The sequence below is a fragment of the Hordeum vulgare genome, chromosome 7H (assembly GCF_904849725.1).
Source record: "Hordeum vulgare subsp. vulgare chromosome 7H, MorexV3_pseudomolecules_assembly, whole genome shotgun sequence".
Lineage (NCBI taxonomy): Eukaryota > Viridiplantae > Streptophyta > Magnoliopsida > Poales > Poaceae > Hordeum > Hordeum vulgare.
The window spans coordinates 305,424,317-305,568,495 of record NC_058524.1 but is presented as its reverse complement, the minus strand read 5'-3'; positions in this window follow the sequence as shown (position 1 = coordinate 305,568,495).

Genomic DNA, 144,179 nt, shown 5'->3' with positions numbered 1-144,179 from the left:
ACTTGTTACGAAATATCGTGTGCATTGGGATTCCAGTCGGAGTTTGGGTTTTCTCAGAGTTGAGGTTTTCCACTAAGGAATCCAAGGAGATCACGAGTTTCGTGATCGAGGCTTTCTATGCGGCTTGTAGTAATTTGTGATGGACAAGTTGGAGCACCCCTACAGGGTTAAATCTTTCGGAAAGCCATGCTCGGAGTTATATGGAAACGTGGAAACTTTATTTAACATCCGGTTCGAGATAACCTGAAGTAAGCTTAACTAAAATATGCCAACTGTGTCCGTAACCGTGACTGTCTCTCTCGCGAGTTCCTTTCACCGACTGAGGACACGGTGGGGTTATGTCTGACATAAGTAGGTGTTCATGATCATTCATTTGATCACCATTAATTCACGTCCGTTATGCGTAGGTCATCCCCCTCTTGTTCTTGTACTCGTAAGTTAGCCACCTCAAATAAATGCTTAGTCGCTTGCTGCAGCCTCACCACTTAACCATACCTCACCCATTAAGCCTTGCTAGTCTTGATACCTTTGGAAATGGGATTGTTGAGTCCCCAATGGATCTCAGATTACAACAACACCAGTTGCAGGTACAGGTAAAGTGACATTATGACGTGACTGTGATGATTGTGCTTCTGGAGTTTCTTATTCTTCTTTTCCTTCATCATAGATCTAGGATGGGTTCCAGTCCTGCAACATGGGATAGAAAGGATGGACGTCGTTCTTTTATCATTTGTTTTTGTCCGTAGTGGGACCCTGCTCTCCTTCATGATGTCTGGATATTGTTGTAGTGATGTGAACTTGATGTAGCTTGTGGCGAGTGTAAGCCAACTTCTTATACTCATCTTTCCAGTAAATGTACTTGTAACGATATCCGTTCTTGCGAAACGATGAGATGCGCTTCTATCCCTGTCGATGCCCTCGTGCCAAAGTAAGGATAGGATCGCATCTTGGGCGTTACAGTTCGGTACTAGATCAGGACGAAGTTCGTGGGACGCTTGTGATTCGGATCGCGAAGACGTTCGACTACATCAACCGCTTTTCTTGACGCTTCCCGCTTAGCGATCTACAAGGGTATGTGGATCCTATCTCCCTCTCGTAGATGATCATCACCATGATAGGTCTTCCATTTGAGTAGGAATTTTTTTGTTTCCCATGCAACGTTCCCCAACAGTAGAGGCATTGATAATATTACTATTCCTTATCGTCATCCTATTCCTAGGCTACACGATATGCTTGATGAATTAAGTGCCTCTACCATTTTCTCCAAAGTGGATTTTTTTATTGAATACCATCAAATTCGTATGAAATTGGAGATGAATGGAAAACAATATTTTATACTAAGATTGGATTATATGAGTTGTTAGCCATGCCTTTTGGGTTAACTAATGGACCTTGTACTTTCATGTAATTAGTGAACGGACTCTTATGTACTTTGATTGGACGATTTGTGGTAGTCTATTTTGATGATATATCAGTTTATAGAAGACCTTTGGAGGTTCACTTGGAACATTTATCTACTGTTTTTATTGCTCCACGTCATTCACGCTTGTTTGGTAACCTTGGGAAGTGCACCTTTTGCACCACAGCTGTGGCTTTCGGCCTTATCACAGCCGCAGCAATAGCGTGAAGGCTTCTTCCTATGCGGTACCCTAAACAAAAGACAAATCCTTCTTTGTAAGCTCGTTAAGAGGGGCAGCAATGGTGCTGAAATGTCTCACAAAACACCTATAGAAACCAGCGAGGCCACGAAAACTCCTCACTTGTGTGACCATTTTGTGTTGCAGACAACTCTCAATAGTTTCTATCTTGTCTTCATCACAATCAATTTCGTGTGCAGAAACAACATAGCCAAGAAAAGATACCCAATCGATGCAAAAGGTGCACGTCCCAAGGTTACCAAACAAGCGTGAATGACGTGGAGCAATAAAAACAGTAGATAAACGTTCCAAGTGAACCTCCAAAGGTCTTCTATAAACTGAAATATCATCAAAATAGACTACCACAAATCGTCCAATCAAAGTACATAACAGTTCGTTCACTAATTACATGAAAGTACAAGGTCCATTAGTTAACCCAAAAGGCATGGCTAACAACTCATATAATCTAATCTTAGTATTAAATATTGTTTTCCATTCATCTCCAATTTCATACGAATTTGATGGTATCCAATAAAAAAATCCACTTTGGAGAAAATGCTAGAGGCACTTAATTCATCAAGCATACCGTGTAGCCTAGGAATAGGATGACGATAAGGAATAGTAATATTATCAATGCCTCTACTGTTGGGGAACGTTGCATGGGAAACAAAAAATTTCCTACACACACGAAGACCTATCATGGTGATCTTCATCTACGGGAGGAGATTAGATCTACGTACCCTTGTAGATCGCTAAGCGACAAACGTTAAGAAACGCGGTATATGTAGTGGTACAGCTACGTGATTCAAATCACCATCGTCCCATGATCCGTTCCGATCTAGCGCCGAACGGACGGCACCTCTGCGTTCAGCACACGTACAACTCGATGACGATCTTGGCCTTCTTGATCCAGCAAGAGAGACGAATAAGTAGATGAGTTCTCCGGCAGCGTGATTGCGCTCCGGTGGTGGTGATGATCTACTCCTGCAGGGCTCCGCCCGAGCTCCGCACAAATCCGATCTAGAAGAAAAACTACATGGTATAGGTTTGAGTTGCACGTGGCAAAGTTGTGTCTCAAAAGCCCAACAACCACCAATATATATAGGACGAGGGGAGGGCTAGCCTTGGGGCTCAAGGGAGCCCCAAGGGCGTCGGCCGAACGAGGAGGTGGACTCCCACCCCAATTCGGTTTGGGGGAAAGAGTCCACTCCTTCCTTCCCACCTCCCTCTTTCCTTTTTTTCTTTCCTTTGGTATTTTTTCCTTGTAGCTCCATGGCCCTATTGGGCTAGCCTAACCAGACCACTAAGGGCTGGTGCTCCACCCTAGGGTCACTGGGCTCACTCCAGGGTGGGTGGGCCCCTCCCGGTGAATACTCGGAACCCATTCGTCACTCCGGGTACACTGCCGGTAATGCCCGAAACATTCCAGTAACCAAATGAAACCAACCTATATATCAATCTTCATTTCTGGACCATTTCGGAAACCCTCGTGACGTTTGTGGTCTCATTTGGGAATCTGAACAACATTTGGTAACCACATATATAACTCAACTATACTAAAACATCATCGAACCTTAAGTGTGCAGACCCTGCGGATTCGAGAACTTTGTAGACATGACCCGAGACACTCCTCGGTCAATATCCAATAATGGGACCTGGATGTCCATATTGGATCCTACATATTCTACGAAGATCTTATCGGTTAAACCTCTTTCCCAAGGATTCATATAATCTTGTATGTCATTCCCTTTGTCCTTCGGTATGTTACTTGCCCGAGATTCGATCGTCGGTATCCGTATACCTATTTCAATCTCGTTACCGACAAGTATCTTTACTCGTTCTGCAATACAAGATCCTGTGACTTACACTTAGTCACACTGCTTGCAAGGCTTGTTTGTGATGTTGTATTACCGAGTTGGCCCCGAGATATCTCTCCGTCGCACGGAGTGACAAATCCCAGTCTTGATCAATACTAACTCAATGGACACCTTCGGAGATACCTGTAGAGCACCTTTAAAGTCACCCAGTTACGTTGTGATGTTTGATACACACAAGGTTTTCCTCCGGTGCGTTGCTGAGTTATATGATCTCGTGGTCATAGGAATAAATACTTGACACATATGGCGTCTCTCTCCCACCTCCCCGGGTGGCGACCCAATGGCGATCTGGAACTCTAGCCGGCACCTCATCCATCTTCGCCGCCCCTCTGCTCAGGTGAACCTTCTCGACCCTTCTCTCGCGGTCGTACATGGCCTGCATGGGGGTTTCCACGTTGGATCTGGATTTCTCGCATGGATTGTCTTTCTCTCATCAGGTTTATCGCCACTCGGGTTTTACGGTGCACCCTATGAAGCATCGTCGCCCTTTCATTATGGTGATCTCTTTTGGTCGCCATGTGTTCCGGCTATCGCCTGACACAGTGGCTGCAGCTCTGGAATCGGTGATTGGTGGTTCGGCTATCGAGTTTCGTGTTTCACAAATCACAGATTCGGTTTTCTCATTCAAGGTCTCATGCATGCAAGTTGGTTTTCACATTCTGGAATTTCGCTCTTTCAAGTGCTTAAGTTTTAAGTGCTTCTTCCATCTTTGGGGACATGGAGGTCCTAATTGGCGTCGGGAATTTGCTCTCTGGAAGAAACAATGTGACGCCGAGTGGATTATTGTGAGCCCCTCCAAGAGGAGGGCCTCTCTAGGTCTGATGGCCATGCATTCCAGACCACTTAAGTCATCTCTCAAATCTGGATCTTCTGTTCGTAAGAAGCTATCTTTTGCATCCCTTCAACAATATGAGGTTTGCAAGGGCTATAGGTATCCTGTTTCCCATGCTGAGCTAGTCACTCTTGAGCAGGCTCGTTATTTGGTGCCTACCCCTGAACGTGTCATCATCTGTGCACCACCACCGGCGGAACTCCGGTGGACGGCAGCCACGCCGCATATTACATTTGGCACAGTTCCTTACCAAGTTTCATCCCCGGTTCTCCCGGCGAGAATTTTCAAACTGCCAAAATTTTCGGAACTTCCCACGTGCAGCAAGAGGATACAGCTAATCCAGCCGAGATTCATGGTTCTTTGAATAGTGGAAATCAATCTTCGGGGGCAAGTTTGGATTCTGGACGAAACTTATCTCTCATTATTGAGCCTGCTAAGGTTTTTTCATCCTCTGGGCCCGAACCTATCCCCATCATGGATATTCCTTCTTCTCAGGAGGCCCATATGGCCTTTGACGAACTTATTAATAGTATGGTTGAGGATATCTTTTCTTGCTCTATTTGCAACGCTCGGGGCCATCTAGCCGCAAACTGTACGGCTTCGCCCGGCTACTCTGACAACGCGGTGGGCCACGCACGATCTTGAGGAGCCTCTTTTATGCGTAATAGTTGTCTTACTTGGAACTGTAAGAGACCCACCACCTCCCGTGTCGCTGATATCTCGGGAACTGCTGATACTTTTGGCGATACAGCAACCCCTGCGAAACAGTTCCGTCCTGTCCCATCGCCGTCGCCTCCTCGAACTCCCTCAGTGACACCACCGGTCACTCCGCCACCGCCACCGGCAATGGCAAACTTCGAGCTTGACCCTGAGTTCTTCCTCCCGCCTGGTCACAACATCATTGATGGAGGGTCGACTGGCTGCCTCGGACCTAGACCACGCCGGCAGTACCCATGACCAGACGCCACGAGCGCTTCGTCATCGCTACAGTTCATCCAGCGCCGCCGGCCGACGAGGTGATTCAGGTACGACAAGAAGTCGCTGCCCTTCTCCTGCATCAAGGGTTCCATGTCCGGTCTGCTCAACCCTGGATTGAGGGAGTGGGTTTGTTTAAGCTCCGAGATGCCGCTGAGAGTTATGCTACAGTCCACATGGTTCCACAGCCTCTTGCAAACTCTGTGGTGCGCTTCATACGTCATGATCATGGTCTCGGATTCCGCGGCCAAGAGGGTTTTCGTTAGGGCTGCCTCATGCTTCTGGGGGTACCGTTGGACTTCCGCAACACTGAAGATCTCAGGGCGGCTGTTAACACCTTTGGGGAGTTTCATCATTGGGTCAGTGATGACCCATATTTGGTTCGTTCTATTGTATTTGCTGCCTTCCCAGAAGACCGACTGGTACCTCGCAGTATCAGTTTCTCAGAATATTCTGCTTGGGGTGGCGCAAAGGTGTCCTGGTCTGCTCCTGTGTACATTTTGGGTACAACAGCTGTAGAGATTCTTCCCAATGATGAGGACCCGATGCCTCTCAATGGCAACCCTCATCCGCTCCCTGGGCAGCTTGTTCATGACAATTTGCAATTTTCTTTGCCCCCATATCCTGCATTTGGCTGGAATGCGGTGCCGCTCGCCCCTGGAGACCCTGGGCTTGCTGCTGCGGATGCTGACGACGGTGGCTGGGGGGCACCGCCTGCTGATCTTGAGGCCGAAGGATGGGGTCACCCGCCTGCTGATGGAGGAGACTAGGAACCGGCTGCCGCCCCTGCTGCGCCTGCCGATGCACCTGCTGCTGATCCAGTTCAAGACCAGGAATCAATGGTGATTGATCAGCCGAGTCCCTCTTCTTCGGACTCGGTGCACGAATTGGTGGACCTGGATCCGCAGCAGGATGTTATGGCGCCGGAACCGGCCGCTCAAGAACCACCAATGCATCTTCCTGATGCTGCTAATGCTGAGATGGCTGATGCTGATATTGCTGCTCCTGCTGATGCCCCGGACAATGCTGCTGTGCCGGAGGCTGGTGCTGCTGGTCCCGATGCTGGCCCGGACAATGGGGCTGAGCTGGAGGAAGAAGTGAATACGCTGGAGGAGGTGCATGATACAAACCCTCTGGCAATGGTTCTTTACAACCCCCCCACCCGCTCAGTCCAACCTCATTGTTGGGACAACTAGGGTTTTATATGGGCCTCCATTGCCCCCAGTGATGTCCTGGGCACGCACTTTTGATACTCTGATGGGCCCTGCTGCTGCTATGCATGTACCTCGTCAGTTCCAGCTGCCAATCCTTGAGCCCATCCTGATCCCCAAGCGATCCTGGGACGTGGCTTTTGATGCTGATACTCCAGGACCTTCACTGTCGGACCCTGTCTCTGCCTCGATCTCATTATAGGAGGTAACCCCTATCAGCCCAACTTCTTCCTCAGAGGACTTATCCTTCCGCTCTCCTGCTCCATCCAAGAAGGGGTCCCGCAAGAAGGCCACACCGGTGGTGGACTCCTCGGTGCGGCGGTGTACTCGTGGCTCAATCAAGCGCGATGGCTTCAAGCCAGTTCTGCAAGAGCTACCTGCACACATCCCCAAGAAACGGAAGCCCAAAGCCAAGCCTATGTCCTCAACGACACACGAGACTGAAGATGTACCTCCCGCCACTCCTATCCCAGTGATCCAGGAGGTCGGGCAGTCATTGGGCATAGCCCCTGAGAAGCTCACGGTGGATCGACTTATGGAAGATCCTGCTGACTCTGCGCCCACATCTTCTAATGTTTAATCCGTCAATGTTAAGCTCTTACTGTACTGGTTCTATGTACTGTCAATCTTCTGTTTGCTCTGACTTTTGGTGTTTCGAACCTTGGTTGCAATGGCTATTACATAGCCTTGCTTTTGCTATATCTATAACCTGCAATGTATAGTCGTTCAACGAGGAGTTGGCGTGTGATGTGCTGGAATGTGCGTGGCCTCAATTCGGATCATAGGCAACGGGCAGTCCGTAACAAAATTGATGAGAGGCTTGCTGCGGTGGTCTGCTTGCAGGAAACAAAGATGTAGTCTAGCGAGTTTCGGGCAGTTAAAGGTTTCTGCCCCAAACGTTTTGATCAATTTGCTTACTCCCCTTCCAGGAGTGCATCAGGAGGGCTCATCACCCGTTGGAACTCATCCATTCTCACTGGTCATTTAGTAGAATAAACCCCATATGGCTTGATCACCTCCTTTACCTCAAATCACACGGGTGAATCATGGACTTTAGTTAATGTCTATGGGCCATGTCAAGGGGAGGCCCGTGATCTTTTTGTAAGCTGGGTTTACAATCTTCATATCCCCACTGGGGCTAATTGGCTGCTCCTTGGGGACTTTAATTTCATTAGATCTCCTGATAACACAAACCTCCCTGGGGTTGATGTCAATGACATGTTCATCTTCAACGAAATTATTGGACACCTGGGATTGTTGGAGCTTCCCATCAAAGGCAGATCCTACACTTGGTCCAATATGCAAGACACCCCTCTTCTGGAGCAGCTGGACTGGTTCTTTACATCCACCAGCTGGATCTCCTCTTATCCTCTTACCCAAGTGCTCCCTCTGGCAAAGACTGCATCTGATCATGTGCCTTGTGTGGTCACTGTTAACACATCCATCCCCAAATGCAACTTATTTCGTTTTGAAAACTATTGGGTTGAAATGGAGGGCTTCATCGAATGTGTGCAACAATCCTGGCTCGTTCCTTCAAGAAAGACACACATCTCTGATATTATCATGGATAAGATGAAGCATCTTAGGCAGGCTCTGAAGAAATGGCAGACGTCTCTGTCTCAGTTAAAACTTCTTATTTCCAGATGTAATCAAGTGGTGCTATGCTTGGATGAGCTTGAAGAGCTGAGATCCCTTTTCAGACCAGAAGCTAACTTCAGGAAAATTGTTAAGCTACATTTGGAACATCTCCTACACCTTCAGTGTCTATACTGGAAGAAGAGGGCCACTATCCGCTTTGTTAAAGTTGGTGAGGAAAATACTAAGTTTTTTCATTGTATGGCCACTGAACGGTATAGGAAGAATTCCATTGCCTCTCTCAAGTTAAATGACGGTTCTATCATCTCTGATCATGATCAAATTGCTGCATGCTTCTGGGCATCTTTCAAGGATCGAATGGGAACTTCTGTTGGCATTAATATGGCTTTTGACTTACACTCCCTACTGGATGAGGTTCAGGGCCTTGACATTCTCACAGAACCTTTTTCCATGTCTGAAATGGATAAAACTGTGCAAGATATGCCTATTGACAAAGCTCCAGGGCCTGATGGTTTCAATGGGCTTTTTTTCAAGAAATGCTGGCACATTATCTCCCCTGAGTTTTATCAGCTCGCTGCTGAATTTCATGCTGGACAAGCCCAACTGGTAAACATGAACTCCTCCTTTATTACACTCATTCCCAAAAAGAGATCACCTGAACATGTGGGCGACTATAGACCAATATCTCTTACTGGAATGGGTCTCAAATTTTTGTCAAAAATGCTTGCCAATAGGCTACAGTTGCAGATTGTTAAATGTCTTCACAAGAATCAATACGGTTTTATCAAATCTAGGACCATTCAAGATTGTGTGGGCCGGACTCTGGAGTATCTGCATCAATGTCATCAATCCAAGAAGCCTATAGTTATCCTTAATCTGGATTTTGAAAAGGCATTTGATTCTGTGGAGCATAAATTCATCTTCCAGATTCTTAAGTCCAAGGGCTTCAATGATAGATGGATCCTTTGGGTTAGGCAGCTTCTAGCCTCTGGATCGTCTTCAGTACTAATCAATGGTGTGCCTGGAAAGAAGTTCATGTGTAAAAAAGGTGCCAAGCAGGGAGATCCTTTGTCCCCACTGCTGTTTGCTATTGCTGCTGACTTTTTACAAACTCTGGTTAATCAACTGCTGGTGGATGAACTGCTACAGTTGCCTATACCTTGTCATGATAAGGATTACCCTATAGTGCAATATGCTGATGATACTCTTATCATCCTACCAGCTGACAAATCCCAATTGTTGCAGCTTAAGAAAATGCTTTTGCTTTTCTCCCAGTCCAGTGGATTACAGGTGAATTATCACAAATCTGCACTCCTACCTGTCAACACTTCTTCTCAGCATCTGCAGGACCTAGCAGACTCCATTGGTTGTAAGGTGGGATCTCTACCCTTCACATATATGGGACTGCCTGTTGGGACAACTAAACCTCGAATCATTGATCTCATGCCTCTGGTGGATAACATGGAAAGAAGGCTCAGTGCTAGTTCCTCTTTTCTTGCTCAAGGGGGAAGACTACAATATGTAAATTCAGCACTGTCTGCTGTTCCCATTTTCTTCTTATGCAGCCTGGATATACCACCAGGTATACTGAAGCAATTGGAGAGGATTTAGAGGCAATGTCTATGGAGAAGAAATGGGAATGACCATGCACCCTCTCTTGTTGCTTGGCCCCTGGTGTGCAGGCCTAAAAATAAAGGGGGGTTAGGGATTATGAATTTAGCAGTTCACAATGAAGCACTCCTGCTCAAACATGCTGATAAATTCCTCAATCATGCTGATATCCCTTGGGTTCATCTAATTTGGAACACTTACTATCATAACACTGTACCTCAGGGTACTGCACTTTGTGGCTCCTATTGGTGGAAAGACATCTGCAAACGTCTTGACAAATTCAGAGCTGTTACCTATGTTCTGCCTAATAAGGGTGACTCCTTGTTTTGGTCTGATTCCTGGTTACATGGAAATGCCACTATGCCATTGGCAGCCAGATTCCAAAGATTGTTCTCCTTTGTGGCTGACCCTTTCTGCACAGCTCAAGAAGTCTTTGCTGCTTTTTCTGATGACAATATGCTCTCCATGTTTCACCTTCCACTGTCTGCTCAAGCTTATCAGGAACTGACTGCGGTCCAATCTTTACTTCTGGACCTGGACCTTGATCATCAGGCCTCTGACCGATGGGTAGGGCGTAAGGATGCTAAGGTCTACACACCCAAGGCATACTATGCTCATGTTCATAGCAGTATTGTACCTAACCCTTTGCTTAACTGGATCTCGAAAAGTTGTTGTACCATGAAGGTTAAGATGTTTGCCTGGTTGCTCATCATGGACAGGCTGAACACTCAGGACATGCTGGAGAGGCGTCACTGGAAGGTCTCTGATTCTAATCTCTGTGTTTTATGCCATGCTCGAGTCAAGGATGACAGAGATCATTTATTCTTCACATGCCTATTCAGCACCAGGGTTTGGAACTACCTGCAGATCACTTGGCAGGGGTCATCTATATGGACTGCTACTACTGCAGCTAAAAAAGACTTCCCTTATCCTTTCTTTGCTGAGGTTGTTTTCACTGCCTGTTGGAATATCTGGACTACCAGAAATGCAAAGGTCTTCAACCAGGAGCAGCCAAAGTTCAGGAAATGGAGAGCTGGATTTCTTCATGACATTTCTTTGTTAGCTGATAAAATTAAGGCTAGTTTCAGGGATGATCTCCTTAAGTGGATTTCCTTTTTGCCTCCTTGAGGTTTGTATACCTCTGCTCCTCCCCCCTTTGTACATTCTACAACCCCTATTGTACATACAGTTTCCATATTTGAAATACAGAAAATGGCTGTGGGGGGTTTTCCCTACAGTAGCCGGTAAAAAAAAACTTGACACGCACAAAACAATAGCAATAAAATGACACGATCACATGCTACTTCATAGTTTGGGTCTAGTCCATCACATGATTCTCCTAATGATGTGGTCCAGTTATCAAGTGACAACACTTGCGTATGGTCAGGAAACCATAACCATCCTTATCAACTGGCTAGCCAACTAGAAGCTTGCTAGGTACATTGTTTTGTCTATGTATCCACACATGTATCTATGTTTTCATTCAATACAATTATAGCATGGATAATAAACGATTATCTTGAAATAGGAAATATAATAATAACTATTTTATCATTGCCTCTAGGGCATATTTCCAACAGTCTCCCACTTGCACTAGAGTCAATAATCTAGTCGTCACATCACTATGCGATTTACATTGTTATGAATCTAACACCCATACATTTCTGGTGTTGATCATGCTTCACTCGTGGAAGAGGTTTAGTCAGCCGATCTGCTACATTCAGATTCGTGTGCACTTTGCAAATACTTACGTCCTCTCCTTCGACGTAGTCGTGGATTAGGTTGAAACATCGTTTGATGTGTCTGGTTTTCTAGTGAAACCTTGGTTCCTTTGCTAAAGGAATGGCACCAGTGTTGTCACAGAATAGATTTATTGGATTTAGTGCGTTCGACACAACTCCAAGATCCGTCATGAACTGCTTCATCCAGACACCCTCCTTAGTTGCCTTCGAGCAACCATGTACTCCGCTTCACATGTGGAATCTGCTACGATGCTTTGCTTGGAACTGCACCAGCTTACAACACCACCATTAAGAATAAATATGTATCTAGTTTGAGACTTAGAGTCATCCGGATCAGTGTCAAAGCTTACGTCGACGTAACCCTTTACGACGAGCTCTTCGTCACCTCCATAAACGCGAAACATTTCCTTAGTCCTTTTCAGGTACTTTAGAGTATTCTTGACCGCCGTCCAGCGATCCACTCGTGGATTACTTTGAAACCTGCCTGCCATACTTATGGCTAGGCTGACGTCCGGTCTAGTGCACAACATTGCATACATGATAGAACCTATGGCTGAAGCATAGGGGATGGTACTCATATTTTTGCAGTTACTGGACACCGAGTCTTACTCAATTTGACACCTTGTAATACTGGCAAGAACCCCTTCTTGGACTGCTCCATTTTGAACTTCTTCAAAACTTTATCAAGTTTTGTGCTTTGTGAAAGTCCTATCGGGCGTCTCGATCTATCCCTATAGATCTTAATGCCTAGAATGTAAGAAGCTTATCCTAGGTCCTTCATAGAGAAACTTTTATTCAAGTAATCCTTTACGGTCTCGAGAAACTCCACGTTGTTTCCAATCAGCAATACGTCATCCACATATAATATTAGAAACGCCAGAGAGCTCCCACTCACTTTCTTGTAAGTACAAGATTCTCCAACCACTTGTATAAACCCAAATGCTTTGATCACCTCATCAAAGTGCTTCCAACTCCGAGATGCCTACACCAGTCCATAAATGAATCGCTAGAGCTTGCACACTTTGTTAGCATTCTCTGGATCGACAAAACCTTCGGGTTGCATCATATAAAACTCTTCCTTAAGAAAATCATTAAGGAACGCCGTTTTGACATCCATCTCCCAGATTTCATAATAAAAAATGCAGCTATTGCTAACATGATTCAGACGGACTTAAGCATCACTACTGGTGAGAATGTCTCATCGTAGTCAACTCCTTGAACATGTGAAAAACCCTTTGCCACAAGTCGAGCTTTATAATCAGTCACTTTACCGTTCGCGTTAGTCTTCTTCTTAAAGATCCATTTGTTCTGAATAGCCTTGCGGCCTTCAGGTAATACTTCCAAAGTCCACACTTTGTTTCCATACATAGATCCTATCTCGGACTTCATGGCCTCCAGCCATTTATTAGAATCCGGGCCCACCATTGCTTCTTCACAATTTGCAGGTTCATTGTTGTCTAACAACATGATTGATAAGACAGGATTACCGTAGCACTCGGGAGCAGTACGTGATCTTGTCGACCTGCGAGGTCCAATAGGAACTTGATCTGAAGTCTCATGATCATCATCATTAACTTCCTCCTCAACCGGCGTTGCTTCGACAAAGGTTTGCACCTGCCCTGCGCCACCATCTAGAGGGATTAGAGGTTCAACAACCTCATCAAGTTCTATCCTCCTCCCACTCAATTCTTTCGAGAGAAACTTCTTCTCAAGAAAAGCTCCATTCTTAGCAACAAACACTTTGCCCTCGGATTTGAGATAGAAGGTGTACCCAACTATCTCTTTTGGGTAACCTATGAATACGCACTTTTCCGCTTTGGGTTCCAGCTTTTCAGGCTGAAGCCTTTTGACATAAGCATCACATCCCCAAACGTTAAGAAACGACAACTTCGGTCTTTTGCCATACCACAGCTCGTATGGTGTCGTCTCAACGGATTTTGATGGTGCACTATTTAAAGTGAATGCATCTGTCTCTAATGCATAACCCCAAAACGATAACGGCAAATCGGTAAGAGACATCATAGATTGCACCATTTCTAACAAAGTACGATTACGACGTTCGGACACACTATCACGCTGTGGTGTTCCAGGCGGTGTCAACTATGAAACAATTCTACATTGTCTTAAGTGATCACCAAACTCGAAACTCAGATACTCACCCCCACGATCAGAACGTAGGAACTTGATCTTCTTGTTACGAAGATTTTCATCTTCACTCTGAAATTACTTGAACTTCTCAAACATTTCAGACTTGTGCTTCATCATGTAGATATATCCATACCTACTCAAATCGTTAGTGAAGGTGAGAAAATAACGATATCCACCGCGCGCCTCCACACTCATCGGACCGCACACATCGGTATGTATGATTTTCAACAAGTCACTTGTACGCTCCATTGTTCCGGAGAACGGAGTCTTAGTCATCTTTCCCATGAGGCATGGTTCACACGTGTCAAGTGATTCAAAATCAAGTGACTCCAAAAGCCCATCGGAATGGAGTTTCTTCATGCCCTTTACACCAATATGACCTAAGCGGCAGTGCCACAAAAACATGGTGCTATCATTGTTAACTCTACATCTTTTGGTCTCAATGTTATGTATATGTGTATCATCACTATCAAGATTCAATATGAACAATCCTCTCACATTGGGTGGATGAACATAAAAGATATTACTCATAGAAATAGAACAACTATTATTCTCTGACTTAAACGAGTAACCGTCTCGCAATAAACAAGATCGAGATATAATGTTCATGCTTAACGCAGTCACTAAATAACAATGATTTAAGTTCACAACTAATCCTGATGGTACCTGAAGTGAGACAGTGCCGATGGTGATTGCATCAACCTAGGAACCATTTCCCTCGTGCATCCTCACTTCATCCTTCGTTAGCCTTCGTTTATTCCACAGTTCCTGCTTCGAGTTGCAAATATGAGCAACATAACCGGTATCAAATACCCAGGCAGTACTACGAGAGTTTGTTAAGTACACATCATTAACATGTATATCAAATATACCTGATTTTTCCTTGGCCGCCTTCTTATCAGCCAAATACTTGGGGCAGTTGCGCTTCCTGTGACCCATTCCCTTGCAATAATAACACTCTGTTTCAGGCTTAGGTCCAGCCTTGGGTTTCTTCGTCGGAGTGGCAACAGGCTTGCCGCTCTTCTTGGAGTTCCCTTCTTGCTTTTGCCGTTTCTCTTGAAACCAGTTGTCTTATGGACCATCAAAACTTGATGGTCTTTGCGGAGTTCTGACTCTGCGACTTTCAGCATCGCGAATAACTCGCCGGGTGACTTGTTGCTACCTCTTGAGCTTGCGTTGGTTTTTTCCCTTGAAGAGGAAAGGGTGATGGAGCACAGTAGGAGTAAGTATTTCCCTCAGTTTGAGAACCAAGGTATCAATCCAGTAGGAGTATCAAGATGAGGCACCAATGTACCTGTGCAAAAATAGCAAACATGCACCCAACGCTACAAAGGGGTTGTCAATCCCTTCACGATTGATTGCAAGGTGAGATCTGAAGGCGGAAAGTGCAACAAAGTAAAAGTGTAGGGCTGAAAATACGATGTGAAGTAGACCCGGGGCCATAGTGTTCACTAGAGGCTTCTCTCAAGATAGCAAATATTATGGTGGGTGAACGAATTACTGTCGAGCAATTGATAGAACCGCGCAAAGTCATGACGATATCTAAGGCAATGATCATACATATAGGAATCACGTCCGAGACAAGTAGACAAATACTTTCTGCATCTACTACTATTACTCCACACATCGACCGCTATCGAGCATGCATCTAGTGTATTGAGTTCATGACAAGCAGAGTAACTCCTTAAGCAAGATGACATGATGTAGAGGGATAAATTCATGCAATAGATATAAACCCCATCTTTTTACCCTTGATGGCAACAACATGATGCGTGCCTTGCTACCCCTTCTGTCACTGGGTGAGGTCACCGCACGGTATGAACCCAAAACCAAGCACTTCTCCCATTGCAAGAATCATAGATCAAGTTGGCCAAACAAAACCCACAAATCGAAGAGAATTACAAGGATATTAAATCATGCATATAAGAGATCAGGAGAAACTCAAATAAGATTCATATATAATCTGATCATAAATCCACAATTCATTGGATCTCGACAAACACACCGCAAAAGAAGATTACATCGGATAGATCTCCATGAAGATCATGGAGAACTTTGTATTGAAGATCCAAGAGAGAGAAGAAGCCATCTAGCTACTGCCTATGAACCCGAAGGTCTATGGTGAACTACTCACGCATCATCGGAGAGGCAATGGTGTTGATGAAGAAGCCCTCCGTATCCGAATCCCCCTCCGGCAGGGCACTAGAACGGTCCCCAGATGGGATCTTGCGGACACAGAAGCTTGCGGTGGCGGAAAAGTATTTTTGTGGCTCTCTCCCGTGGTTTTCGATTTTCGGGGATTTATAGGCGGAAGAAGTAGGTCGGAGGAGCCACAGGGGGCCCACAAGCCTGCTAGGCGCCTCCCCAGGCCACGGCTAGGGGGCTTGTGGCTTCCCCTAGCGCCCTCTGCCTTGTTTTCAAGCTCCCTGCGTATCTTCTGTTCCGGAAAAAATCTTTTCGGAGGTTTTATTCAGTTTGGACTCTGTTTAATATTCTCCTCTGAAAAGGGTCAAGAACATGGAAAAAACAGGAACTGGCACTTGGCACTGAGTTAATAAGTTACTCCTGAAAAAGATATAAAAGGCATACAAAACATTCAAAGTTTGACAAGATAAGAGCATGGAACCATCAAAAATTATAGATACGTTGGAGACATATCAAGCATCCCCAAGCTTAACTCCTGCTCGTCCTCAAGTAGGGTTGTGATAAAGACTGAATTTTTGATGTGGAATGCTACCTAGCATATTTCTCCTTTGTAACTTCTTTCATGTGACATGAATGTTCAGATCCCTAAGATTCAAAACAATAGTTTGCTATTGACATGAAAACACTAATACTTGAAGCAAACTAGCAAGGTAATCATGAACTTTCAAAATAGCAAGGCCAAAGAAAATTATCCCTAGAAAATCATATAGTCTGGCTATGCTCCATCATCCCCACACAAGAATTTAAATCATGCACAACCCCGGTATTGGCCAAGTAATTGTTTTCGCACTCTTACTTTCTCAAACCTTTTTCAACTCTCACGCAATACATGAGCGTGAGCCATGGATATAGCACTATAGGTGGAATAGAGTGTGGTGGAGGTTGTGAGACAAAAAGGAGGAGATGGTCACATCGACTCGGCATATCAAAGGGCTATGGAGATTCCCATCAATAGATATCAATGTGAAAGAGTCGGAATTAGCATGCAATGGATGCACTTAGAGCTATAAGTATGTGAAAGCTCAAAAGGAGAACTAGTGGGTGTGCATCCAACTTGATTGCTCATGAAGACCTAGGGCAATTTCGAGGAAGCCCATCATTGGAATATACAAGCCAAGTTATATAATGAAGATTCCCACTAGTATATGGTGGTGACGAAACAAGAGACTCTCAATCATGAAGATCATGGTGATATTATAAAGCACAAGTGTGGAAAAAGATAGTAGCATTGTCCCTTCTCTCTTTTCTCTCTTTTTTTTATTTGGGCTCTTTGGCCTATTTCCATGTATTGTTATTGTGGGCAACTTTAGCCTCTTTATTTCCTCACATGGGACTATGCTCTAATAATGATGATCATCACACTTTTAATTGCTCACAGCTCAATGCTTAGAACAATGATGACTCTATAGGGAATGCCTCCGGCAGTGTACCGGATGTGCAACGATCTAGCTTAGCGTATGACTTGCTAGCTATCTTACGATCATGCAATGGCAATATGTAAGTGACGGCACAAGTCATGAGACGGAATGGTGGGAGTTGCATGGCAATATATCTCGGAATGGCTATGAAAAGGCCATGATAGGTATATATGGTGGCTGTTTTGAGGAAGGTCTATGGTGGTTTTGTGCACCGGCGAAAGTTGCGCGACACTAGAGAGGCTAGAATTGGTGGAAGGTGAAAGTGCATCTATACCATGGACTCACATTAGTCATGAAGAACTCATATACTTATTGCAAATGTTCTATTAGTAATCGAAACAAAGTGCTAAACTCATACTCCTAGGGGATGGGTTGGTAGGTGTTAACCATTGTGCGATCCCGACCGCAACACAAAGGATGACAATCAATAAATCAATTATGCTCCGACGTCCTAACATAGCGGTTCACCATACTTGCATGTTACGGGAATCACTAACTTCAACACAAGTATTTCTAGATTCACAACACCCTACTAACATAACTCTTTATATCACCAAATCCATGTCTCAAAACTAATTGAGAGGAATCAAACTTCTCTTTCTAATCAATGCACATGAAGATGGAAGTTTTATTGTATCCTCTTTGGGTGCCTATCACCTTTGGGACCACTTTCATAGCACAAGCGAACTACCAACTTACTCAGAGAGAGCACTCTCAAAAAGATATAAGTGAAGATTGAGAGTTCTTATTTCTCCAAAATATGACACCGCCGTGCTCTAAAAGATCTAAGTGAAGCACTCAGAGCAAAGTTATCTAGCTCAAAAGATATAAGTGAAGCACATGTGAGCTAAATTGCCTAACTCAAAAGATATAAGCGAAGCTCAATGAGTATTCTAGAAATTTCACGATGAGTGCATGTCTCTATCAAAAGGTGTGCAGAAAGGATGATTGTGACACAACAAAAATAAAATACTCCTATAATACACGACGCTTCAAGCAAAACACATATCATGTGGTGAATAAAAATATAGCTCCAAGTAATGTTATTGATGGATTGAAGACGAAAGAGGGGATGCCTTCCCGGGGCATGCCCAAGCTTAGGCTTTTTTGTGTCCTTGAATTTGGCTTGGGACGCCTTGGGCATCCCCAAGCTTGAGCTCTTTCCACTATTTATCCCTTTGTCCATGAGAACATTACCCAAAACTTGAAAACTTCACAACACAAAACTTTAAAAGAAATTTGTGATATCATTAGCACAAGAAAACAAACTACCACCTCTTGAGGTACTGTAGCAAACTTGATTTATATTTATATTGGTGTTACATTACTGTATTCTCATTTTTACATGGCTAGTACCCCCCGATACTATCCATAGTTTCATCAAAATAAGCAATCAACACAACAAAAACAGAATTTGTCAAAAACAGACCAGTCTGTAGCAACCTGTATACTTTGTATACTTCTCGTATCTCAAAACTTCTGAAGAATTACGATAGTTTGGGATATTGGCATATCAACCAGAAGCAAAAAGAATAAACTCAAAAGACCTTTCTGGATAAAAATGAAAAATAATTTTGTGAGCGAAAAGTTTATATCTTTTTCCAGCATGATCAAACAACCATCACCAAACTAGTCATAAAGGTTTTACTTAGCTCAAACACAAAAAGAAACACAAAAGACACAACCATAACAGAATTATGATGGTGTGGACGTAACACAATAGAAAGCAAAAAAAGCAAAGATAAATTCATTGGGTTGCCTCCCAACAAGCGCTATTGTTTAACGCCCTTAGCTAGGCATAAGGCGATAGAATCATGTATCGTCGTCTTTGGTACTCAAGCCATAAGTAGCCCTCATCATGGATTTGAAAGGTAATCTTATTTTCTTTCTAGGAAAATGTTCCATGCCCTTCTTTAATAGAAATTGAAATCTAATATTCCCTTCATTCATATCTATGACAACACCAATAGTCCTTAGGAAAGGTCTACCAAGAATGATAGGACATGTAGGATTGCAATCAATATCAAGCACAATGAAATCCACGGGTACATAGTTCCTAGTTGTTATAATGAGAACATCATTGATCCTTCCCATAGGTTTCTTAATAGTAGAATCCGCAAGATGTAAATTAAGAGAGCACTCGTCAATCTCATTTAAGCCAAGAACATCACATAAAGACTTTGGAATCGCGGAAACACTAGCACCCAAATCACACAAAGCATTGCATTCATAGTTTTTGATCTTGATTTTGATAGTAGGTTCCCACTCATCATGAAGTTTTCTAGGAATACAAACTTCCAATTCAAGTTTCTATTCAAGATATTTCATCATAGCATCGACGATATGATCGGTAAAGGCCTTGTTTTGGCTATAAGCATGTGGTGAGTTTAGCATGGATTGCATCAAGGAAATACATTCAATCAAAGAGCATCTATCATAATTGAATTCCTTGAAATCAAAAGTAGTAGTTTCATTACTACTCAAAGTTTTGATATGCTCTACTCCACTTTCAATGCTTTTAGCATCAAGATAGATAGACTCTGAATCATTGGGGCATTTTTCAACCAAGGTGGATTCATATCCAGCCCCTTCATCATTAGGTTTGACACTAGAAAACAAGGATTCAATGGTAGTCACAGCAAGCACTTTAATATCTTCGCGATTCTCATCACGAGAACACGCCTTTTTAAGCCATTCATGTCTAGCACGAATTTGGGCGATTCTTTCTTTACTCTCATTCATGGAAACACGCATAGCTTTCAAAGTTTGATCCATATTGATCTTGGGAGGAGCACACCTAATTTCAAAGCATCAATATCAAGAGACATTTTATCAACGCTCCTAGCCAAATCATCAATTTTGAGTAGTTTTTCCTCTATGGACGCATTAAAAATCTTTTGTGAGTTGATGAACTCTTTAATATTACTCTCTAGATCAAAGGGTAATTTATTGTAATTTCCATGAGCATTGTTATAGGAGTTGCCAAAGTTATTAGAGGGATTACTATGAAAAGGCTTAGTAATATAGTTTCCTCTAAAAGCATTTTTGTTGGCAAAATTATTCCTACCAACAAAATTAACATCCAAGCTTTCATTGCTGCTCTCAATCAAGGAAGACAAGGGCATATCATTTGTATCTAAAGGAGCACCTTTACTAGCAAACAATTTCATTAACTCATCCATCTTATCACTCAACGAGTTAATTTTTTCTATAGCATGCACTTTTTTACTAGTAGGTGGCTTCATTGTGCCACTGAGAATAGTTTGTCATGATATTGTCGAGGAGTTTTGTGGCTTCTCATAATGTGATTTCCATGAAGATTCCACCAAAGGCGGAGTCCAAGATATTTCTAGAAGCAAAATTCAAACCAGCATAGAAAATTTGTATAATCATCCAAACACTCAAGCCATGAGCGGGACAATTTCTACTCATCAATTTCATTCTCTCCCAAGATTGTGCAACATGTTCATGATCTAGTTGCTTAAAATTCATGATATCATTACGGAGAGAGATAATCTTAGTCGGTGGAAAATACTTGGATATATAAGCATCTTTGCACTTGTTCCAAGAATCAATACTTGGATATATAAGATGAAAACCAAGTTTTTTGCTTGATCTCGCAATGAGAACGGAAATAGCTTCAATTTAATCACATCATTATCCACATCTTTCTTCTTTTGCATATCGCATAAGTCAATGAAGGTATTAATATGGGATGCGGCATCTTCACTAGGAAGGCCGGAGAATTTCTGTTTCATAACAAGATTCAGCAAAGCAGCATTGATTTCATATGATTCCGCACTAGTGGCGGGAGCAATCAAAGTACTAATAAAATCATTATTATTAGTATTCGAGAAGTCACAAAGTTTGGTGTTTTCAGTCATGGTGACTTCAGCAAGCAGACAAGCACACAAGCGAACAGAAAGCAAGCGAAAGAAAAGGGCGAATGAAAAAGGCAAATATTTTTGTAATTGTTTGTTTTCAGAAGTGGGGGATAGGAAAACGAGAGGCAAAAAACTAAATGCAAGAGATGAGTTTGCGACACTACCTTGGATAAGCTTCACTTGATGCTCCCCAGCAATGGCACCAGAAATTCTTCTTGCTACCTCTTGAGCTTGCGTTGGTTTTTTCCCTTGAAGAGGAAAGGGTGATGCAGCACAGTAGCAGTAAGTATTTCCCTCAGTTTGAGAACCAAGGTATCAATTCAGTAGGATTATCAAGATGAGGCACCAATGTACCTACGCAAAAACAACAAACTTGCACCCAACGCTACAAAGGGGTTGCCAATCCCTTCACGATTGATTGCAAGGTGAGATCTGAAGCCGGAAAGTGCAACAAAGTAAAAGTGTAGGGCTGAAAATATGATGTGAAGTAGACCCGGGGGCCATAGTGTTCACTAGAGGGTTCTCTCAAGATAGCAAATATTACGGTGGGTGAATGAATTACCGTCGAGCAATTGATAGAACCGCACAAAGTCATGACTATATCTAAGGCAATGATCATGCATATAGGAATCACGTCCGAGACAAGTAGACCGATAATTTCTGCATCTACTACTATTACTCCACACATCGACCACTATCTAGCATGCATCTAGTGTATTGAGTTCATGACAAACAGAGTAACGCCTTAAGCAAGATGACATGATGTAGAGGGATAAATTCATGCAATAGATACAAACCCCATCTTTCTACCCTTGATGGAAACAACACGATGCGTGCCTCGCTACCCCTTCTGTCACATGGTGAGGTCACCGCACGGTATGAACCCAAAACCAAGCACTTCTCCCGTTGCAAGAATCATAGATCAAGTTGGCCAAACAAAATCCACAACTCGAAGAGAATTACAAGGATATGAAATCATGCATATAAGAGATCAGAAGAACTCAAATAAGATTCATAGATAATATGATCATAAATCCACAATTCATCGGACCCCCACAAACACACCGCAGAAGAAGATTACATCGGATAGATCTCCATGAAGATCATGGAGATCTTTGTATTGAAGATCCTAGAGAGAGAAGAAGCCATGTAGCTACTAGCTATGGACCCGAAGGTCTATGGTGAACTACTCACGCATCATCGGAGAGGCAATGGTGTTGATGTAGAAGCCCTCCATATCCGAATCCTCCTCCGGTAGGGAACTAAAACGGTCCCAGATGGGATCTTGTAGAGACAGAAGCTTGCGGCGGCGGAAAGGTATTTTTGTGGCTCTCTCCCATGGTTTTGGGTTTTTCGGGTATTTATAGGAGGAGGAAGTAGGGCAGAGGAGCCTCAGGTGGCCCACAATCCTGCTAGGCGCCCCCCAGGCTGCTGCTAGGGGGCTTGTGGCCTCCCCTGGCACCCTCTGCCTTGGTTCTCAAGCTCCCTGCGTATCTTCTGTTCCGGAAAAAATCTTTTCGGAGGTTTTATTCCGTTTGAACTTTTTTTAATATTCTCCTCTGAAAAGGGTAAATAACACGGAAAAACAGGAACTGGCACTTGGCACTGAGTTAATAAGTTAGTCCCAAAAAATATATAAAAGGCATACAAAACATCCATAGTTTGACAAGATAATAGCATGGAACCATCAAAAATTATAGATACGTTGGAGACGTATCACTTGTTCATCCTCTGCATGTTATAGTTCAACACAAAGCTCTTATAGCTAGGTGGCAGTGATTGAAGAATTCTGTCAGTGATAGGCTCTTGCGGGAGTTCAATCCCAGCTCAGCCAAACGGTTTGAGTACCCAGACATTATGAGCACATGTTCACTGACACGCAAATTCTCCTCCATCTTGCAAGCATAGAATTGATCGAAGGTCTCATACCTCTCGATCCGGGTGTTCTTCAGGAAGATAAACTTCAACTCCTGGAACATCTCATATGTTCCCTGACGCTCAAAGCAACGTTGAATTCCCGGTTCTAAGCCATACAAGACTGCACATTGAACTACTGAGTAGTCCTCCTTACGTGTTAACCAGGCGTTCAAAACATCTTGGCTAGAGGTAGCGGGTCGTTCATATCCTAGCGCAACATTAAGGACATAATCCTTCTTTCGAGCTTGCAGGAGCATCTTTAGATTACGAGCCCAGTCTACAAAGTTGCTTCCATCATCTTTCAACCTAGCTTTCTCTAGGAACGTATTGAAATTCAGGGTTGCTACTTGATGACCCACAAGTGTAGGGGATCTATCGTAGTTCTTTCGATAAGTAAGAGTGTCGAACCCAACGAGGAGCAGAAGGATCTGACAATTGGTTTCAGCAAGGTATTGTCTGCAAGCACTGAAATTATCGGTAACATATAGTTGTGTGATAAGATGATTCGTAGCAAGTAGCAAGTAACAACAGTAACAAAGGTGCAGAAAGATGGAGCAATCCCTTCTGTAGCAAGGGACAAGCCTGGACAAACTCTTATAGGAGGTAAAGCGCTCCCGAGGACACATGGGAATTTCTGTCAAGCTAGTTTTCATCATGTTCATATGATTCGCGTTCGCTACTTTGATAGTTTGATATGTGGGTGGACCGGTGCTTGGGTGCTGCCCTTACTTGGAAAAACATCCCACTTATGATTAACCCCTCTCGCAAGCACCCGCAACTATGAAAGAGGAATTAAGACAAAGTCTAACCATAGCATTAAACTAGTGGATCCAAATCAGCCCCTTACGAAGCAACGCATAAACCAGGGTTTAAGCTTCTGTCACTCTAGCAACCCATCATCTACTTACTACTTCCCAATGCCTTCCTCTAGGCCCCAATAATGGTTAAGTGTTATGTAGTCGACATTCACATAACACCACTAGAGGAAAAACAACATACAACGCATCAAAATATCGAACGAATACCAAATTCACATGACTACTTATAGCAAGACTTATCCCATGTCCTCAGGAACAAAAGTAAGCATAGTTATGTTCATGACCACAGAGGTATTGAATAGCATCAAGGATCTGAATATATGATCTTCCACCGAGTAATCCAACTAGCATCAACTACGAAGAGTAATTAACACTACTAGCAACCTTACAAGTACTAATCGGAGTCGCGAGACGGAGATTGGTTACACGAGATGAACTAGGGTTTGGAGATGATATGGTGCTAATGAGGATGTTGATGGTGATGAGTCCCCTCCAAAGAGAGGAGTGTTGGTGATGATGATAGCGACGATTTCCCCCTCCGGGAGGGAATTTCCCCGGCAGGACGGCCGTGCCGGAGCTCTAGATTGGTTCTGCTCAAGTTTCGCCTCGTGGCGGCGGCGAATCCTCCCGAAAGCCTCCTCCAGATTTTTTCTGGAACGAAACCCTCCTTATAGAAAAAGATGGGAGCCAAAGGTCCAACAGGGAGCCCACAAGCACCCTAGGCGCGGCCAGGGGGTAGGCCGCGCCTAGCAGGCTTGTGGCCTCCTGGTGGCTCCCCGTTGTTACTTCTTCCGCCCAGTATTTTTTATAAATTCCAAAATAATTCCTCGTTGATTTTCACGGATTTTGGAGTTACGCATAATAGGTATCTCAAACTTGCTCCTTTTTCAGGCCAGAATTCCAGCTGTCGGCATTCACCCTCTTCATGTAAACCTTGTAAAATAAGAGAGAAAAGGCATATGTATTGTACCATGAAATGTAATAACATCCCATAAAGCGATAAATATCAACACAAAAGCATGATGCAAAATGGACGTATCAACTCCCCCAAGCTTAGACCTACCTTGTCCTCAAGAGGAAGCCGAGTTCAATAGATGTGCCCACATGTTTAGAGATAGAGGTGTCGACAAAACAAGATACGGACATGCAGGCATCATGACCATAATCAGAACAACAATAACGTCATATAATCTCTTATGCTAAAGTGATAATTCCATCACAAAGTAAAGTATGGATCAAGAACCTTATTGAGGATTAACAACCAATAGCCTTTAGTCATTGAAGCAATTGCAATTTATCATATCATCGGAAAGAGTCAAGTAGGAGCTTGTAAAGCAAATCCACATACTTAATCATCCTTTTGTCTTCTACAATTGCTACAACTCACGTGGTACTCATGACATCAAAGTTTCAGTCGGACACAGAGAAAGATAGGGGCATATAGTTTCGCCTCCCAACTATTTACCTCAAGGGTAATGTCAACAATAATAATTCATGAATACTTACTTCCAAGTTGACATATGAATATAGATCTTTCCCTAGCACATGATGTTAGCCAAGATATAGGCGAAATAAGTAATTGGTGTCAATCACCAAGACACTTTTAAGGACAAAAAGTAAAGGACAAGATAGGCCCTTCAAACAGGGAAGCATAGGTTGTCATGCGCTTTTGAGGTTTGGATGTGTGACCTCTTAGTGTGGAGGAACGTCACTTTATATTGTCTCCTGTGATAAAGAACTTTATTATGCAGTCTGTCGCTTTTATGTCTTCCTCAACACAGGTTCGTACAAAGTTTATTTTCCATACACTAATAGATCATACATATTTAGGGAGTAATTTTTATTGCTTGCACCGATGACAACTTACTTGAAGGATCTTCTTCAATCCATAGGTAGGTATGGTGGACTCTCATGGCAAAACTGGGTTGAAGGTTTATGGATGCACAAGTAGTATCTCTACTGCGTGCGGAAGTTTTGGTTGACATGAGGTGGAAGCAATCGTCACATGCTAAGGGAACTCTAGTCATATAACATTTTTCGGAACCAAGCAAACATAATTCATTATGTTTTCTTCCTTGTACAACATCTACTTCTAAGCATGTAATAGTTCAATGAGTATTCACAATCATAGACGGTGTCAAAGATGATATATTTACATGTGAACCTCTCTTTCTTTATTACTTCCTATTAATTGCAGCAATGACCAAGGTCTACGTTTGTCCACCCACAACAAGTTTTAATCAACATTCTTTTTATATGTGAAGTCATCACTTCCCATAAGATCATTACATGGTCTTTCATGCTTTTGTTCTTTTATCATTCTTTTCTTTACATCATGGCATGAAGCATGGCCCTTAACTAAAACACTCTTTATTATATGTCTCACGAACTCGAATACATCGGGGGTGACACAAAGCAAAACTCAAACATAGAATTCTTAGAACTTTATTCTACTAGAGAAAGATAAAACCAAAAAGGATCGAACTAAGAAAAAGGTAAAGGCAAAAGATGTGATGCTGATATGATACCGGGGCAACTCCCCCAACCTTGGCACAAGCCAAGGGGATTGCCCATACCCATGCTTAATTGTCTTCCTTCGAAGGTGATGGTGGTGGAGTTGTTGCAACCTGGGTTTGATCCTCCGTCTTCCAAGGCATAGGTGCTCCATCATGGAAATATGATCGAGTTTCCGGAATCCTCAAATCTACAGCCAACCGTATTGATTCAAATCTATACTCATACTCACAGTTTTGGTTCTGCAGGTCATAGATCTGGGCTTGGAGGTGATCAATTCTATCATAGAGCCTAGAGAGGTGCTTCCCGATGTCATTGGCATCGATCTTGTGCTTGTTGGTGAACTCCCTGATCATCATGTGGTTGGCGTAGAGTCCGCGTTCCACCATCCCTTGGCACTTGAAGACTTGCTGCTCCATTGCCTCGAGCCCTTTCAGGAGTATATATAATGAATTTTTCCCGACCAGAAGGAGTACTCCGCAAGAAAATGGAGTCCGGGAGGCACACGAGGTGGTCACAAGCCCCCCCAGGCGCGGCCAGGGGAGTGGACCGCGCCTGGTAGGCTTGTCGCCTCCTCGTGCGCTTTCCGGACTACTTTAATTTTTTCTATTTTTCTAAAAATTCCAAAATGGAGAAAAATTCGTACTCGAATAGTTTTGGAGTAGGTTTACTTACCGAATCACATACCTCTTCGTTTTTTGGAGTATGAAACAGGCTGATAAATATCCCTTATGTACTCCTCCAGAGTTATGGTATTAATAATATTGCTTTCAACATTTATGGGAGTACCTGAGATATAATGCTTGATTCTTTGCCCATTTACCTCTCTCGGAAAATTACCTTCCATGTTGTTGATCTTGATGGCGTTGGAACGATATACTTCCTCAACAATGTAAGGACCTTCCCATTTAGAGAGAAGCTTGCCTGCAAAAAATCTTAAACGAGAATTGTATAGCAAGACATAATCACCTACATTGAACTCACGTTTTTGTATCCTTTAATCATGCCACCGCTTAACCTTTTCTTTAAACAACTTGGCATTTTCATATGCGTGAGCTCTCCATTCATAAAGTGAGCTAATATCAAATAACCTCATCTCACCAGCAAGTTTTAAATCAAAGTTGAGCTCTTTGATTGCCCAATAAGACTTATGCTCTAGATCAAGAGGTAAATGACATGCTTTACCATAAACCATTTCGTACGGAGACATGCCCATGGAATTCTTATAAGCAGTTCTATAAGCCCACAGTGCACCATCAAGCTTCTTAGGCCCATTCTTTCTAGACCAATTAACAGTCTTTTGCAAAATTAGTTTAATCTCTCTATTACTTAGCTCTACTTGACCACTGCACTGAGGATGATAGGGAGATGCAACTCTATGGTTGACATCATACTTAGCAAGCGTTTTACGAAAAGCACCATGAATGAAATGTGAACCAAATTCTAGGGAAAATAACTTCTTTAAGCATCCTGATAGAGGTGTTGTGATCATCACTACTAGTTGGGATAGCTTCTACCCACTTAGTAATGTAATCAACAGCAACTAGGATACGAGTATACCCGTTAGATTTTGGAAAAGGTCCCATATAATCAAAAACCCAAACATCAAATGGTGCAATGACAAGTGAATAATTCTTAGGCATGTCCTGACGTTTACTGATATTAACTATTCTTTGACATTCATCACAAGACAAGACAAACTTACGCGCATCCTTGAAGAGAGTAGGCCAATAGAAACCGGATTGCAATACCTTGTGTGCAGTTCTATCTCCCGCATGGTGTCCTCCGTAATACTCGGAGTGACACTTCTGTAGGGTTTGTCGTTGTTCATGCTGAGGTACACAACGTCTAATAACACCATCTACTCCATCTTTATAAAGGTGAGGATCAACCCAAAAGTAATATCTCAAATCAAAGAAGAATTTCTTCTTTTGCTGGTAAGTGAAGCTAGGTGGTACATATTTGGCAACGATATAATTTGCATAATCAGCATACCATGGTGTACTACGTGAAGCATTGATGACATTCAATTGCTCATCAGGAAAGCTATCATCAATAGGTTGTAAGATCTGAACTTTTCACATGCAAACACGACTGCTAAAAATTCCTTCTCAGTAGTAGCATAGTTTCTTTGGGCACTGTCTAGAGTTTTACTAGCATAATGAATAACATTCAACTTCTTATCAACTCTTTGTCCCACAACATCACCAATAGCATAATCACTAGCATCACACATGATTTCAAAAGGTAAGTTCCAATCAGGTGGTTGAACAATAGGCGTAGTTATCAAGGCCTTTTTAAGTATTTCGAAGGCTTCCTCACAATCATCGTCAAAAACAAAAGGAATATCCTTTTGCAAGAGATTGGTAAGAGGCCTAGAAATCTTAGAGAAGTCCTTAATGAACCTTCTATAGAAACCAGCATGACCGAGGAAACTTCTTATACCTTTGATATCTGTAGGGCATGGCATTTTCTCGATCGCATCAACCTTAGCCTTATCGACTTCAATGCCTCTTTCAAAAAATTTATGTCCTAAGACGATGCTTTCATTAACCACAAAGTTGCACTTCTCCCAATTCAAGACAAGATTGGTATCTTTACATCTCTTCAAAACTCGATCAAGGTTGCTGAGGCAATCATCAAAAGAAGACCTGTAAACGGAGAAGTCATCCATGAAAACCTCAACAATCTTTTCACAAAAGTCAGAAAATATAGCCATCATACATCTTTGAAAGGTAGCAGGTGCATTACATAAGCCAAAAGGCATACGTTTGTAAGCAAAGGTACCGAAAGGGAAGGTAAAAGTGGTTTTCTCCTGATCAGATTGTGCAACTGGTATTTGGGAGAAACCAGAATAACCATCTAGAAAGCAGAAGTGTGTGTGTTTAGACAGTCTTTCTAGCATTTGGTCGATAAAAGGAAAAGGGTAATGATATTTCCTAGTGGCTATATTTAGTTTCCTAAAATCAATCAACATCTCCCAGTCCTCTGTGGGATCAATTCATCTTCGTCATTAGGGACAACGGTAATACCTCCCTACTTAGGGACGCAATGCACCGGACTCACCCAATCACTATGAGCAAGAGGATAGATAATACCTGCTTCTAGGAGCTTTACTATTTCTTTTCTTACTACCTCTTTCATCTTAGGATTTAATCTCCTTTGATGATCAACAACTGGTTTGGAATCAGGATCGGTTTTAATTTTGTGCTGGCATAGAGTTGGACTAATGCCCTTAAGTTCATGAAGAGTATATCCAATAGCAGCACGGTGCTTTCTAAGAGTTTCCAATAATTTCTTTTCTTCATGCTCTGAAAGGCTAGAACTAATTATAATATGACATATCTCCTTTTCATTGAGATAAGCATACTTAAGAGTATGAGGCAACTGTTTGAGCTCGAACACAAGATCACCCTTTGGTGGGGGTGGATCTCCAAGCAGTTCAACAGGCAAATTATTCTTAAGGGTAGGATATTGTACAAAGATAACTCTATCTATCTCATTCCTTTCATCCATATGCATATCATTTTCATGCTCAAGCAAGTATTGCTCTAAAGGATTAGTAGGAGGCACAACAATAGAAGCTAGAGTAATAATTTCATCCTTACTAGACAACTCTTTTTCATGAGGTTGTCTGACAAACTTGGAGAAATTGAATTTATGTGACACACCTTCAAAGCCAATAGTGACAGTTTGCTTCTCACAGTCAATATGAGCATTGACAGTATTGAGGAAAGGTGTGCCAAATATGATGGGACAAAAGCTATCTTCTGTGGTAGCAAGAACGAGAAATTCAGCAGGATACTTAGTTTTACCACACAGAACTTCAACATCCCTAACAATTCCCAAAGAGCAGATAATATCTCTATTGGCAAGCTGAATAGTGACATCAATAGGTTCCATCTCGACAGGTGCAATATCGTCTTTAATTTCATCATATAGAGATTGATGTATTGCACTAACACTAGCACCCACGTCACATAAACCATGATAACAATGATCTCCTATCTTAACAGAAACAATAGGCGTGCCAACAACAGGCCTATGTTTGTCTCTAGCATGAGGTTTAGCAATTCTAGCAGCATCTTCACAGAAGTGAATATCATGGCCCTCAACATTGTCGGACAGGAGATCTTTGATAATAGCAATGCTAGGTTCAACTCTAATTTTCTCAAGGGGTGTAGGTGTTCTAATGTAGCCTCTACGTATCACAGTTGAAGATTTAGAATGATCCTTTAATCTAACAGGGAAAGGTGGTTTCTCAATGTAAGCACTAGGAACAATAGGATCATTATAAGCGATGACTTTCTCTTCAACTGGATTGGGTTTAACTACATTGAGTTCTAAGGGAGGATGATATTTAAATCACTTCTCTTTAGGTAGATCAATATGAGCAGCAAATGATTCACACAATGAAGCTACTATCTCAGAATCAAGTCCATATTTAGCGCTAAAATCACAAAAAGTATTTGTTTCTACAAAGTATTTAACGCAATCAAACTTGAGATTCATACCTGACTCCTTACCTTCATCAAACTCCCAATCTTCAGAGTTGCATTTAATTCTTTCCAATAAATTCCATTTGAAGTCAATATCTCTCTTCATAAAATAACCGGTATAAGAAGTGTCAAGGATGGTGCGATTATAATATGAAAGCGGAGCATAGAAGTTCTGAATAATAATATCTCTCAAGAGCTCATGGTTGGGGAATGAATATAACATTGACTTAAGCCTCCCCCAAGCTTGAGCGATACTTTCTCTATCACGGGGCCAAAAATTATAGATAGAATTCCGATCATGATGTACCAAATGCATAGGATAAAACTTTTGATGAAATTCCAATTTCAATAGGTTGTAGTTCCATGATCCAGTATCATCACATAGCCTATACCATGTCAATGCTTTATCCCTCAAAGATAAGGGAAAGACCTTCTTCTTGACCTCATCCTCGGGCAAACCTGCAAGCTTAAATAAACCACAAACTTCATCTACATAGATTAGATGCAAGTCGGGATGTGATGTTCCATCTCCTGTAAAAGGATTAGCCAACAGTTTCTCTAGCATACCCAAAGGAAATTCATAAAAAATATTCTCACTAGGTACAGCAGGTTGAGGAGCAACTCCTTGTGCTTCCGTTCGGGGTGAAGATATGTAACGACCAAGATGCGGTCCTTTCCGATCTGGGGGTCGAGGCCCCCAAATATGAAAGAAGCGCATCTAAGCGTTTCGCAAGCAAGTAACATAGCGCAAATAATAATAAAAGTAGACAATTCGGGATTCAACTGTCTTCTTATTATTAACTAAGAGTACATCACAGATACAATCAAGGTAGTTCCGCTACGGACTACAAAACATGGAAATGCTATGCTACCCTGCCTGCAGGCCCACGATCACGACCATGCCTCGGTCCTCTGGATAGTTCACGTAGAGGCGGTCTGTCTCCTCGTCATACTGCCACGCCAGCTGGATGCCGTCGGGATCATCTGTCTCTGGGGTACCTGTTCCTGCTGGGAGTTTCGGTGGAATCTGTGAGCCACGGGGACTGAGCAATCTAAGACCTTGGTGCCAGAACTAGTCATGTTATTAGGTAGGGTAAGGGTGAAGTGTATCAGGCTGCAGCATCCTATGCTTGATTAAGTGGCTAACTTACGCAAAGTAGAAGTGAAGGTGGTCTACACTAGCGGTCGGGATTACTTGATCACTAAGTGATCGTGAACACCTACCTACGGCATTCATAACCCCACCGTGTTCCCGATCGAAGAGAGATCTTCGAAGGGACAGTCACGGTTACGCACACAGTTGGCAATTTTATTAGCTTATGTTTAAGTTCTCTAACACCGGATGTTAACAAAATATTCCAAGTTGCCACATAACCGCGGGCACGGCTTTCCGAAAGATTAAACCCTGCAGGGGTGCTCCAACTAGTCCATCACAAACGAACACATGCTGCAAAGGCATCCTCCATCACGAATCTCGTGATCTCGTCGTTTTCCTTAGAGGAAAACCTCAACTCTGGGGGAAACCAAAGCTTCACTGGGTTTCCTATACGCAAGATATACCGCTAAGGTAAGGCAAGGCTAGCAGGACCTCCCGACGTGTCGACGAACCTGATAAGAGCCGCGTATCTCAGTCTCAGGACACGCCGGATAAGCGAAGCGTACGGTGGCCAGAGAAATCTCCCGAGTTGCCCCGGGATGGCCCCGCACGGTGCTCTAGTTTGGACCAACACTCATGAGGAGCACTGGCCCGGGTTGTTGATTAAAATCCTTGGGGTAGATATTCCCTATGCACTTTATTATTAAGTGATTAGCAAATGAACACCAAAGTTGGGTCCTGCCGGACAAGCCTTAGCACTACGCGATTAATCAAGGGGGTCCCCATAACAACCCCGAACGTGTTAGGAGCGATCATTATGGAATCAAACACCGGTAACCGGTAACTAAGGCGGCAATAACGGATCAAAGCACCCGGCAAAAGGCTAGGCCTCCCGTCATTTACCAAGTATATAGGTGCATTAATTAAATAACAGAATTTAAGATAATGATATCAAGCTCATGTTATCACATGAGTCAAAGCACCTGCATATAGCAACGGTAATATTAGTAGCTGAGCAAGCCTACTTAGCCATACAAGTTTTCTAGGAAGGAGAACGGTGTTTGGGCTCATGGCATATGAAGAGGCAATTTAATTTCAGTGGTAGGCAGTGAGCAATATGACATGGAAACGAAAACTAGCATAACAAGTCTAGAGATGGAATCAAAGTCATATCATCTTGCCTGTGATATCCTCAGCTTGGAATGGTTCTGGATCGTCCTGCACGTACTCTCCTGACTCCACGTATTCGTTCTCCGTTCCCGGTGCTACCCAACATGAGAATAACAACCAATGAACAGCAGCACCACAAGATGCAACAATCACATGATGCATGAGATGAAAATTGGGCATGCATCACTAATTCTATCACTAGCACAAGCAAATTAAACAGCTGCAAGTTTCTGGACAGAACTGTACACTAGGCTATTTTGACATCCATGAGGATGTCATGAACAGATGCGGCTCGTGAAAACGATGCAAAACCATATAAAGAACATTGCAAACGGAGCTACGAATCTATGGGAATCAACGAAACAAGATATGAAGCTCTACATGGAAGATTCAACACCACACCCACAATTGGCACAAATCTGGTATTCCCAGGTTGCCAAGACATATAACAACCCAACATGAATGGATTGGATCAAGGAAGAACACCACAACATCAACTAAACACACACATTGATCAAAATGACTATACTACATAATCTGCCACAATCTGCATCTTAGCTCTTTGGGAGCTACATGCAACATAGCTACATGCCTCCAAACATGACAAATAATATATGTGGTTGTTGCCAACCAAGAACTCTACAAGCACCAGCAAGAATCACAGCAAAAGGAATTAAACTCTAGAAGATATAAGGCCACAAACTTTCCCAAAACCATTAGATGTCACGGACTTAGTGAAAATTCCTGCACCTGAGTTTCTGTCTTTGTTCTGAAGCTTTTTGACAGTAATCAAAACACAACCTACTGGACTCCAAATGATTTTCCATTTGACAGGGAGCTTCACAAACATATCAGGTACAAAATCCTAGCATTGATCTAAGGCTAGTTCTCAATACAATGACCAGCACATCCACATCTATAAGAGAAGAAAATGTTTCCAGAATCCCAGACTTAGTGAAATTTCAGATTTCACTAAACTGGAATTTTTGGCCACATGCCCACTTTGTCTAGGCATAGTATGCACACACATAACACCAAGTGATAATTGACACCACTATGTTGTAGAGCAAAACACCTACTACTATCACACAAAAACTCATGCCCGTGGGCTCCACCTATTCCATGGAATCAAGGATCAAACTTGCAACAAATCTGAATATGTCAACTCCATATAGTATCCTAATGGCAAAACAAACTACACCACTGGATTACTTGGAAGATTCTACCCCAAAATCATATATAATATGTGGGCACTTACTTGGAACAAGTGACCACAAATTTAAGGAAGAGGAAACTACCCCAAATAATGCCTAGGGAATGGGCATCATTTCATGTAGTTCCTACCAAGACAACTACTACAAAAGTTGAGCTCATGTGCACAATGAAAAAGTGACATGGGGGTTTGAACCCCATGTTTGTGTCATGCACATCAACAACCCAAACACTACTACCACATAGATCTTACACACACCTCATGCCCTCTTTCATATGAACATGAGGAGGAGCACAAGTGTTGCAAAGTGGGGCTGTCTCACCACACACATATCACCACCACTACCTCAAGGCAAGCACTTACTCGCAAGAACCAAAATGAAGGGGATCTACTAAACAAGATAAAACATGGAACCATCATATCACCACACTATTTTCACATGCACATGAATCTACTAGAACACACAACACAAGGCTCATCTCAAGTGCTTGTGCAATTGCACAAGCATGTGTGTAGAGCCACACACACACTTGCACACACACTCACCCTCAAGCACTCACACACACACACATAAACACACACATCTACCATAACACACATGAAAACTACATACATGCTCTCTGCCACTCCTCCATCAAGCAACAGGAAAAAAATATATAAGGACACTTGTAACCCATTGATCTAGGCACAAGTATAGCAAACCAAGCAAGGAAAATAATATTAGAAAGAAGAAAAAGAAAATTGGGTCTCTCTATGATTCGAACCCAGGTGCCCCTGGTACTGCACTGTGGAACAAACCACCCTGCTATCATGCGCTAGCTCGACAGGGTAAGATAACTAAGCAGGTAAAACTGTCGTGCTGATGCAAATGCTACTGCAGCCGGAAAGGAACTAAAAACAAAAGGGGGGTTACTGGACCAGGGGGATTCGAACCCTGCACCTGTTGGAAACAAGCAGAGACCAACTCCACTTCGCTACGCTGCTGAACTTGACAGAGAAGGGGAGCTATCTCTGAAGAACCACGCCCCTGCTACGAGGCATCCCGCCGGCGACCGAACCAGAGGAAGCTGGCGGCGTCTACCACGACCACCTACGGCAGGAAGGAACGTCGGCGGGGGACGCGGGGAACCCAGGGGTTCCGTTTTCGTACAAAGCGCGGGAAAAGGTGCTCGCTTTGCACCATGCTACTGCACCGGAGCTGCTGCTGCTGCTACCGCCGTGGTCTACCATCGAACTCCGGCAGGGCATCGGCCGCTCCTATTCTACGCACGCTAAGCAGAGAGGGAGAGCGGAAAGAGGCGCTGCAACTCACCTAGACTCAACGACGGGATCGACCGAAGAGGAAGGAGGGTAGCGAGTCAAGGCAGAGGAGGTGGCCGGTCGGGGAAGAAGAGGACGTCGTGGACGTCGAGGTTGTCGAGGAAGAAGCCGTCGGGTTGCGGCGGGAACACGATGTCCTCGGTCACCGCGTACTCCTGGTGCTGCTGAAGGGGCGAGAAGCCGACGCCTGCTGCTGCTACGAGCTCATCGAGCTCCTCTCGTGGCGTGGCCTTCGGGGTCCTGCCTTCACGACGCGAGGGATGAGAGGAGGGGAAAACGACGTCCTAGGGTTGCGGGGAGGAGGGCCGGTCGCTTAAGTAACCCCGGGAGGCACACTTGGAGCCACGAGATCGAGGGGAAAGGAAGATCAGTGGTGGAGCGTTGATCGTACACAGCGACGTCGCCAGGAGGAAGACGAGGGACGGCGTGTGGGCTCCTGGCGCGAAGAGGCTTTGGGCCAGGGAGGAATTGGGCGACAACGCCAGAGAGAGAAGAGGGAAGCCTGGCCCTTGCTAATTTTTAAAACACCACCAAAGCAAATAAATCCCCAAGAAAAATCTAAGGCCTAAGAAAAATAGAAACAAATACTCCTGGGCACAAGGGAATTATGCCCCAAATTTCTAAAATACCAAAATGATATTTTGGTGCAAGTAATTATTTTGCAAAACAGATTTATAGGGTTCTGTTTTGCAATTGTTTGCACCCTTTTAAACACCCAACAAAAACAGTAATTCACACAACTCATACACCATAATTCTAAGCTAAAAACATGGGCATTTTAAATGGGGAAAGGAAGAGGTGAAATTTGACATAAGGGAAAAAGAGAGAGAGGGGGTGAAGAGGGTTTTTTTAAACCTAGCACTTACTATCACATGCTCCACTCCACACAAGCCACACAAAACATGAAATCACAAGTCACCAATATCACACCTAGCAAGATATGTGCACACAAGACATGACATGGAGCATCATGATTTGCATGCATGCAAGGGAAACTAAAAATAAGAGACACATGAAATCACAAGGACAAGGAGATGACATGATATGTTATGCTATGCATGCATGCAAGGAAGATATGCAAGGGACACAAGGTGACACAATAAATCATAGACACAAGTGACATCATCATATCTCTGGCAAGGTGGACCCACATGCAATAGGTTCCAAATATGGCAATTACACACTTGGGGCATTACAAACTCTCCCACACTACAAAGAAGATTTCGCCCTCGAGATCTAAGACTGAAAGAAATCGGGAAATTCGAAACGAAGGTTATCTTCGCGTTCCCACGTAGCCTCTTTATCGGAATGGTGAGACCACTTCACTTTGAGAAACTTGACAGTCTTGTTACGGGTCTTGCGCTCAGTCGCCTCGAGAACCGCAACTGGATGCTCGTGATAAGAAAGGTCAGGCTGAAGGTCGATATCTTGAAGATGCACAGTGCGCTCGGGGGTCTTGAAACACCTCCGAAGCTGAGAAACATGGAACACATCATGGACATTTGCAAAGGTTGACGGAAGCTCAAGCTGGTATGCAAGGTCGCCCCTCTTGCCAACCACTCTGAACGGGCCAACGAAACGAGGTGCAAGCTTGCCTTTGACGCCGAAACGCTCCATACCCTTCATAGGCGACACCTTGAGATAGACAAAGTCATCAAGCTCATACGACATGTCACGGTGCTTGCTCTCGTAATAGCTCTTCTGACGGGACTGCGCTGCTCTGAGGTTGTCGCGAATGATCCGACACATCTCCTCAGCTTCTTCTATCATATCATTGCCAAGGATCTGACGCTCGCCTGTCTGGGACCAGTTGAGCGGAGTACGGCACTTCCTGCCATAGAGAATTTCAAACGGAGCCTTGCCAGAACTAGCTTGATAACTATTGTTATATGAGAACTCCGCGAAAGGCAGACAATCCTCCCACTTCATGCAAAAAGAGATAACACAAGCTCTCAGCATGTCCTCGAGAACTTGATTCACTCTCTCCACTTGACCACTAGTCTGAGGATGGAACGTTGTGCTGAAGCGGATCTTCGTGCCCATAGCAGACTGAAAGGAGTCCCAGAACTTGGAAGTGAAGATACTTCCGCGATCTTACGAGATCATCATAGGTACGCCGTGCAAAGAGACAATCCTGGAGGTGTACAACTCTGCCAGCTGAGCTGCTGAAATGGACTCCTTGACTGGAAGGAAATGCGCTACTTTACTCAATTTGTCGATGAGGACGAAGATAGCATCATTGCCCTTCTTGGACTTCGGAAACCCGGTGACGAAGGCCATCTCAATGTGATCAAACTTCCACTCGGGAATTGGCAAAGGCTGCAAGAGGCCCGCTGGTCTTTGATATTCTGCTTTCACCCTTCGACATACATCACACTCGTTTACGAATTGTGCAATTTCACGTTTCATAGGAGTCCACCAGAATGTCTGCTTCAACTCATGGTACATTTTGGAACTTCCAGGATGAATAGAGAGCAGAGAGTTATGAGCTTCTTCCATGATCACCTTCCTGAGATCACCTTTCAGGATGACAAGGCGATCCTCGAAAAACAATGTGTCCCTAGCATCAACAGTGAAACACTTATACTTGGGGTGACTCTTTCCCACGCCAATTTTGACCTTCTTCACCATAGCGTCAAGTAGCTGAGCTGCTCTGACCTGATCTTCCAAGGTAGGAGAGATCTGAAGGTTCGCAAGAAAACCCTGAGGAACTAGCTGAAGATTAAGCTTCCTGAAAGACTGAGAAAGACCCGGCTGGAGAGGTTGCAGAATCAGACTGTTGCAATATGCCTTCCTGCTCAATGCATCTGCCACAACATTTGCCTTGCCTGGCGTGTACTCAACACTCGGATTAAAATCCTGGAGCATTTCCACCCAACGTGTTTGCCGAAGATTCAAGTTAGGCTAAGTGAAGATGTACTTGAGGCTCTTGTGATCGGTGAAAACTTCAACCTTACTATCCAACAAGAGATGTCTCCAAGTTATCAAGGCATGCACAACAGCTGCTAGCTCGAGATCGTGCACATGATAGTTCTTCTCCGCATGCTTCAGCTGCCTGAAGGTATAAGCAACCACCTTCCTATCCTGCATCAAGACTGCACCGAGACCCTGGAGAGAAGCATCGCAAAAGACCTGGTACGGCTTGGAATCATCCGGAGGGGCCAATACCGGAGTGGAGATAAGCTTCTCTTTGAGTGCATCGAAAGCCAGTTGACACTCTGAAGACCAGACATACTTGACACCCTTCTTAAGAAGACTAGAGAGCGGCTTGGCGATTTTGGAGAAGTTCTCAACGAATCTTCTACAATATCCGGCAAGACCGAGAAAGCTTCGAAGCTGCTTCACATTCTGCGGAGGTTCCCATTCAACAATGGCTTGAACCTTGGACGGGTCAACCTTAATGCCCTCGGCAGAGATAATATGCCCAAGATAAACCACTTCTTTCAGCCAGAACTTGCACTTGGAAAACTTGGCATACAGCTTGTATTCTCTCAGTTTATCAAGCACCAACCTGAGATGTCTCTCATGTTCTTCCTCATCCTCAGAAAAGACCAGAATGTCGTCGAGATAGAGCAAGACAAATTCATTCTTGTATGGTGAGAAAATATAGTTCATCAATTGACAAAAAGCCGGAGGAGCATTAGCCAGACCAAAAGACATGACCGTATACTCATACGAGCCAAAACTAGTCGTGAAGGCCGTCTTCGGAATGTCTTCGTGGCGAATGCGAATCTGATGATAGGCCATTCTGAGATCAAGCTTGGAGAATACTTTAGCACCTTTCAACTGTTCGAACAACTCAGTTATGTTCGGAAGTGGATATTTGTTCTTGATTGTCTTCTTGTTCAATGGGCGGTAATCGACACACAGCCGGTCCGAACCATCCTTCTTCTTGACAAATAGAACAGCACATCCCCTCGGAGACGAGCTTGGTCTGATCAAACCCAAACGCTCCTGCTCATCGAGTTGCCTCTTGAGTTCCTTCAACTCTTCTGGACCCAGCTTGTACGGCCGTTTGCACATTGGCTCTGTGCCTGGCTCAAGCTCAATGACGAACTCAACTTCACGGTGCGGAGGCATGCCTGGTAGCTCTTCAAGAAACACATCTTGATATTCACAGACTACTGGAACTTGCTCAATAGGATTGATCTCACCCTTTTCATTCAAGGAGAACAAACGGATTGTATCATCGCGCGCCGCGAATATAATCACATCCTCCGAAGAGTGGGTAAGCTTGACTTCTTTAGCTTCACAATCAATTGACGCCTTGTTCATGGCCAACCAGTCCATACGAAGAATCAAGTCGATGTCGGAATTGCCCAAGACATACGGAGACGTCAGAAAGGAATAATTGCCCATCTTGATAGAAGCATCGGGAACTCTACAATTTGACCTCATCTGAGCAGCCGGAGAAACAACACCCAAAGGTCCATGCAAACTTGTTGAGGGAAAATCATGCTTGATGATAAATGACTTTGACATAAAGCAATGCGAAGCACCAGAATCGAACAAGACTTTAGTAGGAAAATCATTGACTAGGAGATTACCCATGATCACATCAGAGGAGTTGTCTGCTTCAGCTGCATTCACCATGTTGACTCGAGCTGATCTGGGGTTGAATTTGACAAGAGCGTTGCTTGGAGGTTTGCCTGGAGGAGGAGGCGGCAGACAGAGCTGAGAAGTATATTTGTTGGCTTAGTGACCCTTCTGCCCACATTTGTGACAAATAACATCTGCTGGCTGCCGGAACAGAGTCTGAGGAGGCCCTTGCTTCTGATGCTGCTATCTCTGCTGGAAGCCAGGGTTGGGTGGGTGGGAAGAACCATGTCCACCTGAGTGCTTCAGCTGCTGTGAGTGCCGAGGAGGAGGAGGAGAAACCCGAAACCTCTGTTGCTTCTGCACCACCTGAGTCGAGGAACAACTAGAATCTCTAAAGGGCTTCTTGGAGTTTTCCACCCTGAGCAAGGCTACCTCTGCCCTAAGAGCTAGGTTGTAGAACTTGTCAAACTCCTCAGGATCGTGCAACACAAGAGCCAACTGCAAGTCTTCCTTCAAGCCACCCCTGAACTGGTAGATCTTGCTCTTCTGATCCAGGACATCCTGCAACGCGTAACGGGCCAGCTCGTTGAACTCGACATTGTACTTGTACACAGAATTGCTGCCCTGCTTGAAACGCCTGAACTTCTCACGCATCTCCTCAACAAAACTGGAAGGGATGTAGTGGGACCTGAAGTCACGACAAAACTCGTCCCAAGACATCACCCTGCCACCTCTGGAGTCCTTAAGCTGCTGCCACCAAATAGAAGCATACCCCTTCAACTGAAACGTTGCAAACTTGACATAGTCCTCCGGACGCACATTGCTACACTCGAAATGCTTGTTCATATCACGGATCCAATCTTCCGCATCAAACGGTTGGTCGCAAGAAGTGAACGTCTTAGGCTGGTTTGACAAGAACTGACTTAGACTGGCGAAGAGATTGCCACCCTGCTGGAAATTGCCCTGCTGATGATTGGCTCTCTCCTGGATCAACTGCAACAGCATCTGAGTGTTTGCATTAGTAGCTGCCATCATCGCCTGCCAGGCCTCTGCAGGAGGAGGCGGCGGCGGTGGAGGAGGAGGAGGTGGAGGCGACATATCCTCACGCACTGGGGTCTGACGAGTCGGTGGAGCCATCCTGAAGACGGACATCATATTAGTCCACAGAATAATTGAAGATATTGCTGAATCAAAAGACAGAATATCTGAATATTATTTAGCATTGCACTCGAACAACATAGCAAGAGTGCATCCTCAAAGTAACAGACGACAAAATTCCAATAAGGACCACTGCAAACAAGTGTGAGCTGGAACTTCTCGGAACAAACATATGATCGAGATTTCCCAAACCTCAATCAAGCGTTTGTAGGAAGATAGTCCTATAAGATACTACTAGATATCCCACCTATGAATTCTCGAAATAACTAGTCATGCAATCAGGTACACAGATACAAGGAGTATTTCACACAACTCCTAAACTAACCCGTCACCTGTATCACATCCTTCAACACACAACCAGCATCTCGGACCTTCAGCTACAACAGATCCTCGTGATCACAATGATACAAAGTGTGGTAATACCCCCGAACAATCCACACCAGTACTGGGGACATCGGGGTTATCTCACCACTACCCGTATTGAAGAAATAACGAACACCCTCCGTTCTTAGATACTCAGAAATCTAAATGATGGCGATGTGCGCGATAATCCCTGGAGCTCAACTCCCCTGATACTTAGAGTAGATAGGAGGCACGAGGACAGGATTCCGTCACATCGAAATCATATAGATTTCACAAATACCCACGTGAACCTAAAAAATTTTTTGAGCGAGAAAAGGAGTAGAGTTAATGATATCCTAAGACGGGAATCTCACCAGAGCATAGAAGAGGAGAAAAAAAGAATCCTACTCTCCGATATAACTAAGACTCAAAACATTTTCTAGACTCGACTCGGCCAAATACGATCACACAAAGCTCCTATGGTCGTAAGGCTGTGATTACCAACTTGTAACGACAAAGATGCGTTCCTTTCCGATCTGGGCGTCGAGGCCCCCGAATAGGAAAGAAGCGCATCTAAGTGTTTCGCAAGCAAGTACCATAGCGCAAATAATAATAAAAGTAGACATTTAGGGATTCAACTGTCTTCTTATTAATAACTCAGAGTACATCACAGATACAATCAAGGTAGTTCCGCTACGGACTACAAAACATGGAAATGCTATGCTACCCTGCCTGCAGGCCCACGATCACGACCACGCCTCGGTCCTCTGGATAGTTCACGTAGAGGTGGTCTGTCTCCTCGTCGTACTGCCACGCCAGCTCGATGCCCTCGGGATCATCTGTCTCTGGGGTACCTGTTCCTGCTGGGAGTTTCGGAGAAATCCGTGAGCCACGGGGACTCACCAATCTAAGACCTTGGTGCCAGAACTAGTCATGTTATTAGGTAGGGTAAGGATCAAGTGTATCAGGCTGCAGCATCCTATGCTTGATTAAGTGGCTAACTTACGCAAAGTAGAAGTGAAGGTGGTCTACACTAGCGGTCGGGATTACTTGATCACTAAGTGATCGTGAACACCTACCTACGGCATTCATAACCCCACCGTGTTCCTGATCGAATAGAGATCTTCGAAGCGACAGTCATGGTTACGCACACAGTTGGCAATTTTATTAGCTTATGTTTAAGTTCTCTAATACCGGATGTTAACAAAATATTCCAAGTTGCCACATAACCGCGGGCACGGCTTTCCGAAAGATTAAACCCTGCAGGGGTGCTCCAACTAGTCCATCACAAACGAACACAGGCCGCAAAGGCATCCCCCATCACGAATCTCGTGATCTCGTCGTATTCCTTAGAGGAAAACCTCAGCTCTGGGGGAAACCAAAGCTTCACTGGGTTTCCTATACGCAAGATATACCGCTAAGGTAAGGCAAGGCTAGCAGGACCTCCCGACTTGTCGACGACCCTGATAAGAGCCGCGTATCTCAGTCTTAGGACACGCCGGATAAGCGAAGCGTACGGTGGCCAGAGAAATCTCCCGAGTTGCCCCGGGATGGCCCCGCACGGTGCTCTAGTTTGGACCAACACTCATGAGGAGCACTGGCCCGGGTTGTTGATTAAAATCCTTGGGGTAACTATTCCCTATGCAGTTTATTATTAAGTGATTAGCAAATTAACACGAAAGTTGGGTCCTGCCGGACAAGCCTTAGCACTACGCGATTTATCGAGGGGGTCCCCATAACAACCCCGAACGTGTTAGGAGCGATCATTATGGAATCAAACACCGGTAACCGGTAACTAAGGCGGCAATAACGGAACAAAGCACCCGACAAAAGGCTAGGCCTCCCGTCATTTACCAAGTATATAGGTGCATTAATTAAATAACAGAATTTAAGATAATGATATCAAGCTCATGTCATCACATGAGTCAAAGCACCTGCATCTAGCAACGCTAATATTAGTAGCTGAGCAAGCCTACTTAGCCATACAAGTTTTCTAGGAAGGAGAACGGTGTTTGGGCTCATGGCATATGAAGAGGCAATTTAATTTCAGTGGTAGGTAGTGAGAAATATGACATGGAAATGAAAACTAGCATAACAAGTCTAGAGATGGAATCAAGGTCATATCATCTTGCCTGTGATATCCTCAGCTTGGAATGGTTCTGGATCGTCCTGCGCGTACTCTCCTGACTCCATGTATTCATTCTCCGATCCCGGTGCTACCCAACATGAGAATAACAACCAATGAAAAGGAGCACCACAATATGCAACAATCACATGATGCATGAGATGAAAATTGGGCATGCATCACTAATTCTATCACTAGCACAAGCAAATTAAACTGCTGCAAGTTTCTGGACAGAACTGTACACTAGGCTATTTTTACATGCATGTGGATGGCATGAACAGATGCGGCTTGTGAAAACGATGCAAAACCATATAAAGAACATTGCAAACGGAGCTACGGATCAACGGGAATCAACGAAACAAGATATGAAGTTCTACATGGAAGATTCAACACCACACCCACAATTGGCACAAATCTGGTATTCCCAGGTTGCCGAGACATATAACAACCCAACATGAATGGATTGGAGCAAGGAAGAACACCACAACATCAACTAAGCACACACATTGATCAAAATGACTATACTACATAATCTGCCACAATCTGCATCTTAGCTCTTTGGGAGCTACATGCAACATAGCTACAAGCCTCCAAACATGACAAATAATATATGTGGCTGTTTCCAACCAAGAACACTACAAGCACCAGCAAGAATCTCAGCAAAAGGAATTAAACTCTAGAAGATACAAGGCCACAAACTTTCCCAAAACCATTAGATCTTAGGGACTTAGTGAACATTCCTGCACCTGAGTTTCTGTCTTTGTTCTGAGGCTTTTTGACAGCAATCAAAACACAACCTAATGGACTCAAAAGGATTTGAAATTTGGCAGGGAGCTTCATAAACATATCAGGTCCACAATCCTAGCACGGATCTAAGGCTAGTTCTCAATACAATGACCAGCACATCCACATCTATAAGAGAAGAAAATGTTTCGAGAATCCCAGACTTAGTGAAATTTCAGATTTCACTAAACTGGAATTTTTCAGCCACATGCCCACTTTGTCTAGGCATAGTTTGCACACACATAACACCAAGTGATAATTTACACCACTATGGTGTAGAGCAAAACCCCTACTACTATCACACAAAAACTCATGCCCTTGGGCTCCAACTATTCCATGGAATCAAGGATCAAACTTGCAACAAATATGAATATGTCAACTCCATAAAGTATCCTAATGGAAAAACAAACTTCACCACCGGATTCCTTGGGAGATTCTACCCCAAAATGATATATAATATCTGGGCACTTACTTGGAACAAGTGACCACAAATTTAAGGAAGAGGAAACTACCCCAAATCATGCCTAGGGAATGGGCATCATTTCATGTAGTTCCTACCAAGACAACTACTACAAAGGTTGAGCTCATGTGCACAATGACAAAGTGACATGGGGGTTTGAACCCCATGTTTGTGTCATGCACATCAACAACCCAAACACTACTACCACATAGATCTTACACACACCTCATGCCCTCTTTCATATGAACATGAGGAGGAGCACAAGTGTTGCAAAGTGGGGCTGTCTCACCACACTCATATCACCACCACTACCTCAAGGCAAGCACTTACTCCCAAGAACCAAAATGAAGGGGATCTACTAAACAAGATAAAACATGGAACCATCATATCACCACACTATTTTCACATGCACATGAATCTACTAGAACACACAACACAAGGCTCATCTCAAGTGCTTGTGCAATTGCACAAGCATGTGTGTAGAGCCACACACACACTTGCACACACACTCACCCTCAAGCACTCACACACACACGCACACATAAACACACACATCTACCATAACACACATGAAAACTACATACATGCTCTCTGCCACTCCTCCATCAAGCAACAGGAAAAAAATATATAAGGACACTTGTAACCCATTGATCTAGGCACAAGTATAGCAAACAAAGCAAGGAAAAAAATATTAGAAAGAAGAAAAAAGAAAATGGGGTCTCTCTGGGATTCGAACCCAGGTGCCCCTGGTACTGCCCTGTGGAACAAACCACCCTGCTATCATGCACTAGCTCGACAGGGTAAGATAACTAAGCAGGTAAAACTGCCCTGCTGATGCAAATGCTACTGTAGCCGAAAAGGAACTAAAAACAAAAGGGGGGTTACTGTGCCAGGGGGATTCGAACCCTGCACCTGTTGGAAACAAGCAGAGACCAACTCCACTGCGCTACGCTGCTGAACTTGACAGAGAAGGGGAGCTATCTCTGAAGAACCACGCCCCTGCTACGAGGCATCCCGCCGGCGACCGAACCAGAGGAAGCTGGCGGCGTCTACCACGACCACCTACGGCAGGAAGGAACATCGGCGGGGGACGCGGGGAACCCAGGGGTTCCGTTTTCGTACAAAGCGCGGGAAAAGGTGCTCGCTTGGCACCATGCTACTGCACCAGAGCTGCTGCTGCTACTACCGCCGTGGTCTACCGTCGAACTCCGGCACGGCATCGGCCGCTCCTAGTCTACGCGTGCTAAGCAGATAGGGAGAGCGGAAAGAGGCGCTGCAGCTCACCTAGACTCAATGACGGGATCGACCGGAGAGGAAGGAGGGTAGCGAGTCGAAGCAGAGGAGGTGGCCGGCCGGGGAAGAAGAGGACATCGTGGACGTCGAGGATGTCGAGGAAGAAGCCGTCGGGTAGCTGCGGGGACACGATCTCCTCGGTCACCGCGTCCTCCTGGTGCTGCTGAAGGGGCGAGAAGCCGACGCCTGCTGCTGCTATGAGCTCATCGAGCTTCTCTCATGGCGTGGCCTTCGGGGTCCTGCCTTGACGGTGCGAGGGACGACAGGAGGGGAAAAAAGCATCTAGGGTTGCGGGGAGGAGGGCCGGTCGCTTAAGTAACCCCAGGAGGCACACTTGGAGCCACCAGATCGAGGGGAAAGGAAGATTAGTGGTGGAGCGTTGGTCGTACAGAGTGACGTCGCCAGGAGGAAGACGAGGGATGGCGTGTGGGCTCCTGGCGCAAAGAGGCTTTGGGCCAGGGAGGAATTGGGCACAACGCCAGAGAGAGAAGAGGGAAGCCTGACCCTTGCTAATTTTTAAAACACCACCACAGGAAAGAAATCCCCAAGAAAAATCTAAGGCCTAAGAAAAATAGAAACAAATACTCCTAGGCACAAGGGAATTATGCCCCAAATTTCTAAAATACCAAAATGATATTTTGGTGCAAGTAATTATTTTGCAAAACAGATTTATAGGGTTCTGTTTTGCAATTGTTTGCACCATTTTAAACACCCAACAAAAACAGTAATTCACACAACTCATCCACCATAATCCTAAGCTAAAAACATGGGCATTTTTTAAAAGGGGAAAGGAAGAGGTGAAATTTGACATAGGGGAAATAGAGAGAGAGGGGCTGAAGATGTTTTTTTTAAACCTATCACATGCTCCACTCCACACAAGCCACACAAAACATGAAATCACAAGTCACCCAAATCACCCCTAGCAAGATATGTGTACACAAGACATGACATGGAGCATCATGGTTTGCATGCATGCAAGGGAAACTAAAAATAAGAGACATATGAAATCACAAGGACAAGGAGATGACATGATATGTTATGCTATGCATGCATGCAAGGAAGATATGCAAGGGACACAAGGTGACACAGGAAATCATAGACACAAGTGACATCATCATATCTCTGGCAAGGTGGACCCACATGCAATAAGTTCCAAATATGGCAATTACACATTTGGGGCATTACAAGATACCCCGAATAATCTCCTCAAAGGATTAGTTTCCTATAGTGACAAGTGACAATAAATTTCAGCACACTATATAAATGTTTCCTTACCAAATTCCACTTGCCAAAGGTACTTCACTCCCCGGCAACGGCGCCAGAAAAGATTCTTGATGACCCACAAGTGTAGGGGATCTATCATAGTCCTTTCGATAAGTAAGAGTGTCGAACCCAACGAGGAGCAGAAGGATCTCACAAGTGGTTTTCAGCAAGGTATTCTCTGCAAGCACTGAAATTATCGGTAACCGATAGTTGTGTGATAAGATGATTCATAGCAACTAACAATAGTAACAAAGGTGCAGAAAGATGGCCCAATCCCTTTTGTAGCAAGGGACAAACTCTTATAGGAGGTAAAGCGCTCTCCAAGACACATGGGAATTTCTATCAAGCTAGTTTTATCATGTTCATATGATTCGCGTTTGCTACTTTGATAGTGTGATATGTGGGTGGACCCGTGCTTGGGTGCTGCCCTTACTTGGAAAAACATCCCACTTAAGATTAACCCCTCTCGCAAGCACCTGCAACTACGAAAGAAGAATTAAGACAAAGTCTAACCATAGCATTAAACTAGTGGATCCAAATCAGCCCCTTACGAAGCAACACATAAACTAGGGTTTAAGCTTCTGTCACTCTAGCAACCCATCATCTACTTACTACCTCCCAATGCCTTCCTCTAGGCCCAAATAATGGTGAAGTATTATGTAGTCGACGTTCACATAACACCACTAGAGGAAAAACAACATACAACGCATCAAAATATCGAACGAATACCAAATTCACATGACTACTTATAGCAAGACTTATCCGATGTCCTCAGGAACAAAAGTAACTACTCACAAAGCATAATTATGTTCATGACCATAGAGGTATTGAATAGCATCAAGGATCTGAACATCTGATCTTCCACCGAGTAATCCAACTAGCATCAACTACAAAGAGTAATTAACACTACTATCAACCTTACAGGTACCAATTGGAGTCGTGAGACGGAGATTGGTTACACGAGATGAACTAGGGTTTGCAGATGAGATGGTGCTGATGAAGATGTTGATGGTGATGAGCCCCCTCCGATGAGAGGAGTGTTGGGGATGACGATGGCGACGATTTCCCCCTCCGGGAGGGAAGTTTCCTCGGCAGGACGGCCCTGTCGGAGCTCTAGATTGGTTCTGCTCAAGTTATGCCTCGTGGCGGCGGCGAATCCTCCCAAAAGCCTCCTCCTGATTTTTTATGGAACAAAACCCTCCTTATAGCAAAAGATGGGAGCCAGAGGGCCAACAGGGAGCCCACAAGACCCCTAGGCGCGGCCAGGGGGGTAGGCCGCGCCTAGCAGGCTTGTGGCCTCCTGGTGGCTCCCCTTTGGTACTTCTTCCGCCCAGTATTTTTTATAAATTCTGAAATAATTCCTCGGTTATTTTCACGGCTTTTGGAGTTGCGCAGAATAGGTATCTCAAACTTGCTTCTTTTTCAGGCCAGAATTCCACCTGCCGGCATTCTCCTTCTTCATGTAAACCTTGTAAAATAAGAGAGAAAAGGCATAAGTATTGTACCGTGAAGTGTAATAACAGTCCATAAAGCGATAAATATCAACATAAAAGCATGATCCAAAATGGACGTATCACTACTGCGTGAGCCATATATCTACAACATAAAATATTGCAAAGTGGACTTAGACTATGTTTAAGATAATTACAGTTTAGCTAATCCAATTACTGATAATCCCACTCAAAAAGTACATCTCTCTAGCCATTTGAGTGGTACATGATCCAAATCCACTATATCAAGTCCGATCATCACGTGAGTTCAGAATAGTTTCAGTGGTAAGCATCTCTATGCTAATCATATCAACTATACGATTCATGCTCGACCTTTCGGTCTCTTGTGTTCCGAGGCCATGTCTGCACATGCTAGGCTCGTCAAGTTTAAACCGAGTGTTCCGCATGTGCAACTGTTTGGCACCCGTTGTATATGAACGTTGAGTCTATCACACCCGATCATCACGTGCTGTCTCGAAACGACGAACTGTCGTAATGGTGCGTAGTTGGGGAGAACACAATTTCATCATCAAATTTTAGTGAGAGATTACCTTATAATGCTACCGTTGTTCTAAGCAAAATAAGGTGCATAAAAGGATTAACATCACATGCAATTCATAAGTGACATGATATGACCATCATCTTGTGCTTCTTGATCTCCATCACCAAAGCACCGGCATGATCTTCTTGTCACCGAGGCCACACGATGATCTCCATCATCATGATCTCCATCATCGTGTCGCCATCGAGGTTGTCGTGCTATCTATGCTATTACTACTAAAGCTACTACCTAGCAATATAGTAAACGCATATGCAAACACAAATGTTAGTTTAAAGACAACCCTATGGCTCCTGCCGGTTGCCGTAGCAATGACATGCACGTCGATATTAACTTTTACAACATGATCATCTCATACATCCAATATATCACATCACGTCATTGGCCATATCATATCACAAGCATACCCTGCAAAAACAATATAGACGTCCTCTAATTTGTTGTTGCATGTATTACGTGGCTGCTATGGGTATCAAGTACGATCGCATCTTACTTACGCAAAAACCAAAACAGAGATGTGCAAATTGCTATTTAACCTCTCTCCAAGGACCGCCTCGGTGAAAACCAATTCAACTAAAGTTGAATAAATAGGCACCCGCCAGTCATCTTTATGCAACGACTTGCATGTTAGCGCCGAGTCTCTCGTAAGCGTACGAGTAATGTTGGTCCGGGCCGCTTCAATCCAACATTAGCACCGAATCGAGAAAAGACTAAGGAGGGCATCAAATCGAACATCAACGCCCACAAAACCTTTTGTGTTCTACTCGAGATAACATCTACGCATGAACCTAGCTCTGATACCACCGTCGGGAAATGTTGCATGGGAAACAAAACATTTCCTACGCACACGAAGACCTATCATGGTGATGTCCATCTACGAGAGGAGATTAGATCTACGTACCCTTGTAGATCGCTAAGCGGGAAGCATTAAGAAAAGCGGTTGATGTAGTGGTATAGTTTCGTCATTCAAATAACCGTTGTCTCATGATCCGTCCCACGATCCGTTCCGATCTAGCGCCGAACGGACGGCACCTCCGCGTTCAACACACATACAGCTCGATGTCGATCTCGGCCTTCTTGATCCAGCAAGAGAGACAGAGAAGTAGATGAGTTCGACGGCAGCGTGACGGTGCTCCGGTGGTGGTGATGATCTACTCCTGCAGGGCTCCGCCCAAGCTCCGCAGAAATCTGATATAGAGGAAAAACTACGTGGTATAGGTTTGAGTTGCACGTGGCAAAGTTGTGTCTCAAAAGCCCTAAAACCACCAATATATATAGGAGGAGGGGAGGGGCTAGACATGGGGCTCAAGGGATCCCCAAGGGTGCCGGCCGAAGGAGGAGGTGGACTCCCACCCCAATTCGCTTTGGGGGAAGGAGTCCAGTCCTTCCTTCCCACCTCCCTCTTTCCTTTTTTAATTTCCTTAGGTATTTTTCCCTTGTGGCGCCATGGACCTATTGGGCTGGCCTCACCAGCCCACTAAGGGATCGTGCGCCATCCTAGGGTCACTGGGCTCACTCCCGGGTGGGAGGTCCCCTCCCGGTGAATATCCAGAACCCATTCGTCACTCCCAATACACTGCCGGTAATGCCCGGAACTTTCCGGTAACCAAATGAAACCATCTTATATATGAATCTTCGTTTCCGGTCCATTCCGGAAACCCTCGTGACGTCCGTGATCTCATCCGGGACTCCTAACAACATTCGGTAACCACACATATAACTCAACTATACTAAAACATCATCAAACCTTAAGTGTGCAGACCCCGCGGGTTCGAGAACTATGTAGACATGACCCGAGAAACTCCTCGGTCAATATCCGATAGCGGGATCTAGATGTCCATATTGGATCCTACATATTCTATGAAGATCTTATCGGTTGAACCTTTGTCCCAAGGATTCATATAATCCCATATGTCATTCCATTTGTCCTTCGGTATGTTACTTGCCCGAGATTCGGTCTTCGGTATCCTTATACCTATTTCAATCTCGTTACAGGCATGTTTCTTTACTCGTTCCATAATACAAGATCCCGTGACTGACACTTAGTCGCATTGCTTGCAATGCTTGTTTGTGATGTTGTAATACCGAATGGGCGCCGAGATACCTCTCCGTCACACCGAGTGACAAATCCCAGTCTTGATCCATACTAACTCAATGGACACCTACGGAGATACCTGTAGTGCACCTTTATAGTCACCCAGTTATGTTGCGATGTTTGACACACACAAGGTATTCCTCTGGTGTCATTGAGTTATATGATCTCATGGTCATAAGAATAAATACTTGACACGCAGAAAACAATAGCAATAAAATGACACGATCACATGCTACGTTCACAGTTTGGTTCTAGTCCATCACATGATTCTCCTAATGATGTGATCCAGTTATCAAGTGACAACACTCGCGTATGGCCAGAAAACCTTAACCATCCTTCATCAACTGGTTTGCCAACTAGAGGCTTGCTACAGACATTGTTTAGTCTATGTATCCGCACATGTATCTATGTTTTCATTCAATAAAATTAAAGCATGGATAATAGACAATTATCTTGAAACAGGAAATATAATAATAACTATTTTATCATTGCCTCTAGGGGATATTTCCAACATCTACAATCAACATACACATGCGATGTACCAATTTTAGGACCTAGAGTAATAGGAACAACACAAGGACTAATGGTTTTGCGTGCATAACCTTTGTCTAGCAACTCCTGAACTTGACGCATAATCTCCTTCGTCTCGTCTGGATTGGTATGATATGGCAGACGATTGGGTAGCGATGCACTGGGAATTAGGTCAATCTAATACTCAATCACTTTAATAGGTGGTAATCCTGGTGGCACGTCTTGTGAAAGACGTCAGCGAACTCCTGTCATATGTTAGTGACAGCAAGAGGCAAGGAGGGAGGCACGTTCTTGAATGAAAATAGTACCTCTTTGACACAAAAGCACAGCAAATACATTTAATAAAATCCATATAAATAATATTAGATTTGGTTGCAAGTAAACATGCACTTTTCAATTTTATTTCAGATGCAACACTAGATGATGGGTTATTAGACTTATTGTGTTGCTCAAATGCTTTTGTAATAATCCGACTTTCACTCTTATTTTGCTATTGTTTTGTGTTACTAGCTATAGTGATGTCATCTTTCAAAATACGTTCACAAGATACCGGAAGCAAAGTAATATTTTAATACTTATGAGCAAGAGTATACTAATTCGTCCTACCATGGTGTACATAATTTTATCAAATTGTATGGTATACAAAGTAAACAGAGTATGCTTGCATGGGTACCACATCAAAATTAACATAATCACCATATGTAGCACTGCTAAATGCACATGAACACAAAGTGTTACCTTAACTTTGCCACTCTTGTTGAACCATTGTATGTAATAAGATGGGGATGTGGTCTGGTGGTGAGAGACAACTTCTCCACCATCTCCATGTTAGCCAAGTTTTTGGAACTCCCTCCATCGATGACGACGCGAAAAGAACGTTCCTTCACAACTCCCTTTCTATGGAACAAATTGTGCCTCTTATTTCTCTCAATATGTGTTACCTATACACTCAGAACACGTTGGTAAACCTAACTTTCATACCTTTCAGCATAGTCAACAACCATGTATCTTGTTCAGTATTAGCAACACGTGTTATTCAATTCCAATAAGATCCAGAGTCTCCACATCACAATCACTAACTGACTCATATCCACCATCCTAAGTAACAATCATCACACTCTCGGATGGGCAATCTCTCGGATAATGGCCTCCACCCTTGAAACGACGACATATAACCTCGTGTGTTTGCCCTGCTGATGCCATAGATGAAGGCAAGCTCTGTGCAAGCCTCAAAGTTGCTCCCTTCGCTGAGGGTGGTGGAGGTGCCTATTGTTTTGTATCTCTGTTGGAGTTGGTGGCTGAAGTACGCGGTGCTGCAACTATATGTGTGTAAGTAGACAATGTATGTGGTGTCCATGACGAAGATTAACCTCCAGAAAAACTAGTTCTCACTAATGCATGTCGATCCTACACTTCATGTTCACTTTTGCAAGCAAGATGGAATAAGTGAGTGATAGTGGTATACTCCTTATACTCTAAATGTCTGAATCTCTTAATTTAATCCGCCCATAAAATGTGCAAGGATAGCTTCATTCCCCTCAACAATACCACATCTAGTCATATTACCTTGCAATTCATGATAATATTCCTCTACCAAAAAAATCCTTATCTCAAACGCTACAAATTTTGAAGTAATTCATGATGATAATATGGTGGAACCCTAGAGTACACATAGCAGTGGCAAGCCACGCCAAATAGTTGGAATATTATCATGAAAAAGTGTACATTTTTCAAACCACCAAACACAACCAAAACTAGTGAATGCAAAAACAAAAGCAGCAACATGTATAATCTCGGTATATTGGAAGTATGTAAAACATTTTTCAGTTTCTAACTTGCAAGTAAGATATACATGAGCTCTGTATCTACCCTCAACTGGCGAAATAATAAATTTTAGTTTAGGAATATGGTCATGATCTCATATCTGAGGGGGTGGTGCATCCCTACTCCTACGATGAAATGCATGTGGGCGACTTGGTGCTTGAGCTGGTGGTTACCCGTAATTCTGATTTTGACCAACCTCTTCCTCATCATAGGCACCAAGGTTGTCATCTTTCTACTCAACGATAGTAGGAGTAGTAGAATTAGTAGCAACAAGATCAAAATTTTGGTCGTGCTCGATAAACACATCTTATGCTCGTCCCATGTAATGTGGGTGACGTTGTTGTTGTAGAGGTACGACAAGTGCAACCGGTGGTGATAGACATGCGAGGACTTCATAGAGACTCTATATTGGTGCCAAATATCTTCTAAAAATCATCTAGTATCTCTGTTGCCTCACCAAAGTTGGTCCTCAAGTCATGCACCTGTTCACCCATCATTTGCCCAAATTTATCATGGATATCATGGAGCCCCTTGTTCATCATGCTATACCATTCTATGTTGCCGTCTTGTGATCTTTTCATGGTTAGCGGAAGTTGAATCACACAAGAATAATAGCCTATAGACTACTAGAAAGTGGTGGTGGTGTTGTGTCACAAATCCGTAAAGCAAATCTCAAAATGTTACCAGTCCTTACTCAGCAGCAGGTGATGATTGGCAATCGTTGTAGTCAAAACTCTCAATCCTTGGATAAAGAGACTGGTAGAGTCGCACGTGCTGTCAAACACACGAAGTAGTAGTATGTGGAGCTGGGATGGCTTAATATATGGTAGCAAAAATGTCAGAAATAATCAATTCATAGATGCAAAGCTGAAGAAATGCTCAACAACGGTACCTTGCTGGTCCTAGGCTAGACTGTACTAGAGAGGCAAGCCAAGAACACAAACATAATCATGGCGCGACACATAATCAAGGGACGTGATTCTAACTTTTCTTGGCACCTTTTTTGCGCTGTTTTTTATTCTTCAGAAAATTAACATAGCAACGAGTGTCTCAAAACTCTTCCCAAGTTCTAAAAACACAATAGACACGGAATTTTTTAACTCTTCATTTTCGAAAATAAGGGCATTCATGACCAAAAAGTGCAATATAAAATTCACTATGATGGTGAGTGTGTTAAAATCCTCACGAAGACCTTAAACCATTACATGCAAAAAAAAAATCTCCCATAGAAATTTTGTGGGAAAAATGTCCCGGGAGTCTCTAGAATCCTTTTTTGGAAATCACCCTTTTCTATGGACTGAAAAAGCTTGACGAAATATGAAGCTGCTCGGACAAGGCAACTTTAATCCGGATACAGATGGATCTTGAGAGCAAACCGAAAATCTGATGAACGCGGGTTGATGCCGGATAGGCAGTGGTATATATGGACTCGGATTGGTGGTATATAGGTCGTGGTATATGGACTCGGACTGGTGTTGGATATGCGGTGATGTTATATGGAAGCAAGGATTATGATGGTACGATGGCGGCGTGACAACTTGTGAACAAAACTCGAAACTCTAATGGATTTCATGGTATGATCAGCAATTTTACATGACAATGCAACCGCAAGTTCAACAAAGCAAAACACCGAACAAAACATTGTAAAACACTCAGATTGCTTCAGATATGGTGATTTAACCTTTTTTTGTGCTTTTTAATGCACCATAGGTATGAAAAACAAATGTGAGCTAAACTAGGAAAAAGTGGTAAAATCTCACTAACCAATCTAGAACGTGATAACACTTGTTAGAAGAAAAGGTGTCCCCTCTTCCAATGAGATGGTAACTATTGTTTCTGGTGGAGTAGACATTGACGATCTGACTATGAACGTGCTAGGACGTCGCGCCTTGGCAATCGCCAAACTAACTCTGAGATGTTATTGACCATGCTAGAGCATGATCAACCTGGCCATGAGGGACTATTTCCTGCACACGAACAAAGAAGAAGCGAGAAACTGAATTTGCAGTCTGAATATTTCAAATATAAGAACATACCTTTATTGATGAAAGTTGGTTTCTGTGTCATCTTGGCCTGGTCGTAGAATAAAAATGAAGGATGCAAGTCCTAGCTATGGTGAGATTTAATCTCAACAAAAACCAATTCTAAATGGTGCCTTAAGGGTTGTATGTATAGTTGGAAAGGGAGGGGATATAGTGGGAAGGGAGGGGATTTCGTCCACTGTTGGCAAGGTGTGACTAAAACCCTCCTAAGTCGTTTCCCCTACAATATGGACTGTAAAACCAGCCTATGAAGTTTTATTTCAAAATTTTATGGGATTGGGCCGAAAATAAGGTGGCGAAACACCTATAATAAGCTATGGAGAAAGTTAATGAATAGGGATATTGTATATTCCATCAATGTCCTTGTATTTTATGATGGGGGCTTCTGAGTGCTAAAATCTCCACTAGAAATGTTGTTCTCGTTCCCTTTGCATGCGCCCTCTTTCCATGCTTTATCCTACTCCAGTGTTCATCCCCCTTGGCCTTGCTAGGCTCTTCATTAGTAAACCCAAAATGTATTTATTTGATGAAGCATCATATTTTAATGAAGATTAGAATCATTTTCAAGAAATGAAAGTACCTAATAATTTAATTCACGTGCACAAGCTCTAGTAATTGGCCAGTATATATTGTAGGAGGGGCTATGATTGTAATTATGGTATTGATGTCCTCATTAAGGCACCTCATCCCTTCCTTGTTGATAGAGGGTGGAACCCTAGATATTGATCTTACAATAATTTGAGGTGGAAACCTCAAAGAACACAAATAATATGGGGAACAACGAGGAGAGTTCACAAGAGCAAACACGCAAGAACAAGTCCAATCTCACATCCACTAGAATCACACCACACAAGATCCACAAAGATACATGAAAACCAATGGGAAAGTAGGATACACGGTAAAGTTCATCCTAAATCCCATTGGGAGATGAGATCTTGAATCCAAGATGGATCTTCCCTAAGAAGCTAACTTGACATCCACTAGGGGATCTTCTCACGAGGAGGTCATATCCATGGGGAAGGAGGTAGTGGAAGGAGGAATGCTCAACTATTAGCTAAATCATTGCTAACCCTAGAATGGAAGAACACATGATATACATAGTCTTGGACGGAATGAAGAGAGGGGAAGGGGTACATGGGCCTTTGGATGAGTGTTGCACGTATGTAAGAACCAGATTTTTAGTTTGGAAGACGGATGTCCGTCCCATGACAGGGGTGTCGAATGTCCGCCCAAGCGATGGTTTGATCCTGCGAGGTTCTGGACTCCTCAGGCCGGGTTTCCGGGAAGTGGGCCAGGTATCCGTCCAGTCGATGGTGTGCCAACTCTCCGGGCTGTGGCCGGATGTCTGGACACTTTAGTCTTTTGGCGTCACCACTCGAGGTGTTCGTTCGCTCGTCTCCTTTATGGCTTATCCTTTACTCCGTGTGTCTCCCTGGTCGTCTCGGATCTACCTGACTATACACAAGGTCCGTAACTCAGGTAGCCTCCATGTCTTGAGTGAATTGAATGAGGAAGCATTCAGGAGCTAGTTCACCTTATGTCCATTGGCACTTCGGCATTAGGAAGTAGCCGAAGTGTACATGGAAATGAACGTAGGATGCTCCACATCATCTATGCGCCCCCTTGGCAAAGATCCATCCTCATACTTTAATCCTTGCCACCATGTAAGTTGTACTCATGGACGTACTTGTTGTTGGATGGAGTGGAATTCATGTTGCGATCAAAGTACTCCAACATGTCTCCGGGATGGTGTACATGCAAAACGAGTAAACACAAAGTAGTCTTGGAAATACATTGGTTAGCGCAGACAATGTGTCCATCAATTAAGCACGAGTTCGCCCGACAAGAATGTTTGTGACAAGTATCATGAAGTTTAATAGAATGATAGATAATGGGATGGAAAGCATTCGTGGGAGCAAATTCATTTGTCGTGCACACAAGGGTTTTATATATGTGATTAATGCTCCATTGTGTACAATTATGTCACAGAGAGAATAATGTGGAACATCCCATGGTCATCTCCATGGACCCACGACCAATACCTCGAGCCCCAATTGGTCCTATGACAAGAGCCCGTGCACCTGCCATTAAAACTAAGAATACATCTCTCCTTACTTACTTTTCCTTCAATACTCTTGGTACATGGATGCTACCTCAAGCGGAGATCCTATTCCTTCTTAGGTATCATGAGAATGACCACGAAGGTTTTATGAGTGAAGTCCAAACCACCATGAAAATGAGGGCAAGACCTCCCAGGTGCCCGACATCCGGCCCCTGGGAATACCACCAGCACCAAGGCAGACCCGGAGAAGCTCGGCATTGGTCCAAAATCCAGCGTTCGCCCAGACATCTGGCCTAGAAATTCTAGAAATGAGGCTCCCTGACCTAGGCAACCCCAGACATCCGGCAACCAGGCCCAGAAATCCGGCACCCACCCGAAGCCCCATACATCTGCCCCTTAGGACCACACATCCTACTCCTGTACGGGCAAACGCGGGCCACATTCCATCTAAACCCCTCTCCAGCCCCTATTTCGACTAGTACAGTATATAGACCTCGTCCTCCTCTTTCTAGGGTTAGCAATGTGTTGGTTGATAGATTAGTTGAGCATTTCTCCTTCTATAACCTTCTCCCTTGGAGTTGAACACCTCCACGTGAGAAGAACCATATGGATGTCAAGGCCCCTCTTAAAGGAAGATCCCATGGGATATCAAGGCCTGTCTTTAGGGAAGACTATTTGTTACTTGTCCTTTCCTTGACGTTGATTCTTTGTATCTCATGTGTTTATATGGACCTAGTAGATGTGTTATCGGGATCATTCTTGAGAGTTTGTGTTTTCTCTTTGGTTTCTCCCTTTTCCCCCTCCAAGTGTGAAAATATCGACACCCCCGGGTTTGCGCCGTATCATATTGGTATCAAGTGCCACGTTGATTCACACCATGGAGCCTCATCCCCCAATTTATAGACAATTAGCCATACCAATATTTCTGGGATTCATTGGATCTGAGGATATTTTGTTGATTTCGATACGTGAATTCCTTTGTGGACATGTAGAGCTAGCTTTCTCCCATCATACCCATCAAGTTCCATCGCCAAATCGCCCCAATTTGCCGAAACAATTTCGCGTTCATCCAAAATTTTGTGGGATCTCCACATCAAATCTGGATTGGTAGGTGCGAACATCCCGTTCAACCCCGGGATATCCAGCCTACCAGACATCCGATCCTTTGGCCCGAACACCCAACCTGTACAAGACAGCACGACATCTTCGCCTTGTTTGGCAATTTTTTCATCGATTTTCCACCACCTTCTTCCGCAACCACTGCCAATTCTTCCACAACCTTATGCACTTGAGATTTTGAGTCACGAGCTTGCCACTTTCTAAGGTGTTTCCGCTAATATGAATGGTTCTACACCAACTTTGTCGCTTATCATCGCCCCGGATCGTGGCCAACTTCACCGTAAGCAAGGGTGGTAACCGCGAAGAAACTCTTGTAATATACCCTTGACATTGCAATGTTACCCCGGGAATATTTGTGTTACTTGCATATCGAGAGTAGCCATTGAGTATTCCCAGTCTACGCTACTTCTGCAATTTAGTGATACATACTCTGCATAGCTTCAATTGCGTGCATATATCATAGTATCATCTTTTGTGTTACAATAGTACCCACATACATAATTGATATCTTGGTATGCACGTCCAGCATTGTGAACACATCTATATCATTGAAAAATAAAGATAAGCAAAGCTTTTAAGGATGAGAAAAATAACAAAAACAATAGCATCACAAAATTTGCGTATCATACTTGATCATCTTGGATCACTTGACCGACTCACATCGTGCCTCATACATACATAGCAGGAATAGGAAGACGACACATTTTGTTTCTTATAGATTGTGCACAAGTTCGTATCACACCCATTTTAGCAATCATGCTAGCGTCTCCCTAGTGTTGTGCAACACGAGCATTTTTTGGGGATACCTCATTTTGTGCTCATTCTTTGGTTGCACGATCCCACTTTTCTATACGTGTGCCTATTTCCGTATGCTCATTGCTTTTGATCTAGCTTGTCTTACCTGTGAATTTGCAAATTTGTTTCAACATTATTGAATCTTATCTTCGGATTGTTTGAATTTTGTGCCACCATCCTAACCAAGCTAGTCCTTAAGCCTTATTTGTGTAGGGGTGAGAAGGACGATCTTCGATACTAATTCTACTATTTGCACATTTGCATATTGAGTGATCTTTGATTCATTTTCAACTTTTGGAACGGTAATTTGTATTATCTTCTCATTCTTCCACTCATACCTACTTGAGTGCTATGGATAGGCCAACCATGTGAAACTTGGCTTTTGAGGAACAAGATGACGACGATAAGAACTACGTCACGAAACTACAATTCTTCGGCACCCAAAAACATATGTGCCAAGCACAAGATGTCTTCAATGACCGCATTGAGCAACTCGCCACGGACTTGCATGAATCCAGGTGCGCACGAGGGACTACCTCGATGACAAGCTATCAAGGCAAATGAACGAGATTCGCACCTTGATGGTGAACCGTGCATCCTCAACCTCTAGCTCATCCAGAAGGCGCCACTCAAGTCGCCAATCCTCCGAGTACTCTTCCGGCAAGTCCACCTCAAGCTCTACATCACCAACAGGACGACCGTCACCAACATGAACAATCATACAATCATTTCTATGGAAATGGATTGCAAGATCGACTTCACAAACGTGATCGATGTCACCAACAAGAACAAGAATCTTTGGAGCAAGAACGCCTACAACAACGACAAGACGATGAATGTAAATGTGAGGAACAATCACTTGAAGCACAACATGTCCTCCACGAGGCACCATATGCTTTGTAGGAACGCATCCATCAAGAGGGTGAAGAACAAGAAGCAATCCAGCGTGAATGTCAAGAGGAAGCTGAATGCTAAGAGGAGCACCACGGAAAACGACACTGGGTGCGAGCACCTCGCCAACACCCTCAAGCACATCATGTCGAGAAGAATGATGATGAAGCCCCAAGGCAACAACAACAACTTCAACTCGACAACAACAATCATGCACCTCCTCCATGACAAGGGCATCACCAAAGCAATCACAATGAGCAACACGGCTTCGGGAAGCTCAAGTTGACCATGCCTAAGTTTTCTGGAAACAATGATCCCGAAGACTATGTTTCATGGGCACTCAAGGTTGACAAGATCTTACATCTACACAAGTTTGAAGAAGAATAGAATATTTTCATGGCTTCCCTTGAGTTCCAAGATTACGTTATCTTTTTGTGGGAACAAGGATTGAAAGAAGAAGATAAAAGAGTGAACCTGCCATCACCACTTGTGCCCAAATGAAGGACCTCATGCAAGCTCGCTTTGTGCCAACCTACTACAACCGTCATCCCTTCAAGAAGCTACAACTCCTCAAGGAAGGCACCAAGTCAGTAGAAGAATACTACCAAGAGATGGAAATGTCCATGATCCAAGCTATTGTCAAGTAAGATGATGAGCAAGAAATTGCGTACTTATTGAACAGTCTCAATTAACAAGTCAAGAAGATTGTGGATTTCCAACCCTACTCCAACCTAGTCAAGCTAGTACATCAAGCATCCAAGGAGGAACACCAAGTGCAAGATGACTACAAGTACTCGAAGTTCTCTTCCAAGACATACGGGTCAAGTGCACAAGCTTCTCCGACTACGACGCCTTCAACTATGAAAACGCGAACAACAAAAGCTGACAAGTCAAGTTATGAAGACAAGATGATTTCATCAAGCCGACCTCCTACTACAAGTAACTACCAGCCAAGAGCTTCATCCTCTACACCAACACCAGATGCCACCGCTAAATCAATCTCGATCAAGTATTTCACGTGCCAATGTTGCAGCCAGAAGATATTCGAGTGTCCCACAAGACGCACCATGATTATTCAAGATGATGACATCTATGACTCTATGAGCGAAAACGAGATGGAAACTTTGGAACACATGTTTTGTGCGTATTTGAGTTATATGGTTGGTTACCGAATGTTGTTCGGACTCCCGGATGACATCACAGACGTCACGAGGGTTTTCGGAATGGTCTGGAAATGAAGATTGATATATAGGATGACTTCATTTGGTTACCGGAAGGTTTTCGGGCAATACCGGTAATGTACCGGGAAAGACGAATGGGTTCCGGATCTTCACCGGGAGGGGGCACCACCCACCCGGGAGGGCCCAAGGACCTTGGGGGTGGCGCACCAAGTAGGTGGGGTCATCCCAAGGCTGTCTTGCGCAAGAGAGAAAGAAAAACCAAATGAAGAGAAAAAAAAAGGAAAGGTGGGAAAGAAGAGAAGGACTCCACCTTCCAATCCTAGTTGGACTAGGATTGGAGGAGGACTCCTCCTCCCCTTGATGGCGCAGCCCTTGGGGCTCCTTGAGCCTCAAGGCAAGCCTCCCCTCCCCTCCTCCTATATATATGGAGCTATTAGGGATGATTTGAGATAACATTTGCCACGGCAGCCCGACCACATACCTCCACGGTTTTTCCTCTAGATCGCGTTTCTGCGGAACTCGGGCGGAGCCCTGCTGAGATTAGATCACCACCAACCTCCAGAGTGCCATCACTCTGCCGGAGAACTCATCTACCTCTCCTTCTCTCTTGCTGGATCAAGAAGGCCAAGATCATCGTTGAGTTGTACGTGTGCTGAACGCGGAGGTGTCGTCCGTTCGGCACTAGATCGGAGCGGATCGTGGGACGGATCACGGGACGGTTCGTGGGACGGTTCGCGGGGCGGATCGAGGGACGTGAGGACGTTCCACTACATCAACTGTGTTTCTTAACGCTTCTGCTGTGCGATCTACAAGGGTACATAGATCGGAAATCCCCTCTCGTAGATGGACATCACCATGATAGGTCTTCGTGCGCGTAGGAAATTTTTTGTTTCCCATGCTACTTTCCCCAACAGTGGTATCAGAGCTAGGTTCATGCGTAGATGTCTTCTCGAGTAGAACACAAAAGTTTTTGTGGGCGGTGATGTGCGTTTTGCTGCCCTTCTTAGTCTTTTCTTGATTCCGTGGTATTGTTGGATCGAAGTGGCTCGGACCGACATTACTCGTACGCTTACGAGAGACTTGTTTCATCGCTACGAGTAACTCCGTTGCTCAAAGATGACCGGCGAGTGTCGGTTTCTCCAACTTTAGTTGAATCAGATTTGACCGAGGAGGTCCTTGGATGAGGTTAAATAGAAATTAATATATCTTCGTTGTGGTGTTTGCGTAAGTAAGATGGGATCCTACTAGATACCCATGGTCACCATGTAAAACATGCAACAACAATTAGAGGACGTCTAACTTGTTTTTGCAGGGTATGCTTGTGATGTGATATGGCCAACGATGTGATGTGATATATTGGATGTATGAGATGATCATGTTGTAATAGTTAATATCAACTTGCACGTCGATGGTACGACAACCGGCAGGAACCATAGGGTTGTCTTTAAACTAACGTTTGTGCTTGCAGATGCGTTTACTATATTGCTAGGACGTAGCTTTAGTAGTAATAGCATGAGTAGCACGACAACCCCGATGGAGACACGTTGATGGAGATCATGATGATGGAGATCATAGTGTGACACCGGTGACAAGAAGATCGTGACGGTGCTTTGGTGATGGAGATCAAGAAGCACATGATGATGGCCATATCATGTCACTTATGAATTGCATGTGATGTTAATCCTTTATGCACCTTATCTTGATTAGAACGACGGTAGCATTATGAGGTGATCTCTCACTAAAATTTCAAGACGAAATTGTGTTCTCCCCGACTGTGCACCGTTGCGACAGTTCTTCGTTTCGAGACACCACGTGATGATCGGGTGTGATAGACTCAACGTTCACATACAACGGGTGCAAAACAGTTGCACACGCGGAACACTCGGGTTAAGCTTGACGAGCCTAGCATGTGCAGACATGGCCTCGGAACACATGAGACCGAAAGGTCGAGCATGAATTGTATAGTTGATATGATTAGCATAGAGATGCTTACCACTGAAACTATTCTAGACTCACATGATGATCGGACTTGAGATAGTGGATTTGGATCATGTACCACTCAAATGACTAGAGAGATGTACTTTTTGAGTGGGAGTTCTTAAGTAATATGATTAATTGAATTAATTGTCATGAATATAGTCTAATGGTCTTTTCAAATTACGATGTAGCTTGCGCTATAGCTCTACTGTTTTTATATGTTCCTAGAGAAAATTTAGTTGAAAGTTGATAGTAGCAAACTTTGCAGACTAAGTCTGTAAAGCCTAGGATTGTCCTCGTTGCTGCGCAGAAGGCTTATGTCCTTAATGCACCACTCGGTGTGCTGCACCTCGGGCGTCATCTGTAGATGTTGTGAACATCCGACATACACGTTTCTGATGACTACACGATAGTTCAGTACAAAATACTTAATGGCTTAGAAGCAAGGCGTCGAAGACGTTTTGAAACGTCACGGAACATAAGAGATGTTCTAAAGAGATGAAATTGTGATTTCATGCTTGTGCCCTTGTTAAGAGGTATGAGACCTCCAACAAGATTCTTTGTCCACGGAGTAGAGGAGAAAAGCTCAATCATTGAGCATGTGCTCAGATTATCTGAGTACGACAATCGCTTGAATCAAGTGGGAGTTGATCTTCCAGATAAGATAGTGATGGTTCTCCAAAGTCACTGCCACCAAGCTGTGAGAGCTTCGTGATGAACTATAACATATCAAGGCTAGATACAATGATCCTTGAGCAATTCGCGATGTTTGACACTGCGAAAGTAGAAATCAAGAAGGAGCATCAATAGTTTATGGTTAGTAAAACCACTAAGTTTCGATAAAGGCAAGGGCTAGAAGGGATACTTCGCGAAACGGCAAAGCAGTTGCTGCACTAATGAAGAGACCCCAGATTAAACCCAAGCCCGAGACTAAGTGCTTCTGTTATGAGGGGAATGGTCACTGAGGTGGAGCAACTCTAGATACTTGGTAGATAAGAAGGCTGGCAAAAGTCGAAAGAAGTATATTATTTGATATACATGATGTTGATGTGTACTTTACTAGTACTCCTAGTAGCACGAGGGTATTGGATACGGGTTCGGTTGCTAAGTGATTAGTAACACGAAATGAAAGCTACGACATAAACGGAGACTAGCTAAAGGCGAGGGGACGATACGTGTTGGAAGTGTTTCCAAGGTTGATATGATCAAACGTCGCACACTCCCTCTACCATCGGGATTGGGGTTAAACCTAAATAATTGTTTGCGTTAAGCATGCACATGATTGGATCGTGTTTATTGCAATACGATTATTCATTTAAAGAGAATAATGGTTACTCTATTTGCTTGAATAATCACCTTCAATGGTTTATTGAATCTCGATCGTAGTGTTACACATGTTCATGATATTGGTGCCAAAAGACACGAGGTAATGATGATAGTACCACTTACTTGTGGCACTGCCTCTTGAGTGATGTTGGTATAAATTGCATGAAGAGGCTCCATGCTGATGGATCTTTATACTCACTTGATTTTGAATCACTAGTGACATGCAAATCATACCACATGAGCAAGGCCTTGTTTTCATTGAGATGAAACAAGATAGTAACTTGTTGGAAGTGATACATTTTGATGTATGCAGTCCAATGGGTGCTGAGGCACAGAGTGGATATCATTATGTTCTTACTTCAATGACGATTTGAGCAGATACAAGAGTATTTACTTAATGAATCACAAGTCTGAAATATTGAAAGGTTCAATTCTGTTTCAGGAGTGAAGTTCGTCGTAACAAGAGGATAAACTGTCTACGATATGATCATAGAAATGAATATCTGAGTTACGAGTTTTGGTACGCAGTTAAGACAATGTGGAAATTGTTTCGCAGTTCATCCCACCTGGAACATCATAGTGTGATGATGTGTCCGAACGTCATAGCCACGCACTATTTGGTATGGTGCATGCTATGATGTCTCTTATCGAATTACCACTATCGTTTATGGGTTATGCATTAGAGACAACCGCGTTCACTTTAAATAGGGCACCGCGTATTTCCATTGAGATGACACAGTATAGACTGAGGTTTAGAGAAATCTAAACTGTCGTTTCTTGAAAGTTTGGGGCTTCGAAACTTATGTGAAAAAGTTTCAGTCTGATAAGCTCCAACCCAAAGCAGATAAATGCATCTTCATGGGATATCCAAAACAGTTGGGTGCATCTCCTATCTCAGATCCGAAAGCAAAGTGTTTGTTTCTAGAAACGGATCCTTTCTCGAGGAAAGGTTTCTCTCGAAAGAATTGAGTGGGAGGGTGGTAGAACTTGATGTGGTTATTGAACCATCACTTCAACCAGTGTGTAGCAGTGCGCATGAAGTTGTTCCTGTGGCGCCTACACCAATTGAAGTGAAAGCTGATGAAGGTGATCATCGAGCATCGGATAAAGTTACTACAAGCCTCGTAGGTTGACAAGGTCGCGTACTACTGCAGAGTGGTACGGTAACCCTGTCTTGGAGGTCATGTTGTTGAGCAACAGTGAACCTACGAGTTATGGAGAAAGCAATGGTGGGCCCGGATTCCGACAAATGGTTGGAAGCCATGAAATCCGAGAGAAGATCCATGTATGAAAACAAAGTGTAGACTTTGGAAGAACTACTTGATGGTCATAGGACTGTTGAGTAAAGATGGATCTTTAAAACGAAGACAGACGATGATGGTGATAAGTCACTATTAAGAAAAGCCCGACTGGTCGCAAATATGTTTCCGACAAGATCAAACAGTTGACTATGATGAGACTTTCGCACTCATAGCGATGCTAAAAGTCTGTTAGAATTATGTTAGTAGTTGCTGCATTATTTATGAAATATTGCACATAGGATGTCAAAACATTGTTTCCTCGACGGTTTCCTTGAGCAAACATTGTATGTGATACAACCAGGAGGTTTTGTCGATCCTAAAGATACTAGCAAGTATGCAAGCTCCAGCGATCCTTCAATGGACTGGTGCAAGCATCTCGGAGTTGGAATATACACTTTGATGAGATGATCAAAGATTTTGGGTTTGTACAAGGTTTATGAGAAACTTGTATTTCCAAAGAAGTGAGTGGGAGCACTATAGAATTTCTGATAAGTATATGTGGTTGACATATTGTGGATCAGAAGTAATGTAGAATTTCTGTAAAGCATACAAGGTTGTTTGAAAGGAGTTTTCAAAGGAGTACCTGGATTGCGCTACTTGAACGTTGAGCATCAAAGATCTATGGAGATAGGTCGAAAGCGCTTAATAGAAGTTTCAACAAGATGCATGCCTTGACAAGTTTTTGAAGGAGTTCAAGATTGATCAGCAAAGAAGGAGTTCTTGGTTGCGTTGTGAGGTGTGAATTTGAGTAAGACTCAAAACCCGACCCCCGCAGAATAAAGAGAATAGACGAAGGTCGTCTTCTATGCCTTGGCCGTAGAATCTGAAGTATGCCATGCTGGGTACCGCACCTGATGTGTGCCTTGACTCAAAGTCTGTTGAGAGGTATAGAGAGTGATCCATGATTGAATCACTAGCAGCGGTCAAAATTTATCCTTAGTAACTCATGGACTAAGGAATTATTCTCGATTATGGAGGTGGTTAAAAAAGTTCGTCGTAAAGGGTTACGTCGATGCATGCTTTGACACTAATCCGAATAACTATGAGTAGTGAAACAGATTCGTATAGTAGAGTAGATATTTGGAGTATTTCCGAATAGCACATAGTAGCAGCATCTATTAGATGACATAAATATTTGTAAAGAACACACGGATCTGAAAGTTTCAGAACCGTTGACTAAAACCTCTCTCACGAGCAAGACGCGCGTGATCAGACCCCATAACTATATGGGTGTTGGATTCGTTGGAATCACATGGTGATGTGAACTAGATTATTGACTCTAGTGCAAGTGGGAGACTGTTGGAAATATGCCCTAGAGGCAATAATAAATTAGTTATTATTATATTTCTTTCTTCATGATAATCATTTATTATCCATGGTATAATTGTATTGATTGGAAACACAGTGCATGTCTGGATACATAGACAAAACACTGTCCCTAGTAAGCCTCTAGTTGACTAGCTCGTTGATCAAAGATGGTCAAGGTTTCCGGACCATAGGCAAGTGTTGTCACTTGATAATGGGATCACATCATTAGGATAATCATGTGATGGGCTAGACCCAAACTAATAGACGTAGCATGTTGATCGTGTCATTTTGTTGCTATTGTTTTCTGCGTGTCAAGTATTTGTTCCTATGACCATGAGATCATATATATCACTGACACCGGAGGAATGCTTTGTGTGTATCAAACGTCGCAACGTAACTGGTTGACTATAAAGATGCTCTACAGGTATCTCCGAAGGTGTTCGTTGAGTTAGTATGGATCGAGACTGGGATTTGTCACACCGTGTGACGGAGAGGTATCTCGGGGCCCACTCGGTAATACAACATCACACACAAGCCTTGCAAGCACTGTGACTTAGTGTAAGTTGAGGGATCTTGTATTACGGAACGATTAAAGAGACTTGCCTGTAAACGAGATTGAAATAGGTATGCAGATACCGACGATCGAATCTCAGGCAAGTAACATACCAAAGGACAAAGGGAATGACATACGGGATTATATGAATCCTTGGCACTGAGGTTCAAACGATAAGATCTTCGTAGAATATGTAGGATCCAATATGGGCATCCAGGTCCCGCTATTGGATATTGACCGAGGAGTCACTCAGGTCATGTCTAGATAGTTCTCGAGCCCGCAGGGTATGCACACTTAAGGTTCGACGTTGTTTTATGCGTATTTGAGTTATATGGTTGGTTACCGAATGTTGTTCAGAGTCTCGGATGAGATCACGTATGTCACGAGGGTTTCCGGAATGGTCCGTAAATGAAGATTGATATATAGGATGACTTCATTTGGTTACCGGAAGGTTTTCGGGCATTCCCGGTAATGTACCAGGAATGGCGAATGGGTTCCGGATCTTCACCGGGAGGGGGGACCACCCACCCGGGAGGTCCCAAGGACATTGGGGTTGGCGCACCAAGTAGGTGGAGTCAGCCCAAGGCTGTCTTGCGCAAGATAGAAAGAAAAACCAAAAGAAGAGAAAAAAAGGAAACGTGGGAAAGAAGAGAAGGACTCCACCTTCCAATCCTAGTTGGACTAGGATTGGAGGAGGACTCCTCCTCCCCTTGACGGCGCAGCCCTTGGGGCTCCTTGAGCCTCAAGGCAAGCCTCCCCTCCCCTCATCCTATATATATGGAGCTATTAGGGCTGATTTGAAACAACTTTTTCCACGGCAGCCCGACCACATACCTCCACGGTTTTTCCTCTAGATCGCGTTTCTACGGAGCTCGGGCGGAGCCCTGCTGAGATTAGATCACCACCAACCTCCGGAGCGCCGTCACGCTGCCGGAGAACTCATCTACCTCTCCGTCTCTCTTCCTGGATCAAGAAGGCCGAGATCATCGTCGAGTTGTACGTGTGCTGAACGCGGAGGTGCCGTCCGTTCGGCACTAGATCGGAGCGGATCGTGGGACGGATCGTGGGACGGTTCGTGGGACGGTTCGCGGGGCGGATCGAGGGATGTGAGGACGTTCCACTACATCAACCGCGTTTCTTAACGCTTCTGCTGTGCGATCTACAAGGGTACGTAGATCGAAAATCCCCTCTCGTAGATGGACATCACCATGATAGGTCTTCGTGCGCGTAGGAATTTTTTTGTTTCCCATGCTATGTTCCCCAACAGTGGGGCCCCTGAGGCTCCCCTGCCTTGGCTCTCAAGTTTCCCAATCTTCTTCCGTTACGGAAATAATCTTTTCGGGGATTTTCTTCCATTTGGACTCCATTTCAAAATCTCGTCTGAAAGGGGTCAAAAACATGGAAAAAACAGGAACTGACACTTGGCACTGAGTTAATAAGTTAGTCCCAAAAAATAAATAAAAGGCATTCATAACATCCAAAGTTTGACAAGATAATAGCATGAAACCATCAAAAATTATAGATACGTTGGAGACGTATCAAGCATCCCCAAGCTTAACTCCTGCTCGTCCTCGAGTAGGGAAGTGATAAAGAATGAATTATTGATGTGGAATGCTACCTAGTATAGTTGTCCTTTGCAACTTCTTTCACGTGACATGAATGTTCAGATCCGTAAGATTTGAAACAATAGTTTGCTATTGACATGAAAACAATAATACTCCAAGCAAACTAGCAAGGTAATCATGGATTTTCGAAATAACAAGGCCAAGGAAAGTTATCCCTACAAAATCATATAGTGTGGCTATGCTCCATCATCCTCACACAACTAATGTAAATCATGCACAACCCCGGTATTGGCCAAGTAATTGTTTTTGCACCCTTACTTTCTCAAACTTTTTTATAACTATCAAGCAATACATGAGCGTGAGCCATGGATATAGCAGTATAGGTGGAATAAAGTGTGGTGGTGGTTGTGAGACAAAAAGGAGGAGATGGTCACATTGACTCGGCGTATCAATAGGCTATGGAGATGCCCATTAATAGATATCAATGCGAATGAGTAGGGATTTCCATACAAGAGATGCACTAGAGCTATAAGTATGTGAAAGCTCAAAAGGAAAACTAGTGGGTGTGCACCCAACTTGCTTGCTCACGAAGACCTATGGCAATTTTGAGGAAGCCCATCATTGGAATATACAAGCCAAGTTATATAATGAAGATTCCCACTAGCATATGGTAGTGACAAAGCAAGAAGCTCTCAATCATGAAGAATGGGGTGCTATTATGAAGCACAAGTGTGGAAAAATATAGTAACATTGTCCCTTCTCTCTTTTTCTCTCTTTTTTTCATTTGGGGTCTAGGCCTCTTTTTTTCTTTTCTTTTCTTTTCTTTTCTCTTTTTTATTTTTGTTTTTTGGGCTCTTTGGCCTCTTTTTTTTATTTCCTCACATGGGACAATGCTCTAATAATGATGATCATCACACTTTTATTTACTCATAGCTCAAAGCTCAAAATGATGATGAATCTATAGGAAATTCCTCCGGCAGTGTATCGGTATGTGCAACGATTTAGCATGGCGTATGACATTGAAACAACTCGCTAGCTATCTTACGATCATGCAATGGAAATAAGAGAGTGATGACACAAGTCATGAGACGGAACGGTGGGAGTTGCATGGCAATATATTTCAGAATGGCTATGAAAATGCCATAGTAGGTAGGTATGGTAGATGTTTTGAGGAAGGAATTTGGTGGGTTTGTGCACCGGTGAGAATTGCGCGGCACTAGAGAAGCTAGCAATGGTGGAAGGTGAAATTGCATATATACCATGGACTCACATTAGTCATGAAGAACTCACATACTTGTTGCGAAAGTTTTTATTAGTAATCGAAACAAAGTGCTAAACGCATACTCCTAGGGGAAGGGTTGGTAGGTGTAAACCATCGCGCGACCCCGATCTCAACACAAACGATGACAATCAATAGATCAATTATGCTCCGACTTCCTAACATAGCGGTTCACCATACGTGCATGCTACGGGAATCACTAACTTCAACACAAGTATTTCTAGATTCACAACACCCTACTAACATAACTCTTAATATTACCAAATCCACGTCTCAAAACTATTTGAGAGGAATCAAAACTTTTCTTTCTATTCAATGCACATGAAGATGGAGATTTTTGCATCCTCTTTGGGTATCTGTCACCTTTGGGACTACTTTCATAGTATAAGCCAACTACCAAATCACGCACCACCGTGCTCTAAAAGATATAAGTGAAGCACATAGAGCAGAAGTATCTAGCTCAAAAGATATAAGTGAAGCACTATGAGCAAAAGTGTCTAGCTCAAAAGATATAAGTGAAGCACTATGAGCATTCTAGCAAAATCACGATGAGTGCATGTCTCTCTCTCTCTCTAAAAGGTGTGCAGCAAGGATGATTGTGACACAACAAAAAGAAAAGACTCCTAAGATACAAGACGCTCCAAGCAAAACACATATCATGTGGTGAATAAAAATATAGCTCCAAGTAATGTTACCGATGGATTGAAGACGAAAGAGGGGATGCCTTCAGGGGCATCCCCAAGCTTAGGATTTTTGGTGTCCTTGAATTTGGCTTGGGATGCCTTGATAATCCCCAAGCTTGAGCTCTTTCCACTCCTTATCTCTTTGTCCATGAGAACATCACCCAAAACTTGAAAAGTTCACAACACAAAACTTAAACAAAAACTCGTGATAACATTAGCACAAGAAAATAAACTACCACTTCTTTTGGTACTGTAGAAAGCTTGAATTCTTTTGGTACTGTAGAAAGCTTGAATTCTATCTGTATTGGTGTTGGGCTACTGTATTCTCACTTTTCCATGGATAGTACCCCCCGATACTAACCATAGTTTCATCAAAACAAGCATCCAACTCAATAAAAACAGAATCTGTCAAAAACAGACCAGTCTGTAGCAATCTGTATACTTCGTATACTTATGGTACCTCAAAAAATATGAACAAATTACGACGGCCTGGGAAAAAAAGATATCAACCAGCATAAAAAAGAAACAACTCAAAAGCTCTTTCTGAATAAAAATGAAAAATCATCTCGTGAGCGAAAAGTTTCTGTCTTTTTCCAGCAGGATCAAAGAACCATTACCAAGACTAGTCATCAAGGTTTTGCTTGGCTCAAACACAAGAGGAAACACAGAAAACACAATCACAACAAAATTTTGATGGCGTGGACGCAAAAAAACAGAAAGAAAAAAGATAAATTCATTGGGTTGCCTCCCAACAAGCGCTATTGTTTAACGCCCTTAGCTAGGCATAAAAGCGATAGAATCACGTATCGTCGTCTTTGGTGCTCAAACCATAAGTGGCCCTCATCATGGATTCATAAGGCAATCTTATTTTATTTCTAGGAAATTATTCCATGCCCTTCCTTAAAGGAAATTGAAATCTAATATTCCCTTCCTTCATATCGATGATAGCACCCATAGTCCTTAGGAAAGGTCTACCAAGAATAATAGGGCATGTAGGATTGCAATCAATGTCAAGCACAATGAAATCCACGGGTACATAGTTCCTATTTGCAATAATAAGAACATCATTGATCCTTCCCGTGGGTTTCTTGACAGTAGAATCAACAAGATGCAAATTAAGAGAACACTCTTCAATCTCATTAAAACCCAGAACATCACATAAAGACTTTGGAATCGCAGAAACACTAGCACCCAAATCACACAAAGCATTGCACTCATAGTTTTTGATTTTGATTTTGATGGTAGGTTCCCACTCATCATGAAGCTTTCTAGGGATAGAGACTTCCAATTCAAGTTTCTCTTCAAGAGATTTTATCATAACTTCGACGATATGATCGGTAAAGGCCTTGTTTTGGTTATAAGCGTGTGGAGAGTTTAACATGGATTGCATCAAAGAAATGCATTCCATCAAGGAGAAACTATCATAATTGAATTCCTTGAAATCCACGGTAGTAATTTCATTACAACTCAAAGTTTTAACATCCTCTACTACACTTTCAATGCTTTTAGCATCAAGATAGATGGACTCCGAATCATTGGGGCACTTTTCAACCAAAGTGGATTCATATCTAGGCCCATAATCAATAGGTTTGACACAAGAAAACAAAGATTCAATGGGAGTCACAACAAACACTTTTAAGATCTTCGTGATTCTCATCACGAGAACACGCCTTTTTAACCCATTCATGTCTAGCACGAATTTGGGCGGTTCTTTCTTGGCTCTCAATCATGGAGACACGCATAACTTTCAAAGTTTCATCCATGTTGATTTTGGGAGGAGAACATCTAACTTTCAAAGCATCAACATCACTAGACATTCTATCAACGCTCTTAGCCAAATCGTCAATTTTGAGTAGCTTTTCCTCTATGGATGCATTGAAAATCTTTTGAGAGTTGATGAAATCTTTGATATTACTCTCTAGATCAGAGGGTAATCTATTGTAATTTCCATGAGTATTGCTGTAGGAGTTGCCAAAATTATTAGAGGAGTTACTAGGAAAAGGCCTAGGAACATAGTTTCCTCTAAAAGCATTGTTGTTGCCAAAGTTATTCCTACCAACAAAATTAACGCCCAAGCTAGCGTTGCTACTCTCAATCAAAGAAGACAAAGGCATATCACTAGGATCCAAAGGAGCACCTCTACTAGCAACCAAATTCATTTACTCGTCCATCTTAGCACTCACGAGTTAAATTCTTCTATAACGTGTACCTTCTTACTAGTAGGTGACCTTTCACTGTGCCACTTAGAGTAGTTTGTCATGATGTTGTCTAGGAGCTTTGGGGCTTCCCCTAACGTGATTTCCATGAAAGTTCCACCTGAGGCGGAGTCCAAGATATTTCTAGAAGCGAAATTCAAGCCAGCGTAAAAGATTTGAATAATCATCCAAAGACTCAAGGCATGAGCGGGACAATTTCTAATCATTAATTTCATTCTCTCCCAAGATTGTGCAACATGTTCATTATCAAGTTGCTTGAAATTCATGATATCATTACGGAGAGAGATGATCTTAGCCGGCGGAAAATACTTGGATATATAAGCAACTTTGCACTTATCCCAAGAATCGATACTATTCTTGGGCAAAGAAGAAAACCAAGTTTTTGCGCGATCTCGCAACGAGAAAGGCAAAAGCTTCAATTTAATCACGTCATTATCCACATCTCTCTTCTTTTGCATGTCGCAAAGTTCAATGAAGGTATTGAGATGGGATGCGGCATCTTCACTAGCAAGGCCAGAGAATTGCTCTTTCATAACAAGATTCAGCAAAGCGGCATTGATTTCGTATGACTCCGCACTAGTGGCGGGAGCAATCGGAGTACTAATAAAATCATTATTATTAGTCTTTGAGAAGTCACAAAGTTTGGTGTTTTCATTCATGGTGACTTCGGCAAGCAAGCAAGCACACAAGCGAACAAAGAGCAGGTGATAAAAAGGGCGAACGAAAAAGGAAAATTGTGAAGTGGGGAGAGGAAAACGAGAGGCAACTCGCAAAAAAAGTAAATGCAAGAGATGAGTTTGCAACACCTACTTGGATGAGTTCTTGACTTGATCTTCCTCCCCGGCAACGGCGCCAGTAATCCTTCTCCTACTTCTCAAACAACAGCGCCAGAAATTGACACGTTGACGGAGACTGGGCTTGCGTTGGTTTTTTCCCTTGAAGAGGAAAGGGTGATGCAGCACAGGAGCCGTAAGTATTTCCCTCAATTTGAGAACCAAGGTATCGATCCAGAAGGAGGGTCTCGTCAAGTCCAAAGTACCTGCGCAAACACAAACAAGCTTGCACCCAAGGCTTCAAAGGGGTTGTCAATCCCTTCAACATTGTTTGCAAAAGTGAGATCTGAAGGCGGAAAGTGCAACGAAGTAAAAAGTGTAAGGCTGAAAATATGGTGTGGAGTAGACCCTAGGGGCCATAATGTTCACTAGAGGCTTCTCTCAAAATAGCAAGTAATACGGTGGGTGAACAAATTACTGTCGATCAATTGATAGAACCGCGCAAAGTCATGACGATATCTAAGGCAATGATCATACATATAGGCATCACGTCCGAGACAAGTAGACCGATACTTTCTGCATCTACAACTATTACTCCACACATCGACCGCTATCCAGCATGCATCTAGTGTATTGAGTTCATGACGAACAGAGTAACGCCTTAAGCAAGATGACATGATGTAGAGGGATAATCTCAAACCAATAATGAAAATCCCATCTTTTTACCCTTGATGGCAACAACATGATGCGTGCGTCGTTACCTCTTCTATCATTGGGTGAGGACACCGCATGGTATGAACCCAAAACCAAGCACTTCTCCCATTGCAAGAATCATAGATCTAGTTGGCCAGACAAAACCCACAAATCGAAGAGAATTACAAGGATATGAAATCATGCATAAGAGAGATCAGAAGAAACTCCAGTAAGATTCATAGATAATCTGATCATAAATCCACAATTCATCGGATCTCGACAAACACACCGCAAAAGAAGATTACATCGGATAGATCTCCATGAAGATCACGGAGAACTTTGTATTGAAGATCCAAGAGAGAGAAGAAGCCATCTAATTACAAGCTATGGACCCGTAGATCTATGGTGAACTACTCACACATCATCGGAGAGGTCATAGTGTTGATGTAGAAGCCCTCCGTGTCCGAATGCCCCCTCCGGCTCGGCATCGGAACGTGCCCCAGATGGGATCTTGCGGAGAAATAAGCTTGCGGCACCGGAACATGCCCAGATGGGATCTACTACTATTTTTCTGGGATTTTTAGGGAATATACAGGCGCAAGCCCTAGGGCAGAGGGCGCCTAGGGGGCCCACAAGCCTGTGGGCCGCGACCTCCCCCTAGCCGCGGGGTGGGGGCTTGTGGGCCCCCTGAGGCTCCCCTGCCTTGGCTCTCAAGCTTCCCGATATTCTTCCGTTACGGAAAATATCTTTTTGGGGATTTTCTTCCGTTTGGACACCATTTCAAAATCTCCTATGAAAGGGGTCAAAAACATGGAAAAACAGTAACTGGCACTTGGCACTGAGTTAATAAGTTAGTCCCAAAAAAATAAATAAAAGGCATGCATAACATCCAAAGTTTGACAAGATAATAGCATGAAACCATCAAAAATTATAGATACGTTGGAGACGTATCATCGTGCTATGAAAGTACATGTGGGAGCGCGTCCGCGTGGTCCATCTCCTCCTCGTCCGATCTCCCTCTAACAGCCGGTCGTCAGATCCCTCTCCCATGAATAGTCGGTCGCCGGATCCCACGTACAGGTTTGCCGAAGCGGCGCAGGTGCACCACCTCTAGTGGTATCCAAATGTGCAGGAGGAACAGCGTGCAGTGGACTGCTAGGTCCGGATCACACAGTTGGCGGTGGCGAGTGGAGGTGGCTAGGTGCAAGACATGCACAGACCTAACGATGGTGCCTAAGTGATCAACTGATTAAGTGTGGCGCACCTCTACTATATACAGGCGTGTGGCGCAGGCTCAACTCATAGGCCTCGCACGGACTCTAAAGCCCACGTGTTCCTTCCCTTAAGGGGGCGACCCCTTAGGTTCTCGTTCACTTGATCGCAAGTCAGACCACATCCGACTTGGCTAGTAGGAAGCAGTCTCTAGCTAAACGTGCTGACTCCAAGTGTCGGATGAAGATGGTTAGGCAAACCTGTACTTCATACTTTTGTCCCCTTTGCCACATGATATACATTGTTGTGCTCAAGGCGACATGGTCGTCATTGTTGCCGCACGACCTCTTTATCATTCCAGTGATCTAACCAACATTCGGATAGTCTCATAATCCTCATCCGATGGCCATGCTTATCCATGTCAGATCACCCGAGGGGCCTAGAGTATATCTCTCTTGATTGGAGGGGCAAATCCCATCTAGCTCGACCGTATCTCGCAACATGGGTCTGGACAAGCCCGAAACTTACCTTTGTAACTACCGAATCACGAAGTAGCATTTGGTCGGCCCAAAGCAAGTGTTTCACTATCCCGAGTACATGCGCTAGCTCAGGTCTTATGACATAGAACATATGATGTACTAAAGATTCAGAGATGACCTATCATTGCGTCTCATAGTTAGGTATGTCCAACTCAGACCTTATCTGGACTCGGATCCGACTACATCGAATCCAACCAGATCTTTCCGAGTGCATATTATCCGGCTTGGATACAATGCTATATGGTTAGTGAGACCGGACCATCCACCGTATCATATGCTAGTCTAGTTGGTTGCACATGCACACAACTTTTTCGATTAGGGACCATTTAGGACAATCATCATACAATGTATAGTCTCACAAACAAGTCACGTACTTGTTAGTACCCATCATTGATAATGTCCAAGGACTATATTAATTCATAAACACATAGGAAATATCATCATACATGTTTGCCTCTAGGGCATATCTCCAACAGTAGGCTTGGGGTAACAACGCAATTGCAAGGGTACAAGTCAAGAGTGTCGTCGCGGTAACCGTTCTTGCTTACAGTTTGGTACCAGCGAAGAGGTGGTCCGTGACGATCTTGGGCGATGATGAGTGGCAATTTCGGTGTAGAACCATGATACGTCTCCGTCGTATCTACTTTTCCGAACTCTTTTTGTGGGGACCCAGACTGGTAAGTTGAGATCGCCGTGCCGAGTGATCCCAAGGATCAATGCTCACTGAACACAGATACTGAATAATAGAGTCTTACATCCATACATACCGTTTGATACAATAAATGACCACTTCGGTCGAGTCTTACATACATAGGGCCTTAAGGGCCAAAGCACCAAACTAGACCAATAGTGGAATTATTGGTTGAAAGCGTGAACCCATGCCATCAGCCTTAATCTACAGGCATTCTGATTGGGAAGCCTCCTAGCTCGCAAGAACGTCACCAAGTTAATCTTCACCATATCCTGTCTTTCACACCTGGTCAATGAAATAACCAGTGGCAAGCCAATGAGTACTTTGAATGTACTCGCAAACAGCCGATGATACGAACAATAAAAGTGAAGGATAACAATATCATGCATATTTAGTGTAACTCATCTGGGTGGAATGATCATGTATATGCATCAAGTTAAAGAACTACTCTTGAAGAACAGGTTACAGATATCAACATATCTGCTAAGGGTTGAACAGACCGGGTTCACCCTATATGCCAAGTCATCGGACTTGTCTTAACCTCAATGTATTAATGAGGGCTAAACCATCCGGGTTTACCCTATATGCCAAGTCACCGAACTTGGTCATATTATTATCTCATAACAACACCTTTTTAACACCACACACACACACACACTTGGTTTATGTGGAAACGCTGGACGTAGTTTAAGCAGCACCACCCAACTGTCCTTGACCGTGGACACGGCTATTCGAATAGTTTACACTCTGCAGAGGTAGTACGCTGGACCCACGAGAAACGGGAAACTTCCGTGTCATCCACGACTCGTGGTATATCACATATACCCGAGGTAAGTACCCGATCATCATCTTCCCTGACGATACTAGACAAAGAGGTCCACTCGATTGGTACCCAGCCCACATGTTGTACGTCTTACGAGCACCGACTCTGGACTGTATCAACCATGCAGGGACCAACGGTGTGCCTGGAACTCATAATAATGGCATAGTCGTCCTACCTGGCACGACCCCATCACGAGAGTGACACCGATCACTCCCGCCACTAGTAATGTGGCTCTTTGCTAGTACCGACCAGAGTAATCAACAAAGCCCCGTCCCATAAAGGGGCATCGTGGTCGTACTGGTATAGTTGGGACTGTCCACACATCAGAAACCTAATCCCATTTCCGAAACCATACTCACACAAAAACACCGGTGCATCACTTCATGAAAAGTGATCACCAACTCATCATCACCCTCGGGCATTAGTGGCACCCGACGGGGTTTTCATAAACTCTTTGATTTAACTCATCATCATGCTCATGACAAAAATGCTTTTACTTTACTTGTCAACATGGTATTAGCATGATCCTCAAGGGGTAGGGTCAAGCTCAATGCAATGATCTTACTCTACTAGTCAACATGACAGTAGCATGATCCTTATAAGTGGTAGGGTCAAGCTCATCATGTTTGTGCTCCGAGGAGCCACATGAATAACATCATCAACATGCAAGGGCTTTGAAGAAGCCTCTGGTGCCATCACCACAATGATGAACCGGCATCGTGATCACATGCAACGGGAAAATACCAACTATACTAGCATGCAACAAAGTGGAGGCACCCATTTAGCAGAGAATGATTTTAGAAATATTTAGGAAGTGGTTTCACTGGATTTGGAGATGGTATGGATATTCTAGAGATTTCACAATGAGGAATAAATAGCAATAGGAGCTATTTATTTATTGCAACAGAATTAAGTCACACAAAAATGTTGACCAGGGTTCTAAAAACAGAGAAGGATTTTAGAAGGCTCTGGGAGTTTGAATCACTCCATTTGGAGTTTATTTGAATCCTCTAGGATTTTTGCAAGATGGAGTTTTCAATGTCCAGATTGATATTTGAAAAATAATACAACAGGAAAAGTGCTTGGAAAAATGTGCAAGGCACAGATATGGATAGGCCTTGATTTTTGGGACCTGCAGAAATTTGAATCAACATTTTTGGAGTTAGAATGAATGTGTAATGGATTTTATAAGTCAAGGAAAAAAATGAAAAAGAGAAGGGCTCAGCCTCTGGGGGAAGGCTATCTTGCGCCACTATCGCCAGATAAGCCTTTGGGCCGGCCCACTGGCTTGGGCCACTGGCGAGAGGCCACGCGGGAGGCGCCTTGACGGCATTACGCCTTCTGCGCGAGGAGGCGGCCTACGACCAGGGGTGCGACGACTAAACGGGGCGGGCCACCCGTCAGCTTCCCCACCCGGTCGATGACACGCGGGCCCCATCTCGGCCATCGTCTTCCACCTCCAGCTGCGCGGAGGCAGAGGGCCCGATGAGGCTCGCCGACGCTACAGGGCCCCGTTCCCGATGGCCTGGCCACCGGGGCGCTCGCCGGACCTAGCCGCACCTCCCTGGTCGTCTCACTCCCGCCGGAGGGCACCAGGTCGAGGGCTGCACCGGCCGTAGTGGCCCTAGCAACGGCGGCTGCGGAGGCGGCACCTCCGGCCACCTAGAGATGGGCAGGGAGAGCGGGGAGGCTGCAGGATAGATCTGCAAGGGCTTGGCATGCTCTGGGAAGAGCCAGAAGGGAGGGGAGAGCCGAGGGAGCTTGAGCTCAAGCTCCGCCGAAGCGAAGCCGAGGTGGCATTGAAGGGGGAGGAGAGCTCAAGAGGGGAGAAGGGAGGGTCCACGAGGCTCATAGGTAGGAGGGGGTTTGATCTAGAGGACTCAGGGCGCTTGGGGAGGCCATTTGGAGAGGGGAGAGGAGAGAAATCCCGGATGCTCCCTGGTGCACCCAGGGCACGGCGGCCACGCGTCCCTGAGGGCATTGGAAGCTAGCTAGCGTTGTGGAGAGAGTCAAAGGATGCTCTGCGGCACGCTGGGACATGCTGGGGCAACCTGCTTCGCCAAGAAACGGTGGGGAGGGGAGAAACTAGGTGCAGAGCACCCGGTTTGCAAGCCAGGGTGGTGGTCACCACGCCCACTCACGCCCACAGGTTTGAAAAGACCAGTCAATCATGTCTGGGAGGTGGGGCATGCTATCTGGAAAGGGACTCTGGAGTTTGGTGACTAGTGGGGTCGGTTTGAACTAGTTTTGACTGATGCCAAGTTTCTAACAACAAACTTAGAGCTGACAAAAATGGGTCTCAGGAGGGAAGCCTTGGGGAGAAATTATGTCTGGTAGTGTTAGGCATGGAAGGACTTTAATACTGCAAAGTTTCAGCCCAAACAAGGGAGGATAGCTACTACTTGCTGTTCAAAGCCATGATTCAGCCAAAAATCTATTTGAAGAAGTGCTGCTCATTTTTCCACATGAGCATGCCATATCTTGGTTCTAATTGAAGCCTTGGCATATAATAGATGCTCTGGAAAGAGTTGGGGGTGATAGCTTAAGCAGAATAATGGAAAGAAGGGTAAAAGAGTGTTGCCAAGGGTGAAAATGAGAGAAACTTACAAAGGGTCCTTCCCCAATAATTGACGAGTGGCCATGGGAAAGTTACTAGAGGTAAAATATGACTATGTGAGGCTGTGGTAGAAAGTTGAGCTCAAGGAAGAAAGTGGAAGGGGCAAATGAAACCAAATTAATGAGTGCACACAAGGTGTTTGATCTGTGGTAGGGCTACCAGATGGATTCCAATGGCTATGAAACTTAACAGGGTCAAATAATATATGAAAATGGGCTTGCACACCAAATTTGGGATTTGCTGGAGGAGTTTTCCAATGTAGACTTGAAAAACCCTAGAAATGGGCAGAAATGGGTTTCTTCTTAGAACCCTATTCAAATGAATTCCCACAAATCCTATATTTGGTGTAGGGGCATTATTTGAGCATTAAGGCATGCACAAAAAGTTTGAGGATAATTGGAGAAACTTTATAATGTAAAGTTTATCAAAGTCAGAAATCAACAGAGAGGGTTTTTAGGGTCTTAGGACAAGTTCCTCTATTCTCCTTGGTGTACCACTTGGTGTGGATGCTCAAATTTGATTCTGGACAGATAGGGTTTTAGAGTGATTAGGGGAGTCAAATCAACTTGGATTGAAAAGAAACTTGGCAAGATCATCAAGAATATCATAGATGACATGCTAGAATTTTACTGGAATTTATTGATAATATTTCTTATAGAAATATTCCAAAGGCTTGAAATGGGCAAGAATGGTTTTGGAGGGGTTTTCCCAATATTTTGAACATGACCATGTGTTGAAACTCATAAATATGGAATAAATACATCCACTGAGTTTCCCTAAATTTTCTGAAATATTTTGAAGGCAATAAAAATAACTTTCCTTCATAGGAGACCATTTCTGGCTTCACAGAAGGGCTTTTAAATAAAATAATAAAATAACTTTTAAAATAATAATATGATGGTTTTTGAAAGTCATTTTGATAATGGTTTAAATAAAACAATTGGTGCAAAAGAAACTCCCTAATTTGAGGACTTGTAGTACAAACCTCATCTCAGGGGTTTGAAAGTTTAATTCAAAGAAAAGCTTTTTGGTGAAAATAATATTTGGTAAAAATAGATATTTGTCCTAAACACATGGTATGATCATTAGGCAGGAGATCATGGAGTAAGGAGGTGATTAGGAGAGTGACAGGATCTATTAGGTATTAAACACAATCATGCAAACAAGCAAGGCAAAAAATAGTCACTCCAAGCATCACAAGCATTCACAAAAAATATAATTGGTCCTAAATTTTGAAATAAGTTAGTTAGTCAGGAAAGCCAAAAACTGGGGTGTTACACTTTTGCCCTTGTTTTGGATTCTAATTTGCATGATTTGAATGGAACTAACCCGGACTAACATTGTTTTCAGTAGAATTGCCATGGTGTTGTTTTTGTGCAGAAATAAAAGTTCTCGGAATGTCCTGAAAATTTACGGAGATTTTTTCTGGAATAAAAGAAAAATACTGCGCAAAGATCCACCAGATGGGGCGTGCTAGTTGGCCACAAGCCCACAGGCCGCGGCCGCCCCCCTAGGTCGCGCCGTGCAGGCTTGTGGGGCCCACGTGGCACCACTGACCCCAAACTCAGCTCTATATCTTCCGTCTCGCCAGGAAAAAAATCAGAGAGAAGGTTTCATCGCGTTTTGCGATACGGAGGCGCCACCACATCCTGTTCTTCATCTCGAGGGCAGACCTGGAGTCCGTTTTGGGCTCCGGAGAAGGGAAGTCGTCGCCACCGTCATCATTAACCTTTCTCCATCGACAATGCCATGATGCTCTTCATCGTTCGTGAGTAATCTTATCATAGGCTTGCTCGACGGTGATGAGTTGGATGAGATCTATCATGTAATCGAGTTACTTCTTGACGGGGATTGATCCCTAGTATCCACTATGTTCTAGATTGATGTTGCTACTACTTGGCTATGCTTAATGCTTGTCACTAGGGCCCGAGTGCCATGATTTCAGATCTGAACCTATTATGTTGTCGCCAATATATGTGTGTTTTAGATCGTATCTTGCAAGTTGTAATCACCTACTATGTGTTATGACCCGGCAACCCCGGAGTGACAATAGCCAGAACCACTCCCGGAGATGACCATAGTATGAGGAGTTCATGTATTCACCACGTGTTAATGCGTTGGTCCGATTCTTTATTAAAAGGAGAACCTTAATATCTCGTAGTTTCCATTGGGACCCCTCTGCCACGGGAGGGATGGACAATAGATGTCGTGCAAGTTCTATTCCCTAAGCACTTATGACTACATACGGAATACATGCCTACATTAGATTGACGAACGGGAGCTAGTTACTTATCTCTCCGTGTTATAGATGTTACATGATGAATCACACCGTCATACTCATCCATCACCGATCCACTGCCTACGAGTCTTTTACTACTGGTTCTTGCTACGTTACTTTGTCTAGGCTTGTCCCTTGCTACAAAAGGGATTGGGCCACTTTTGCTGCTACTGTTGTCACTTTCGTGCTACTGTTGCTACTGTTGTCACTTTGCTGCTGCTGCTACTGTTGTTCCTTGCTACTTCGTTGTTACTTGTTGCAAGACTTTTCTGGAGCCGTATCCGGCGAAGCATTCTTCTCAAGAATAATCCCCCGTCAACGTGCTTTTTACTGGCGCCATTGATACAACAGTTAGGAATAGTCTGCCGTCAACAGATTGTTTCTGGCAGCGTTGCTATCATACAACTTTGCTACTAATACTTTGCTTGCAGACACTAATCTTTCAGGTGTGGTTGAATCTGACACACTCAGTTGCTAATACTTGAGAATATTCTTTCGCTTCCCTTGTGTGAACCAACAAATTTGGGTTCAATACTCTACCCTCGAAAACTTCTGCAGTCCCATACGCTTGTGGGACATCAAGGCTTTTTCTGGCACCGTTGCCGGGGAAGCACAACTATATTCTCTGAGTCACTTGGGATTGATGTCTGCTGATCACTATTAGGAATCCGAAAGATCCAAGAACTAAAATCCTACCTTACACTATGAGGAGAGGTAAGGAACTGCCATCTAGCTCTGCACTTGATTCAGCTTCAGTTCTGAGTAAGTTTGCTACTTCGCCTCCTGCTAGAAATCTTGATATGTCACTTGTGCTTGATGATGCTACTTCTGCTGCCCATGATGCTTATGATGCTGCTATACTTGATACTATGCCTGATGATGCTATGTTTGATACTATGCTTGATGATGCTATCCTTGATACTATGCCTGATGATGCTATGCTTGATACTATGCCTGCTATGCATGATACTGCTTTGCCACTAGGTGCATTCCTTGATGCACATATTTCTAGAGTTGCTGCTAGACGTGATGATACTTCTCAAACTGCTGATACTATTGAAGTAGAACCTGCTACAATGCCTGAATTTCATGTTATGCCTGATACGCGCTATGTTATGGAGGGAGAGATAGCTGAGGACTTTCTTGCGTGTAAGGATAGCTATGATGTTGAGAAACTTCTGCGCAAGTGGAAGGAAAAATCTCTGAACGCTAGGATGAAATACGACCCGAAGTTTGCCACTTCGCCTATCTTTGTGATCGATAAGGATTATGAATTCTCTGTCGACCCTGAGTTAATCACTCTGGTCGAATCCGATCCTTTTCACGGTTATGAGTCTGAAAGGTTGTAGCCCATCTTACCAAACTGCACGATATAGCCACCCTATTCACTAGTGCGGAAAAGATCCGCCACTACTATATGCTCAAGTTGTTTCCTTTCTCGCTGAAGGATGATGCTAAGACTTGGTTCACTTCTCTTGCTCCTGGATGTGTGCGTAGTCCCCAGGATATGGTCTACTACTTCTGTGAAAAGTATTTCCCTGCCCATAAGAAGCAAGCTGCCTTGCAGGAAATATACAACTTTTCTCAAGCTGAGGAAGAGAGTATCCCACAAGCTTGGGGGAGGCTCATCCAGCTACTGAATGCTTTGCCTGATCACCCTCTTGAGAAGAAGGAAATACTTGATATCTTCTAAAATGGACTTACGATGCTTCCAAAGACCACCTAGATAGTTGTGCCGGTGGTGTTTTTAGGGAACGAACTGTAGAACAAGCTGAGATTCTATTGAATAACATCTTGTGCAATGAGAATGCTTGGACTATTCCCGAACGACCTCCTAATCCAACTCTGAAGAAAAGAGGTATTCTGTTCCTGAGTCCTGAAGATATGCAAGAAGCCAAGAAATATATGCGAGAGAAAGGCATTAAATCTAAAGATGTCAAAAATCTACCACCTATCGAAGAGATCCATGGTCTCGATAACCCGATACAGGTAGTAGAAGTAAATTCTCTGCGTAGGTTTGATGAGAGTGATATTCCTTTTGATAAACCTGCTAGCTTATGCATGGATGAATTTGATAACTTCGTTGCCAAATTACAGAGTTTCAATGATTATGTTAGCAGACAATTGGAACAGAATGCTCGTATGCTTAGTCATTTAAGTGCTTGTGTGGACAGAAATGTCAATGATCTTAAGCTCCCGAGTAAACATGCCTCTATGGTTACCACTCAGGTAGAACAAGTACTTAAAGCTCAACATGACTTGCTCAACGAGTTGAATGACAATTCCGTTAGAGTCATCACTAGAGGCGGTAGGATGACCCACGTACCTTTGTATCCTGAGGGTCATCCGAAGAGAATTGAACAAGATTCTCAAGGATTAGCACTGATGCACCTAGTCATCCTAGAAACAAGAAGAAAGATGAGAGGAACCTGCACGCCAGCAACCCTGTTGCTGCTACACCTGAGAGTCCAAACGATGCCTCTATCTGTGATGCTGAAACACAATCTGGTGATGAACATGAGCCTAATGATAATATCAATAGTGATGTTCATGAAGATGCTCAACCTAGCAATGAAAAGGATGTGGAGATTGAACCTAGTGTTATCTTGATAACCCATAGTCTAAGAATAAGAGATACGATAGGAATGACTTCGCTGCTAGGAAGCATGGTAAACAAAGGGAACCATGGGTTCAGAAACCTATGCCCTTTCCTCCCAAACCATCCAAGAAAAAGGTTGATGAGGATTTTGAGCGATTCGTTGAAATGACCAGACCTATCTTTCTGCAAATGCGATTGACAGATATGCTCAAGATGTCTCCGTATGCTAAGTACATGAAGGATATTGTGACTAATAAGAGGAGGATACCTGAGGTTGTGATTTCCACCATGCTTGCCAACTATACCTTCAAGGGTGGAACTCCGAGGAAACTAGGTGATCCCGGTGTGCCCACTATACCTTCCTCCATTAAAGGTAACTACGTGAGAACTGCGTTATGCGACCTTGGAGCCGGTGTTAGTGTTATGCCTCTCTCTCTTTGTCGTAGACTTGAACTGGATAAGTTGACACCCACTGAAATCTCTCTGCAAATGGCCGACAAATCAACTGCTTTCCCTATCGGCATTTGCGAGGATGTGCCTATTGTGGTTGCTAACATCACTATCTTAACAAACTTTGTTATCTTGGATATCCCCGAGGACGATTCCATGGCTTTCATCCTTGGCAGACCCTTTTTAAACACTGCAGGGGCTGTTATAGATTGCAACAAAGGCAATTTCACTTTCCATGCCAACGGTAATGAGCATACGGTGCAGTTTCCGAAGAAACAATATCGAGTTCATTGCATAAATGCTATTGAAAAAACTTCATTGATTCTTATTGGGAGCTTTGAATGCCCTATTCCTCGTGCCAAGATGAAGTATGATTTGCTTGTTGGGGAGATACACATCCCCTTTGAGGTGACCTAGTGACTATTCAAAAATTCTCCGTTCTCTTTTGCGATTTGAAAAGGTTTGACAAAGAGACTTGATCAACCTCACTGACGGATTTCTTTCGATGACCATGAGATGGATGAATCGAGGAGTCACAACCTATGTTCCAAGCTTTCACCTTCGGTTGCTTAGAAGGAAAATGATAGATTTAGTTTAGTTTTCCCTGTTTTCAATCTTGGCGTCCCGTGGAAAAGTACCCCGGAGCTGGTTATTTCCCTCCTTGGGAGTAGACCAACTTAGGCCAAAAGCCTAAGCTTGGGGGAGTACGTGTTCTCACCAACTTTACATTCTTTCTTGTGCTTTCACTTTGTTAGCCGGTGTTCACACTTTGCCTCTGTATCATCCATGCTAGTTTATTTTCTTTTTCTTGTTTTCTTTTCGTGTGTCTGTCTAGTTTCAGAAAACCAAAAAAGATTTTCTTTTTCTTCTTTTGCTTGTTGGGAGCTTTCCCATGTAGATAGTTTTATTTTTCTTTGGGTCAAGGTAGAAGATATTGGTTACAATGTTTAGTGCCTCTTGCATGCATACCTTTTTAGCTTTCAAAGAGCCATATTACTTTGTCTTCTCCTTTGTGTTTGCCTGCAGATTCCAACTTTAGTCCAATTCACGAGCACTCTTATTATTGTTCACATCGTTCGGTCATGCAAGTGAAAGGCAATAATGACGATATATGATGAAGTGACTGAGCCTGAAAAAGCTGGTATGAACTCGATCTATTTTGTTTTTGTAAATATGACTAGATGATCATGCCTGATTCAGCTTTGTTGTGAGAGAAACATGTTTGCAATGACAACTTAGAGATCATAGTTGCTTATGCCATGCTTACTTTGCTACGAGCTTATAATGGTTTGGCTTGGTTGCCCACATGAATGTTGGGATGACTATGATGTAGTATGATAGGATGGTATCCTCCTTTGAATGATTCAAGTGGCTTGACTTGGCGCATGTTCACGCATGTAGTTGAAAAAAAATCAACATAGCCTCTATGATGTTCATGTTCATGGTGATTTATGTCCTACTCATGCTTGCACTCAATGTTAGTTAATCTCAATGCATTTTGATGACTGTTGTCGCTCTCTAGTTGTTTGCTTCCCTGTCTTTTGCAAGCCTTCATTTGTACTAAGCGGGAATATTGCTTGTGCATCCACCTCCATAGACCCAAAGTTGTTCCATATGAGTCCACCATACCTACCTATGTGCGGTATGTACCTACTGTTCCAAGTAAATTTGCATGTGCCACTCTCTAAACCTTCAAGAAATAATCTGTTTTGCATGCCTGAACCGCTCATGTGGTGACAGGGGGCTATTGGTATCTTCCATGCTAGGCGTGTTATCCTCGATATGTGTTTATTCACTATCATTCACGAGAAAGGGGGCCGATAATTGGAATTCCCAGTTCCATACTCAAATCGAAAAGATAATTGCAAATAAAACTCCCCCAGGATTGATGTTGGTATGGACGGTACCCGAGGATTCGGCTAGCCGTGGAGTGTGATTGATTGGTGGTGGGGGAGTCAAAACTTTACTTTTCTGTTCGGGAACCGCCTATAGCATGTGTAGCGTGGAAGATGTTGAGAACTCTTAGTCATTGCGTTGACAATGAAAGCATGCCACCCCAAATTATTATCTCTGTTTTCAAAGCTTGAGCTTTGGCACCTCTGCAAATCAATGCTTCCCTCTGCGAAGGGCCTGTCTATTTATGTTCCTGTTGAGTCATCCTCCTCTTATAAAAGCACCAATTAGAAAGCACCTCTGTCGTTTTTATGCTTTTCTTTTAACTTTGTTGAGTGTGACTATGACTGGATCTTCATTGCCTTCAATTACAATGTTTAGTCAGCCCTTGGACTTTTAAGGTGCTCTGAATTTATGTTTTGCGGTCTCATAAAAAGCTAGCGAGATACCATCTATTCGTACTACTTCATCTTGTTATGATTGAAGTGTTGACATTTGAGGCTTATTATTATTTGCTCGCTAGCTGATTATCCCATTGATATGAGTTTACCATGTGACCTAGATGTCATTTGCTTATGTGGTTTGATTGTGATCTTGCTGAAATTCTGGTTATGAGTTAGACATAGTTGCAACAACAAGATCAAACAGAGTTCGTCAAAGTTTTTCTTTTGTCTCTTTCAGTTTGTCAACTAAATTGCTTGAAGACAAGCAAGGCTTTAAGCTTGGGGGAGTTGATACGTCTCCGTTGTATCTACTTTTCCGAACTCTTTTGCCCTTGTTTTGGACTCTAATTTGCATGATTTGAATGGAACTAACCCGGATTGACGCTGTTTTCAGCAGAATTGCCATGGTGTTCTTTTTGTGCGGAAATAAAAGTTCTCGGAATGTCCTGAAAATTTACGGAGATTTTTTCCGAAATTTAAGAAAAATACCTGCGCAAAGATCCACCGGAGGGGGCTTTCCAGTGGGCCACAAGGCGACAGGCCGCGGCCACCTCCCTAGGCCGCGCAGTGCAGGCTTTTGGGGCCCACGTGGCACCATCGCCCCCAAACTCAGCTCTATATCTTCCGTCTCGCCCAGAAAAAAATCAGGGATAAGGTTTCATCGCGTTTTGCGATACCGAGGCGCCGCCACATCCTGTTCTTCATCTGGAGGGGAGATCTAGAGTCCGTTTCGGGCTCCGGAGATGCTCTTCATTAACCTTTCTCCATCGACAATTCCATGATGCTCTTCATCGTTCGTGAGTAATCTCATCGTAGGCTTGCTGGACGGTGATGAGTGGGATGAGATCTATCATGTAATCGAGTTAGTTCTTCACGGCGATTGATCCCTAGTATCCACTATGTTCTAGATTGATGTTGCTACTACTTGGCTATGCTTAATGTTTGTCACTAGGGCCCGAGTGCCATGATTTCAGATCTGAACCTATTATGTTGTCGCCAATATATGTGTGTTTTAGATCCTATCTTGCAAGTTGTAGTCACCTACTATGTGTAATGACCCGGCAACCCCGGAGTGACAATAGCCGGAACCACTCCCGGAGATGACCATAGTATGAGGAGTTCATGTATTCACCACGTGTTAATGCGTTGGTCCGGTTCTTTATTAAAAGGAGAACCTTAATATCCCGTACTTTCCATTAGGACCCTGCTGCCACGGGAGGGATGGACAATAAATGTCATGCAAGTTCTTTTCCCTAAGCACGTATGACTACATACGGAATACATGCCTACATTAGATTGACGAACGGGAGCTAGTTACTTATCTCTCCGTGTTATAGTTGTTACATGATGAATCACATCCGTCATACTCATCCATCACCTATCCACTGCCTACGAGTCTTTTACTACTGGTTCTTGCTACATTACTTTGTCTAGCCTTGTCCCTTGCTACAAAAGGGATTGGGCCACTTTTGCTACTACTGCTGTCACTTTGCTGCTACTGTGGCTACTGTTGTCACTTTGCTGTTGCTACTACTATTGTTCCTTACTACTTCACTATTACTTATTGCAAGACTTTTTTGAGCTGTAGCCGGGGAAGCATTCTTCTCAAGAATAATCCCCCGTCAACGTGCTTTTTACTCGCGCCATTGATACAACAGTTAGGAATAGTCTACTGTCAACAGATCGTTTCTGGCGCCGTTGCTATCATACTACTTTGCTACTGATACTTTGCTTGCAGACACTAATCATTCAGGTGTGGTTGAATCTGACACACTCAACTGCTAATATTTGAGAATATTCTTTCGCTTCCCTTGTGTGAACCAACAAACTTGGGTTGAATACTCTACCCTCAAAAACTGTTGCGATCCCATACGCTTGTGGGACATCAAACCACTCTTAATTAGCAGAAACACATTAAGAAGTGGAAAGCTTGTGACTCAAAATCTGAAATGCAAAAGGGTTGCGGAAGAAAGTGGTGGAAATCGATGGAAGCAGAAGAAAACAAGGAAAATATGGCCTGCTGCCAGATTTAGGTCGGATGTCCGAGCCAAGTGTCCGGATGTCCGGGGTTAGGGCCGGCTGTCCGGGGTTAGGGCTGGACGTACATGCCTCCCGATCCAGATCTGATCTGAAGAAACCGCTCGAATTTGAGGATGAACAAGATTTTTTTTGGCAAAAGTTGGGCGATTTGGCGGAAGAAATTGATGCGGATGATGGGGAAAATCAAGATCCACTTGTCCACAACGAAATCCATGGATCCAAATCAACAAAATATATTCAAATCCAATGAATTCAAGAAATTTTGGTATGGCTATTTTTTTGGGGATTTTTTTTAAATTAGGTAAAATCAAAACAGAAATTGGCTAGAAAGTAAAAGATGTGACTCCAAGTTGTGAACCAACATGGCTCATGATACCAATATGATATGGGGCATACCCATGGGTTCCAATCTTTTCACACTTGGAGGTGGGAAAGGGAGAAAACCAAGAGAAATACACAAACTCAAGAACGACCTCCAATCACACATCCATTAGATCCACATAAACACAATATATACATAGATCCAAAAATAACAAAAGGATACACGTAAGTGATAGTATTCCCTACGAGAGGGGCCTTGTATCCATGATGGGATCTTCCCTACAAGAGGGGCCTTGGTGTCACTATGGATCTTCTCACATGGAGGACATCTCCATGGGAGGAGGATAGTAGATGGAGCTAAGCTCAACAATCAAACATGTCAATACATTAGCTAACCCTAGAAAGGAGAAGGAGGGGTCCTATTTATAGTATTAGTAGCAATATGGAGAGAGAGAGGGCATACATGGAACTATGGCCCGCGGCTGCCACATAGGGGTCGTATGTCTGGTCCAAGGGGTCGGATGTCCAAGGCTTGAGGGGTGCGCTGGATGTCCGAGAGTTTGGGCCGGATGTCCAGGCTGGGCAGATCAGAGAGATCCGGTTCTGGCATGTTTGCACAAGATTTCTCATGTGAGTGGCCCGATTTCCGGGGGCTGGTCGGATGTCCGGGCCTGGGGCGGATATCTGGCGCGTGTAGCTTCCTTTATCATGCCTTGGAGATAGGAGAATCTCCAGGAGCCGGATGAGCGGGGTGATGGCCGGATATCCGGGTCCTCGGAGCTATTTTGGCATTCCTTTGGTGCACTCGCTTATCCGCCACCGAGTCCATCTTCAAGGGGTCTTGTCCTTCACTCCAAGCGTCTTCTAGTACATCTTCATCATACCTAAGTATGCAAAGGGTGTCCTGTTGAGGTATTATCCAAATTCCGAGGGTATCGAATGGATATTCAAGAAGGAGGGATGTCACCTTAGGTTCAATGGCATATGCACGAGCTCTTTTCATGGGGCTACTTGGAGCTTAAGGTATTTGTCGTGGTTTTGTCATGGCAGATGTCCTAGTGAAAGGACTTAATGATGGAGCCATCGCACCTTGGTGGTGACTCAAAGGGGTTGAACGAGAGCGGGACTCAGATTTACCCAGGTTCGGCCCCTCATGAGGAGGTAAAAGCCTACGTCCTGCTCAGTGTTGTATTGATGGTGTTTCGATTACAAGGAGGGCGTAACTCGCCTGACCTAGCTCTCGATGATTTCTAACCTGCCCTATCCTCCCTCGGGACTCGCCTTTATATACAAGTCGAGGCCATAGGGTTTGCAAGAGTCCCAACCACGATACAGATCGTGGTTTCCTTTATCTCTAAGTTGCTGTGCTTTCCAAGACTGGAAACCTCCTCGATGGCCTATCCTCTGTGTAGACCTTGAACCGCCATCCGGCTCTTGGGCCCTCTGGGCCAAGGCTTGAATCGCCAAAGGATGAGTTTCCCTTTTAGTGACCCGGCCCAGCTAGGGCGGATTACACCGCAGGTAATATCCCCAACATTCGGCCCCAGATTGACTTGAACCTCTTCACACCAATAAAATTTTGTTCAGCTTAGGAGCGACTCATCCGACTCCCTTCATGCACCATGCGCCAAGCCGCCATTCTCTATGAAAACACCCAAGCCGCCAAACCGTTTTCCGATGACATCATCTTATCCCTTTAATCTCGGAAAAATGATGACGCAATCCCCAACGGATCTCGCGGCACAGATATCCCGAAAATCTTGGTGCTATTATTGTGAATCTTTAACTTGTCTTTTCGGTTCCCGCACGAGGCGCCTCGATTCCAGCGCCCGTCCCATTAAATAGGCTCGGGAAAGGGAGCGAAAAGCATCTCCACCTACTCACTTCGTCTGCCTCTTCTTCCTCGCGACCGCACCAAGAACTCTGTTGCCGCCCGAGGAACTCCGTCACCGGCCACCGCGTCCGACGCGTTTCCGAGCCAACCAAGGACGCAACATTCACCGCGGATCTCCCACAGTCGCTTCCAAACGCCATTATCAGGTCAGTCCTTCGTCATTATAAATAGATCTTAGCTCCTCGATGTTCGTCGTCTGCCGGTTTTATAGAACACCTCGAACGCCTCCACATATGCTGATTGATTCATAGTAGTACTAGGCACGGTAGCATCGACTTGTATCCTCAATCGATTAGCTCCTGTTTGAGGAACCAAAAAGGCTTCGGTCAGATCACCCTCACAGTATTTACCCTAGCCATGTCTTGTTTCACCTTATCCAGGCCCTTTTTCGTTCATTTTGACTTGTTCGTAGATCTATATTTCACTTCCTGCTGTGTAGAAACCTGTTTATAGATCCGCACTTCATCATTTTATCGCACATCTCTGATGCCCTGAGACGTCTTCCCTAAACAATAGGAAATTCCTAAGTCGCCCTTGTGCCCAAATCTGGTCCCTTATTGGCGAGTTAATAGATTTTCTTAGCCACTCGACAAGTGTTCGGCGAGTTGAGGGATTCTCTTAGCAACTTCAACAAGTTTTAGGCGGGTTACCTTACCCATGACATTTTCCTATGTAGTTATGGGTGCCGTTTTCAAGGCCGACTGGCTTCCGATGAAAGTTGACGATGCCTTCCTTGAGGTTTGCGTAAGGACAGGGAATCTTGATTCGAACGAAGTCATCGGATGGCGATCCCGACTAGGCGACGAAATTCCGAACCCGAAGGAAGGGGAGATAGTTGTTTTTGCTGAACACCTCGAATGGGGGTTTAAGCCACCAGGATCAAAGTTCCTCGAAGATGCTATGGCCTTCATGAACGTCCGCCTCCAAGACTTGGGCCCCAACTCGATCAGCAACATGTGCCAGTTCCAAGTATTCTGTGAAGCTTACCTACGAATGGAACCATCGGTCCCTTTGTTTTGGTACTTATTCCATCTGAATCGCCAGACCGAGTTGTCCAACGGCCCTAGCTTAGAACTTGGATGCGTTAACGTTCAACAACGCAGGTACAGCTCATTCCCGTCACTCGCCATGCCTAGCCATCCCAAAGGCTTGGGCGAGTCTTGGTTTTATTGCCGGGACACTTCCCCTCCGGGTGAAAACAAACTCCTCGGCTATAGGAAGGAACGTCTGCCCACAAACTTCAAACTTCCAGACAAGCTCACCGAAGAGGAGGAGTCGGATTTCATTGGAGTGCTATCCGAGTTACGATCTTTAACAAACAACGGTCTTACTGGAGTTGATCTGATCCGCCGCTGGGTGGAATGGCGCATCCTTCCCTTGAGTCGCCGAGACGGCTTGATGTGCGAGTTTGATGGTACTTCGGACCACCCCCAATGCTACTTCTTCACAACACTCATAGAGGAAGACATTGTGACCATCATCAAAAAGCTAACTGGCGAGCCCTTGGTCAAGTGTAGCCAGATAGGGTTTAAGCCATTCTGCAAGATTAACCCGGCTCCTAAGGTAAATAATTTAACCCACCCTTAGTTTACTCTTTCGGACTTACTCGGATTCTGACTTGCATAATGACAATTCCACCTCAGAAAGGCGACTAATTCTGGTCACGAAGGCCGAAGAGGAATGCCCTGAAGCAAGCCAGACCGCCTCCAAAGAAGAAAACCAAGAGTAAAAACAAAACCGCCATCGCCGAATCGTTTGATGTGGACGAATCCCAAGTCGGCGAAGCATCTTCAGAGGTAAAACTTTATCTTATTTGTCTTGACGCCCTTTGCTCTAATTTGTGCTTATATCTCTGCATTTCTATGTATGGAATAATGATAATGAAAGCCAAGATGACGCCGTAGAGGTAATTTATATTTCTTCCGACTCATCTTCTCCTCCGCCTAAGCCGGCCAGGCGAGTTTGTGGGAAAGTTCCCATGTCTCACCCGAATGCTTGTCTGGACCCTAATTTCCTCTTGAAGAAGGCACAACACGCTTCCTTTCGGAAGACTCGAAGCCACTCAGGAGATTTGGTGTCGGGGTTACCAGTAAAAACCCCTACCAAGTAACGGCAAAATGAGGTATCCTTTATCAATGTCCACCTTCGTTTTCTTTTGGATCACACTTGTAACTCGCTCACATTTTGAGATATTACTTTTGCAGACTTCTCCCCCTTCGTCAGACGACTCAGTGATGTCGGCCCTTCCGCCAATGATTCGCGTACAACAGTAAGTCCTTATAATACTTATGTCCTTCCTGATGATAATGATGCTTGCTTTAAGCATGACCCTCTTTTCCTTAGAGCGCAAGCGAAGAAAAGAAAAACTGGCGGCTCAACTTTCACTCCGGCTCCAAAACTTAAAGAAAACCTAGCACCGGCTCGTGCTGACCCGGCAAAAGATATATCTCATGACCGAGTTGACCTTCCAAGTTCTCCCAAGGAAGGCATGGAAGCGCCCAACCCGCCAAATACGTTGAAGGCGGCTGAAGAACCTGACGCTGTAATCATTACTGGTACTGGCTTCTCTAAGCCGGTTTCGGGAATCTTATCGAAGCATGTGTCAACATCGTCCCATCCTTCCACCGGACATGAAATTTCCAAGGCCAAACTTTCTCAATATGAAAAACTTGAGTTTAAAGAGCTCTGCTCCGGCTTCGCATCTCGCCTGGAAACAAGTTATGAAATGGAGAAGAATCTGCTCCATATGATGAAGAATAAACATGAGGTACGCCTTAATGCATACCCTCCTCATTAGCCCCCAAGGGTCGGGTCATCTTTTCAAAGATGAGCCGGGTCTTGATGTAGAAAAACTTTCGACCTGTAACCCCCAAGGGCCGGGTCATCTTTTGAAGATGAGTCGGGTCTTGATGTAGAAAAAACTTTCGACCTGTAACCCCCAAGGGTCGGGTCATCTTTTGAAAGATGAGCCGGGTCTTGATGTAGAAAAAAATTTCGACCTGTAACCCCCAAGGGTCGGGTCATCTTTTGAAAGAGGAGCCAGGTATTGATGTAGAAAAACTTTCGACATGTAACCCCCAAGAGCCGGGTCATCTTTTGAAAGATGAGCCGGGTCTTGATGTAGAAGAATCTTTCGACCTCTAACCCCCAAGGGTCGGGTCATCTTTTGAAAGATGAGCCGGGTCTTGATGTAGAAAAACTTTCGACCTGTAACCCCCAAGGGTCGGGTCATCTTTTGAAAGATGATCCGGGTCTTGATGTGGTATAATTTTGTCTAAAAAATTATACATTAGCCCCAAAGTGTGAGGGGTGTTGCTTGCAATAATTCTGAGACTTGTCCCTTGATAATATGTTGACATGAATCTCTGGCCCAAGCTGAGTCGACGTTGGGCAAATTAAAGAAAAGTTTAGCCGACTAGCAAGACGCGCGGGCTAAAGCAGAAGAAAAATACCAGACGATCTTAGCTGATATGGAAAAGCTGAAAGCCGCCAACAAGAAGTCTCAAGCTGATCAGGCCACCACGCTAAAGCGAGCGGAAATGGGTGAAACAAAACTGGATGCCGTGCAACAAGAGCTGCCCGGTTTGAAGAAACATATCTCCAACATGACACAGGCCATCTTTGGTAAGAAGGAATCCATGGTTTTGTATCTTTAGAAAGAAAAATTTAGTGTGAAAAAAGCACTAACCATTATTGTCCCTTATGCAGGCCCGAGAGTCGCCAACCTTCAGGACGAATGTATCTTGAAGTTAAAGGCGATTTACACATTGACTGAACAGCTGTATACTGGGAGCGTGCTGTCCGTGAAGGCAGTGATGGGCGCCAAGGAACCAATCACATCAATAAAAAAGATGCTTGCCTCCTTATCTACCCTTCCGCCTCAGATAGGTGAGCTAACCCGATCAGCCGCCCGGAAAGGGGCGCAGACTACGTTGAGTCGGTGTTTGGCGTATGCTCCAGAACTGAAACCCGAAGAAGTAGCAGCAGGCTTCCCAAAGCTCAAGGACGACGAGTCAGAATTTACTCAAGATGATTATCAGCGTGTTGTCTGGGAATCACGCTCGGCGGCGACTCAGCTTGTAGCAAGCTTGGATTTGTCAAAGTACCGAGCCGCTTATGACGACAAGAACAGGAAAGTAAACCCACCAACCATTGTGACAACCAGCTTGACTCCTCGTCGGCCCAAAAACCCTTTTGATTTGGAGGCGGATCTCTCGGCCTTTTTGAATGATGAATACGAATTTGCCGCTCTATCCAAGTGTAAGTGGGTACTGGGAGATTTACAACTTGAAGTCGGCCAGAGCTCAGGGCAAGTTGACCCGGAGGCACCAGCAGAATAGATCTTACTGATTTGGCCATCCGAGCCATGTAATAGGTTATTGTAGAAAACAATCCCTTGCTTATGCCTGTTGCGGACCTCTTCTGTGATCCTTAAAAAACCTTGTGCCGCCCTTGGGGCGCCTATGATGCTTGACCCGCCGTGTTAGTAAAGATTTTGATCACTAACCTGTTGGGCTAACAAAAACATACATCAAACCATCTCAATGAGTAATGGATGATAATAAATAATAACTGACTCAAGGTGTTCTGGCGAATTATATGTAGAAAACCCGACTCAACAAGATCCGGCAAGTCTTTTAAATCTTTGAAACCTTGTGGCAGTGCCAGGAAGGTGAGAGTAAGAATTTCGTCGGCTCGTTCAAGTCGTGACAGGATAGGATGAGGTAGACAAACTCAAGTGCTACCCAAGGGAGACTTTTTCTATAAAAAAGCTCAAGTATTTAGACCGGCTGATCAGGCGCGAGTCAAGCTTCAGTGAAGCAGGTTCAATGAACCAATGGTTTATCTATTTTCCATGTGGGGCGCTAGCCGGTACCATGCATGTTTTAAGAAAGGTGAGTTCAGGGTCCAAATAGTGGATTGACTCGCCAAGAGTTCATGGGTCCATATGGCGATTTGGCCAACAGACAGTGCAGTATAACCATTTGTAGCGCGGTAATTTTTCGCTAGCCAAATGGGTAATTAGGCTGATTTCAGTGAGAGGAAGCCCCCTAGTGACCTATGATTAGGGGAAAGACCGGTCATAGGATTGTAGAAGCGTATACGCTCTTACCACAAAATGACTTGGGGCCGATAGCCCCCAAGTAAGCCAGCCTAATCCTCAGAATCATATAAGGCCCCATGTTTGAATCGTGCGCGTGTAGCGACTTGATCCTCTTTGGCTTATCGATACCCAGTGTTGTAATAAGTGCAACATGGCAACTTATGCTCTCTGGTATTGATAGCGTCCATGTTTGGGCGACTTATCGACGAACAATAAAGATCCATGCTTTCAAGAAGATGAAGTGGCAGGAAAAACCAATAATTCGTGGGTATCGACTTTATTACTTTAGATAAATGAGAGACTTACAATCCATAAAGATGGGAGAGAAAGGAAAAAGTGGAGCCAATAGCTCAAGTGTAGTAAGGCCGCAGATGGGCTATGTTCCTCGGGAGTTGACTCAGCCTCCGTGGTTGGCCGATCAGGCCGAAGATCCACCAAATAGTATGACCCGTTGCGGAGGTTTTTCTGATGACAAACGGTCCTTCCCATGGTGCTGACAACTTATGCATGCCAGTGCGATCTTGGATCAAACGGAGCACTAAATCGCCCTCCTGAAAAGCTCGGCTCTTGACCCGACGGCTATGATAACGCCGCAAATCTTGCTGATAGATAGCCGATCGGGAGGCAGCCAAATCGCGTGCTTCCTCCAAAGCATCCAAAGAATCCTATCGTGCCAGCGCATTATCCTGTTACACATAAGCGGCGACTCTGGGCGAGTCATGCCTAATGTCATTGGGAAGAACGGCTTCTCCTCCGTACACCAAGAAGAAAGGAGTAAAACCCGTAGAATGATTCGGGGTGGTTCAAATGCTCCATATTACCGAAGGAAACTCCTCAACCCAACACCCCGGGGTGCGCTCCAGGGGAACCATAAGTCGGGGCTTAATTCCTCGTAGTACTTCCTGATTCGCCTGTTTTGCTTGCCCATTAGATTGTGGATGAGCGACCGAAGACACATCAAGCCGGATGTGCTCCCGGTGGCAAAACTCCTGCATCGCCCCTTGTGATAAATTGGTACCATTATCAGTGATAATGTTGTGTGGGTATCCAAACCGGAATATCAAATTTTTCAAGAATTTGATAGCCGTTTCTGCATCACAGCTGCCAACAGGCTCTGCTTCGACCCACTTGGTGAATTTATCAACCGCCACCAGTAGATGAGTTTTTATATTGGATGGCATCTTAAAAGGACCAACCATATGTAACCCCCAGACCGTGAAAGGCCAAGTGATAGGGATCATCCTTAGTTCTTGAGCCGGCACATGAGCGTGTCGTCCAAAACGTTGACAACCATCACATCGACGAACCATCTCTTCTGCATCCGCATGAGCCGTTAACCAAAAGAATCCATGTCGGAACGCCTTGGAAACCAGGGAACGTGACCCAGCATGGATTTCGTTCAGAATTACGCACCCTTCATCAGAAGAAACGCATCTTTGAAATACTCCAGAAGTACTCCGCTTATATAACTCGCCGTTGATGATGACCATGGATTTGCTCCAACGAACGATTTGACGGGCAACACCTCATCCGAAGGTAACTCGCCTCGTGTGAGGTATGCCAAGTAAGGAAGAACCCAATCCGGCGTAACACGGAGAGCCGCCACAAACTGGGACTCTAGATCTGGTATCGCCAATTCCTCTTCCGTGGGCAGCCTCACGGAAGGATTATGGAGAATATCTAGGAAGACATTAGGAGGATCCGGCTTACGTTGCGAGCCAAGACACGAGAGGGCATCAGCTGCTTCGTTAAGTCCCGATCGATATGATCGACCTGATAACCATGGAAATGAGCCGCCACATCAGACACTACCCTTCTGTAAGCCGCCATCAGGGGGTCCCGGGAATCCCATGTACCTGAAACTTGTTGAGCCACCAGATCGGAATCGCCCAAACATCTAACACGTGTGAGGTTCATCTCCTTGGTGAGTCGCAAACCATGAAGCAGGGCTTCATACTCCGCATCGTTATTGGTACACGGGAACATGAGTCTGAGCACATAACAGAACTTGTCTCCCTGGGGTGAAATCAACACCACGCCAGCCCCCGAGCCTTCCAATTGCTTAGACCCATCAAAATAAATAGTTCAGTACGTGAGATCAGGCCTGTCTTCCGTAATCTGTAACTCGGTCCAATCATTGATGAAGTCGACCAATGCCTAGGACTTGATAGCCGTGCGAGGCACATACCGCACGTAGTGTGGCCCAAGCTCAATCGCCCATTTGGCGATTCGCCCTATTGCTTCTCGGTTCTCGATGATGTCCCCAAGAGGGGCGGAGCTAACCATCGTGGTAGGATGTTCTTGGAAATAATGTTTGAGCTTCCAACTCGCCATAAAGACCCCATAAACCAACTTCTGCGAATGCGGGTAACGTTGTTTGGAGAGGGTTAGCAACTCGCTGATAAAATACACTGGGCGTCGTACCGGGTATTCCTTTCCTTCTTCCTTCCGTTCGACAGCTACTGCCACGCTCACCGCCTTGGTATTCGCCGCGATGTATAAAAGCATAGCCTCCTTTTCAGTCGGGGCGGCCAGAACCGGCGGATTGACCAGCTGCTGCTTCAGAGCTTCAAAAGCTTCATTGGCCTCGTCCGTCCAAACAAAACGACCAGCTTTCTTAAGCAACTGATAGAGAGGAATAGCTTTCTCCCCCAGGCGGCTTATAACGCGACTCAAGGCCGCGATACGACCCGCCATGCGTTGAACTTGATTAATATTCGCTGGTTTCCCGAGCGAAGTGATTGCCTCGATTTTGTCCGGGTTGGCCTCAATGCCGCGTTCGGACACCAAGAAACCCAACAGCTTTCCTGTGGGAACGCCAAAGTCACATTTGGTGGGATTAAGCTTCATCTGATACACCCGCGGATTATCAAAAGTTTCCTTGAGATCCTCCAAGAGCGTCTCCTTCTTGCAAGATTTAACCACGATGTCATCAACGTAAGCATGAACGTTGCATCCGATTTGGCCGCAGAGATAGTTTTGGATACAGCGCTCGTAAGTTGCCCCAGCGCTCTTGAGCCCAAACGGCATGGATACATAGCAAAAAGCCCCAAACGGGGTTATGAAAGTTGTCTTCTCCTGATCTTCCACAACCATCTTGATTTGGTGATATCCGGAGTAGGCGTCCAAGAAACACAAATGCTCGCAGCCCGCAACCGAATCAATTATTTGATCAATGTGGGGAAGGGCGAAAGGATCATTTGGGCAAGCTCTGTTGAGGTCGGTGTAGTCGATGCACATGCGGAAAGTGTCGTTCTTTTTGAGCACCAGGACCGGGTTAGCCAACCATTTAGGGTGGAAGACCTCCACGATAAATCGGGCGGCCAAAAGACGGGCGACTTCTTCTCCGATTGCCTTCGTCGCTCCTCATTAAACCTGCGAAGATATTGCTGAATCGGGTTTGCTTTAGGGTCAACATTAAGATGGTGCTCAGCGAATTCTCTCGGTACACCAGGCATGTCAGAAGGTTTCCATGCGAAGATGTCCTGATTCTCACGGATGATTTCGATGAGCGCGCTTTCCTAATTGGGATCCAGACCCGCCCCGATAGTGAACTGCTTGGATGAATCGCTAGGAATGAAGTCCACCATCTTAGTGTCATCCATCGGCTTGAACTTGAGGAGCGACTCGGCATTAGTAATTGGCTTCTACAGGGGCGAAATATCCGCCGGGTCAACATTGGCTTGGTGATACTTGAGTTCTTCTGCAGCACACACGATTTCTGCATAAGCCGCATCTCCTTCCTCACACTCCTTTGCTATCCTCCTGTCACCATCGACCGTGATGGGTCCCTTAGGGCCACGCATCTTGAGTTTAAGGTAGACATAGCAGGGGCGAGCCATGAACCGGGCGTAAGACGGCCGCCCGATCAACGCATGATAAGGGCTCTTTAGCTTGACCACCTCAAATATAAGCGACTCACTCCTGTGATTGGATGTTGTACCAAAAGCAGCATTAAGTTTGACCCGCCCAATTGGATATGGCGACTTACCCGGGACGATACCATGGAATATTGTGGTTGATGGCATTAGGTCTTTCTCTAAGAGGTTCATCCTTCGAAAGGTGTCGAAATATAATATGTTGATGCTGCTGCCACCATCCATAAGAACCTTTGAAAGGGTATATCCCCTGACTTGGGGGGCCACGACCAGTGCCAAGTCGCCGGGGTTGTCGATTCTGGGCGGGTGATCCAGCCTACTCCACGAGATAGTCTGCTCAGACCAGTGGAGGTACCTGGTGAGTGCTGGCTCGGACACTCTATACGTCAAGTGCTTCACCTTCTTGTCTCGCTTACAGGCACTGGTGGTGAACACGTGGTGTTGTCCGCTGTTTAATTGTTTGGGATTGCTGCGGAATCCGCCATTATCATCTTGCCCCTGGGGAGCCCCGTGTAGGGGTGGCTGTTGAAACACTCCGGGCGGGTTATACCGCTGTTGGTTACGCACAGGGTACTGGCCACTGCTTGGTTGCGAGACGCCATGGGCCCCTGGTTCGGGAAAACCGCCGAACGGGTTCTGACGTTGATTAGGCGCACCGAACTGTTCCTGCCGTTGGCTCTGGTCACTGGTTTGGCCCTTCTTGAGTGCCTCCGCCCGAAATTCCTGCATTACGTAGCAGTCTTCCCAAGAGTGAGTCGCCGGTCCTTCCGCCGTGGCGTGATGCGGGCAGGGGCCCTTAAGTATGTCGTTGTAGTTGCGCCTCTTCTTGACACTATAACCCCTCTTCTTCTGGCGCTGATTGCCATTGTTAGCATTGGTGTTGGTGACGAAGTCCGTGGATCCTTCCTACTGCCTTCTGTTGCCATTTCCACCATGATTATGGCGGGCGCGTCCCTGAAACCGGGAGTGATTCTTGGATGACTTGCCTTTCCTCGGTGAGTTGGCCTTGCTGCCATCCTCTCCTGGATCTTTTGTATCGTCTGCTTCGGCGTATTGAGTGAGGGTGTCCATCAATTCACCCATATCCTGGACCTTGCGCTTGACTCGCCCCAGCTTCTGTACCAAGGGCTCATAGTGGCAGTTTTGCTCCAGGATCAGCACGGCTTGAGCCGCTGTGACGCCGTGTGACGAGTGGATGATTTCCGTAACCCGCCGCGTACAGTGGTGGGCCGACTCATCGGGGCGCTGAACGCAATGCTGTAATTCGACGATCGTCATCGGGCGTTTGCAAGTTCCCCGAAAGTTTTTGATGAAACGTTCCTTTAGTTCAGCCCAAGTCTGGATGGACTTGGGTGGCAGGTTTTTCAACCAAGTGCGTGCCGTCCCTTCGAGCATCATTGTAAAGTACCTCGCACAGACTGCTTCACTTACGTCCAACATGTCCATTGCGAGTTCGTAACTCTCAACCCATGATGCCGGCTCAAGGTCCGGGGTGTAGTTGGGCACCTTCCTTGGTCCTTTAAAGTCCTTCGACATCCGCTCGTTGCGTAGGGCAGGGGCCAAGCATGATACCCCTACTTGCCTGCCGCCTCCGCTAGGTGGCGCTAGGCGGGTTTGGATGTCCTGGTGATCCTGGCTTGTCGCCCCAAAGGTGTTGCGGACGGGAGGGTCTGGATGGTCAAGCGGGTTACCCTAAGGTAGTTGTCGCGGTTCGCTGGTTATGGCGGGTTGGTCCTCCGGCCGGCTTCTGGTGCGGCTCGCCTAGGGGGTGGAGTGCAGCCGATCGAGGCTGTGTGAGAATTGCGCGTTCTGGACTGCCGCCGTTTTCAACATCTCAACGACGTTTCTTGCTTCTATTTCAGCCGGGGTGTTGCCATAAATCGGAAGGGATTCTAAGTGGCGAGTCGCGGCGAGCACGTTGTCCATGGGGTTGGAAAAGTGGCCCTGAGGCGTTTGGAAATCGGGAACACGACCATCTACTGGCAGAAGCGGCTGGTTTGGCGGCTCAGCCGGCCCTCCCCCTGGAACGGTTCGTGCCTCGGGGGTGCGTGGAGTGTCGAAGAGGCGGGTAGGGTTCAGATCAGGGGGTAAACGCCCCTGGTGCCTCCTCTGATGGACAGCGTCAGACGCGCGCTGATGCCTTTCAAGTCGCCAGTTCTCGGTGTTCAAGCGGGCCGTTTCCACTGTGATCTGAGCTTGCCGAGTCTCAATCCTGGCGGCTTCTGCCTCCGCATCTCGCTGGGCCTTCGCCATCTCGTCTCGCAGCTTTGCCAACTCGGCGTTTGTTGTTCCTTGGTTTTCTGCCGTCACTAGGTCGCCATGATCCTTGTTATCTCCGCCGACAGGTCCACCAGGACCGCAGCTGGGCTCTTGGATGGTTCACCAACCTCGTTGTTGCCTGCAGGGTTTTACTGGGACTGTGTTGCCCCCGCCATATATACGGCGATCTGACGGCGGGTCCGATCAAGGACTTCGGGATCCATCGCCAGCGACAGATCTCCGAGGCAGCCCTCGTGCACAGACTGGATTGAATCTGTGCCGCCCATGGACGAGTCGTCGTCAGTGTTGACCGGCGTAGTCTCCTGAGTTACCGATCGCTCTGGCTCATCAGCTCCCTGCGTGAAGTTGACGAAAACCGGGCGCGTCAGGCTTGGCAGCGTGACGGGACGGACATACCTGGCCGGCTCGACGGTGTCGGTGGAGATGTCCGGCTCAGGCATGGGTGCACCGACTATGTGGATGAAGATGTTGATCTTGCCGAAGGGGACTCTGTAGCCGGATTCCATTAAATCGGCATCATGCCCCACAACGAGTTCTCGATGTAGCACTTTCCGCGGCGTCTCTGGGTCATGAGCCTGGCCACGTAGCTCCCTAACCCTGATAGGGCTCCCTTCGAGAACTCAACTCCACCGTGCGTAGGCCGCACGGTGGGCGCCAACTCTCGTGGTTTTGTCATGGCAGATGTCCTAGTGAAAGGACTTAATGATGGAACCATCACACCTTCATGGCGACTCAAAGGGGTTGAACGGGAGCGGGCTCAGATTTACCCAGGTTCGGCCCCTCGTGAGGAGGTAAAAGCCTACGTCCTGCTCCGTGTTGTATTGATGGTGTTTCGATTACAAGGAGGCGTAACTCGCCTGACCTAGCTCTCGATGATTTCTAACCTGCCCTATCCTCCCCGGGGACTTGCCTTTATATACAGGTCGAGGCCTTAGGGTTTACAAGAGTCCCAACCACGATACGGATCGTGGTTTCCTTTATCTCTAAGTCGCCGTGCTTTCCTAGACTGGAATCCTCCTCGATGGCCTATCCTCTGTGTAGATCTTGAACCGCCATCCGGCTCCTGGGCCCTCTGGGCCAAGGCTTGAATCGCCAAAGGATGAGTCGCCCATTTAGTGACCCAGCCCAACTAGGGCGGGTTACACCGTAGGTAATATCCCCAACAATATTGGTGATTTATCCATGGGGATGATTATGGCATGCTCTTTATCAAAGTACCAAAGAAAGATGGCAGCATGTGCATGGGTTCGTATTGCCGCCCCATAAATAATATAATTTTTAGACATTGACATCCTATACCTCGCCTTGATGATATGCTAGATGAATTTAGTGGTGCCACTATATTTTCCAAAATAGATTTGAAGAGTGGTTACTACCAAATATGCATGCGAGAGGGCAATGAATGGAAAACGATCTTCAAGACTAAGTTTGATCTGTATCAATGGCTAGGTTTGCCAATGGCCCTATCACAAGCACGGGGTACATTTATGTGAGACATGCACTTTTTATTACGTCATCTCATAGGATATTACGGTGTTGTATAATTTGATGATATTGTTGCTTTTAGTGAAAGTCTAGAGGAGCATGCTAAACATGTTAGGGAAGTATTTCTACTTCTTAGGAACGAACAACTTTATGCAAACTTGAACAAATGCACATTTAGTGTTGACAAAGTTGTTTTCCTAGGATTTTTGGTATCTTATAACGGTGTTGAAGTTGATGAAACTTAAATTGATGCTATTAAAACTTGGCCTCTCCCTACAAATTTGCAACAAGTTCATAGTTTCGTAGGACTAGCCGGTTTTTATCGTAGGTTTGTTAAGGATTTTAGAACCATTCCATCTCCTCTACATGCTTTGAGCAAAGAATGCACCCTCTGTGTGGGGAGCATAGAAATATGCCTCTTTCCATGATATTAGAAATTTGTTTACTCATGCGCCATTGCTTACCTTACCCAACATTGACAAAACTTTTGAAGTGCATTGCCATGCTAGTGGTAAAGGCATAGGTAATGCGCTAATGCAACAGAAATGCCCAATTGCGTACTTTAGTGAGAAACTTTCCGAAGCTCAACTAAATTATCCTATATATGACATAGAATTGTATGCTTTGGTTAGAATATTACATGTTTGGGATCACTATCTCCGCCCTCGTGAATTTTCCATTCATACTGATCATTAAACACTCTAGTATCTTAAGGGTCAAACCCAGTTGAACAAGAGGCATGCTTAATGGAGTGAATTAATTGAGTCTTTTCCCTATGTCATCAAATACATTAAGGGCATATCAAAGATTTAAATGAGGATGCTAGTTACTCAACTTGAATTGAATGCCATTGAGTTTGAGCATATCAAAGATTTCAATGAGCATGATATTTCTTTTGCGACTCCATATGTTAAGTTCCATGCTAAACCTTGTTGGGGAAACTATTACGTGAAGGATGACTATCTTATGCGTGCTAACAAACAATGCATACCTGAGTCTTCTCTTCGTTTGTTGCTTTTTCAAGAGTATCGTGGTGGTGGGATCATGAGTCATTTTGGACGCGACAATACATACGTCACACTATCCAACAAGTAGTTCTAGCCAAAGATGTTCTGTCAAGTTGCATGTTTCCCCAATCATGTCGCAAGGCTAAATCTAAAGCTCAATCCCATGGTTTTCACATGCCTCTTCCTATATCTTTTTATCCTTGTGAAGATATTAGCATGGACTTTGTGCTTGGTTTGCCAAGAACTAAAAATGGTCATACCTTTTCAACTCTCATTGAAGACTACATCTGTGGCAGCATGACAGATCGTGATGAAGACTACATTGGGGGCACTTCCATGGATTTCACACCGACAATGGTGCTTTCATTGAGAGTTACAATGTGAGATCGACACAAGGATTGATGGCTCATCTATAGATCTACTGCGACAACTGGTACGAGAACTTTTACGTCCTTTACCAACTTTCGTGTTCGGTAGCATTATTTTCTATGCCGATTGACCGGTCATCTAGCCTTCATCGAGAACTATGCCCCAGATCAGCTCAGGACATTTGGAGGCCTAGAATACACTGCGGTTTCCACAAACAACTTATCCTGTTAGGGTGAAGGCTCGGTCGGCTAGAGGGGTGAGCTAGCACCGGAGGGTTGGCTCCAGAATCAATTTCCTTCGAGGATGTCATATGAGAAACCCTGTTGTTGCCGGAGAATTCCGATGTAGCCACTCCGGGCGATCCTCCTCAAGTCTCGGACAAGACCTAGTCTTGGCACTATCTCTGAAGCAACAATGGACCTCGAGCCAACATTAGTGCAGAATCTAGAGTCAGTCTTGGACCCTCTCCACGCTCAAAACACGCCAGGCTACACACCAGACATGCTTCGAGCCAGGGCCTCCTATAGCTAGGTGGTGGACCTCGAAGAATTATCTCACCTGACGAGCTGCTCGATCGCATCCATAGCATGTCTATCTTGCCTTAGGTTTACGATAAGATTGTACTTAAAGCTAAAGATTGGGAAATTTACATCCCACCCACCACCCCTCCAGTCACTACGGTCGATGAGTTAACCGACGTGCTAGACTACAACGAGGCCATAGACATGTATGAAGATGCCGATGTCCCCAAGGAACACACGCACCCCCTTGTAAAGACCAAAAAGTGCACTTCGACATCCACATATGGCGTATATATGGTGGATACCCCCAAATCCCCTCCTAAACATGGTGTAGATGCCAAAGAGGCAACAATGGGGACCCCAACGCCACTAACGCCACCGCTGATGACAAAGAGGCAATGACCGGCGACGCCGATAACACTTGAGAGAACCTCAACCCCCCCCCCCCCCCCCCGAGTACGGAATGGTCATCCCAAAAAAATCCCAAGGACTTGGATCCTGGCGACCTCTTTGAAGCGGCCGACGACAATTATCTACCACTAAGATGTGCCCTTTTTAAATTGTTTATGGTTTCATACCTCATGCACCTATTGATTTGTTGCCTCTTCCACCTTTGGCGAAGGTTAATTTTGATGCTAAGGAAGGTGTTGAATTGATCTTAAAAATGCATGAGGTAAGTATGGAAAGATGATGAGATCAGTATTACCATTGTTACACCCATATCCCTATTACAATGCATACTGGACTAATTACAGCTCGCGCACACCAATTGAATAGCCACGTATTTCGATTTAATCGAAATCCTTATAATAATAGTGAACATATGATGCTGCCGAATTTAGATACTTTTGTTTTACTAATGAATGAAGGACCTACCATGGAAAAGAAGGATGGACATTGGAGCGGGATCAAGCATGGAGAAGAAGGTGCGCGGGTGGGAAAGAACAATGGAGTTTTTAGTGGTGATTTTTGCACTTTGAAGCCACCATATGGAGATCATGAAGGCTTGGACGAAATATACAATATGCCACATCATAAATTTCGTCCAGAGGCTATTATAGGTGTTGTCCCACCTTATTTTTGCGCCAGGCCCATGTAATTTCGAAATACCACTTTATAGGCTATTTTTAGAGTCTGTAAGTGTGGGTAAACTGAGTTAGGATTGGTTTAGGACTCCTCCTGCAAGGGGCCGCAAATTTCTCCCTATTCTGCCATATATACAACCGTTAGTTCACCATTTAGACTTGAGTTTTGTTTGGACTACAAATTCTCCATAGCTGCAACTTCGTGTCCTTCATTTGTGTTCGACGACAAGACTAAAATATCCGAGAACTCCACTTCACCAATAAAGTTGTCCTTTTATATTTGTAATATCCATATTGCAATTTCAGTTTCTTGCTTGTTCTTCATTTGTGTGCAGGAAATAGACCTTCATGGTCAGGTTGATCGTGGTCCGGCGTGGTCGATAACCTCTCAGAGTTGGTTTAGTGATTGCTAAGGCGCGACGTCCTCTCATGTTCGTAGTCGAATCATCAAAGTCAACTCCATCGAGAATGATAGCCACCACTTCATCAAAAGACTTTGAAAAAATTGCCTCTATCAGTCGTAGAACACAAACGAAGGGCGCGAAGTTGCATCTATGGCGAACTTGTAATCTAAAGAAAACCCAAGTCTAAATGGTACCCTAAGGGCTTTATATATGGGGGAATCTAGGGGAATTTCGTGACCCTTGGAGGAGGGGTCCGAAACCAACCCTAAATCAGTTTCACCACACATACGGACTCTGAAAAAAGCCTATAATGTGGTATTTCGAAATTACATGGGCCTGGTCGAAAAATAAGGTGACGCAACACCTATAATAGCCTATAGATGAAATTTATAAAGTGTCATGTTGTATATTTCGTCCATGCCTTGATGCTCTCCTTCTGGTGGCTTGAAAGTGCGAAAATCACCATTGGAAACTCCATTGTTTTTTTCCGCATGCCCACCTTCTTGTACATGCTTGAAATTGCTCCAATGGCCATCTTTCTTGTCCATGCTAGGTCCTTCATTCCTAAGTAAAACAAAAGCATCTAATTTAGGCAGCATCAAATGCTGATGAACATTAGAAGGATTTTCAAGAAATGAAAGTACCCGGTAATTCAATTAGCATGCGTGAGCTCTAGTAGTTGGTCCAGTATGTATAGCAGCACACGCAATGTGTGTAACAATGGTATTGATGTCATCGTCACCATCACACCAGATACATAACCGTTTCCATATACCACCACCACACTAGATGCATCATCGTAGCCATATCATACGATCACATATCTGCCACCAATCTGAGTCCATATATACCACCACATATCTGCCATCACGCCAATCCAAGTACACCTTGATCACAGATATAACGCCAGTCCGTGTTCCACCACCCCTACATATATCTTCCACTAGTCAGAGTTCCACCAAATTCATATCCACGAGCAACCTAGTGCGAGTCCAGTATTTGCTGCTTTGTTGTTGATTCTAGACCACACCATACTACGTGTCATGATAAATTGGACTCCATAACTTGTGTGTTGCCCACAGTAGAGAAATAGGTCTACTTTCAAAAATAAAATAGAAAAAAGCGAAAAAAATCCGGCTAGGCAGTTTTTAGACCATTCAAAGACTTATTCAAGTAGAAAATTTGCCAAGCAAAAAAATACGGAGAAAAAAGTGAATAAAAGAGAAAACAAAGACTCATAGTGTGATCCTTCCTTGTTTACGTGAAACACCATGATATTGTTAGTGTTCTAGGCTTGCATCTCTAACTCGGTCTAGCCTAGGACTAGCATGGTATCGTTATTGTGCATCTTTTCAACTTTCCATGTCAGAACTGATTATTGCTAACCCTTTTTGCTACCATATTATAAGCCTTCCCAACTCCTCATACATGTACTTCGTGTGTTTGAAACCACCTAGCAACCGCTTTATCCAAGCTTTGAGAATTCTGACTACAATGGTTGCTCATCACCGCCTACTTCTAGCTAAGAACTCGTATGAAGTTGAGATTTGCTTGACGGATTTTCCTGGCACTGCACGTAACTGTGTCTCATGGCAAGTTTCAAATCATCCCAAATAGTAGGTACATAATTAGGGTGTAACCGACAATATTCGCTCCACCAAACTGAAGCATAACCAGTGAAAGAATGGACTACAACCTTAACTTTCTTATGTTCAGCAAAATTATGGCAAGCAAATATATCATTTATTTGAAACTCCCATTCAATATATAAAGCAAGTCTAATACACCGGTTAAATGGTTGTATAGAAACATTAACCTGGTCATGGACATTTGGACCTCTTTGCACCTCTCATAACGGTTATTGTTGTGGTACATCACCCATGATCGAAGAAGCCCATGAACTGACAACTTTGGATTTTGTCATTACTAGTAGAAACGAGAAACAAAAAAAATCCAAGAATGTATTTTCTATGAACTACTTGGATGTGGTGGTAAAATTATCACAATAAAGCAAATATCTATGTGTTTTCAAATTCTTACCATGGAGGAGGTGGTGACCAGCAACCGACGGTGTCAATATGTCAGAAGATTGCGTAAAGTGATTACCAGGTAAATGTATGTATACACGGTGTTGAAATTTGTGGAGCTTGGAAGGCTTAATATATGGTAGCAAAATACTTGCAATAACCCATCCAAAGATGCAATGTTATAAAAACACTCAACGACGGTACTGTGTTGGTCCTATGATAGACCATACTAGAGAGACGAGCCTAGAACACTAACAGAGTGACGACAAAGCACAAACATTGGCAACGGATAATATGAAGTAGCTCTGGATAGCAAGATATAAGTGAAGATCACAATGGCAGTAAAGATAACGATGAAAAATAACTGCCAAGTAGGATATATCAAAATTCTCTCTACAACTTCCTTGTGGAAAATATTATGTCAAATGTCTAATATTTTTTCTCAGGAATTTTAATGGCTCCATCTTTCCAATGCAAAGACAATCTCTTAATTCCAAGTTCATATGAGGAGTAAGAGAAATCAGGAATAGACCCAAAAAATAATGACAAACTATGTTCATGACCTTCAATGGGCAAAAGTCCTATTTAGAAAACGATTTGGAAATGACTATAATGAACTAGCTTCATGACCTATTCATATGGGCTCATGGATAGCTTTGAATTTGAGTACTTGTGTACACTAAACAGACTTTGTATGAGGAAGATATGTCCCTTTTAATGAAGTCTGCACACAAAAAATTCAATCCAAATTTAGAAACGAGATTAAGATTAGGTAGATCTGAATTTTTTTTTTCTCTTCTCTCTTTTTTCAACATTTTTATCTCACTTTTTTTTTACTTTTTTCTCTTTTTTCTGCTCTCACTTTTTTCTCAAACTTTTTTTCTTCTCTCCAAATCAAGTGGAATAAGATGTAAATTGTCTCAAGGTGATTATGCAACCAATTTGAAGTATAATAGTGGGATTTTATAGAAGGCAGTGGTAGCAGTGTGATGGAAATTGATGGCGATAGTGATGGTCGACAATGGAAGGGGTGATGGTGCAGCGATGGCGTGACTAATGTGAAGATAACTCAAAACTCTAAGGGAACTAGACACTAAGACCAGCAAGTCGACACGACGATGCAACCAATAATTCAACAATGCAAGGACTAAAAAGAAAATTGCAAAGGCTCACACTGGCTTGGACAAACTTTTTATGGCTTTTTCTTGGGCAATAGGTAAGAAAATTAAGTCTAATATAGGGTCAACTAGACATTCTCATCGAGCAACATGAAAACTGATACCACTTGATAGAGGCAATGGTGTCTCATCCTTTGAGCAGATGGTGGCTATCATTTTCCGTGGAGTAGACTTTCTTGATCCGACTACGAACGTGCGAGGAGAGGTTATTGACCATGCCAGAGCATAATCAACCTGAACCTGATGGATTATTTTCTGCACACAACCAAAGAACAATTAAGGAACTAAAATAATAATATGGATATTGTGATTATAATAGAAAAGCTTTATTAATTGAGGTGGGGTTCTATGACATCTTGGTCTGGTCGTGGAACACAAAGAAAAGACGCGTACTTGTAGCTAATATGAACTTTTGATCTAAACAAAACCCAAGTCGTAAACGGTTCCCTAAGGGTTGTATATATGGGGGAATAAAGGGGAATTTCGTGATCCCTTGGAGGAGGGGTCTGAAACCAACCCTAACTAGGTTTCCCCACACATAAGGACTCTAAAACTAGCCTATAATGTGGTATTTCAAAATTGCATGGGCCTCGCCCAGAAATAAGGTGACAGAAAATCTATAAATAGCTTATGGACGAAATTTATAAAGTGGTGTCTTGTATATTTCGTCGACTCTTTCATGCTCTGTGGGGACCCTGACTCATAAGTCTTGATCTTGAAATGCACGTGTACAGTGATACTAGAGATCAATGCTCAGTGAACACACATAAGCTAAATAATAAGAGTCTTACATACATACATATTGTCTTACACAAATTTAAGACGACGATGGTCAAGTCTTACATAGATAGGGCCACGAAGGCGGAACACCAAACAAAACTACCAGGAGAAATCTTGAATGAAAGCGTGAACCATGCCATCTGCCTTAACCCTATATGCATTGAGATTGGGATGCACCCTAATTCGCTTTTTCGTCTGCAAGGTATTCTTCACCATATTTCTGCCCTTCCATGTGTGGCCAATTAAATAACAAATTGCAAGCCAATGAGTACTTTGAATGTACTCGCAAACAACCCATGTTCGGAACAAGGCAAAACAATGCATGATATATCACTAAGTAGCTACATTACAGAAAGCTAATTTTGAGGGCAAAAACATGTTCAATCAACTTGTAAAAGAATGCATCAATAGGTTGTAGATATCCATAAGAACATGTTACACATATCAATATAAACAGAGTATCCCAACTCTAGTTTCATCATATCATCAAGTCATCTGACTGAACTCAAGTATATCTTTTGTCTCACACACACACAAACTTTTGGGAAAATATCGAACGTAGTTTAAGGAGGACAACCAATTGTCCATGATCATGGACACGGCTATTCGAATATTTTTTACTCTTTAAAGGTTGCATTCTTTACCCACAAGACTGAGGGAACGTTTGTGTCATCCACGACTTGCAGTATATTACATACCCGAGGTGAGCACCCGAGCAATGTCTTTCCCTTGACAACACTAAGCAAAGAGTCTAGTTGTTGGCCCACACCCTCATGATGTACATCATACAAGACCTGCTCAAGATCGTACCATCCGTTAGGGGATGCAATGGTGTGCCCGGTGTTTGTAAAAACAACACATGGTTGCCCTACGAAGCATGACCCTGTATCGAGAGAGTGACTCGACTCTCTCACCACTAGTAGTGCGAGATCTCTGGTAGCATCGACCAAAGTAAACGTCAAAGCACCATCCTATAAGGGGTATCACGGTCCCACATGTAAGGTTGGTACAGTCAACAAATCTTAAATCTCTCTGTTTTCGAAACCACACAAATGACTTGCCTCAGTAAACCACTCTTTTATGAAATGGTTACCTAGCTCAACATCATCTCCTTCTCGCATTAGTGGTACCCGACGGGGTTTTTCAAGAAGTATTTGAAAGCACTTTTGTTTCCAACACCATGCATATTCCCGTCCCACATGCATAGCATCTACTAGCATCCTATCTATTTCCCACCCACACAACTCCAAACAAAAAGTAGAGTAATGGTAATGCAAGTATCAACGAGGAAAGTAACAGAGGTAACCCACAAGAATGGTCACCATGTCATGAGGATTTGATGCCACAAAGTAAGTGTTATATGCAATGCAAAAAGGGTTTCTTACACATGGTCAAAGGACTGCTTTCCTGGCTCAATAAAGTCTTCGGGGTCATTGAATCCTTCTGGTCCAACTTCTTTGTCAACAACTAAATCTATAATCACAAAGTAATGGGAACAAAATACAACCAAGGCAAAAATAGGAAAAATACATCACTCCTAAAAAAGTGAAACCATTTTTGTAAAATGCTGGGGTGAAAACTAGCATTGCAAAAATATAAGGTTTTGGTTTTGTAGTGTCAAATGTTGTGAAAATATTTTTAATTGAGAGTAAAAAAAATTTAAAATAGGGTTTTAAATAAATACAGTACCACAAACATTTTTGGACTTGCATACAAATTATACCATTAAATAGGTTAGAATTTTAGAGGAATTTAGGAATTTCAATCATTGCCTTTGGATAAATATTATTACCTATAGAGTTTTTGGAAAACAAACAGAAAAAAGGAAAACGCACTACTAGCCATGGGCTAGACCGTAGTTGGGCCGGCCCAGAGCCAGCCTGGACAGAGAAACCGGGGGCACGTGTGCCAGTCCGGTGCGAGGCGAGAGGGTGACAAACAGGCCACATTGTGAGGGTCGTCGTCAACCCGTGGCCAGAGGACGGCAGGGCTCACTAGTGAGAATCCCGACAATAGAGAAGGAAGCTGACGGCAGGAATGGAGTCGTCGTGCTCCTGCCATTCGGGTGGTGGTCGAGGTGGTCATCGGAGTGGCCTGAGTCGCTGATGACGAAGAGGACGACGTGGAGAGTTTCGGGAGTGGTCGTCGTTGAGGATTTCGGCTGCGAAAGAACGTGAGAGGAGGGGGGAAAGGATGAGGGGAAAAGTTGTCAAAATCGTGACTCAAGTCTTAGGATCTTCCAACCCAATATGGCCCCTCTGATTCTATGATACTGCTCATAGAATCTAAGTTTCTACGGTCCTGATAGTTATGATTCTACGATTCGTGATCCTAGCAACAAAGCTCCGATCCGATTCAGAATCGTGATTTTGACAACTTTCATCAGGGGACTCCCGCAGTTCTAGAGAAAAAAGAATGGGGACGAAGAAGCTCCTCAGCGAGAGATCAGCGGAGACCTACAACGGCGAAACTCCGGTCGATCCCACACGCTGGGGCTCTAGGGGCTCTTGAGGGGGTTTGGGACGGTCGGTTGGGTGCGGGAGAGGGAATCCAGAGGGGAGAGGATATCTTGGGGAGAGCTTTTATAGGAGGACAAGGTACTTCGTATGCCCATGAGCTGACGAGGTCATAGCCGTCACTTGAGGGAACAGGAGCTTGCGGGGGGGGGGGTGTTGGGGGTGCTCTGGGAGGTTATCTAGACCTGGGAGAAGGAAGAGAGAGAGAGAGAGGGGAAGAGGCAGACGTGCCACGCATGTGAGCGTGCTCACTAGTGTGCTCGGGCAGCCACGATGCGCGTGGGTGAGGGGCACCATAGGGCGAGAGAGGAGGGGGCAGTGGGGAGATATGTCCCGGACACCGAGGAGGCCTCGATGGACACAAGGGGAGGCCAAGTTGGTTGGGTCCTCGAGATGGGAGTGGCTACTATGAGGGAGCACACTGTAGCACGCTCTAGCGCGCCCAAATGACCGACATGGCCATGCCTCCACGTGCCCTAGACGCGGCCACCTTGTCCATTTGCGTTTGTGGTTCTCGAGATGACCTTTGGATTCCTTAGGAGATAAGGAGAGGAGGTAAAAGTAAAATGCGGAGGATAAGTCTCTCTCTATCTTATCCAGGGGTAAAAATAGGGTTTTCACCCCAAATCATTAACATAAGGCCATGAGTTTCTTAGTGGGGCTGGAAAAGGTATGACAGTAAATGTGTTAAAAACTTGGAGTAATGGAGAAGAGTATAAGTAGTGAAACCATTTTTTTACCAATTACCAAAATGTGTTTGATGGTTGTTTTGGCAAGATAAGTTTCCCCAATTGTCGTGAGACTTAACAAGATCAAATGGTAGGTAGAATTGAGATGGATCACAACATTTCAGAACATTTGAAGAAAGTTGGCAATGCAAACTTTGTAAACCCTATAAATCAACAGAAATGAATTTCATTAGATCTAGTCATGCAAAACTACTCTCCTTAATGCACTACTTGGTTTGGTAGCATAATTTGGGGATTAAAATATGCCCGCAAAGTTTGAGATTAGGTGGAGAAATTTGACAATGCAAAGTTGCTCAAGTTTGGGTCTGGATAGAGAGGGTTTTGCGATATTTTGGTGAACCAAACTGATTGGGATTGAGATGAAACTTGCCAAGATCATCACATATGGCATATGTGACATGCTAGAAGTTTCCCTGATTTATTTGAGAATATTTATTACAGAAATATTTCAAATACTTGAAATAGGCAAAAAGGGTTTTGGTGGGTTTTGTCCAATATTTTGAACATTACCAAGTGTTGAAACTCTTATATATGGAAAATATATGTCCACTGAGTTTCCCTAAATTTTCCCAAGTATTTTGGAAGCATAAGAATAATTTCCCTTTATGAAAGATCATTTTTGGCCTAAAAAATGCATTTAAATAAAATACAAAAATAACTTTTAAAATAATATTTTTGTGGTTTTGGAAGTATTTTTGATAATAGGATCCAACTCAAATATTTGGGTAAAAACAACCTCCCTAATTTGAGGACTTGTAGTATAAAGCTCAAATCATGGGTTTTGAAAACTTAAATTAAATAAATGCTTTTTAGTCAAAATGATATTTTGTGAAAATAGTTTTAGGTCCTATACACATGGCTGGATCCTTGGGCAAAGACTTGGATCAAGGAGATTACTCTTGAGATAAGGAGGATTTTTGTGAAATTAAACACACGGAAGTAGGCAAGCAAATAGCAAACCATTCAACCATCACAAGCACACGCACAAAATTAATTGGTCCAAATTTTTAATCTCAATCTTAGCAAACTGGTAAAAACTGTAAGTGCTTCTAGTGCCCCTTAGTGATTTTGGTGGTTTGAAGACTTATAGGTTAAGTATCTAATGTGTTTATAAGTGTACACATGATCTATAAGTCATTGAGGAGTTTGAGATATTTGAAGAATATCGACCCCTAAAAATATATATCTTCGGTTGAAGAAATTGGCCTGAAGCTGAAGAAATGAATCGCGAGGAATCTGCGATGAAATTGATATTCCTCATGAAGATACTGAAATTGAGGAATCCGGTGTGTCCTCAAGAATATCACTCTGAAGAATTTGAAGCATGAAGATTTACTCTTTCTGTTTTATTTTCTTCGCATTTGAGTAATAGGAACACCGTACTGTTAAAGGGGGTCGAAGTTACACTTTGGAATGAGTTTCCTCATGATGCTCAACCCAAGACTAATCCTATCAAAAGCCTCAAGTGAGGAATACGAGTGACATGAGGACTCCCACAGTTGAGGGTTCCGACCGTTTCGATAGCCACGCCAAGTCATTGGTCTTATCCACTCCAACGGTCATATTATTTAAGGGCATTAGTGTCAAATCATGTCGGGATGCTCCCAGGCTATAAATAGCCACCCCCACAACCATTAGCTGGTTGGCTGCTCCGTTAGAAACCGACACTTGTCATAAGAGGAACCCAATTCCTCAGAGTCTTCGAGAGTAATTCATCAGTTAGGAAATACACCATACACCGAAACCACAAACCAAACCTAGTGATTGAGCATCAATGAAGAAGTTGTTCCTGTGTGGGACTGAAGCCTTTTACCTTTGAGGATTGTGCATCCTCCAGACGGTTAGGCGTCATGGTCTAGAGCTTTCCAGCAGTCAATTGTGGATCGCCGGGTGACCAAGTTTGTGAGGGTTTGGAAGTTTGCCCTGAAGACTTACCACGAGTGTTGGGCGAGGACTGTGTGTTCTTAGCCCAAGGAGAACACGATAGGGACTATGTGTCCCGAGACTGTGTGTCCTTTGGTTTCAATACCAAGCTGCTCCAAACCAGATGTACGACTGTCCCAACAGTTGGAACTGGGTCATCAAAGACTGTCTTCACTGAGAAACGTGTTCTAATTCCTCAACTCCTTACTTTCCTCGTATTGTGTGTTGAAGACTTTCACTACTACTGTTTGAAGAATTTGCTGAAGACTTTCTATGAATTTCCTCAACCCCAAATTCTTCACGTCAGTTAATCCTCATCTGTATTCTGCGTGCCTGCTCACAGTGCAATCTGTTTTCACATTCCTCACTCCGAAAAACTGATGTTGTGAAACTTTGCACTTCTGATCCTTTACTGTTTCCGCTGTAAGTTAGTCATCAGTGAGGAATTTCCTCAAAAGGAATTTCCTAAGTGATGAAATTCTAAAAATCTCCTATTCACCCCCCCTCTATTCGATATAATGCACTTTCAATTGGTATCAGAGCAAGGTACTCCCTTGTTCTGTGTGATTTCGGTTTAACCACCTGGAGTTTTAGTTATGTCGACTGCGGGTATGTTTAAGGTGACTGCAGCATGTCCTACCTTCGAAGGAAAGAACTTTCCCTTCTGGAAGAACAAAATGCAAATGCATCTACAAGCTATTGATAATGATCTCTGGTATATTGTGGAACATGGCGTCCCCATCATCTCTGCTAGTGTCTCTGCTGCTGATGTGAAGAAATTCAAGCAACTCGATTCTCAAGCGAAGAATATCATTTGTGGTCATCTGAGCCCAGGCCAGTTTGGAATAGTAAGTGCTTTGGGCTCTGCGACACTGATCTGGGAGAGACTGTGCAAGGTAAATGAAGGAGTATCAACCGAGCGTGACTCTCGTGTTGATATTCTTCGCAATCTCTTCAATCGCTTCAAGAGACATGACAATGAAAGCTGCCAAGACACCTTTGATCGCCTCACTGACATATCAAATGAACTTCGAGCACTGGGAGCTCGAGACATCACTGATTACGAAGTTGTGAAGAAACTGCTGAGATCTTTGGATTCTTCATTTGATACTTTAGTTCTGATGATTCAAGAAAGACCAAACTACAAGATGCTTGATCCAGCTGATATACTCGAAAGGCTAAATACTCATGAATTCCAGCTAGAAGAAAAGAAAGACCTATATGGACCAAGCTATTCCAGACCACATGCACTAAAGGCTAGAGCAATTTCCTCATCTGAAGCAGAAGACACAGATGACAGCATTGGTGACCCTGAAGAATTTGGACAGGAGCTTGCAATGCTCGTGAGGCAATTCCAGAGATTTACAAGATGTGGCCAGTTTGGTAAATCTTCAAGAAGAGACATGAGGAAATCAGAATCTTCATCTGAGGACTACAAGAAACGAACCTCCCACAAGTGCAAGAAATCAGGTCATTACATTGCTGATTGTCCCCGTTGGGGAAAGGAATCAAAGAAGAAGAAATACAAGGATGACAGTTCTGATGACTCGAAGAAGAAGAAGAAATCTTCAAAATCCTCATCTTCAAAGCCCTAATCGCACAAGAATACTAGTTTCAGAAAGGCTCGGGCACTTATTGCAAAGGAAATGGACCCAGAGGCAGAATCAGAAGAAGGTGATGAAGAAGAGGGTTCTAATGAAGACTCAGAATCTGGACAGGCTAGTCTTGCACTGGCAACCACATTCGTCAGCAAGTCAATCTTCGATCTTGAAAAAAATGATTGCACCAACCACACTGATGACTATGCTGATGACTTCGCTCCAACCTATTGCTTCATGGCAAAAGGTTCAAAGGTACCAAATAATGCGTCCTCCTCTGATTCAAGTGACTGTGAACCTGATGATTATAAGAAACCCAGTTACGGTAAACTTGCTATCATTGCCACTAAACAACAAACTGTCCTGGAAAAGCTTCAGAAACTACTAGATAAAAGTGATGATCTGTTGAATGATGAAATGAACCTTACCCAAATCCTCACTGAAGATGTGAAAAGTCTTCAGTCTAGATTTGACAATCTTCAGGATCGTTATGATATACTCCTCACTGATCATGAGAAGCTTTCCTATGAATTTCTTCAAAGGAAGCTTGATCTTGAGAAGCTGAGGATGTCTCATGATGATCTTCGTATGGAAAATGATTCATTACGAGCTCAACAGATCAGCGCTGGTCAAGTTGAATTCCTTCCTCCATGTCTTAAATGCATTGAACGTGAAACTGCTAATTCCTCACCACAATCATCAAATGCTACTATTGCTACAAATTCTTCAACTGCACCTGTTGTGTCTATTTCCTCACTTGAGGAAAACACAAATGTTACTGATGAAAATGCATGGTTGAAGGAATTGTACGTGACATGCAGATACAAAATCCTCAAAGGACATCAAACCCTTTGTGATGTGCTCAAAAAGCAGATCTTGAACAGGAACCCGAGGAAAGAATGAATTGCCTTTGAGAGGAAATTAAATGCTGATGGATCTTATTGGAAACATGAGCAGTATCCCAAAACCTCTTGGATTGCTGCTACTGGGCCTCCTTTTGATCCATCTAATCTAACTGGATTTTCATGTGAATTATCCTATTCCTGAGATGAGTCATTTGACTCCAACTATAAATTGTTCAAAAATCAATCTGGTGAAGTATTTGCTCGATATGTTGGAACTAAATGCAGGAATGGCCCTCCCTTGAGGAAAATCTAGGTTCCCAAAAGTTGTCTTGAAAATCTTCAGGTGAATGTCCTTATGACACCACCACTGAAGAATCTGAACCTCAGATCAAATTCCTCAAGAGGACCAAAGTCTTCAAGAGGATCAAAATCCTCAAATGGTCAAAACTATGCTCGTACCCGTGCTAATGCATCTAACATGCAAGGAAAATACAAGGAATATGAATATGAGCGTTACTCCTCAAATCATTATGTTCATAAATCCTCAAACCAGTTCTCTGCATATTCATATGAGTACTTTAACCCCCCTACTGTTAAGAGAAGCGCATTGGCCTCAATGCCACCTTGGTGCTCGCAGGATTATGAATGCTTTGCCACCCCTTCAGATGTGGGTGGTGAAGAAATCGAACTAATCACTTCTGCAGGTCAGGTCTCCAGATGAAAATCATCATCTGAAGAATTTGCTGGAGACCTGAGGAAATGCTTGATAGGACGCAAGCTAAGGATTGATGAAATAGAAATATTTCACACGTCCTTATATTTCTGTTATCATGAAATTCTGATCTGATGAAATTAATATCATATTCTTCAAATCTGAAGCATATGAGATGGTAAGCTGTTCTAATTCATCTGCAGGATGACAAACCCAAGAATACCGAGTGGGTTCTTGATAGTGGCTGCACACATCACATGACTGGTGATAAAAGCTTACTGATGAATATGCCACTAACTCCATCACCTCTGAAGCAAATCACGTATGCTGACAAAGGTAAAAGCAAGGTATTGGGACTTTGCAAAGTTGCTATTTCCAAGGTTAGGCATATGGACAAAGTGATGCTTGTTGAATCCCTTGGTTTTAACCTCATGTCAGTCACGATGCTTTGTGATCTTGATATGATTGTTATCTTTGGTAGATATAGATGTGTAGTCATCATGGAATCTGACAGATCCAAAGTCTTCAAAGGTGTAAGAAGAGGGGATTTGTACATTGTTGATTTCTCTACATGTCCTCAACCAGCCACTTGCTTACTAGCAAAAACCTCAGAAGGATGGTTGTGGCACCGAAGACTAGGTCATGCAGGCATGAGGAATTTGCACACGCTCGCGAAGAAGAAGCATGTCATCGGCATCGAATCAGTCAAATTCCTCAAGAATCATCTTTGCGGTGCCTGTGAATCTGGGAAAATGACTAGATCCAAGCATCCCTCGAAGACTATCATGACCACTACTCGTCGATTCGAATTGCTTCATAGGGATATATTTGGACCTACTCACTATGCCACACTAACCAATGCAGCATCTTTGTATGGCTTCGTCATAGTTGATGATTATTCCAGATATACTTGGGTGCATATCATAGTGTATAAAACTGAAGTGCAGGAAATCTTCAAACGATTTTCTTCAAGGGCCTCGACGAACTTTGGCATCAAGATCAAACATATCAGGAGTGATAATGGAACCGAGTTCAAAAACACTAGTCTTGATGATTATCTTGATGAATTTGGTATTACTCACGAATTATCTGCTGCTTATACTCCTCAGCAGAATGGTGTCGTCGAAAGGAAGAACAGGACTCTGGTTGAAATGGCATGAACTATGCTTGAAGAATATCAGACTCCTCGTCGCTTTTGGCCTGAAGCAATCAACACTGCATGCCATATCATCAACAGGGTATATCTTCACAAATTCCTCAAGAAAACCTCATATGAACTCCTCACTGACAAGAAACCCAATGTAAGTTATTTCAAAGTCTTCGGTGCAAAATTCGGGATTAGAGATCCTCACCATAGCTCAAAATTTGCACCTAAGGCACATGAAGGTTTTATGCTCGGTTATGGAAAGGACTCGCACACTTAGAGAGTCTTCAACAACTATCACAACTAAGTTGTTGAGAGTGTAGATGTGCGGTTCGATGAAACTAATGGCTCGCAAAGAGAGCAATTGCCTTCTGATCTAGATAAGCTGAATCCTGAGGAAGCAATAAAGCTCAAACCTACTGAAGACATTGTCCCCACTGAGAAATTGGTGAAGAAACGATCCCCATCACTGATGAAAATCAAGAAGATGCTCCTGAGGAAATTGCACCAGAACCACTTCCTCAGCCCAGACGAAATCCTCAACCAGCTCATCCGAGGATTGCAAATGAAGTAGAACTTGACAAAATCCTCAACGACATCAACGCGCCAGGTCCCCTCACTCGCTCAAAAGCTTCACACTTAGTTAACTTTTGTGGGAATTTTTCCTTTGTATCCATCACAGAACCCACAAAAGTTGCCGAGGCTTTTCTGGAACCGGAGTGGATCCAAGCTATGCAAGACGAACTTCTTCAATTCAAGCTGAATGACGTATGGGAGCTCGTCAAATGACCAGATCCTCGCAAGCACAACATAATCGGCACCAAATGGATTTTCCGAAACAAGCAAGATGAGGACGGTCAAGTGGTGAGGAACAAGGCATGACTTGTAGCCCAAGGCTACACCCAGGTTGAGGGAATAGATTTCGATGAAACTTATGCACCCGTTGCTAGACTTGAAGCTATTCGAATACTACTTCCTTATGCTAATCATCATAACATCATCTTATATCAAATGGATGTGAAAAGTGCATTCCTCAATGGTAAGCTTGAGGAAGAAGTATATGTTGCTCAGCCCCCAGGTTTTGAGGATCCAAAGAATCCAGACAAAGTCTTCAAACTCAAAAAGGCTCTTTATGGTCTCAAGCAAGCCCCTCGTGCATGGTATGATACATTGAAGGAATTCCTCATGAAAAATGTTTCAAACCTGGTTCACTCGATCCAACTCTTTTCACTAAATCCTATGATAATGAGCTATTTGTGTGTCAAATATATGTCGATGATATCATATTTGGCTGTACTAACAAATGATACAGTGATGAATTTGCTTACATGATGAGTGAAGAATATGGGATGTCCATGATGGGGGAGCTGAAATTCTTCTTAGGTCTTCAAATTTGTCAACAAAGCAATGGAATCTTCATATTACAGGAGAAATACCTCAAGGACGTTCTGAGGAAATTCGACATGCATGAATGCAAAGGTGCCAAGACTCCAATGCCTACCAATGGCCACCTCGGCACTGATGAAAATGGTAAAGATTTCGATCAGCAGGTATATCGTTCTATGATTGGCTCTTTATTGTATCTATGTGCATCTAGGCCAGATATAATGCTTAGTGTTTGCATGTGTGCATGTTTTCAAGCAAAACCGAAGGAATCACACCATAATGTTGTGAAGCATATTCTTCGATACTTAGCTCACACACCAACACTAGGATTATGGTATCCCAAGAGCTCAAATCTTCATCTGGTAGGGTATTCTGATTCTGACTATGCTGGTGACCGTGTGGATTGCAAGTCAACCTGTGGCACATGCCATTTCCTTGGAAGATCACTAGTTTGCTGGTCCTCAAAGAAGCAGAACTGCGTATCACTCTCCACTGCCGAAGCTGAGTACATTGCTGCTGGTTCATGCTGTGCTCAATTACTATGGATGAAGCAAACCCTTAAGGACTACGACATCAACATGAAGAATGTGCCTCTCTACTGTGAAAATGAGAGTGCAATGAAGATTGCATACAACCCAGTACAGCACTCGAAGACCAAGCACATCCAGATTCGTCATCATTTTCTTCAGGACCATGTCCTCAAGGGCAATATGCTCATCGACCATGTGAAGACTGATGATCAACTGGCAGATATCTTCAATAAGCCCTTGGATGAGAAAAGTTTTTTGCAAGTTGCGGTGTGAGCTAAATATCTTAGAATCTTCAAATGATTTGTAAAAACATGCACACATCCTATCACTTATGCAAAATTGATGACTTAGATGTGCAACACACGATGAATCGATTTTCTTCAATTGATGAAGAATGTCACTCTGAATGTGAAGAAATCAACGAAGAAATTGATTCTCAGTGCCCTACGACAATTGTACGCGGCGCCTGTAATCAGCATTCTTATATGGTGGGTCACGCCACCGCCCAATGTGAAATTCCTCAAGTTGATTTTCTTCAAATGTTCCATTTCCTCAAAATATGTTTTTCTTCAAAACAGCTGTTCTTCATTGTGACGAGTTATCACAAAATCTTCAAAAACACTTGATGACTTTCATTTGACTAGATAGACTGAGATTTCAAGTCCTCAACAACATTCACTTATAGCTATTTCTTCAAGCTGATATTTCTGCTAAGTGAATGTGATCGGACCCTACTTTCCCTCTATGCTATACTCATCCAGTCTATTCAATTCTTCATATGTGTTCTACTTGGAAACTTTGTTCAAAATCCTCACTGTGTCCTTGTCAGCTGATGATTTTGTAACGAAAATCCTCAAATCATCCAAAATTGTTTCTTTAATGCACAGTAACTGAACCCCACTTCCCACGATCGGATAACCACGATCTTCACTACCTCCACCGCCTTGTTCGGGAACTACACGTGTCCTGTAGAGACGTAGAGGCAGGGGCTGTTTGGTCCGAAATCTTCGCGCCAACAGTAAATGTCTGGCTATAAATATGTCCCTATCCCCCTCGGCAAAATCTTCTTCGCTCCATCGCTCTCCTGCTACAGCAAACACCATCGAACCCTAACGCGATAGCTGGTAGTCTCGTCGCCGGTGAGGAAGAGCTTCACTACCTCGACTTCTCCGTCGCCGGAACCACGCCGGAGTGGGACCATCTTCGTCCGCCGCCGCCGTAGACGTCCTCTGTCGCCGGGTTAGGGTGCATTGGACACGCGACCGAAGAGCCTCTCTACACAACTTCTCTGTGTTCTTCGTGTGCTCCTTCAAGGGTAAATAAAATCCCATTTTTACCGCAAGTTAGATCTACAATTTTACATCTTCTATGTGAAATCTGTTTTTCCTCAAGAATCCATAACCACTTGATTCCTCAAACACTGCCTATCACCACATCATTGATGAACTATACTAAGCATCTAAGATTTTCACGAGATTCCTCAATTGTGCGAATTTTCGGATGTGTACAACTCTGGAACCCAAGAACAGTATGCTTAGGCAAATCCCTCAACCACTGGTTAAATTCCTCAACTGTCAAACTTTTTCATTTTCTTCAAATCTGAGAACGCATATGACCTCTCCAAATTCCTCGCAACTATACTCTGTTCACAGGTACACACATGTCAGCTGATGAATCTCTCGGGTCTCATCACATTAACTCATTTGCAGCGTTTCTGGAAGAAAATCTTCAAGTCTCATCAGAATCCTCAAGAGTTCAATCTCATCATCAAAATCCTCAGCTGAAGAAAATGGAGGATGACAGAAAACAGAAGGGAGGAAAGAAACTTGAGCAAAACACAGCTGTGGATATCCCTGAGGATATTTACTTGGACTATTGCACACCTGATGAATATTAGACAATGGCCAAGAGAAAGATACGGCTGCAGAAGATAGAACACCGATGGGCGAAGCAATGGAAAGAATACACGTTTTTCACTGCCAAGTATGCGAAGAAATTCGCTCTGAAGCCCCCTGGAAAATGGTCCCCACTTGAGGCTCATCAAGTAGCACATCCCTCAAGCCTCAAGACCATTGATGACTATCCAGATGAGAAGGAAAAGCATCTGGCTAAGCTCAAGAAGCAGGCAGAAGCTGCAGTGAGGAAATTCAATGAATCCTCAGCTGCTGCTACTTCCTCTGCCGCTGAGACCTCTAGTTCAACAATTCCTCAACCACAGTCTGCGTCATCAAAGCCAAGGGCTCCAAAGCCTCAAGAGAAGTCTGCTCAGGCATCAGTTACAAAACCCTCAACACCAAAACCATCAGCGCCAAAACCCTCAGCGCCAATCTCCTCAGCTCCAAAATCCTCAGCACCACCACCAAAGCCTCAAGAGACACCAGTACAGAAGCAAGTCATGAAGCCTATGAACGCCAGCTCCAGCTCCTCACTCCCAGCTGCAACCATCTCGGAGACAAAGTCTTCACCACCAACTGCGAAGACTCAGGTGTCTGCTGAACGAGCAACTCTGTCGAGCCCCAGCAAAATCATCACCGTCCCGTCTGCATTAGAGGACAGTGATGAATATGATGATCAAACCCTGCAAGCCATCATCAGAAACAAGTAGGAACGAGTAGCTCAAGCATCAAGCAGTGCCATTCCTCTGGCCATGGACCCCAAGGTCCTCCTTGACTACATCAACATCTGGTATGAGGACCCAAACACTCCACTTGATGATTTGAAACTTCCCCCTGGCATCAGTCACATGGTGGCCACTTTCATCAATGAAGCCCAGTGGAAATAACAGCAGGCCAAGAAGGCCAAGGTATCAAACCTTAAAAAGGAGAAATTCCTCAAGTAGAATCTCCTCAACTTGATGCCTGATGCACTGATATCAACACAGGCAGAGCTGAAGAATTTGACTGACAAGTACTCCAAGCTGTCAGATCGAAAGAGCCTCAAAAGCAATTTCATCAAGCTGGCCACTAAAGCTGTTGATGACTACAACAAGAAGGCTTCACCTCCAGCACCAACTTCTCAGCCCTTGATTGAGGAGCCATCAGACGAATATCCTCATGATGAGGAAACTCCTCAGGCTGAGGAAATCCACCAAGAAAGCCGTGCAGATGTACGGGCTATTGAAGAAATCATCATGGAAGCTCCAGCTGATGAATCTGCTGCAGCTGATGAGACTGCCCCTGACCCAGCTGCTTCATCAAAGCAAGCTGATGACTCTGTTCCAGCTGGTTCCTCAATACCAGCTGAAGAATCTGTCAAGAGAACCACTTCACCAAAAGCTTCAAAGGTGAAGAAGATGACTCCGTCTGCATCAGACGTGAAGAAAACCAGGGCTGCTGAGAAGGAAGCCAAAAAGAGAAAGGCCTCCTCAGCAGAAGAAGAAACAGAGGCCAAGCGCCTCAAAGCACTTGAAGAAACTGCTCCTCTGGACCCTGTGCCCCTAAATGTCGCTCCTTCTTATGAAATGGTCATCCTTGATGATCAAGCAAAAGGGGCAGATGAGGAAATGAAGGATGCTGCCACTGAGGAACGCACCAACGAAGAAATTCGTATTGACGACGGTCCTCAGCCCTTCATTCCTCAGAAAGACACTGCTCAAGGATCAGCTGCACCAGCTGAAGAAACTACCTCTACTACGACGCCAGCTGAGGAACAACAAACTGAAAATCCTCAAGTTGATGAAATTCAAAGCTCTGAGCAAAATCTTCACGATGAGGAACAGGCTGACCCAACTCCTCCAACTGAGCAAGATGAAACTATTCCTCAGCCTGATGCATAGCCAGAGAAAGCCCCTCTGCCTGACGCCCAGCCAGAACCATCTCCTCAGCTTAAAGTACCAGCTGCTGAAATTCCTCAACCTGAGTAAAATGCTGAGGAAAATGCACCTGACCAAGACAATGCATTCGTCGTGCTCAACCCCGAGACTGCAATTGTTGTCTCCCCTCCTGTTCCTCAGCAAAATCTTCAGCCAGTTCAGCGTCAGCCATTATCCAAGCATCCAAAGTTTCAAAAGGAGAATTTCTTTGAAGAACGCATGTACTTCATTGGAGAGAACCCCTATGACAAGCCTCAAATGAGGCATATGAAGTTTTGGACTAGGACACAGATGATTTACTATGCCTCTGTGCTATGTGGACGAAACAATATATTCCAGCACAGGCATATTCCTTACGTTGAACTTGAAGCTATACCGTGCCTAGAGCCAGTCCTCAATGTACTCCATGATGCTGGTTTACTACCAATGTGCTCGGACATCTCTGACTGGAACAACGAGCTAATTCTTCAGTTCTATGCCACTCTTCACATCTCTGGCAACCCTGAAGACATTAACACTTGGGTGTTTGACTCGATGACACAAAACACTCACTACAAGGCTCCTGCTACAGAGCTTCTCCGTGAACTGCCTGTACCAATTCCCTCAGATGAGGCTGTGAAGCTTTATGGTGAGCGTGAGCTGCCCAATGGGATGATGGAAGTCCTCATAAACCCTTTGGCTGAAGTAAAATCATCGAGAAAACATTCCTCGTCCACGAGCTCAAGTATACACCCAGGTCTGCCTACAGAATCCTCTGCAGTGTGCTCGCGCCGATCAAAGGCCATGATGATGAAGAAGATGTCGTAGGCCTCATGAAGAATATCCTCTTCAACATCATCCATGGTATTCCTATCAACATCCATGATATCTTCTTGAGGACTTTGGCCGACAATGCTATGTGTCCTTTTGATCACAAGATATATGCCCCATGGATCATGAGATTCATCAGGACAAGGACTGGCATCAACTTTCTCGCTGAGTGCCAAAACCATGTTGGTTATATGCCTCCTATCCGGGTCAACAAGAAGACTTTCGAGCCCATTGAAGGAAAATGCAAATCAGTGATTGAAGAAGGCAGTAGGCCCCTTGATGCCTAGTTCAGAGAGCTAGAAGCTTATTCTTCAGGGGATGATACTGAGACTCGTCCGGCAAGCCCCGTTCCTCCTCGTGTGATGAATACACGAGAGCTCCTCCTCAGTCTTCACCAGAAGGTGGATCGCAATCACAAGTGGGTCAAACGCCAGTTTGGCGCCATTGTGAAAACCCTCACTGAAACACAGAACTCTATGAAGCTCAACCATCACTATCTGCATGAGGTTTTTGATCGCACCTGGCCTACACTTGCACATCTGAAGACTCGGACTGAGCTTGAATAAATGGACTTTGAGCGAGACTTTGACTGGTCGTGGCCTCCCAAGAAGAAGTTCAGGCCCATTCGAGTTCCAGACCTTGAAGACAGCTCCTTTTCTTCATTCCGCACTGCTGAAACTGACGAAGAACAGCTCGACACTGCTACCGGTCCAAGGAAGAAGACTACTCCCAAGAAGCATCACGACTCTTCGTCAACCGCCAAGAAGTGAAGTCTTCACGGGCGTTAGTCCTCAGTTTGTCCCTTTTTGTCACTTGATGACAAAGGGGGAGAAACTTGAGAGTTATTCTTCAAACGGGATATTTTTGGGGCTTATGGACTATATTTAAGTTACAAACTATTGGCTCTTCTGAAGTTTTTATGTAATGAGTTGTAACTTAAGCCCGATGGTACTCTGACGCTTTTGAACGTTTTTCTTCGCATGCTTATTACTCAAGTTTTAATGCACGCATGCTGGAATTCATCAGATACCATTTGTCATCATGCATTTTCATTTTCTTCATATGATATGTTACATGTATGAATGACTTACAAGACTCAGGGGGAGATCTCCATGATATAAATCATCAATGTGCATTTGCTGTGAAAAGCAAAATCCTCACGATATGCACATCTTCAGGGGGAGTCTCTCTGAATCTTGATTTCAAATTCCTCAAATGAGTATTTACACTTCATATTTTTTATCCCTGTTGAAGACTTAGCCTAATTGTCATCAACCACCAAAAAGGGGGAGATTGTAAGTGCATCTAGTGCCCCTTAGTGATTTTGGTGGTTTGAAGACTTATAGGTTAAGTATCTAATGTGTTTATAAGTGTACACATGATCTATAAGTCATTGAGGAGTTTGAGATATTTGAAGAATATCGACCCCTAAAAATATATATCTTCGGTTGAAGAAATTGGCCTGAAGCTGAAGAAATGAATCGCGAGGAATCTGCGATGAAATTGATATTCCTCATGAAGATACTGAAATTGAGGAATCCGGTGTGTCCTCAAGAATATCACTCTGAAGAATTTGAAGCATGAAGATTTACTCTTTCTGTTTTATTTTCTTTGCATTTGTGTAATAGGAACACCGTACTGTTAAAGGGCGTCGAAGTTACACTTTGGAATGAATTTCCTCATGATGCTCAACCCAAGCCTAATCCTATCAAAAGCCTCAAGTGAGGAATACGAGTGACATGAGGACTCTCACAGTTGAGGGTTCTGACCGTTTCGATAGCCACGCCAAGTCATTGGTCTTATCCACTCCAACGGTCATACTATTTGAGGGCATTAGTGTCAAATCATGTCGGGATGCTCCCAGGCTATAAATAGCCACCCCCCACAACCATTAGCTGGTTGGCTGCTCCATTAGAAATAGACACTTGTCATAAGAGCAACCCAATTCCTCAGAGTCTTCGAGATTAATTCATCAGTGAGGAAATACACCATACACCGAAACCACAAACCAAACCTAGTGATTGCGCATCATTGAAGAAGTTGTTCCTGTGTGGGACTGAAGCCTTTTACCTTTGAGGACTGTGCATCCTCCAGACGGTTAGGCGTCATGGTCTAGAGCTTTACAACAGTCAATTCTGGATCGTCGGGTGACCAAGTTTGTGAGGGTTTGGAAATCTACCCTGAAGACTTACCACGAGTGTTGGGAGAGGACTGTGTGTTCTTAGCCCAAGGAGAACATGGTAGGGACTGTGTGTCCCGGGACTGTGTGTCGTTTGGATTCACTACCAAGCCGCTCCAAACCAGATGTACGACTGTCACAGCAGTTGGAACTGGGTCATCAACGACTGTCTTCACTGAGAAACGGGTTCTAATTCCTCAACTCCTTACTTTCCTCGTATTATGTGTTGATGACTTTCACTTCTACTATTTGAAGAATTTGCTGAAGACTTTCTCTGAATTTCCTCAACCCCAAATTATTCACGTCAGTTAATCCTCATCTGTATTCTGCCTGCCTGCTCACAGTGCAATCTATTTTCACATTCCTCACTCCGAAAAACTGCTGTTGTGAAACTTTGCACTTCTGATCCTTTACTGTTTCCGCTGTAAGTTAGTCATCACTGAGGAATTTCCTCAAAAGGAATTTCCTCAGTGATGAAATTCTAAAAATCTCCTATTCACCCCCCCCCCTCTAGTCGATATAACACACTTTCACAAACACATGGTGTGACAGACCTACCCCACTTACAAGAATCTCATCCCCTAGATTCCTAGGCTAGGTGGTCAAGAGATAAGGGGACTCGTATCTAAGGTAGTCTTCATGCTCCCAGGTTGCTTCTGCTTCAGTGTGGTTGCTCCATTGGACCATGAATTACTTTATGGTGCGGCTTCGGGTGCAACACTCAGCTTCATCCAAGATTCGAACTAGCCACTCATGACAAGTGTGGTCTGGTTGAAGGTCGATGGCTTGATGATCGATGTCCTTGTAGAGGTCGGGGCGGTTGGGAACTTGGAGACACTTCTGGAATTGGGACACATGGTAAATGTTGTGCGCATTGGTAATTTCGGAAGGTAGATCTAGATGGCACGCAACTTCTCCTCGTTTTGAAACGATCTTAAAGGGACCAATATATCTTGGTGCAAGATTTCACTTGATGTGGAAACTTTTGTTTCCTTTGAGAAGTGTGACTTGGAGATTAACATGGTCCCCGGCACAGAAGTTCACTTCTGGATAGCGTGAGTCGGCATAGCCCTTCTATCTTGACTTGGCGGTCTCCACACATTCTCTAACGAGTTGAACTTGCTCTTTGGATTCAGGGAGAAATTTTTGTCCAAAGACTAGTCCTTCTTCGGTCTCTCACAAATTGAGGGGAGTATGACACATGTGTGCGTACAACACCTCAAATGGTGCTATTTGAATACTCGGGTGATAGTTGTTGTTGTAGGAGAACTCGTCAAAGTGTAATAAATCTTCCCACTTGGCTCCATACGAAAATCACAAGCACGAAGCATCTCTTCGAGTATCTGGTTTACTAGCTATGTGTGACCGCCTGTCTGGGGGTGACACATAGTGCTGAAGCATAGCTTGGTTCCCATGGCTTCTTGAAACTTCTTCTAGAACCTTGAGGTAAACTGGATACCCCGGTTAGACACATTTCCTTTGAAACTCCATGTGGGCTCATGATACTGTTGATGTAGAGATTTTCTAGATGGCTTCCATCATATGTGGTCTTGAATCAAATGAAGTGGGCTACCTTGGTCGGGTGATCTACAATGACCCAAATAGAATCATGTCCCTTGCTTAACCTGGGCAATCCGGTGATGAAGTCTATCCGGACTTTTTCCCACTTCCATTCAAGCAGTTGTGGAGGTTGTAACATTCCAGTGGGTCACTGATGTTTAGCTTTTATTCTCTCGCATATGTTACACTAGGCGATAAAAGTGGCTATCTTTCTCTCCTTGCCATGCCACCAATTTTTTTCTTTGAGGTCCTGGTACATGTTGGTCCCTCCAAGATGGTTGGAATATGGAGTGTCATGATCTTCTTGCAAGATCAAATTCTTGAGCTCAATTTTGTTGGTACGCAAATGCGATTCCCAAACCACACGACTCCTTGTTTATCCACTGATAATCCTGGGTCCTTGCCATTCTTCATATTCCTGTTGATGCCTTCAATAGTCTTGTGTCCTTATAAGCTTCCTTAATATTTTCCATAAAGCTAGACTTTGCATCGACGTTCGATAGAAATCCTGGTGCAATTAGTCCCAACCGAAATCTTTAAAGTTCTTCGTATAGGGTGGGTAGCCTTTCGTTATTCATAGCATTCAAGGAGCAAGATTTCCTGCTTAAGGCATCTGCTACCACATTGGCCTTTCCTATGTGGCATTGAACACTAAGGTCATAGTCCTTGATCAACTCCAACCATCTTCATTGCCTCATGTTCAATTCCCTTTGAGTGAAAATATACTTCAAACTCCTGTGGTGTGTGTATATCTCACATCCCTTTCCTAGAAGGTAATGTCACCGTGGCTTGAACGCAATTCTCTTGATCATGAGTAGTGTAATTCTCTTGATTAGGATGTAGGTGTCTGGATAGACATGCTATGACTCTGCCTTCTTGCATCAGGAAACCACCAAGCCCGGTTCTCGATGCATCACAATATATCACAAACTTCTTGTGAATATCGGTAGTGGCCAAAACTGGGGTTGTTGTCAATCGCTTCATGAGCTCTTGGAAGCTTTCTTTGCACTGTGGCACCCATTCGAACTTCTTGTCCTTCTTCAAGAGCTTATTCATGGGTCCAACAATGCTTGAGAATTCTTGCCAAAATTGTGGTAATATCACGTAAGTCCGAGGATGCTTTTGACTTCCTTCATATTGCTTGGAGATTGCCATTCAGTAATGGCTTCAATCTTAGCAGGGTCCACTAACAATCCTTCTGCCATCAACACAAGACCCAAGAATTAAACTTCATCTAGCATGAATTTGCACTTGCTGAACTTGGCATAATGGTGGCGCTCTCCAAGCTTAACCAGAACCATCATCAAGTCTTTCTGATGTTCCTCTTTAGACTTGGGAAACATGAGTATGTCGTCGATGAATACAACGAAAAACTTGTCCAAGTACTCCATGGAAACTTTGTTTTGATGACAAGAAGTAAGTTGGGGCATTGGTCAACCCAAATTACATGACTGTGTACGCATACATGCCATATCGGGTGACGAATGTCGTCTTCGAAATGTCTTGGGGTCTAATCTACAACAGATAGTACCTGGACCAAAGATCAATCTTGGAAAACACCTTGGCACCATTAAGCTGATTGAAAAAGTGTTCTATCTTGGGGAGGGGGTACTTGTTGTTTATTGTGACCTCATTGAGAGAAGGGTAATCGACACAAAGTCGGATAGTTCCGTCCCTCTTTGACACAAATAGAACAGGTGATATCCATGGAGAGGCACAAGGGCGAAAAAAATCTTTTCTGAGCTACTGTGCTAGTTACTTCGTTAGTTGAGCTAACTCTTCGGATTCCATTATATAGGGTTCTTATAGATGGATCCAACTCCGTGCATTAGCTCCATGATGAATTCAATGTTACAGTCAGGAGGCATTCCACGCAGCTCATCTAGAAAGACATGTGGGTACTCACATATTACTTGCACTTGACCCAACTCAATCCCGACACACAATTGACCTGAGGGGCTTGAGCGGAGGTGGAGTTGGGAACGTACTTGACTTCAACTCCTTTGCTATTGGTCATGGTAACAGTCTGCTTGGCACAGTCTAACAAGCCTTAGTGCTTGGTTAACCAATTCATGCCAATGATCATATCCAAGCCTGGTGAATAGAAAACTACGAGGTCTGCTAGAAAGTCTACCTCATTGATGTTAATCCCAACTCCTTTACATCCTATCTTGGTTCTCAAAACTAAACTCGGGGTTTGTACCAACTGTTGGAAATATGCCCTAGAGGCAATCATAAAATAGTTATTATTATATTTCCTGTTTCAAGATAATCGTTTATTATCCATGCTATAACTGTATTGAATGGAGACACAAATACATGTGTGGATACATAGACAAAACACTATCCCTAGTGACGTGGTTTTGTCACGGCATATGTCCTCGTGAAAGGACTTAAATATGGAGCCATCGCACCTTGGTGGCGACTCAAAGGGGGTCAGCGAAAGCGAGACTCAGATTTACCCAGGTTCGGCCCCACGTGAGGAGGTAAAAGCCTACATCCTGCTTTTTGTAGATATATGATGGTTTCGATTACGAGGAGGGCGTAACTCGCCTGACCTAGCTCTCGATTCTCTCTAACTCGCCCGTCCTTCCCTTGGGACTCGCCTTTATATACAGGTCGAGGCCCTAGGGTTTACAAAGTCCTGCTATCCTACACTTGGTAGTTTCCCTTATCTCTAAGTCACCGTGCTCCCCACGACCAGGAGCTTCCTTGACATTCCATCATCCGCACGATCTTCTTGAACCGCCCCACAACTCCTAGGCCACTGAACACATAGCCAGAGGTGAGTCGCCCCTTTGGTGACCCGACTCATTACAGGCGGGTTACCCAAAGGTAACATCCCCAACATTAGGCCCCAAATTGTCATGAATTCATTCGTGTCAATAAACTCCCTTCAATTTTGGGGTGACTCCCCTCATTTCCAGCCTTCGGCGAATGCTGAGCCGCCATTCGTGGCGCTCTAACCTGAGTCGCCATACAGTATTAAAGGGTGTCGCCTCATCTCCTCGGTTCTCGTCCCGAAACACTGTAACTGTCAGCGAATCTTTCGCCCATAATTGTTTATCCCGAAAATCGAGGCGCCATCATTGCGTTTACTAACTTGTCGCCTCGATTCCCGCATTGACAACCTCGTTTCCCGTTCCTGCTCCTTAAATACGAGAGAAATGGGGGGAAGAGTAACCTCGTCACCTACCCCCATTCCACCTTCAGCTTCGTCTTCGTCTCCGCGCACCGGCCTCCCGGCACCGCCCCCAAGCTCCAGCGTCCCGGCGTCGTCCTCGGCTCCAGCGCCCGGCGTCGTCCTCGGCTCCCGGGGTCTTTCTCCATCGACCGCGGTTCCCCAGGCGACAAAGAACACGAAGCCCGGAGCCTCCGTTCCCGGCGGCGATCCCCTGTTGTCAGGTACGCTCCTTCCCTCTCTTAGGTGTAGACCAAGAACTCCATGGCTGTAGCTTTCTTGCCAGCCAGCTCCATAGTAGGATGAACACCTCGAGATATGTTAGATCTGCTCCCCGTTGCCATGATTAGCTTCAGATTGCAATAGGCATCGGCCATTTTAATCTCTGCCTCTCGCTAGTTCAAACCCATGTCTGTTTACCAGCTCTGTAGTTGTACTATACGTGCAGCCCATCGCCCTTACCTCGGGCGATCTTTCTTTATTTTTTACATGTCCGTAGATCCATAGCTTTCCGCCTGTCCATAGAAACATGTTTTTTCACCCATTGAGAATATCTCTAAGGACAAGAACGTTTCCGAGAGTCGCCTTTTAACTTCAGCCTTCATTGCGACTCAATTTAATTACTGTAGTCAAGACGCCCCTTCTTTCAGTCTGATGGGCGAGTTACCAAACTCTTTTGTGAACACCATAGACCCGTACCAGCGGGTTATAATAAATACTAATCTTTGCTGAGTCGCCTCACACTTCATTTTTTTGTAGTCATGACTATCACAAAGTGTGACTGGTTGCCAACTAAAGTCGACGATGCCACACTCGAGAAATACGTCGAGGTGGGTCTCCTTGATAGCAAGGAGACTATTGGTTGGAGAACCTCCCCCGGCGAGTCGATTCCCAACCCTGCTCCAGGAGAGGTGGTGATCTTCACCGACTACCTCGAACGGGATTCAAGCCGCCTGGATCGAAGTTTTTTCGAGACGTCCTGCACTTCCTCAACCTTCATCGTCAAGACCTAGGACCCAATTCCATCACCAATCTATGCCAGTTCCAAGTCTTCTGCGAAATGTACTTACAGAAAGAACCCTCAATCCCTTTGTTCTGGAACTTCTTCAACTTAAACCGCCAGACCGAGTTCTCCAATGGTCCCAACCATGAGCTTGGAGGAGTCAATGTTCAGAGACGCCGTGAGCGTGGATTCCCGACAGTTCTCTTGCCCAGCCACCCCAAAGGATGGGCCGAGTCATGGTTCTACTGCCAGAACACTGCTCCACCAGGCGAAAACCCTCTTCCGGGTTTCAGAGCAGACCGTTTGCCAATGGATTTCAAATTTCCTGACAAGCTTACCGAAGAAGAAGAGTCGGAGTTCATTCCGCTCTTTTCAGATCTGAAATTCCTGTACAACAACGGGCTCATCGGGATCGACCTGTTCCGTTGCTGGATAGAGTGGAACATCCTTACCTTGAGCTGCCACGACGGGTTGATGTATCATTATGACGGCACTTTGGAGCATCCACAGCGCGCCAGTCGCCGCCAACTTTCAGAGAGCGAAATCGTCGGAGTCATCAAGAGATTAACCGACGAGTCTCTGGAAGAATGTGCCAATCCGGTGCCACCACTAAGAATCTAAGCCGCCATTTGTCTTGTTTATACTTAGCAATCCTTCGTGATTAAAAACTTGCCTGTGTTTATCAGAAAACCGATGTGTTTTGGCGGAGGTGTCCCAAAACCGCCCCCCCAAAGTCCACCAAGGTGCCAACCAAGAAGAAGAAGACGGTGAGCCAGAAGTAAACCGCCACCAAAGATTCATCTTTTGTTGGCGACTCTCACGCAGACGAGGCAAATTCTGAGGTAAGGCTTTTCCCTCCTCCCTTCTCTATATGTTCCGACTTAAGCTTATACCATATTATCTTTACATGTAGGGTGATGACGATGAAAACAAGAATGATGCAGTCGAGGTAATTTCCATTTCTTCTGACTCATCTTCTTCTTCCCCTAGACCAGCCAGGCGGATCTGCGGAAAAGTGCCCATATCTCATCCTTATGCTTATATGGACCCTGATTTCCTTTTGAAGAAAGCAAAATTCACCCCCTATCGCAAGACCCGCAGTCACTCTGGCAACTTGGTTACTGGACTGCCCGAGAAGACGACTGGTCGAAAACGAACCAGTGAGGTACACTATTGTCTTGTTATATCTTTTGCCATGTGAAATATAACCCTCCATTTTTGTGACCTTCAAGTCTTTGTCCTGTCAGACTTCTCCTCCCACATCTAGCGACCCGGCCATCTCTGCTCTCCCGCCAATGGTTCGTGTGCAAGGGTAAGACTTCATTGTTAACCCAAGCTTCCTAAACAATAACATGCGCTTTTAACCTTGGCGCTTCATCGTAGGGCACAAGAAAAAAGAGGAAGACCGACGACTCTCCTTCTGCGCAACAAACATCTGATGCCTTAGGCACGGGCACATCTGTTCCTGAAGCTGAAAGGGAGCAAAAGGCCGCTAGTGATATTCCTGCACGCGATATTCCCGACACTCGGGATGACTCGCCCGTCATTTTGAAAGAGACGGCTGGCCAAAGTAACCCGCCGAGCCCTCTAAAGGCGACCAACGACCCAGATGTCGAGGTTACCGGCTTTGGCTACTCTACCTCTCCAACTGCCCTGCTCTCCAAACATACCTCGAAGGCAAGTCGCCTTTCCCCTGATGGCGGCTCAGAACACCTCAAACTTCCCCAATACGAGAAGCTGGAATTCGACCAGCTATGTTCCGGCTTCACAACTCCTCTGGAGAAGGATTTTGAGCTGAACAAAAGCCTGCTCTGCCGTATGAAGACCAAACCCGAGGTATGCGAATATATGTTCCTATACTCATTAGCCTTCCAAGGGTCAGGTCATCTTTTTAAAGATGAGCCGGGTCTTTGTAGTAGAAAACTTCAACCTGTAGCCCCTAAGGGTCGGGCCATCTTTTTTGAAGATGAGCCAGGTCTCGTAATAGAAAACTTCAACCTGTAACCCCCATGGGCCGGGTCATCTTCTTTGAAGATGAGCCGGGTCTTGTAATAGAAAACTTCAACCTGTAGCCCCCAAGGGCCGGGTAATCTTTTTTGAAGATGAGCCGGGTCTTTGTAATAGAAAACTTCAACCTGTAGCCCCCAAGCGCCGGGTCATCTTTTTTTTGAAGATGAGCCGGGTCTTGTATGTGGTATGACTTTTTGATAAAAAATCATACATTAGCCCCCAAGTGTCAGGAGTATTGCTTGCAAAAATTCTAAGACTTGTCTCCCCAAATATTATGTGTAGGATTCTATGGCCCAGAGTGAGGTGGCGGTAGCCGACTTAAAGAAGAATTTGACTAGTCAACAAGATGCTTACTCTAGGCTGGAAGCTAAATTCCGCTTGCTGCAGGCCGAGTTAGAAAAAATGAAGGCTGACCAGGAGAAGTTTGAGAAGAAAGCCAACACCGACCAAGCCGCCATCGTTAAGCTTGCTGAACAAGGAGAAGAAAAACTGAAAGCCGCCCAACAGGAGTTGTCTGGCTTGAAAAAGCATATATCCAATATGACAGTCGCCATGTTTGGTAAGTTTGATCATTGAACTTCTTTTAACTAACCAGGCTGGGATCAAAAAAATCTCCAAGTACTTATGCCCCTGTTGCAGGTGCCCGAGCCGTCAAGCTAACAGACGACTGTATGACTAAATTGAGAGCCATATACACCTTTGCTGAGCAGCTGTACACGGGAGGCGTGTTATCAATCAAGGTAGTGATGGGCAGTAAGGAACCAACAATGACCATCAAGCAAATGCTCGACTTCTTGTCCATGCTGCCTCCTCAAGTAGAAGAATTAAAGAGATCAGCCGCCCGAACAGGTGTGTTGAACACCCTAAGTCGGTGCCTTGCGTATGCCTCAGAGCTCAAAACCGAGGAAATAGTCGCCAGCTACCGTGAGCTGAAGGTTGATGGCACAGAATTCACCGAAGTGGATTATAAGCGGACCATCGTAGAATCGAGCTATGCGGCGACTCAACTGGCGGCGAGTTTTGACCTGATGAAGTATCAATCCGCCTATGATGAAAACAAAAAGAAAGTGACGCCTCCTTCATATCAGATTGCTAGCTTGGTTCCCAGCTGCCCCAGGAATCCTTTTAATCTTGACTTGGACTTGTCTCACTTCCTGGCTGAGGAGGATGAGTTCATCGCCTTATCCAAGTCTAACTAGAAACTGGGCGACTTACGAATTGAAAGTGGAGAAAGCTCAAGGCAAGGCGACTCGGCAGCGGCTTGAATCGCCCATGGATCCTTCCTTTGCTGGGGAATGATACCCATTTTTGCCATGAGAGCCATGTAATTATTTTCCTAGTGTGTGTGAAACACCAAACTTGCCATATTGTCTTTTGGATGGAACCATTTGTAGTCCCTGAAGCTTTTCATGACTCGTTTGCAACTTCTTTATAAACCAAGAAATGGCTCCAAATTAGTCCTGGTCTGTTTAGGAAAACAACAACTTATTTGATTAAGTGTCTATCCAGGAATAAACCATCCCCCTGAATCATGGCGAGAGATAAATTAGCCCCCGGGTTAGGGAAAAGCCTGAACCCGGGCGAGTTATAATCAAGACCAGTTCAAAGGAAAATTTTATCGACTCAATGAGTTTCGATAGGATAAGACGAGTCTGCATAACTCTAGTGTTATCCTTAGGAAGCTTTTCAAAAAGCCTTGTTATTTTAGACCGGCTGATCAGGCGCGAGTAAAGCTTCTGTGAAGCAGGTTCAATAAACCAATGGTTTCTCTATTTTCCATGTGTGACTCTGGCCGGTACATCTTAAGTTTTAACCAAGGCGATTTCAGGGTCCGAATAACGGATTGACTCGCCTCGAGTACATAGGTCCATGTGGCGACTTGTTCAACACATAGTGCAGTATAACCATTTGTAATGCTGTAATTTTTCACTATCCAAGAGGGTATTCAGGCTGAACTCGATGAGTGGAAGCCCCCAAGTGACCTATGGTTTAGGAAGAAATCAGGCATAGGATTACAGAAGCGTATACGCTCTTACTGCAAAACGACTTGCGGACTAGTATCCCCCAAGTAAGCCGGTTTACTACTCAAAAACCATATAAGGCGCCTATGTTTGAACCGTGCGACCTAGCGACTTTGGTCCTGTTTGGCTTACCAGTATCCAATTTTGAAATAAGTGCAGCATGGCGACTTATGCTCTTTGATAGTGATAGCGTCCATGTTTGGGCGACTTATAGAACAATAAAGACTCATGCTTTCAGAAGCTGAAACGGCAAAGGACCCCGAATTTCGTGGGTGTCGGCTTTATTGCTTTCATAATTTATGGATTACAAAAACTTGATAAAAGAAAGAAAAGGGAGCTGATGGCTCTATGTATAATAAGGCCGCAGATGGGCTATGTTCCAGGGGCGAGTTGTCTCAACCTCCGTAGTTGGCCGATCTGGACGAAGATCCATCAAATAGTATGAGCCGTTCTGAAGAGTCCTGCTGACGACAAACGGTCGCTCCCATGGAGGTGACACCTTGTGCATACCGGTATGATCTTGAATCAAACAGAGCACTAAGTCGCCTTCTTGGAAGGTTCGGCTCTTGACCCGGTGGCTATGATAACGGCGTAAATCCTGTTGGTAAATCACCGACCGTGACGTGGCCAAATCACGTTTCTCCTCCAAGGCATTCAGCGAGTCTTGCCATGCTGACTCGTTGTCCTGCTCTACGTAAGCGGCAATTCGCAGAGAATCATGCTTGATGTCGCTTGGTAACATCGCCTCCGCCCCATAGACCAGAATGAAAGGGGTAAAACCAGTGGAGCAGTTTGGAGTCGTCTTGATACTCCACATAACTGAGGGCAATTCCTCGACCAAACATCCCGGCGTGCGTTCCAAGGGCACCATAAGTCGGGGCTTAATCCCTCGTAATATTTCCTGATTCGCCCTCTCTGCCTGTCCATTAGACTAGGGATGCGCCACAGCGGAAACATCAAGTCGGATATGCTCGCGTGAGCAGAACTCTTGCATTGCGCCTTTGGAAAGGTTAGTACCATTGTCCGTAATGATACTATGTGGATATCCAAACCAGAAAATTAGCTTCTTCAAGAATTTGGCAGCCATCTTGGCGTCACAACTGCTAACAGGTTCTGCTTCGACCCATTTGGTAAATTTGTCAACCGCCACCAATAGATGAGTCTCTTTATTAGACGACATTTTGAAAGGGCCGACCATATCGAGCCCCCAGACTGCAAACGGCCAAGTGATTGGTATCATCCGCAATTCCTGAGACGGCACATGCATCTGACACCCAAACTTTTGGCAGCCATCACATCGGTGAACGATCTCCTCCGCGTCTGCGCGAGCCGTCAACCAATAAAATACATGACTGAAGGCTTTACAAACCAAGGATCGGGATCCAGCATGATGACCACAGTCGCACGCATGAATCTCATTGAGGATCATACAGTCTTCCTTGGAAGAAACGCATCTTTGAAATACTCCTGAGGTGCTTCGCTTGTGTAACTCGCCATTATGTATGACCATAGACTTGCACCAGCGGACAATTTGGCGAGCTAGCAGCTCGTCGGCAGGTAACTCGCCTCTGGTGAGATACGCCATGTAAGGAATCGCCCAATCTGGAGTAGCTTGAAGAGCCGCCACGAGTTGAGATTCGGGGTCTGGTACCGCGAGGTCTTCTTCCGAAGGCAGTTTTACTGACGGGTTATATAGTGTATCCAAAAAGACATTGGGAGGAACAGGCTTACGCTGCGAACCAAGGCGGGAAAGAGCGTTTGCTGCTTCGCTAAGACGTCGGTTGATGTGATCCACTTGATAGACACTGAAATGACCCGCCACATCCGACACAGCCCGTGTGTAAGCCGCCATAAGAGGGTCTTGTGAAACACAAGTGCCAGAAACCTGTTGCGCCACCAGATCGGAGTCGCCCAAGCATCTCACTCTCGTGAGGTTCATCTCCTTGGCGAGTCGCAAACCATGAAGGAGAGCATCGTATTCTGCTGCATTGTTAGTACATGGGAACATGAGTCGGAGAACATAGCAAAACTTGTCACGGTGAGGCGAAGTTATCACCACGCCAGCCCCCGAGCCTTCCAGCTGTTTGGACCAGTCAAAATGTATGGCCCAATATGTAAGATCTGGTTTTTCCTCGGGGATTTTTAACTCGGTCCAATCATTGATGAAGTCCACAAGCTCCTGAGACTTGATAGTTGTCCGAGGCGTATATCGCACCTGATGGGGACCCAGCTCGATGGCCCATTTGGCGATCCGCACAGTGGCCTCCCGGTTATGTATAATATCGCCGAGAGGAGCGGAGCTGACGACCGTGATTGGGTGTTCCTGGAAGTAATGCTTCAACTGCCGACTCACCATGAATACCCCGAAAACGTC